The 144179-nt window shown below is 43.8% G+C and overlaps 1 protein-coding gene across 1 annotated transcript; it reads right to left on the bottom strand.

The window, feature by feature from the left end:
- Positions 1–94626: 94626 nt before the first annotated feature.
- PTBP1 (polypyrimidine tract binding protein 1) lies at positions 94627–134752 on the bottom strand. Its single transcript, XM_069767848.1, has 15 exons — positions 134621–134752; positions 131915–131945; positions 114542–114611; positions 113287–113459; positions 112843–112989; positions 107830–108000; positions 105902–106012; positions 105638–105809; positions 104403–104474; positions 103661–103791; positions 98932–98965; positions 97613–97705; positions 97304–97520; positions 97128–97205; positions 94627–97050 (listed from the first exon to the last, which is right to left on the bottom strand). The coding sequence occupies exons 1-15, from the start codon at positions 134626–134628 to the stop codon at positions 96918–96920; spliced, it is 1641 nt and encodes a 546-aa protein (XP_069623949.1). The 5' UTR covers positions 134629–134752; the 3' UTR covers positions 94627–96917.
- Between the last annotated feature and the right edge of the window lie 9427 nt (positions 134753–144179).

Raw genomic sequence — 144179 nt, 5'->3', positions numbered from 1 at the left:
TGCCATCCAACTGCCTGCCCGTGTATGTGTATCCTCCCACAAATACATAGCAGCACGCCTCTGTTCGCACAGTCTCTGAAGCATGTGCAGTGTTGAGTTCCACCTGGTTGCAACATCGATGATTAGGCGATGCTGGGGAAGGTTCAAAGACCGCTGATAGTTCTGCATACGGCTGGAGTGTACGGGCGAACGGCGGATATGCGAGCAAAGTCTGCGCACTTTGAGGAGCAGATCGGAAAACCCCGGATAACTTTTCAGGAAGCACTGCATCACCAGGTTTAAGGTGTGAGCCAGGCAAGGAATGTGTTTCAGTTGGGAAAGGGCTATGGCAGCCATGAAATTCCTTCCGTTATCACTCACTACCTTGCCTGCCTCAAGATGTACAGTGCCCAGACATGACTAAGTTTCGTTCTGCAAGAACTCGGACAGAACTTCCGCGGTGTGTCTGTTGTCGCCCAAACACTTCATTGCCAATACAGCCTGCTGACGCTTTCCAGTAGCTGCCCCATAATGGGACACCTGGTGTGCAACAGTGGCAGCTGCGGTTGGAGTGGTTGTGCGACTGCAGTCTGTAGACGAGCTCTCGCTTCTGCAGGAGGATGAGGAGGAGAAGGGGGGCGAACGGCTACAGCCAACTGTTTCCTGGACCGTGGGCTAGGCAGAACTGTCCCAATATTGCTGTCCCCTGTGGACCCTGCATCCACCACATTCACCCAGTGTGCTGTGATGGACACGTAACGTCCCTGGCCATGCCTACTGGTCCATGCATCTGTTGTCAGGTGGACCTTTGTACTCACAGATTGCTTGAGTGCATGGAAGATGCGCTCTTTAACATGCTGGTGGAGGGCTGGGATGGCTTTTCTTGAAAAGAAGTGTCGACTGGGTAGCTCGTAGCGTGGTACAGCGTAGTCCATCAGGGCTTTGAAAGCTTCGCTTTCAACTAACCAGTAGGGCATCATCTCTAACGAGATTAGTCTAGCAATGTGGGCGTTCAAACCCTGTGTACGCGGATGCGAGGATGAGTACTTCCTTTTTCTAACGAGAGTCTCATGTAGGGTGAGCTGGACTGGAGAGCTGGAGATCGTGGAACTAGCGGGGGTGCCGGTGGACATGGCAGACTGGGAGACGGTTGGAGACGGTATTCTTGCCGGTGCCCTACATGCAGTGTTTCCTAATACGAAACTGGTGATTCCATGACTGCTTTGGCCTGGCAACGAAACCTGCACAGATAATGCAGGTGGTGCGGGAAATGGTGGCCTTACAGTGACGGAATGGATGTAGCATTGCTGACTAGCTTCATTGGCCGAGGGTGCTACAACCTTAAGGGACGTTTGGTAGTTAGTCCAGGCTTGCAAATGCATGGTGGTTAAATGTCTATGCATGCAACTTGTATTTAGACTTTTCAGATTCTGACCTCTGCTTAAGGTAGTTGAACATTTTTGACAGATGACTTTGCGCTGATCATTTGGATGTTGTTTAAAAAAATGCCAGACTGCACTCTTTCTACCATCGGATACCTTTTCAGGCATTGCAGACTGAGCTTCTTTAACCGGATGGCCATGCTGTCCTCCAACTGGTTTTGGCTTTGCCACGCGTTTTGGGCCAGACACGGGCCCGGCAGATGGAACCTGTTGCGATGTTGATGCCTGCTGCGGCCCCTCCTCCTCCGCTTCAGAACTACTGCCACCTGCTCCCTGTTCCCCCTATGGCTGCCAATCGGGGTCAACAACAGGGTCATCTATGACCTCTTCTTCTATCTCGTGTGCAACTTCGTCTGTGTCACCGTGTAAGCCGGTGGTATAGCGTTCGTGATGGGGCACCATAGTCTCATCAGGGTCTGATTCTGGAACAGTACACTGCGAGGGCAATGTTCTGGTCTGAGTCAAAGGAACAGCATAGTAATCTGGCTGTGGCTGTGCATCTGTGCACTCCATGTCCGATTCAACTTCTAATGGGCATGGCCTGTTAACTGTTTCACTTTCTAACCCAGGAACGGTATGTGTAAAGAGCTCTATGGAGTAACCCATTGTGTCGCCTGACGCATCCTTCTCTGTTGTTGTTTTTGCTGAAGAGGACAAGGAAGCGACTTGTCCCTGACCGTGAACATCCACTAACGACGCGCTGCTTTTACATTTACCAGTTTCAGAAGAGGAGGCAAAAGAGCTAGAGGCTGAGTCAGCAAGGAAAGCCAACACTTGCTCTTGCTGCTCCGGCTTTAAAAGCGGTTTTCCTACTCCCAGAAAAGGGAGCGTTCGAGGCCTTGTGTAGCCAGACGACGAACCTGGCTCCACAACTCAAGACTTAGGTGCTATATTGCTTTTCCCACGACCACCTGATGCTCCACCACCACTACCATCATTACCAGCTGGCAATGACCGCCCACGGCCACGACCTCTTCCACCAGACTTCCTCATTGTTTGCAAAACGTAACCAAAGTAATGGTATTTGTTACTGTAAAACAACTTACAAGGTGAACTAAAACTTCTGTTGGATTTATATATCCCTTTATAGGTGGGTGAGACTGCAAGGAAAATCAGGCACAATGTTACACACTATGTTTTCTGTGGCACAAAATGAGAGATATGCCACACACGCAGGACTGTCACTCAAGCACAAATGGCAATATTAATCTCCCACTAATTTTTTTTTTAAGGGAGAATTAAAAAAAATAAAAATAAAACAGTATTATAGACACTAGGCTTTCTGTGCAGCACAATTTGAGTGAGATGGCACACACGACTGGCACTCAAGCAGAAATGTCAATATTAATCTCCCACTATTTTTTGGTTTCTGGGAGAATTATCAAGAAATCAGGCCCAGTATTACACACTAGGCTTTCTGTTCCCCAAAATTTGAGAGAGATGGCACACACAGGACTGGCACTCAAGCAGAAATGCCAATATTAATCTCCCACTATTTTTTTTAGGGAGAATTTAAAAAAAACAAAAAAAAAAAAACAGTATTATAGACACTAGGCTTTCTGTGCCCCACAATTTGAGAGAGATGGCACACACGACTGGCACTCAAGCACAAATGCCAATATTAATCTCCCACTTTTTTTTTTTAAGGGAGAATTAAACCCCCCCCCCCAAAAAAAAAAAAAACAGTATTATAGACACTAGACTTTCTGTGCCCCCAAATTTGAGAGAGATGGCACACACAGGACTGGCACTCAAGCAGAAATGCCAATAATAATCTCCCACTATTTTATGGTTTCTGGGAGAATTATCAAGAAATCAGGCCCAGTATTACACACTAGGCTTTCTGTGCCCCAAAATTTGAGAGAGATGGCACACACAGGACTGGCACTCAAGCAGAAATGCCAATATTAATCTCCCACTATTTTTTGGTTTCTGGGAGAATTATCAAGAAATCAGGCCCAGTACTACACACTAGGCTTTCTGTGCCCCACAATTTGAGAGAGATGGCACACACAGGACTGGCACTCAAGCAGAAATGCCAATATTAATCTCCCACTATTTTTTGGTTTCTGGGAGAATTATCAAGAAATCAGGCCCAGTATTACACACTAGGCTTTCTGTGCCCCAAAATTTGAGAGAGATGGCACACACAGGACTGACACTCAAGCAGAAATGCCAATATTAATCTCCCACTATTTTTTGGTTTCTGGGAGAATTATCAAGAAATCAGGCCCAGTATTGCACACTAGGCTTTCCGTGCCCCAAAATTTGAGAGAGATGGCACACACAGGACTGGCACTCAAGCAGAAATGCCAATATTAATCTCCCACTATTTTTTGGTTTCTGGGAGAATTATCAAGAAATCAGGCCCAGTATTACACACTAGGCTTTCTGTGCCCCAAAATTTGAGAGAGATGGCACACACAGGACTGACACTCAAGCAGAAATGCCAATATTAATCTCCCACTATTTTTTGGTTTCTGGGAGAATTATCAAGAAATCAGGCCCAGTATTGCACACTAGGCTTTCCGTGCCCCAAAATTTGAGAGAGATGGCACACACAGGACTGGCACTCAAGCAGAAATGCCAATATTAATCTCCCACTATTTTTTTTGGGGGGGGGAATTAAAAAAAGAAAAAAAAAAAAAAAAACAGTATTATAGACACTAGGCTTTCTGTGCCCCACAATTTGAGAGAGATGGCACACAGAGGACTGGCACTCAAGCAGAAATACGAATATTAATCTCCCACTATTTTTTGGTTTCTGGGAGAATTATCAAGAAATCAGGCCCAGTATTACACACTAGGCTTTCTGTGCCCCAAAATTTGAGAGAGATGGCACACACAGGACTGGCACTCAAGCAGAAATGCCAATATAAATCTCCCACTATTTTTTGGTTTCTGGGAGAATTATCAAGAAATCAGGCCCAGTATTACACACTAGGCTTTCTGTGCCCCAAAATTTGAGAGAGATGGCACACACAGGACTGGCACTCAAGCAGAAATGCCAATATTAATCTCCCACTATTTTTTTTAGGGAGAATTTAAAAAAAAACAAAAAAAAAACAGTATTATAGACACTAGGCTTTCTGTGCCCCACAATTTAAGAGAGATGGCACACATGACTGGCACTCAAGCACAAATGCCAATATTAATCTCCCACTTTTTTTTTAAGGGAGAATTAAACCCCCCCAAAAAAAACAGTATTATAGACACTAGGCTTTCTGTGCCCCAAAATTTGAGAGATGGCACACACAGGACTGGCACTCAAGCAGAAATGCCAATAATAATCTCCCACTATTTTTTGGTTTCTGGGAGAATTATCAAGAAATCAGGCCCAGTATTACACACTAGGCTTTCTGTGCCCCAAGATTTGAGAGAGATGGCACACACAGGACTGGCACTCAAGCAGAAATGCCAATATTAATCTCCCACTATTTTTTGGTTTCTGGGAGAATTATCAAGAAATCAGGCCCAGTACTACACACTAGGCTTTCTGTGCCCCACAATTTGAGAGAGATGGCACACACAGGACTGGCACTCAAGCAGAAATGCCAATATTAATCTCCCACTATTTTTTTGTTTCTGGGAGAATTATCAAGAGATCAGGCCCAGTATTACACACTAGGCTTTCTGTGCCCCAAAATTTGAGAGAGATGGCACACACAAGACTGGCACTCAAGCAGAAATGCCAATCTTAATATCCCACTATTTTTTGGTTTCTGGGAGAATTATCAAGAAATCAGGCCCAGTATTACACACTAGGCTTTCTGTGCCCCAAAATTTGAGAGAGATGGCACACACAGGACTGGCACTCAAGCAGAAATGCCAATATTAATCTCCCACTATTTTTTTTAGGGAGAATTTAAAAAAACAAAAAAAACAGTATTATAGACACTAGGCTTTCTGTGCCCCACAATTTGAGAGAGATGGCACACACGACTGGCACTCAAGCACAAATGCCAATATTAATCTCCCACTTTTTTTTTTAAGGGAGAATTAAACCCCCCCCCCAAAAAAACAAAACAAAAACAAAACAGTATTATAGACACTAGGCTTTCTGTGCACCCAAATTTGAGAGAGATGGCACACACAGGACTGGCACTCAAGCAGAAATGCCAATAATAATCTCCCACTATTTTTTGGTTGTGGGAGAATTATCAAGAAATCAGGCCCAGTATTACACACTAGGCTTTCTGTGCCCCAAAATTTGAGAGAGATGGCACACAGGACTGGCACTCAAGCAGAAATGCCAATATTAATCTCCCACTATTTTTTGGTTTCTGGGAGAATTATCAAGAAATGAGGCCCAGTACTACACACTAGGCTTTCTGTGCCCCACAATTTGAGAGAGATGGCACACACAGGACTGGCACTCAAGCAGAAATGTCAATATTAATCTCCCACTATTTTTTGGTTTCTGGGAGAATTATCAAGAAATCAGGCCCAGTATTACACACTAGGCTTTCTGTGCCCCAAAATTTGAGAGAGATGGCACACACAGTACTGACACTCAAGCAGAAATGCCAATATTAATCTCCCACTATTTTTTGGTTTCTGGGAGAATTATCAAGAAATCAGGCCCAGTATTACACACTAGGCTATCTGTGCCCCAAAATTTGAGAGAGATGGCACACACAGGACTGGCACTCAAGCAGAAATGCCAATATTAATCTCCCACTATTTTTTTTTGGGAGAAAATAAAAAAAAACGAAAAAAAAAACAGTATTATAGACACTAGGCTTTCTGTGCCCCACAATTTGAGAGAGATGGCACACACAGGACTGGCACTCAAGCAGAAATGCCAATATTAATCTCCCACTATTTTTTGGTTTCTGGGAGAATTATCAAGAAATCAGGCCCAGTATTACACACTAGGCTTTCTGTGCCCCAAAATTTGAGAGAGATGGCACACACAGGACTGGCACTCAAGCAGAAATACCAATAATAATCTCCCACTATTTTTTGGTTGTGGGAGAATTATCAAGAAATCAGGCCCAGTATTACACACTAGGCTTTCTGTGCCCCAAAATTTGAGAGAGATGGCACACACAGGACTGGCACTCAAGCAGAAATGCCAATATTAATCTCCCACTATTTTTTGGTTTCTGGGAGAATTATCAAGAAATGAGGCCCAGTACTACACACTAGGCTTTCTGTGCCCCACAATTTGAGAGAGATGGCACACAGAGGACTGGCACTCAAGCAGAAATACGAATATTAATCTCCCACTATTTTTTGGTTTCTGGGAGAATTATCAAGAAATCAGGCCCAGTATTACACACTAGGCTTTCTGTGCCCCAAAATTTGAGAGAGATGGCACACACAGGACTGGCACTCAAGCAGAAATGCCAATATAAATCTCCCACTATTTTTTGGTTTCTGGGAGAATTATCAAGAAATCAGGCCCAGTATTACACACTAGGCTTTCTGTGCCCCAAAATTTGAGAGAGATGGCACACACAGGACTGGCACTCAAGCAGAAATGCCAATATTAATCTCCCACTATTTTTTTTTTAGGGAGAATTTAAAAAAGAAAAAAAAAAAACAGTATTATAGACACTAGGCTTTCTGTGCCCCACAATTTAAGAGAGATGGCACACATGACTGGCACTCAAGCACAAATGCCAATATTAATCTCCCACTTTTTTTTTAAGGGAGAATTAAACCCCCCCAAAAAAAAACAGTATTATAGACACTAGGCTTTCTGTGCCCCAAAATTTGAGAGAGATGGCACACACAGGACTGGCACTCAAGCAGAAATGCCAATAATAATCTCCCACTATTTTTTGGTTTCTGGGAGAATTATCAAGAAATCAGGCCCAGTATTACACACTAGGCTTTCTGTGCCCCAAGATTTGAGAGAGATGGCACACACAGGACTGGCACTCAAGCAGAAATGCCAATATTAATCTCCCACTATTTTTTGGTTTCTGGGAGAATTATCAAGAAATCAGGCCCAGTACTACACACTAGGCTTTCTGTGCCCCACAATTTGAGAGAGATGGCACACACAGGACTGGCACTCAAGCAGAAATGCCAATATTAATCTCCCACTAATTTTTGGTTTCTGGGAGAATTATCAAGAAATCAGGCCCTGTATTACACACTAGGCTTTCTGTGCCCCAAAATTTGAGAGAGATGGCACACACAGTACTGACACTCAAGCAGAAATGCCAATATTAATCTCCCACTATTTTTTGGTTTCTGGGAGAATTATCAAGAAATCAGGCCCAGTATTACACACTAGGCTTTCTGTGCCCCACAATTTGAGAGAGATGGCACACACAGGACTGGCACTCAAGCAAAAATGCCAATATTAATCTCCCACTATTTTTTGGTTTCTGGGAGAATTATCAAGACATCAGGCCCAGTATTACACACTAGGCTTTCTGTGCCCCAAAATTTGAGAGAGATGGCACACACAGGACTGGCACTCAAGCAGAAATGCCAATATTAATCTCCCACTATTTTTTGGTTTCTGGGAGAATTATCAAGAAATCAGGCCCAGTATTACACACTAGGCTTTCTGTGCCCCAAAATTTGAGAGAGATGGCACACACAGGACTGGCACTCAAGCAGAAATGCCAATATTAATCTCCCACTATTTTTTTTAGGGAGAATTTAAAAAAAAAAAAAAAAAACAGTATTATAGACACTAGGCTTTCTGTGCCCCACAATTTGAGAGAGATGGCACAGATGACTGGCACTCAAGCACAAATTCCAATATTAATCTCCCACTTTTTTTTAAGGGAGAAATAAACCCCCCCCAAAAAAAACAGTATTATAGACACTAGGCTTTCTGTGCCCCAAAATTTGAGAGAGATGGCACACACAGGACTGGCACTCAAGCAGAAATGCCAATATTAATCTCCCACTATTTTTTGGTTTCTGGGAGAATTATCAAGAAATCAGGCCCAGTATTACACACTAGGCTTTCTGTGCCCCAAAATTTGAGAGAGATGGCACACACAGGACTGGCACTCAAGCAGAAATGCCAATATTAATCTCCCACTATTTTTTTGTTTCTGGGAGAATTATCAAGAAATCAGGCCCAGTATTACACACTAGGCTTTCTGTGCCCCAAAATTTGAGAGAGATGGCACACATAGGACTGACACTCAAGCAGAAATGCCAATATTAATCTCCCACTATTTTTTGGTTCTGGGAGAATTATCAAGAAATCAGGCCCAGTATTACACACTAGGCTTTCTGTGCCCCAAAATTTGAGAGAGATGGCACACACAGGACTGGCACTCAAGCAGAAATGCCAATATTAATCTCCCACTATTTTTTGGTTTCTGGGAGAATTATCAAGAAATCAGGCCTAGTATTACACACTAGGCTTTCTGTGCCCCAAAATTTGAGAGAGATGGCACACACAGGACTGGCACTCAAGCAGAAATGCCAATCTTAATCTCCCACTATTTTTTGGTTTCTGGGAGAATTATCAAGAAATCAGGCCCAGTATTACACACTAGGCTTTCTGTGCCCCAAAATTTGAGAGAGATGGCACACACAGGACTGGCACTCAAGCAGAAATGCCAATATTAATCTCCCACTATTTTTTGGTTTCTGGGAGAATTATCAAGAAATCAGGCCCAGTATTACACACTAGGCTTTCTGTGCCCCAAAATTTGAGAGAGATGGCACACACAGGACTGGCACTCAAGCAGAAATGCCAATCTTAATCTCCCACTATTTTTTTGTTTCTGGGAGAATTATCAAGAAATCAGGCCCAGTATTACACACTAGGCTTTCTGTGCCCCAAAATTTGAGAGAGATGGCACACACAAGACTGGCACTCAAGCAGAAATGCCAATATTAATCTCCCACTATTTTTTTTTTAGGGAGAATTTAAAAAAAGCAAAACAGTATTATAGACACTAGGCTTTCTGTGCCCCACAATTTGAGAGAGATGGCACACACAGGACTGGCACTCAAGCAGAAATGCCAATATTAATCTCCCACTATTTTTTGGTTTCTGGGAGAATTATCAAGAAATCAGGCCCAGTATTACACTAGGCTTTCTGTGCCCCAAAATTTGAGAGAGATGGCACACACAGGACTGGCACTCAAGCAGAAATGCCAATATTAATCTCCCACTATTTTTTTGTTTCTGGGAGAATTATCAAGAAATCAGGCCCAGTATTACACACTAGGCTTTCGGTGCCCCAAAATTTGAGAGAGATGGCACACACAGGACTGGCACTCAAGCAGAAATGCCAATATTAATCTCCCACTATTTTTTGGTTTCTGGGAGAATTATCAAGAAATCAGGCCCAGTATTACACACTAGGCTTTCTGTGCCCCAAAATTTGAGAGAGATGGCACACACAGGACTGGCACTCAGGCAGAAATGTCAATCTTAATCTCCCACTATTTTTTTTTTAGGGAGAATTAAAAAAAAAAAAGAAAGTATTATAGACACTAGGCTTTCAGTGCCCCAAAATTTGAGAGAGATGGCACACACAGGACTGGCACTCAAGCAGAAATGCCAATATTAATCTCCCACTATTTTTTTTAGGGAGAATTTAAAAAAACAAAAAAAACAGTATTATAGACACTAGGCTTTCTGTGCCCCACAATTTGAGAGAGATGGCACACACGACTGGCACTCAAGCACAAATGCCAATATTAATCTCCCACTTTTTTTTTTAAGGGAGAATTAAACCCCCCCCCAAAAAAAACAAAACAAAAACAAAACAGTATTATAGACACTAGGCTTTCTGTGCACCCAAATTTGAGAGAGATGGCACACACAGGACTGGCACTCAAGCAGAAATGCCAATAATAATCTCCCACTATTTTTTGGTTGTGGGAGAATTATCAAGAAATCAGGCCCAGTATTACACACTAGGCTTTCTGTGCCCCAAAATTTGAGAGAGATGGCACACAGGACTGGCACTCAAGCAGAAATGCCAATATTAATCTCCCACTATTTTTTGGTTTCTGGGAGAATTATCAAGAAATGAGGCCCAGTACTACACACTAGGCTTTCTGTGCCCCACAATTTGAGAGAGATGGCACACACAGGACTGGCACTCAAGCAGAAATGTCAATATTAATCTCCCACTATTTTTTGGTTTCTGGGAGAATTATCAAGAAATCAGGCCCAGTATTACACACTAGGCTTTCTGTGCCCCAAAATTTGAGAGAGATGGCACACACAGTACTGACACTCAAGCAGAAATGCCAATATTAATCTCCCACTATTTTTTGGTTTCTGGGAGAATTATCAAGAAATCAGGCCCAGTATTACACACTAGGCTATCTGTGCCCCAAAATTTGAGAGAGATGGCACACACAGGACTGGCACTCAAGCAGAAATGCCAATATTAATCTCCCACTATTTTTTTTTGGGAGAAAATAAAAAAAAACGAAAAAAAAAACAGTATTATAGACACTAGGCTTTCTGTGCCCCACAATTTGAGAGAGATGGCACACACAGGACTGGCACTCAAGCAGAAATGCCAATATTAATCTCCCACTATTTTTTGGTTTCTGGGAGAATTATCAAGAAATCAGGCCCAGTATTACACACTAGGCTTTCTGTGCCCCAAAATTTGAGAGAGATGGCACACACAGGACTGGCACTCAAGCAGAAATACCAATAATAATCTCCCACTATTTTTTGGTTGTGGGAGAATTATCAAGAAATCAGGCCCAGTATTACACACTAGGCTTTCTGTGCCCCAAAATTTGAGAGAGATGGCACACACAGGACTGGCACTCAAGCAGAAATGCCAATATTAATCTCCCACTATTTTTTGGTTTCTGGGAGAATTATCAAGAAATGAGGCCCAGTACTACACACTAGGCTTTCTGTGCCCCACAATTTGAGAGAGATGGCACACAGAGGACTGGCACTCAAGCAGAAATACGAATATTAATCTCCCACTATTTTTTGGTTTCTGGGAGAATTATCAAGAAATCAGGCCCAGTATTACACACTAGGCTTTCTGTGCCCCAAAATTTGAGAGAGATGGCACACACAGGACTGGCACTCAAGCAGAAATGCCAATATAAATCTCCCACTATTTTTTGGTTTCTGGGAGAATTATCAAGAAATCAGGCCCAGTATTACACACTAGGCTTTCTGTGCCCCAAAATTTGAGAGAGATGGCACACACAGGACTGGCACTCAAGCAGAAATGCCAATATTAATCTCCCACTATTTTTTTTTTAGGGAGAATTTAAAAAAAAAAAAAAAAAAAACAGTATTATAGACACTAGGCTTTCTGTGCCCCACAATTTAAGAGAGATGGCACACATGACTGGCACTCAAGCACAAATGCCAATATTAATCTCCCACTTTTTTTTTAAGGGAGAATTAAACCCCCCCAAAAAAAAACAGTATTATAGACACTAGGCTTTCTGTGCCCCAAAATTTGAGAGAGATGGCACACACAGGACTGGCACTCAAGCAGAAATGCCAATAATAATCTCCCACTATTTTTTGGTTTCTGGGAGAATTATCAAGAAATCAGGCCCAGTATTACACACTAGGCTTTCTGTGCCCCAAGATTTGAGAGAGATGGCACACACAGGACTGGCACTCAAGCAGAAATGCCAATATTAATCTCCCACTATTTTTTGGTTTCTGGGAGAATTATCAAGAAATCAGGCCCAGTACTACACACTAGGCTTTCTGTGCCCCACAATTTGAGAGAGATGGCACACACAGGACTGGCACTCAAGCAGAAATGCCAATATTAATCTCCCACTAATTTTTGGTTTCTGGGAGAATTATCAAGAAATCAGGCCCTGTATTACACACTAGGCTTTCTGTGCCCCAAAATTTGAGAGAGATGGCACACACAGTACTGACACTCAAGCAGAAATGCCAATATTAATCTCCCACTATTTTTTGGTTTCTGGGAGAATTATCAAGAAATCAGGCCCAGTATTACACACTAGGCTTTCTGTGCCCCACAATTTGAGAGAGATGGCACACACAGGACTGGCACTCAAGCAAAAATGCCAATATTAATCTCCCACTATTTTTTGGTTTCTGGGAGAATTATCAAGACATCAGGCCCAGTATTACACACTAGGCTTTCTGTGCCCCAAAATTTGAGAGAGATGGCACACACAGGACTGGCACTCAAGCAGAAATGCCAATATTAATCTCCCACTATTTTTTGGTTTCTGGGAGAATTATCAAGAAATCAGGCCCAGTATTACACACTAGGCTTTCTGTGCCCCAAAATTTGAGAGAGATGGCACACACAGGACTGGCACTCAAGCAGAAATGCCAATATTAATCTCCCACTATTTTTTTAGGGAGAATTTAAAAAAAAAAAAAAAAAACAGTATTATAGACACTAGGCTTTCTGTGCCCCACAATTTGAGAGAGATGGCACAGATGACTGGCACTCAAGCACAAATTCCAATATTAATCTCCCACTTTTTTTTAAGGGAGAAATAAACCCCCCCCAAAAAAAACAGTATTATAGACACTAGGCTTTCTGTGCCCCAAAATTTGAGAGAGATGGCACACACAGGACTGGCACTCAAGCAGAAATGCCAATATTAATCTCCCACTATTTTTTGGTTTCTGGGAGAATTATCAAGAAATCAGGCCCAGTATTACACACTAGGCTTTCTGTGCCCCAAAATTTGAGAGAGATGGCACACACAGGACTGGCACTCAAGCAGAAATGCCAATATTAATCTCCCACTATTTTTTGGTTTCTGGGAGAATTATCAAGAAATCAGGCCCAGTATTACACACTAGGCTTTCTGTGCCCCAAAATTTGAGAGAGATGGCACACATAGGACTGACACTCAAGCAGAAATGCCAATATTAATCTCCCACTATTTTTTGGTTCTGGGAGAATTATCAAGAAATCAGGCCCAGTATTACACACTAGGCTTTCTGTGCCCCAAAATTTGAGAGAGATGGCACACACAGGACTGGCACTCAAGCAGAAATGCCAATATTAATCTCCCACTATTTTTTGGTTTCTGGGAGAATTATCAAGAAATCAGGCCTAGTATTACACACTAGGCTTTCTGTGCCCCAAAATTTGAGAGAGATGGCACACACAGGACTGGCACTCAAGCAGAAATGCCAATCTTAATCTCCCACTATTTTTTGGTTTCTGGGAGAATTATCAAGAAATCAGGCCCAGTATTACACACTAGGCTTTCTGTGCCCCAAAATTTGAGAGAGATGGCACACACAGGACTGGCACTCAAGCAGAAATGCCAATATTAATCTCCCACTATTTTTTGGTTTCTGGGAGAATTATCAAGAAATCAGGCCCAGTATTACACACTAGGCTTTCTGTGCCCCAAAATTTGAGAGAGATGGCACACACAGGACTGGCACTCAGGCAGAAATGTCAATCTTAATCTCCCACTATTTTTTTTTTAGGGAGAATTAAAAAAAAAAAAGAAAGTATTATAGACACTAGGCTTTCAGTGCCCCAAAATTTGAGAGAGATGGCACACACAGGACTGGCACTCAAGCAGAAATGCCAATATTAATCTCCCACTATTTTTTTTAGGGAGAATTTAAAAAAACAAAAAAAACAGTATTATAGACACTAGGCTTTCTGTGCCCCACAATTTGAGAGAGATGGCACACACGACTGGCACTCAAGCACAAATGCCAATATTAATCTCCCACTTTTTTTTTTAAGGGAGAATTAAACCCCCCCCCCAAAAAAAACAAAACAAAAACAAAACAGTATTATAGACACTAGGCTTTCTGTGCACCCAAATTTGAGAGAGATGGCACACACAGGACTGGCACTCAAGCAGAAATGCCAATAATAATCTCCCACTATTTTTTGGTTGTGGGAGAATTATCAAGAAATCAGGCCCAGTATTACACACTAGGCTTTCTGTGCCCCAAAATTTGAGAGAGATGGCACACAGGACTGGCACTCAAGCAGAAATGCCAATATTAATCTCCCACTATTTTTTGGTTTCTGGGAGAATTATCAAGAAATGAGGCCCAGTACTACACACTAGGCTTTCTGTGCCCCACAATTTGAGAGAGATGGCACACACAGGACTGGCACTCAAGCAGAAATGTCAATATTAATCTCCCACTATTTTTTGGTTTCTGGGAGAATTATCAAGAAATCAGGCCCAGTATTACACACTAGGCTTTCTGTGCCCCAAAATTTGAGAGAGATGGCACACACAGTACTGACACTCAAGCAGAAATGCCAATATTAATCTCCCACTATTTTTTGGTTTCTGGGAGAATTATCAAGAAATCAGGCCCAGTATTACACACTAGGCTATCTGTGCCCCAAAATTTGAGAGAGATGGCACACACAGGACTGGCACTCAAGCAGAAATGCCAATATTAATCTCCCACTATTTTTTTTTGGGAGAAAATAAAAAAAAACGAAAAAAAAAACAGTATTATAGACACTAGGCTTTCTGTGCCCCACAATTTGAGAGAGATGGCACACACAGGACTGGCACTCAAGCAGAAATGCCAATATTAATCTCCCACTATTTTTTGGTTTCTGGGAGAATTATCAAGAAATCAGGCCCAGTATTACACACTAGGCTTTCTGTGCCCCAAAATTTGAGAGAGATGGCACACACAGGACTGGCACTCAAGCAGAAATACCAATAATAATCTCCCACTATTTTTTGGTTGTGGGAGAATTATCAAGAAATCAGGCCCAGTATTACACACTAGGCTTTCTGTGCCCCAAAATTTGAGAGAGATGGCACACACAGGACTGGCACTCAAGCAGAAATGCCAATATTAATCTCCCACTATTTTTTGGTTTCTGGGAGAATTATCAAGAAATGAGGCCCAGTACTACACACTAGGCTTTCTGTGCCCCACAATTTGAGAGAGATGGCACACAGAGGACTGGCACTCAAGCAGAAATACGAATATTAATCTCCCACTATTTTTTGGTTTCTGGGAGAATTATCAAGAAATCAGGCCCAGTATTACACACTAGGCTTTCTGTGCCCCAAAATTTGAGAGAGATGGCACACACAGGACTGGCACTCAAGCAGAAATGCCAATATAAATCTCCCACTATTTTTTGGTTTCTGGGAGAATTATCAAGAAATCAGGCCCAGTATTACACACTAGGCTTTCTGTGCCCCAAAATTTGAGAGAGATGGCACACACAGGACTGGCACTCAAGCAGAAATGCCAATATTAATCTCCCACTATTTTTTTTTTAGGGAGAATTTAAAAAAAAAAAAAAAAAAAACAGTATTATAGACACTAGGCTTTCTGTGCCCCACAATTTGAGAGAGATGGCACACATGACTGGCACTCAAGCACAAATGCCAATATTAATCTCCCACTTTTTTTTTAAGGGAGAATTAAACCCCCCCAAAAAAAAACAGTATTATAGACACTAGGCTTTCTGTGCCCCAAAATTTGAGAGAGATGGCACACACAGGACTGGCACTCAAGCAGAAATGCCAATAATAATCTCCCACTATTTTTTGGTTTCTGGGAGAATTATCAAGAAATCAGGCCCAGTATTACACACTAGGCTTTCTGTGCCCCAAGATTTGAGAGAGATGGCACACACAGGACTGGCACTCAAGCAGAAATGCCAATATTAATCTCCCACTATTTTTTGGTTTCTGGGAGAATTATCAAGAAATCAGGCCCAGTACTACACACTAGGCTTTCTGTGCCCCACAATTTGAGAGAGATGGCACACACAGGACTGGCACTCAAGCAGAAATGCCAATATTAATCTCCCACTAATTTTTGGTTTCTGGGAGAATTATCAAGAAATCAGGCCCTGTATTACACACTAGGCTTTCTGTGCCCCAAAATTTGAGAGAGATGGCACACACAGTACTGACACTCAAGCAGAAATGCCAATATTAATCTCCCACTATTTTTTGGTTTCTGGGAGAATTATCAAGAAATCAGGCCCAGTATTACACACTAGGCTTTCTGTGCCCCACAATTTGAGAGAGATGGCACACACAGGACTGGCACTCAAGCAAAAATGCCAATATTAATCTCCCACTATTTTTTGGTTTCTGGGAGAATTATCAAGACATCAGGTCCAGTATTACACACTAGGCTTTCTGTGCCCCAAAATTTGAGAGAGATGGCACACACAGGACTGGCACTCAAGCAGAAATGCCAATATTAATCTCCCACTATTTTTTGGTTTCTGGGAGAATTATCAAGAAATCAGGCCCAGTATTACACACTAGGCTTTCTGTGCCCCAAAATTTGAGAGAGATGGCACACACAGGACTGGCACTCAAGCAGAAATGCCAATATTAATCTCCCACTATTTTTTTAGGGAGAATTTAAAAAAAAAAAAAAAAAAACAGTATTATAGACACTAGGCTTTCTGTGCCCCACAATTTGAGAGAGATGGCACAGATGACTGGCACTCAAGCACAAATTCCAATATTAATCTCCCACTTTTTTTTAAGGGAGAAATAAACCCCCCCCAAAAAAAACAGTATTATAGACACTAGGCTTTCTGTGCCCCAAAATTTGAGAGAGATGGCACACACAGGACTGGCACTCAAGCAGAAATGCCAATATTAATCTCCCACTATTTTTTGGTTTCTGGGAGAATTATCAAGAAATCAGGCCCAGTATTACACACTAGGCTTTCTGTGCCCCAAAATTTGAGAGAGATGGCACACACAGGACTGGCACTCAAGCAGAAATGCCAATATTAATCTCCCACTATTTTTTGGTTTCTGGGAGAATTATCAAGAAATCAGGCCCAGTATTACACACTAGGCTTTCTGTGCCCCAAAATTTGAGAGAGATGGCACACATAGGACTGACACTCAAGCAGAAATGCCAATATTAATCTCCCACTATTTTTTGGTTCTGGGAGAATTATCAAGAAATCAGGCCCAGTATTACACACTAGGCTTTCTGTGCCCCAAAATTTGAGAGAGATGGCACACACAGGACTGGCACTCAAGCAGAAATGCCAATATTAATCTCCCACTATTTTTTGGTTTCTGGGAGAATTATCAAGAAATCAGGCCTAGTATTACACACTAGGCTTTCTGTGCCCCAAAATTTGAGAGAGATGGCACACACAGGACTGGCACTCAAGCAGAAATGCCAATCTTAATCTCCCACTATTTTTTGGTTTCTGGGAGAATTATCAAGAAATCAGGCCCAGTATTACACACTAGGCTTTCTGTGCCCCAAAATTTGAGAGAGATGGCACACACAGGACTGGCACTCAAGCAGAAATGCCAATATTAATCTCCCACTATTTTTTGGTTTCTGGGAGAATTATCAAGAAATCAGGCCCAGTATTACACACTAGGCTTTCTGTGCCCCAAAATTTGAGAGAGATGGCACACACAGGACTGGCACTCAAGCAGAAATGCCAATCTTAATCTCCCACTATTTTTTTGTTTCTGGGAGAATTATCAAGAAATCAGGCCCAGTATTACACACTAGGCTTTCTGTGCCCCAAAATTTGAGAGAGATGGCACACACAAGACTGGCACTCAAGCAGAAATGCCAATATTAATCTCCCACTATTTTTTTTTTAGGGAGAATTTAAAAAAAGCAAAACAGTATTATAGACACTAGGCTTTCTGTGCCCCACAATTTGAGAGAGATGGCACACACAGGACTGGCACTCAAGCAGAAATGCCAATATTAATCTCCCACTATTTTTTGGTTTCTGGGAGAATTATCAAGAAATCAGGCCCAGTATTACACTAGGCTTTCTGTGCCCCAAAATTTGAGAGAGATGGCACACACAGGACTGGCACTCAAGCAGAAATGCCAATATTAATCTCCCACTATTTTTTTGTTTCTGGGAGAATTATCAAGAAATCAGGCCCAGTATTACACACTAGGCTTTCGGTGCCCCAAAATTTGAGAGAGATGGCACACACAGGACTGGCACTCAAGCAGAAATGCCAATATTAATCTCCCACTATTTTTTGGTTTCTGGGAGAATTATCAAGAAATCAGGCCCAGTATTACACACTAGGCTTTCTGTGCCCCAAAATTTGAGAGAGATGGCACACACAGGACTGGCACTCAGGCAGAAATGTCAATCTTAATCTCCCACTATTTTTTTTTTAGGGAGAATTAAAAAAAAAAAAGAAAGTATTATAGACACTAGGCTTTCAGTGCCCCAAAATTTGAGAGAGATGGCACACACAGGACTGGCATTCAAGCAGAAATGCCAATATTAATCTCCCACTATTTTTTGTTTTTTGGGAGAATTATCAAGAAATCAGGCCCAGTATTACACACTAGGCTTTCTGTGCCCCAAAATTTGAGATAGATGGCACACACAGGACTGGCACTCAAGCAGAAATGCCAATATTAATCTCCCACTATTTTTTGGTTTCTGGGAGAATTATCAAGAAATCAGGCCCAGTATGTTAGGTCTCGAGTTCCCGCTTCTGCACAGTGGGAATCTTGAGCCATCTCCGCTGCGGTCTCCCATTCTTATCCAGCCGCAGTGGAGTCTGCTCAGCAGGGACGTCGGTCCCAGCGTCTTGCTCAGTCTCACGCTGTACAGAGAGTTACTGCTGCTTCTTCAGCTTCTGCTATTAAAGTCAGTGCTGGTCAGCAGCGAGCGGACTTCTCTGGGACTAAGTCCTTGTCTGCACACACTGAGCATGCCCAGGGCAAGATCTCCCGTTGGAGATCGGGGGTCATGTGCTCAGGCTCTGCAGCACATTCCATTGGTCCTCTTGGCAGGTCTTGGAAGGGCAAAGTTTCTGTGGCCACTTCCTGTGCTGCAACTATATAAACTACGCATGACCGCACGGCCATGCGCTAGTGTACAATTGTTAATGTGTGTATGTTGTGAGTGCAAGTCGTCCTTGGATACCCCTACCCTATTGAATGTCTGTTCGCGGAAGGTGTATGGTTGCTATCTAGCGCCCGACTTAGCCTACAGCACGAATCACACATTACAGCGTCCAGTTGCTGTGACCGCCAGTACGGCGCCGTGCACTTCCTCTGTGCTTTCCTTACCAAGCCTGGGTGGTTAGTGGCGTTCATCAGTGCGGCACCGCATGCACTCTTGTGCCTTAAAATCGTTATTTAGTTTCCTTACACACCCCGTTGCGATGTTATGCCAGAAAGGGTCTAATCGGACTTCAATCCTAGTTGGGGTTGAGTTCGCTGACTACTTGCTCGCGCTCTATGTGCGGTACCGCGGTCCTGTGACGCAACAGGATCGCTTCCTTCACGTTGGGTGAAGTTTAACCCACGTGTGTATACTTATGAGTACCGCCATATAGTCCGTCGTTACTTGGCAGCAGGTTCCATCTCTGCACGGTGGACCCCGGGCTGCGAATGCACCATACTCTATCTGTCTTAATATTTGGTGCGTTCCGCTAGCCCTAACATTACACTAGCGCCAGGGTCTGGCTAGTAATGATGGACAAACAGCAATCCTTGCGGTATATCCAGCAGCTGGAGGGTAGGTTGGCGGCTCTTGAGAGCGCAACCTCAGCTGTGGATGTTACTGCGGTTGCTGTACAGGCTGCTAGCGTGGCTGCAGCAACCCTGTCCATTGCCACCCCTGCTCCGACATTTTCTCGCCTCCCGCTGCCAGAAAAATTTTCTGGTGATAGCAAGTTTTGTAGGGGATTTGTGAGTCAGTGCTCTATTCACCTCGAGCTCCTGGCTGCACGTTTTCCCACAGAGCAGGCTAAGGTGGGATTTATAGTGTCTCTCTTGTCGGACAGGGCGTTGGAATGGGCTACGCCGCTGTGGGAGCGTGGCGATCATGTGGTGCAGAGTGCTCCGCTGTTTCTGAGCACTCTGAAACAGGTCTTTTTAGGACCTCAAGTCACCCATGATACGGCGCTCCAACTGCTGGCATTAACTCAGGGTGAGTCCTTGGTCAGTCAATTCGCCGTCCAATTCCGCACTTTAGCTTCTGAGCTGGATTGGTCGGATAAAGCTCTTATCCCCATATTTTGGAGGGGCCTGGCTGACCACGTTAAGGACGCTCTGGCCACTAGGGAGATTCCTGCCACACTGGAGGAGTTAATAACTGTCTCCACTCGAATTGACCTCCGTTTTAATGAGCGGAGGTTAGAGCGAGCCCAGTGTAGGCAGAGGTTTCGGCTGGCTCCTACCTTCGCCAAACCTCTGGAATCTCCGGTCCTGGTTCCTGAGTCACATGAGGCCAGGGAAGTGTCACAAGCGGGATCTAAGTCCCGGACCGCTTGTGCACTCAAGGTCTGTCATGTTTGCCAGCAGTCAGGACATCTAGCCACCAGATGTTCTCAGCGATCGAGGAAACGTCAGCGTTTAGTGGTAGTAGGTGGAGGTACACTAAACACGGCGACGTTTGCCTCTAAATTGTCCTTTAAGGGGACAATTACTATAGGCTCATTCTCCCACTCGGTAGAGCTCTGCGTGGATTCTGGGGCGGAGGGCAATTTTATGTCTTCTGCCTTCGCCCAACGTCACGCAATACCCCTGGTTATGCTAGCTCAACCAGTAACGGTACGAGTGGTGAATGGGTCGGCACTGCCCTCACAGATAACACACCAGACCATCCCTTTTACTCTGTCCATGTCGCCATCTCATCAGGAGATTATATCTCTGCTCGTCATTCCTGAGGGAATTGATGAGGTCCTGTTGGGAATACCTTGGCTACGGTACCACTCCTCATATCGAGTGGTCCTCTGGCAGAATCGTGGGATGGGGCGAATCTTGTGGGGGTAGGTGTCAGAGGGAGTGCGGTCAGGTTGCTACTACAGAGGTACCCGCAGATCTTTCCTCTCTCCCCAAGCAGTATTGGTCTTATGCAGACGTGTTCTCCAAAAAGGCGGCGGAGATCCTTCCGCCCCATCGCCCCTATGACTGTCCTATTGATCTCTTGCCTGGTGCTGAGCCTCCCCGGGGTCGAGTCTATCCGCTATCTCTCCCGGAGACGGAGGCAATGTCACAGTACATCCAGGAAAATCTGGCAAGAGGATTCATTAGGAAGTCAGTGTCACCTGCTGGGGCAGGGTTCTTCTTCGTGCAGAAGAAGAATGGAGAATTGCGTCCATGCATAGACTACAGGGGTCTTAACGCCATCACCGTTAAGAACAAGTATCCTTTGCCCTTGATATCTGAGCTCTTCGATAGGCTTCGGGGAGCAAGGGTATTTACTAAACTAGATCTGCGGGGTGCTTACAACCTGATTCGCATCCGTGAGGGGGACAAATGGAAGACGGCTTTTAACACCAGGGATGGGCACTATGAATATCTGGTGATGCCCTTCGGGCTCTGTAATGCCCCAGCCGTTTTCCAAGACTTTGTGAACAATATCTTCCGGGATATGCTTTCCACCTCGGTCGTAGTCTATCTGGATGATATTCTCATCTACTCTCCAGATATTGACTCCCACCGGAGAGATGTTTGCAAAGTCTTCGACCTCCTACGGGCAAACTCCCTCTATGCCAAGTTGGAGAAGTGTATGTTTGAGCAGGAGTCCTTACCTTTCCTAGGCTACATCATCTCTGCCCAGGGATTGGCTATGGATCCTGCCAAACTACAGGCTGTGATGGACTGGCAGGAACCCCATTCTCTTAAAGCGGTGCAGCGCTTTATGGGGTTCATTAATTATTATCGCCAGTTCATTCCCCACTTCTCAACTTTGGTAGCTCCCTTGGTTGCCCTCACCAAGAAGGGGGCGAATCCCAAATTGTGGTCTGAGGAGGTCTCCAAGGCCTTTAACTCTATAAAGTCACACTTCGCTAGCGCTCCCATCCTACATCGCCCCGATGTTGATAAGCCATTTATCATGGAGGTGGATGCCTCTTCTGTTGGTGCTGGAGCAGTCCTCTTCCAAAAGGATGCTCAAGGTTGGAAGCATCCTTGCTTCTTTTTCTCCAAGACCTTCTCACCAGCAGAGAGGAATTATTCCATCGGGGACAGGGAGTTGCTAGCCATGAAGTTGGCTTTCTCGGAGTGGAGACATCTCTTGGAGGGTACACGTTTTCCCTTCCAAGTCTTCACAGACCATAAAAATTTGGTGTACCTGCAGACAGCCCAGCGGTTGAATTCTCGCCAGGCCAGATGGTCCTTATTCTTCTCCCGGTTTCATTTCACCCTCCATTTTCTTTCTGGGGAGAAGAACATTCGGGCCGACGCTCTCTCTCGCTCCGTTGTGTCATCTGCGGAGGAGGAGGAGCCTCGGCTTATTGTCCCCACCGAGAGCTTGAGAACTGTGGCCCCGGTTTCGCTAGAGTCTGTGCCCCCGGGCAAGACTTTTGTTCCATCCAATTTTCGACCGGAGGTTCTCTCTTGGGCACACTCGTCCAGGGTGGGTGGACATTTTGGTACCAAAAGGACATCTGAGTTACTGGCGAGGACGTACTGGTAGCCGCATATGGCTCGTGATGTCGCAGAGTATGTTCGGGCGTGTGTCTCTTGCGCCAAGAACAAGACTCCTCGGCAACGGCCAGCTGGTTTGCTTTATCCTCTGCCGGTGGCGGACAGGCCCTGGGAGATGGTCGGGATGGACTTTGTGGTGGGCTTACCCAAGTCTCGTAACTGCACCATTATCTGGGTGATCACCGACCATTTTTCCAAAATGGTGCACTTGGTGCCTCTTCCACGGCTACCTTCTGCATGGGCGTTGGCTGTCTTGTTCGTCAAGCATATCTTTCGCCTACACGGTATGCCAGACAAAATTGTTAGTGACCGGGGTCCCCAGTTTGCGTCTCGATTCTGGAGAGAGCTTTGTCGTCTACTCAGTATTGAGTTGAATCTCTCTTCGGCATATCATCCCGAGACGAATGGGTTGGTAGAGAGGGCCAACCAGACCTTGGTCACATATTTACGACATTTTGTTTCTGCCAGGCAGGATGACTGGGCATCCTTGCTACCGTGGGCAGAGTTTGCACTTAACAATGCCGTAGCTGACTCTACCGGTCAGACTCCATTCCTCCTAAATTACGGCCAGCATCCGCGTGTTCCTGTGCCCATGCCTGTGTCTTCTGCTGACTCCAGGGTGGCAGACTGGGCTGTGGAGGCACGGGACATTTGGGACCGCACGCAGGATGCCATTCGGGCCTCCAAGGAGAGAATGAGGTCCTCCGCCGATGTTCATCGGCGTCCCGCTCCGACCTTTGCTCCTGGCGACTTGGTGTGGCTCTCCGCCCGTAACATCAGGCTGCGAGTTGAGTCCACTAAGTTTGCTCCTCGCTACTTGGGTCCCTTCAAGGTTCTCGAACAGGTTAATCCTGTGGTCTACCGTTTGGCTCTTTCTCCACGCTTGGGTATCACTGACACCTTTCATGTGTCCCTCTTGAAACCCGTATACATGTCCCGGTTTTCCGAGTCATCTGCCGGGACATCGGGTTCGTCTACGGACGATTACGAGGTGAACGCTATTTTGGGGTGCAAGGTGGTACGCGGCAAAAAATTCTATCTGGTGGATTGGAAGGGTTATGGCCCAGAGGACAGGTCATGGGAGCCTGCTGAAAACATTCGGGCCCCACAGTTCATTGCTGCCTTCTAGCGTAGCAAGGCCCAAGGAGGGGGGGGGCAATGTTAGGTCTCGAGTTCCCGCTTCTGCACAGGGGGAATCTCGAGCCATCTCCGCTGCAGTCTCCCATTCTTATCCAGCCGCAGTGGAGTCTGCTCAGCAGGGACGTCGGTCCCAGCGTCTTGCTCAGTCTCACGTTGTACAGAGAGTTACTGCTGCTTCTTCAGCTTCTGCCATTAAAGTCAGTGCTGGTCAGCAGCGAGCGGACTTCTCTGGGACTAAGTCCTTGTCTGCACACACTGAGCATGCCCAGGGCAAGATCTCCCGTTGGAGATCGAGGATCATGTGCTCAGGCTCTGCAGCACATTCCATTGGTCCTCTTGGCAGGTCTTGGAAGGGCAAAGTTTCTGTGGCCACTTCCTGTGCTGCAACTATATAAACTGCGCATGACCGCACGGCCATGCGCTAGTGTACAATTGTTAATGTGTGTATGTTGTGAGTGCAAGTCGTCCTTGGATACCCCTACCCTATTGAATGTCTGTTCGCGGAAGGTGTATGGTTGCTATCTAGCGCCCGACTTAGCCTACAGCATGAATCACACATTACAGCGTCCAGTTGCTGTGACCGCCAGTACGGCGCCGTGCACTTCCTCTGTGCTTTCCTTACCCAAGCCTGGGTGGTTAGTGGCGTTCGTCAGTGCGACACCGCATGCACTCTTGTGCCTTAAAATCGTTATTTAGTTTCCTTACACACCCCGTTGCGGTGTTATGCCAGCAAGGGTCTAATCGGACTTCAATCCTAGTTGGGGTTGAGTTCGCTGACTACTTGCTCGCGCTCTATGTGCGGTACCGCGGTCCTGTGATGCAACAGGATCGCTTCCTTCACGTTGGGTGAAGTTTAACCCACGTGTGTATACTTATGAGTACCGCCATATAGTCCGTCGTTACTTGGCAGCAGGTTCCATCTCTGCACGGTGGACCCCGGGCTGCGAACGCACCATACTCTATCTGTCTTAATATTTGGTGCGTTCCGCTAGCCCTAACACAGTATTACACACTAGGCTTTCTGTGCCCCAAAATTTGAGAGAGATGGCACACACAGGACTGGCACTCAAGCAGAAATGCCAATATTAATCTCCCACTATTTTTTTTTTAGGGAGAATTTAAAAAAAGCAAAACAGTATTATAGACACTAGGCTTTCTGTGCCCCACAATTTGAGGGAGATGGCACACACAGGACTGGCACTCAAGCAGAAATGCCAATATTAATCTCCCACTATTTTTTTGTTTCTGGGAGAATTATCAAGAAATCAGGCCCAGTATTACACACTAGGCTTTCTGTGCCCCAAAATTTGAGAGAGATGGCACACACAGGACTGGCACTCAAGCAGAAATGCCAATATTAATCTCCCACTATTTTTTGGTTTCTGGGAGAATTATCAAGAAATCAGGCCCAGTATGTTAGGTCTCGAGTTCCCGCTTCTGCACAGTGGGAATCTTGAGCAATCTCCGCTGCGGTCTCCCATTCTTATCCAGCCGCAGTGGAGTCTGCTCAGCAGGGACGTCGGTCCCAGCGTCTTGCTCAGTCTCACGCTGTACAGAGAGTTACTGCTGCTTCTTCAGCTTCTGCTATTAAAGTCAGTGCTGGTCAGCAGCGAGCGGACTTCTCTGGGACTAAGTCCTTGTCTGCACACACTGAGCATGCCCAGGGCAAGATCTCCCGTTGGAGATCGAGGGTCATGTGCTCAGGCTCTGCAGCACATTCCATTGGTCCTCTTGGCAGGTCTTGGAAGGGCAAAGTTTCTGTGGCCACTTCCTGTGCTGCAACTATATAAACTACGCATGACCGCACGGCCATGCGCTAGTGTACAATTGTTAATGTGTGTATGTTGTGAGTGCAAGTCGTCCTTGGATACCCCTACCCTATTGAATGTCTGTTCGCGGAAGGTGTATGGTTGCTATCTAGCGCCCGACTTAGCCTACAGCACGAATCAAACATTACAGCGTCCAGTTGCTGTGACCGCCAGTACGGCGCCGTGCACTTCCTCTGTGCTTTCCTTACCAAGCCTGGGTGGTTAGTGGCGTTCATCAGTGCGGCACCGCATGCACTCTTGTGCCTTAAAATCGTTATTTAGTTTCCTTACACACCCCGTTGCGATGTTATGCCAGCAAGGGTCTAATCGGACTTCAATCCTAGTTGGGGTTGAGTTCGCTGACTACTTGCTCGCGCTCTATGTGCGGTACCGCGGTCCTGTGACGCAACAGGATCGCTTCCTTCACGTTGGGTGAAGTTTAACCCACGTGTGTATACTTATGAGTACCGCCATATAGTCCGTCGTTACTTGGCAGCAGGTTCCATCTCTGCACGGTGGACCCCGGGCTGCGAATGCACCATACTCTATCTGTCTTAATATTTGGTGCGTTCCGCTAGCCCTAACATTACACTAGCGCCAGGGTCTGGCTAGTAATGATGGACAAACAGCAATCCTTGCGGTATATCCAGCAGCTGGAGGGTAGGTTGGCGGCTCTTGAGAGCGCAACCTCAGCTGTGGATGTTACCGCGGTTGCTGTACAGGCTGCTAGCGTGGCTGCAGCAACCCTGTCCATTGCCACCCCTGCTCCGACATTTTCTCGCCTCCCGCTGCCAGAAAAATTTTCTGGTGATAGCAAGTTTTGTAGGGGATTTGTGAGTCAGTGCTTTATTCACCTCGAGCTCCTGGCTGCACGTTTTCCCACAGAGCGGGCTAAGGTGGGATTTATAGTGTCTCTCTTGTCGGACAGGGCGTTGGAATGGGCTACGCCGCTGTGGGAGCGTGGCGATCATGTGGTGCAGAGTGCTCCGCTGTTTCTGAGCACTCTGAAACAGGTCTTTTTAGGACCTCAAGTCACCCATGATACGGCGCTCCAACTGCTGGCATTAACTCATGGTGAGTCCTTGGTCAGTCAATTCGCCGTCCAATTCCGCACTTTAGCTTCTGAGCTGGATTGGTCGGATAAAGCTCTTATCCCCATATTTTGGAGGGGCCTGGCTGACCACGTTAAGGACGCTCTGGCCACTAGGGAGATTCCTGCCACACTGGAGGAGTTAATAACTGTCTCCACTCGAATTGACCTCCGTTTTAATGAGCGGAGGTTAGAGCGAGCCCAGTGTAGGCAGAGGTTTCGGCTGGCTCCTACCTTCGCCAAACCTCTGGAATCTCCGGTCCTGGTTCCTGAGTCACATGAGGCCAGGGAAGTGTCACAAGCGGGATCTAAGTCCCGGACCGCTTGTGCACTCAAGGTCTGTCATGTTTGCCAGCAGTCAGGACATCTAGCCACCAGATGTTCTCAGCGATCGAGGAAACGTCAGCGTTTAGTGGTAGTAGGTGGAGGTACACTAAACACGGCGACGTTTGCCTCTAAATTGTCCTTTAAGGGGACAATTACTATAGGCTCATTCTCCCACTCGGTAGAGCTCTGCGTGGATTCTGGGGCGGAGGGCAATTTTATGTCTTCTGCCTTCGCCCAACGTCACGCAATACCCCTGGTTATGCTAGCTCAACCAGTAGCGGTACGAGTGGTGAATGGGTCGGCACTGCCCTCACAGATAACACACCAGACCATCCCTTTTACTCTGTCCATGTCACCATCTCATCAGGAGATTATATCTCTGCTCGTCATTCCTGAGGGAATTGATGAGGTCCTGTTGGGAATACCTTGGCTACGGTACCACTCTCCTCATATCGAGTGGTCCTCTGGCAGAATCCTGGGATGGGGCGAATCTTGTGGGGGTAGATGTCAGAGGGAGTGCGTTCAGGTTGCTACTACAGAGGTACCCGCAGATCTTTCCTCTCTCCCCAAGCAGTATTGGTCTTATGCAGACGTGTTCTCCAAAAAGGCGGCGGAGATCCTTCCGCCCCATCGCCCCTATGACTGTCCTATTGATCTCTTGCCTGGTGCTGAGCCTCCCCGGGGTCGAGTCTATCCGCTATCTCTCCCGGAGACGGAGGCAATGTCACAGTACATCCAGGAAAATCTGGCAAGAGGATTCATTAGGAAGTCAGTGTCACCTGCTGGGGCAGGGTTCTTCTTCGTGCAGAAGAAGAATGGAGAATTGCGTCCATGCATAGACTACAGGGGTCTTAACGCCATCACCGTTAAGAACAAGTATCCTTTGCCCTTGATATCTGAGCTCTTCGATAGGCTTCGGGGAGCAAGGGTATTTACTAAACTAGATCTGCGGGGTGCTTACAACCTGATTCGCATCCGTGAGGGGGACAAATGGAAGACGGCTTTTAACACCAGGGATGGGCACTATGAATATCTGGTGATGCCCTTCGGGCTCTGTAATGCCCCAGCCGTTTTCCAAGACTTTGTGAACGATATCTTCCGGGATATGCTTTCCACCTCGGTCGTAGTCTATCTGGATGATATTCTCATCTACTCTCCAGATATTGACTCCCACCGGAGAGATGTTTGCAAAGTCTTCGACCTCCTACGGGCAAACTCCCTCTATGCCAAGTTGGAGAAGTGTATGTTTGAGCAGGAGTCCTTACCTTTCCTAGGCTACATCATCTCTGCCCAGGGATTGGCTATGGATCCTGCCAAACTACAGGCTGTGATGGACTGGCAGGAACCCCATTCTCTTAAAGCGGTGCAGCGCTTTATGGGGTTCATTAATTATTATCGCCAGTTCATTCCCCACTTCTCAACTTTGGTAGCTCCCTTGGTTGCCCTCACCAAGAAGGGGGCGAATCCCAAATTGTGGTCTAAGGAGGTCTCCAAGGCCTTTAACTCTATAAAGTCACACTTCGCTAGCGCTCCCATCCTACATCGCCCCGATGTTGATAAGCCATTTATCATGGAGGTGGATGCCTCTTCTGTTGGTGCTGGAGCAGTCCTCTTCCAAAAGGATGCTCAAGGTCGGAAGCATCCTTGCTTCTTTTTCTCCAAGACCTTCTCACCAGCAGAGAGGAATTATTCCATCGGGGACAGGGAGTTGCTAGCCATGAAGTTGGCTTTCTCGGAGTGGAGACATCTCTTGGAGGGTACACGTTTTCCCTTCCAAGTCTTCACAGACCATAAAAATTTGGTGTACCTGCAGACAGCCCAGCGGTTGAATTCTCGCCAGGCCAGATGGTCCTTATTCTTCTCCCGGTTTCATTTCACCCTCCATTTTCTTTCTGGGGAGAAGAACATTCGGGCCGACGCTCTCTCTCGCTCCGTTGTGTCATCTGCGGAGGAGGAGCCTCGGCTTATTGTCCCCACCGAGAGCTTGAGAACTGTGGCCCCGGTTTCGCTAGAGTCTGTGCCCCCGGGCAAGACTTTTGTTCCATCCAATTTGCGACCGGAGGTTCTCTCTTGGGCACACTAGTCCAGGGTGGGTGGACATTTTGGTACCAAAAGGACATCTGAGTTACTGGCGAGGACGTACTGGTAGCCGCATATGGCTCGTGATGTCGCAGAGTATGTTCGGGCGTGTGTCTCTTGCGCCAAGAACAAGACTCCTCGGCAACGGCCAGCTGGTTTGCTTTATCCTCTGCCGGTGGCGGACAGGCCCTGGGAGATGGTCGGGATGGACTTTGTGGTGGGCTTACCCAAGTCTCGTAACTGCACCATTATCTGGGTGATCACCGACCATTTTTCCAAAATGGTGCACTTGGTGCCTCTTCCACGGCTACCTTCTGCACGGGCGTTGGCTGTCTTGTTCGTCAAGCATATCTTTTGCCTACACGGTATGCCAGACAAAATTGTTAGTGACCGGGGTCCCCAGTTTGCGTCTCGATTCTGGAGAGAGCTTTGTCGTCTACTCAGTATTGAGTTGAATCTCTCTTCGGCATATCATCCCGAGACGAATGGGTTGGTAGAGAGGGCCAACCAGACCTTGGTCACATATTTACGACATTTTGTTTCTACCAGGCAGGATGACTGGGCATCCTTGCTACCGTGGGCAGAGTTTGCACTTAACAATGCCGTAGCTGACTCTACCGGTCAGACTCCATTCCTCCTAAATTACGGCCAGCATCTGCGTGTTCCTGTGCCCATGCCTGTGTCTTCTGCTGACTCCAGGGTGGCAGACTGGGCTGTGGAGGCACGGGACATTTGGGACCGCACGCAGGATGCCATTCGGGCCTCCAAGGAGAGAATGAGGTCCTCCGCCGATGTTCATCGGCGTCCCGCTCCAACCTTTGCTCCTGGGGACTTGGTGTGGCTCTCCGCCCGTAACATCAGGCTGCGAGTTGAGTCCACTAAGTTTGCTCCTCGCTACTTGGGTCCCTTCAAGGTTCTCGAACAGGTTAATCCTGTGGTCTACCGTTTGGCTCTTTCTCCACGCTTGGGTATCACTGACACCTTTCATGTGTCCCTCTTGAAACCCGTATACATGTCCCGGTTTTCCGAGTCATCTGCCGGGACATCGGGTTCGTCTACGGACGATTACGAGGTGAACGCTATTTTGGGGTGCAAGGTGGTACGCGGCAAAAAGTTCTATCTGGTGGATTGGAAGGGTTATGGCCCAGAGGACAGGTCATGGGAGCCTGCTGAAAACATTCGGGCCCCACAGTTCATTGCTGCCTTCTAGCGTAGCGAGGCCCAAGGAGGGGGGGGCCCTAGGAGGGGGGTAATGTTAGGTCTCGAGTTCCCGCTTCTGCACAGGGGGAATCTCGAGCCATCTCCGCTGCGGTCTCCCATTCTTATCCAGCCGCAGTGGAGTCTGCTCAGCAGGGACGTCGGTCCCAGCGTCTTGCTCAGTCTCACGCTGTACAGAGAGTTACTGCTGCTTCTTCAGCTTCTGCCATTAAAGTCAGTGCTGGTCAGCAGCGAGCGGACTTCTCTGGGACTAAGTCCTTGTCTGCACACACTGAGCATGCCCAGGGCAAGATCTCCCGTTGGAGATCGAGGGTCATGTGTTCAGGCTCTGCAGCACATTCCATTGGTCCTCTTGGCAGGTCTTGGAAGGGCAAAGTTTCTGTGGCCACTTCCTGTGCTGCAACTATATAAACTGCGCATGACCGCACGGCCATGCGCTAGTGTACAATTGTTAATGTGTGTATGTTGTGAGTGCAAGTCGCCCTTGGATACCCCTACCCTATTGAATGTCTGTTCGCGGAAGGTGTATGGTTGCTATCGAGCGCCCGACTTAGCCTACAGCATGAATCACACATTACAGCGTCCAGTTGCTGTGACCGCCAGTACGGCGCCGTGCACTTCCTCTGTGCTTTCCTTACCCAAGCCTGGGTGGTTAGTGGTGTTCGTCAGTGCGACACCGCATGCACTCTTGTGCCTTAAAATCGTTATTTAGTTTCCTTACACACCCCGTTGCGGTGTTATGCCAGCAAGAGTCTAATCGGACTTCAATCCTAGTTGGGGTTGAGTTCGCTGACTACTTGCTCGCGCTCTATGTGCGGTACCGCGGTCCTGTGATGCAACAGGATCGCTTCCTTCACGTTGGGTGAAGTTTAACCCACGTGTGTATACTTATGAGTACCGCCATATAGTCCGTCGTTACTTGGCAGCAGGTTCCATCTCTGCACGGTGGACCCCGGGCTGCGAACGCACCATACTCTATCTGTCTTAATATTTGGTGCGTTCCGCTAGCCCTAACACAGTATTACACACTAGGCTTTCTGTGCCCCAAAATTTGAGAGAGATGGCACACACAGGACTGGCACTCAAGCAGAAATGCCAATATTAATCTCCCACTATTTTTTGGTTTCTGGGAGAATTATCAAGAAATCAGGCCCAGTATTATACACTAGGCTTTCTGTGCCCCAAAATTTGAGAGAGATGGCACACACAAGACTGGCACTCAAGCAGAAATGCCAATATTAATCTCCCACTATTTTTTGGTTTCTGGGAGAATTATCAAGAAATCAGGCCCAGTATTACACACTAGGCTTTCTGTGCCCCAAAATTTGAGAGAGATGGCACACACAGGACTGACACTCAAGCAGAAATGCCAATATTAATCTCCCACTATTTTTTTTTTAGGGAGAATTAAAAAAAAAAAAAAACAGTATTATAGACACTAGGCTTTATGTGCCCCACAATTTGAGAGAGATGGCACACACAGGACTGGCACTCAAGCAGAAATGCCAATATTAATCACCCACTATTTTTTGGTTTCTGGAAGAATTATCAAGAAATCAGGCCCAGTATTACACACTAGGCTTTCTGTGCCCCAAAATTTGAGAGAGATGGCACACACAGGACTGGCACTCAAGCAGAAATGCCAATATTAATCTCCCACTTTTTTTTTTAGGGAGAATTAAAAAAAAAAAAAAAAATCAGTATTATAGACACTAGGCTTTCTGTGCCCCAAAATATGAGAGAGATGGCACACACAGGACTGGCACTCAAGCAGAAATGCCAATATTAATCTCACACTATTTTTTGGTTTCTGGGAGAATTATCAAGAAATCAGGCCCAGTATTACACACTAGGCTTTCTGTGCCCCAAAATTTGAGAGAGATGGCACACACAGGACTGGCACTCAAGCAGAAATGCCAATATTAATCTCCCACTATTTTGGGGTTTCTGGGAGAATTATCAAGAAATCAGGCCCAGTATTACACACTAGGCTTTCTGTGCCCCAAAATTTGAGAGAGATGGCATACACAGGACTGGCACTCAAGCAGAAATGCCAATATTAATCTCCCACTATTTTTTTTAGGGAGAATTAAAAAAAACCAAAACAAAACAGTATTATAGACACTAAACTTTCTGTGCCCCACAATTTGAGAGAGATGGCACACACGACTGGCACTCAAGCACAAATGCCAATATTAATCTCCCACTTTTTTTTTAAGGGAGAATTAACCCCCCCCCCCAAATAAAAAACAAAAAAAAACAGTATTATAGACACTAGGCTTTCTGTGCCCCAACATTTGAGAGAGATGGCACACACAGGACTGGCACTCAAGCAGAAATGCCAATATTAATCTCCCACTATGTTTTGGTTTCTGGGAGAATTATCAAGAAATCAGGCCCAGTATTACACACTAGGCTTTCTGTTTTAGGGACTGGCGGAACGCACCAAGTATAGATGATATGAAACTAGGTGCGCTCGCAGTCCGAGGTCCACCGTGCAGGTATAAACCCTGCTGCTAGTAAGACGGACTATATGGCGGTACTAAAAGTATACACGCACGGGTTAACTTCACCCTGCGTGAAGGAAGCGATCCTGTTGCATCACAGGACCGCGGTACCGCACATAGAGCGCGAGCAAGAAGTCAGCGAACACAACCCCAAGTCAGGATTGAAGTCCGATTAGACCACTTGCTGGCACAACACCGCAACTGGGTGTGTAAGGAAACTATTAAATAGTGTATAGAGGCACGAGAGTGCATGCGGAGCCGCACTGACGGACGCCACTAACCACCCAGGCTTGGGTAAGGAAAGCGCAGAGGAAGTGCACGGCGCCATACTTGGCAGACACAGCAACTGGACGCTGTGATGTGTGTTACGTGCAGATGGCTAGTCAGGCGCTAGATAGCTACCATCATCCGCGAGCAGTCAACAACACTAGGGAGGGATACTTAGGAGCTTTCATCCATCGACATACATCCATCTACACACACACATTATAACAAGACAATACTAGCGCATGGCCGTGCGGTCATGCGCAGTTTATATAGTTGCAGCACAGGAAGCAGCTACAGAAGTTTTGCCCTTTCAGGACCTGCCAAGAGGACCAATGGGATGTGCTGCAGTGCCTGAGCATGTGACCCTCGATCTCCAACGGGAGATCTTGCCCTGGACATGCTCAGTGTGTGCAAATAAGGACTTAGTCCCAGAGAAGCCCGCTCGCCGCAGATCAGTGCAGGGTACAACAGGAGAGCCAGAAAAGGCAGCAGTAACCCTCTGCACAGAATCAGTCCCAGCAAGACGCTGGGAGCGACGCCTCCGCTGAGCAGAGCCCACTGCGGCCGAAGCAGAATGGGAGACCGCAGCAGACACGGATTGAGATTCCACCTGTGCAGCAGAGGAAACTCGACTCATAATATTCTGTGCCCCAAAATTTGAGAGAGATGGCACACACAGGACTGGCACTCAAGCAGAAATGCCAATATTAATCTCCCACTATATTTTTTTTTAGGGAGAATTTAAAAAACAAAAACAAAACAGTATTATAGACACTAGGCTTTCTGTGCCCCACAATTTGAGAGAGATGGCACACACAGGACTGGCACTCAAGCAGAAATGCCAATATTAATCTCCCACTATATTTTGGTTTCTAGGAGAATTATCAAGAAATCAGGCCCAGTATTACACACTAGGCTTTCTGTGCCCCAAAATTTGAGAGAGATGGCATACACAGGACTGGCACTCAAGCAGAAATGCCAATCTTAATCTCCCACTATTTTATTTTTTTGGGAGAATTAAAAAAAAAAAAAACAGTATTATAGACACTAGGCTTTCTGTGCCCCACAATTTGAGAGAGATGGCACACACGACTGGCACTCAAGCACAAATGCCAATATTAATCTCCCCCTTTTTTTTGTAAGGGAGAATTAACCCCCCCCCCCCAAAAAAAAACAACAGTATTATAGACACTAGGCTTTCTGTGCAGCACAATTTGAGAGAGATGGCACACACGACTGCCACTCAAGCACAAATGCTAACATTAATCTCCCACTTTTTTTTTTTAAGGGAGAATTAAACCCCCCCCAAAAAAAACAGTATTATAGACACTAGGCTTTCTGTGCCCCACAATTTGAGAGAGATGGCACCCACGAGTGGCACTCAAGCACAAATGCCAATATTAATCTCCCCCTTTTTTTTAAGGAAGAATTAAAACCCCCCCAAAAAATACAACAGTATTATAGACACTAGGCTTTCTGTGCAGCACAATTTGGGAGAGATGGCACACACAACTGTCACTCAAGCACAAATGCCAATATTAATCTCTCACTTTTTTTTTAAGGGAGAATTAACCCCCCCCCACCCCCCAAAAAAAAAATAATTATACACACTAGGCTTTCTGTGCCCCAAAATTTGAGAGAGATGGCACACACGACTGGCACTCAAGCACAAATGCCAATATTAATCTCTCACTTTTTTTTTTTAAGGGAGAATTAACCCCCCCCCCAAAAAAAAAAAACAGTATTATAGACACTAGGTTTTCTGTGCCCCAAAATTTGAGAGAGATGGCACACACAGGACTGGCACTCAAGCAGAAATGCCAATATTAATCTCCCACTATTTTTTGGTTTCTGGGAGAATTATCAAGAAATCAGGCCTAGTATTACTTACTAGGCTTTCTGTGCCCCAAAATTTGAGAGAGATGACACACACAGGACTGGCAATCAAGCAGAAATGACAATCTTAATCTCCCACTATTTTTTTTTTTAGGGAGAATTTAAAAAACAAAAACAAAACAGTATTATAGACACTAGGCTTTCTGTTCCCCACAATTTGAGAGAGATGGCACACACAGGACTGGCACTCAAGCAGAAATGCCAATATTAATCTCCACTATATTTTGGTTTCTTGGAGAATTATCAAGAAATCAGGCTCAGTATTACACACTAGGCTTTCTGTCCCCCAAAATTTGAGAGAGATGGCACACACAAGACTGGCACTCAAGCAGAAATGCCAATATTAATCTCCCACTATTTTTTGGTTTCTGGGAGAATTATCAAGAAATCAGGCCCAGTGTTACACACTAGGCTTTCTGTGCCCCAAAATTTGAGAGAGATGGCATACACAGAACTGGCAATCAAGCAGAAATGCCAATCTTAATCTCCCACGATATTTTTTAGGGAGAATTAAAAAAAAGTGTTATAGACACTAGGCTTTCTGTGCCCCACAATTTGAGAGAGATGGCACACACAGGACTGGCACTCAAGCAGAAATGCCAATATTAATCTCCCACTATTTTTTGGTTTCTGGGAGAATTATCAAGAAATCAGGCCCAGTATTACACACTAGGCTTTCTGTGCCCCAAAATTTGAGAGAGATGGCACACACAGGACTGGCACTCAAGCAGAAATGCCAATCTTAATCTTCCACTATTTTTTTTTTAGGAGAATTTAAAAAAAAAAACAGTATTATAGACACTAGGCTTTCTGTGCCCCACAATTTGAGAGAGATGGCACACACGACTGCCACTCAAGCACAAATGCCAATATTAATCTCCCACTTTTTTTTAAGGGAGAATTAACCCCTCCCTCCCCCAAATAAAAGTATTATAGACATTAGGCTTTCTGTGCCCCAAAATTTGAGAGAGATGGCACACACAGGACTGGCACTCAAGCAGAAATGCCAATCTTAATCTCCCACTATTTTTTGGTTTCTGGGAGAATTATCAAGAAATCAGGCCCAGTATTACACACTAGGCTTTCTGTGCCCCAAATTTTGAGAAAGATGGCACACACAAGACTGGCAATCAAGCAGAAATGCCAATCTTAATCTCCCACTATTTTTTTTTTTAGGGAGAATTTAAAAAAACAAAACAGTATTATAGACACTAGGCTTTCTGTGCCCCACAATTTGAGAGAGATGGCACACACAGGACTGGCACTCAAGCAGAAATGCCAATATTAATCTCTCACTTTTTTTTTTTTTAAGGGAGAATTAACCCCCCCCCAAAAAAAAAAAAGCAAAACAGTATTATAGACACTAGGCTTTCTGTGCCCCAAAATTTGAGAGAGATGGCACACACAGGACTGGCAATCAAGCAGAAATGACAATCTTAATCTTCCACTATTTTTTTTTTTAGGGAGAATTTAAAAAACAAAAACAAAACAGCATTATAGACACTAGGCATTCTGTGCCCCACAATTTGAGAGAGATGGCACACACAGGACTGGCACTCAAGCAGAAATGCCAATATTAATCTCCCTCTATATTTTGGTTTCTGGGAGAATTATCAAGAAATCAGGCCCAGTATTACACACTAGGCTTTCTGTGCCCCAAAATTTGAGAGAGATAGCACACACAGGACTGGCACTCAATTAGAAATGCCAATCTCAATCTCCCACTATTTTTTTTTGGGAGAATTAAAAATAAAAAAAACAGTATTATAGACACTAGGCTTTCTGTGCCCCACAATTTGAGAGAGATGGCACACACGACTGGCACTCAAGCACAAATGCCAATATTAATCTCCCCCCTTTTTTTTTTAAGGGAGAATTAAACCCCCCCAAAAAAATACAACAGTATTATAGACACTAGGCTTTCTGTGCAGCACAATTTGAGAGAGATGGCACCCACGACTGGCACTCAAGCACAAATGCCAATATTAATCTCCCCCTTTTTTTTAAGGGAGAATTAAAACCCCCCCAAAAAATACAACAGTATTATAGACACTAGGCTTTCTGTCCAGCACAATTTGGGAGAGATGGCACACACAACTGTCACTCAAGCACAAATGCCAATATTGATCTCCCACTTTTTTTTTAAGGGAGAATTAAAACCCCCCCAAAAAAATACAACAGTATTATAGACACTAGGCTTTCTGTGCAGCACAATTTGAGAGAGATGGCACACACGACTGCCACTCAAGCACAAATGCCAATATTAATCTCTCACTTTTTTTTTTAAGGGACAATTAAACCCCCCCAAAAAAACAGTATTATAGACACTAGGCTTTCTGTGCAGCACAATTTGAGAGAGATGGCACACACGACTGCCACTCAAGCACAAATGCCAATATTAATCTCCCACTTTTTTTTTTAAGGGAGAATTAAACCCCCCCAAAAAAACAGTATTATAGACACTAGGCTTTCTGTGCCCCAAAATTTGAGAGAGATGGCACACACAGGACTGGCACTCAAGCAGAAATGCCAATATTAATCTCCCACTATTTTTTGGTTTCTGGGAGAATTATCAAGAAATCAGGCCCATTATTACACACTAGGCTTTCTGTGCCCCAAAATTTGAGAGAGATGGCACACACAGGACTGGCAATCAAGCAGAAATGCCAATCTTAATCTCCCACTATTTTTTTTTGAGAATTTAAAAAAAAAACAAAAAAAAAACAGTATTATAGACACTAGGTTTTCTGTGCCCCACAATTTGAGAGGGATGGCACACACGACTGACACTCAAGCACAAATGCCAATATTAATCTCCCACTTTATTTTTTTAAGGGAGAATTAAAAAAAAAACCAAAAATACAACAGTATTATAGACACTAGTCTTTCTGTGCAGCACAATTTGAGAGAGATGGCACACACGACTGCCACTCAAGCACAAATGCCAATATTAATCTCCCACTTTTTTTTTAAGGGAGAATTAACACCCCCTGCCCCCCAATAAAAAAGTATTATACACACTAGGCTTTCTGTGCCCCAAAATTTGAGAGAGATGACACACACAGGACTGGCACTCAAGCAGAAATGCCAATAATAATCTCCCACTATTTTTTGGTTTCTGGGAGAATTATCAAGAAATCAGGCCCAGTATTACACACTAGGCGTTCTGTGCCCCAAAATTTGAGAAAGATGGCACACACAAGACTGGCAATCAAGCAAAAATGCCAATCTTAATTTCCCACAATTTTTTTTTTTAGAGAGAATTTAAAAAAAACAAAACAGTATTATAGACACTAGGCTTTCTGTGCCCCACAATTTGAGAGAGATGGCACACACAAGACTGGCACTCAAGCAGAAATGCCAATATTAATCTCCCACTTTTTTTTTTAAGGGAGAATTAAAACCCCCCCAAAAAATACAACAGTATTATAGACACTAGGCTTTCTGTGCAGCACAATTTGAGAGAGATGGCACACACGACTGGCACTCAAGCACAAATGCCAATATTAATCTCTCACTTTTTTTTTTTAAGGGAGAATTAACCCCCCCTCCCCCCAAAAAAAAACAGTATTATAGACACTAGGCTTTCTGTGCCCCAAAATTTGAGAGAGATGGCACACACAGGACTGGCACTCAAGCAGAAATGCCAATATTAATCTCCCACTATTTTTTGGTTTCTGGGAGAATTATCAAGAAATCAAGCCCAGTATTACTTAGTAGGCTTTCTGTGCCCCAAAATTTGAGAGAGATGGCACACACAGGACTGGCAATCAAGCAGAAATGACAATCTTAATCTCCCACTATTTTTTTTTTAAGGGAGAATTTAAAAAACAAAAACAAAACAGCATTATAGACACTAGGCATTCTGTGCCCCACAATTTGAGAGAGATGGCACACACAGCACTGGCACTCAAGCAGAAATGCCAATATTAATCTCCCTCTATATTTTGGTTTCTGGGAGAATTATCAAGAAATCAGGCCCAGTATTACACACTAGGCTTTCTGTGCCCCAAAATTTGAGAGAGATAGCACACACAGGACTGGCACTCAATTAGAAATGCCAATCTCAATCTCCCACTATTTTTTTTTTGGGAGAATTAAAAATAAAAAAAAACAGTATTATAGACACTAGGCTTTCTGTGCCCCACAATTTGAGAGAGATGGCACACACGACTGGCACTCAAGCACAAATGCCAATATTAATCTCCCCCCTTTTTTTTTTTAAGGGAGAATTAAACCCCCCCCAAAAAATACAACAGTATTATAGACACTAGGCTTTCTGTGCAGCACAATTTGAGAGAGATGGCACCCACGACTGGCACTCAAGCACAAATGCCAATATTAATCTCCCCCTTTTTTTTAAGGGAGAATTAAACCCCCCCCCAAAAATACAACAGTATTATAGACACTAGGCTTTCTGTGCAGCACAATTTGGGAGAGATGGCACACACAACTGTCACTGAAGCACAAATGCCAATATTGATCTCCCACTTTTTTTTTAAGGGAGAATTAAAACCCCCCCAAAAAACAGTATTATAGACACTAGGCTTTCTGTGCCCCAAAATTTGAGAGAGATGGCACACACGACTGGCATTCAAGCACAAATGCCAATATTAATCTCCCCCATTTTTTTTAAGGGAGAATTAAACCCCCCCAAAAAAATACAACAGTATTATAGACACTAGGCTTTCTGTGCAGCACAATTTGAGAGAGATGGCACACACGACTGCCACTCAAGCACAAATGCCAATATTAATCTCTCACTTTTTTTTTTAAGGGACAATTAAACCCCCCAAAAAAAACAGTATTATAGACACTAGGCTTTCTGTGCAGCACAATTTGAGAGAGATGGCACACACGACTGCCACTCAAGCACAAATGCCAATATTAATCTCCCACTTTTTTTTTTAAGGGAGAATTAAACCCCCCAAAAAAAACAGTATTATAGACACTAGGCTTTCTGTGCCCCAAAATTTGAGAGAGATGGCACACACAGGACTGGCACTCAAGCAGAAATGCCAATATTAATCTCCCACTATTTTTTGGTTTCTGGGAGAATTATCAAGAAATCAGGCCCATTATTACACACTAGGCTTTCTGTGCCCCAAAATTTGAGAGAGATGGCACACACAGGACTGGCAATCAAGCAGAAATGCCAATCTTAATCTCCCACTATTTTTTTTTGAGAATTTAAAAAAAAAACAAAAAAAAAACAGTATTATAGACACTAGGTTTTCTGTGCCCCACAATTTAAGAGGGATGGCACACACGACTGACACTCAAGCACAAATGCCAATATTAATCTCCCACTTTATTTTTTTAAGGGAGAATTAAAAAAAAAACCAAAAATACAACAGTATTATAGACACTAGTCTTTCTGTGCAGCACAATTTGAGAGAGATGGCACACACGACTGCCACTCAAGCACAAATGCCAATATTAATCTCCCACTTTTTTTTTAAGGGAGAATTACCCCCCCCTTTCTGCCCCCCAATAAAAAAGTATTATACACACTAGGCTTTCTGTGCCCCAAAATTTGAGAGAGATGGCACACACAGGACTGGCACTCAAGCAGAAATGCCAATAATAATCTCCCACTATTTTTTGGTTTCTGGGAGAATTATCAAGAAATCAGGCCCAGTATTACACACTAGGCGTTCTGTGCCCCAAAATTTGAGAAAGATGGCACACACAAGACTGGCAATCAAGCAGAAATGCCAATCTTAATTTCCCACTATTTTTTTTTTTAGAGAGAATTTAAAAAAAACAAAACAGTATTATAGACACTAGGCTTTCTGTGCCCCACAATTTGAGAGAGATGGCACACACGACTGGCACTCAAGCACAAATGCCAATATTAATCTCTCACTTTTTTTTTTTAAGGGAGAATTAACCCCCCCTCCCCCCCAAAAAAAACAGTATTATAGACACTAGGCTTTCTGTGCCCCAAAATTTGAGAGAGATGGCACACACAGGACTGGCACTCAAGCAGAAATGCCAATATTAATCTCCCACTATTTTTTGGTTTCTGGGAGAATTATCAAGAAATCAAGCCCAGTATTACTTACTAGGCTTTCTGTGCCCCAAAATTTGAGAGAGATGGCACACACAGGACTGGCAATCAAGCAGAAATGACAATCTTAATCTCCCACTATTTTTTTTTTTAAGGGAGAATTTAAAAAACAAAAACAAAACAGTATTATAGACACTAGGCTTTCTGTGCCCCACAATTTGAGAGAGATGGCACACACAGGACTGGCACTCAAGCAGAAATGCCAATATTAATCTTCCACTATATTTTGCTTTCTTGGAGAATTATCAAGAAATCAGGCCCAGTATTACACACTAGGCTTTCTGTGCCCCAAAATTTGAGAGAGATGGCACACACAGGACTGGCACTCAAGCAGAAATGCCAATCTTAATCTCCTACTATTTTTTTTGGGGAGAATTAAAAAAAAACAATAAAAACAGTATTATAGACACTAGGCTTTCTGTGCCCCACAATTTGAGAGAGATGGCACACACCACTGGCACTCAAGCACAAATGCCAATATTAATCTCCCCCTTTTTTTTAAGGGAGAATTAAACCCCCCCCAAAAAAAATACAACAGTATTATAGACACTAGGCTTTCTGTGCAGCACATTTTGAGAGAATTGGCACACACGACTGCAACTCAAGCACAAATGCCAATATTAATCTCCCACTTTTTTTTTTAAAGGGAGAATTAACCCCCCCCCCCCCCCAAAGAAACAGTATTATAGACACTAGGCTTTCTGTGCCCCACAATTTGAGAGAGATGGCACACACGACTGGCACTCAAGCACAAATGCCAATATTAATCTCCCCCTTTTTTTTAAGGGAGAATTAAAACCCCCCCAAAAATACAACAGTATTATAGACACTAGGCTTTCTGTGCAGCACAATTTGGGAGAGATGGCACACACAACTGTCACTCAAGCACAAATGCCAATATTAATCTCCCACTTTTTTTAAGGGAGAATTAAACCCCCCCAAAAAAACATTATTATAGACACTAGGCTTTCTGTGCAGCACAATTTGAGAGAGATGGCACACACGACTGCCACTCAAGCACAAATGCCAATATTAATCTCCCACTTTTTTTTAAGGGAGAATTAAAACCCCCCCAAAAATACAACAGTATTATAGACACTAGGCTTTCTGTGCAGCACAATTTGAGAGAGATGGCACACACGACTGCCACTCAAGCACAAATGCCAATATTAATCTCTCACTTTTTTTTTTAAGGGACAATTAAACCCCCCCCAAAAAAACAGTATTATAGACACTAGGCTTTCTGTGCAGCACAATTTGAGAGAGATGGCACACACGACTGCCACTCAAGCACAAATGCCAATATTAATCTCCCACTTTTTTTTTAAGGGAGAATTAAACCCCCCCAAAAAAACAGTATTATAGACACTAGGCTTTCTGTGCCCCAAAATTTGAGAGAGATGGCACACACAGGACTGGCACTCAAGCAGAAATGCTAATATTAATCTCCCACTATTTTTTGGTTTCTGGGAGAATTATCAAGAAATCAGGCCCAGTATTACACACTAGGCTTTCTGTGCCCCAAAATTAGAGAGAGATGGCACACACAGGACTGGCAATCAAGCAGAAATGCCAATCTTAATCTCCCACTATTTTTTTTTGAGAATTTAAAAAACAAAACAAAAAAAAAACAGTATTATAGACACTAGGCTTTCTGTGCCCCACAATTTGAGAGGGATGGCACACACGACTGACACTCAAGCACAAATGCCAATATTAATCTCCCACTTTATTTTTTTAAGGGAGAATTAAAAAAAAACCCCAAAATACAACAGTATTATAGACACTAGTATTTCTGTGCAGCACAATTTGAGAGAGATGGCACACACGACTGCCACTCAAGCACAAATGCCAATATTAATCTCCCACTTTTTTTTTAAGGGAGAATTAACCCCCCCCCTGCCCCCCAATAAAAAAGTATTATACACACTAGGCTTTCTGTGCCCCAAAATTTGAGAGAGATGGCACACACAGGACTGGCACTCAAGCAGAAATGCCAATAATAATCTCCCACTATTTTTTGGTTTCTGGGAGAATTATCAAGAAATCAGGCCCAGTATTACACACTAGGCGTTCTGTGCCCCAAAATTTGAGAAAGATGGCACACACAAGACTGGCAATCAAGCAGAAATGCCAATCTTAATTTCCCACTATTTGTTTTTTTAGAGAGAATTTAAAAAAAACAAAACAGTATTATAGACACTAGGCTTTCTGTGCCCCACAATTTGAGAGAGATGGCACACACAAGACTGGCACTCAAGCAGAAATGCCAATATTAATCTCCCACTTTTTTTTTTAAGGGAGAATTAAAACCCCCCAAAAAAATACAACAGTATTATAGACACTAGGCTTTCTGTGCAGCACAATTTGAGAGAGATGGCACACACGACTGGCACTCAAGCACAAATGCCAATATTAATCTTTCACTTTTTTTTTTTTAAGGGAGAATTAACCCCCCCTCCCCCCAAAAAAAAACAGTATTATAGACACTAGGCTTTCTGTGCCCCAAAATTTGAGAGAGATGGCACACACAGGACTGGCACTCAAGCAGAAATGCCAATATTAATCTCCCACTATTTTTTGGTTTCTGGGAGAATTATCAAGAAATCAAGCCCAGTATTACTTACTAGGCTTTCTGTGCCCCAAAATTTGAGAGAGATGGCACACACAGGACTGGCAATCAAGCAGAAATGACAATCTTAACCTCCCACTATTTTTTTTTTTAAGGGAGAATTTAAAAAACAAAAACAAAACAGTATTATAGACACTAGGCTTTCTGTGCCCCACAATTTGAGAGAGATGGCACACACAGGACTGGCACTCAAGCAGAAACGCCAATATTAATCTTCCACTATATTTTGCTTTCTTGGAGAATTATCAAGAAATCAGGCCCAGTATTACACACTAGGCTTTCTGTGCCCCAAAATTTGAGAGAGATGGCACACACAGGACTGGCACTCAAGCAGAAATGCCAATCTTAATCTCCTACTATTTTTTTTTGGGAGAATTAAAAAAAAACAAAAAAAAACAGTATTATAGACACTAGGCTTTCTGTGCCCCACAATTTGAGAGAGATGGCACACACCACTGGCACTCAAGCACAAATGCCAATATTAATCTCCCCCTTTTTTTTAAGGGAGAATTAAACCCCCCCAAAAAAATACAACAGTATTATAGACACTAGGCTTTCTGTGCAGCACAATTTGACAGAGATGGCACACACGACTGCAACTCAAGCACAAATGCCAATATTAATCTCCCACTTTTTTTTTTTAAAGGGAGAATTAAACCCCCCCCAAAGAAACAGTATTATAGACACTAGGCTTTCTGTGCCCCACAATTTGAGAGAGATGGCACACACGACTGGCACTCAAGCACAAATGCCAATATTAATCTCCCCCTTTTTTTTAAGGGAGAATTAAAACCCCCCCAAAAATACAACAGTATTATAGACACTAGGCTTTCTGTGCAGCACAATTTGGGAGAGATGGCACACACAACTGTCACTCAAGCACAAATGCCAATATTAATCTCCCACTTTTTTTTAAGGGAGAATTAAAACCCCCCCAAAAAACATTATTATAGACACTAGGCTTTCTGTGCCACAAAATTTGAGAGAGATGGCACACACGACTAGCATTCAAGCACAAATGCCAATATTAATCTCCCCCATTTTTTTTTAAGGGAGAATTAAACCCCCCCAAAAAATACAACAGTATTATAGACACTAGGCTTTCTGTGCAGCACTATTTGAGAGAGATGGCACACACGACTACCACTCAAGCACAAATGCCAATATTAATCTCCCACTTTTTTTTTTTAAGGGAGAATTAAACCACCCAAAAAAAAACAGTATTATAGACACTAGGCTTTCTATGCCCCAAAATTTGAGAGAGATGGCACACACAGGACTGGCACTCAAGCAGAAATGCCAATATTAATCTCCCACTATTTTTTGGTTTCTGGGAGAATTATCAAGAAATCAGGCCCAGTATTACACACTGGGCTTTCTGTGCCCCAAAATTGGAGAGAGATGGCACACACAAGACTGGCAATCAAGCAGAAATGCCAATCTTAATCTCCCACTATTTTTTTTTTGAGAATTAAAAAAAAAATTAAAAAAAAAGTATTATAGACACTAGGCTTTCTGTGCCCCACAATTTGAGAGAGATGGCACACACGACTGCCACTCAAGCACACATGCCAATATTAATCTCCCACTTTTTTTTTTAAGGGAGAATTAAACCCCTTCCCCCCCAAAAAAAAAAGTATTATACACACTAGGCTTTCTGTGCCCCAAAATTTGAGAGAGATGGCACACACAGGACTGGCACTCAAGCAGAAATGCCAATAATAATCTCCCACTATTTTTTGGTTTCTGGGAGAATTATCAAGAAATCAGGCCCAGTATTACATACTAGGCTTTCTGTGCCCCAAAATTTGAGAAAGATGGCACACACAAGACTGGCAATCAAGCAGAAATGCCAATCTTAATCTCCCACTATTATTTTTTTAGGGAGAATTTAAAAAAAACAAAACAGTATTATAGACACTAGGCTTTCTGTGCCCCACAATTTGAGAGAGATGGCACACACGACTGGCACTCAAGCACAAATGCCAATGTTAATCTCCCACATTTTTTTTTAAGGGAGAATTAAAAAACCCCCTAAAAATGCAACAATATTATAGACACTAGGCTTTCTGTGCAGCACAATTTGAGAGAGATGGCACACACGACTGGCACTCAAGCACAAATGCCAATATTAATCTCTCACTTTCTTTTTTTTAAGGGAGAATTAAACCCCCCCCCAAAAAAAAAACCAGTGTTATAGACACTAGGCTTTCTGTGCCCCAAAATTTGAGAGAGATGGCACACACAGGACTGGCACTCAAGCAGAAATGCCAATATTAATCTCCCACTATTTTTTGGTTTCTGGGAGAATTATCAAGAAATCAGGCCCAGTATTACTTACTAGGCTTTCTGTGCCCCAAAATTTGAGAGAGATGGTACACACATGACTGGCAATCAAGCAGAAATGCCAATCTTAATCTCCCACTTTTTTTTTTTAGGGAGAATTTAAAAAACAAAAACAAAACAGTATTATAGACACTAGGCTTTCTGTGCCCCACAATTTGAGAGAGATGGCACACACAGGACTGGCACTCAAGCTGAAATGCCAATATTAATCTCCCACTATTTTTTGGTTTCTGGGAGAATTATCAAGAAATCAGGCCCAGTATTACACACTAGGCTTTCTGTGCCCCAAAATTTGAGAGAGATGGCACACACAGGACTGGCACTCAAGCAGAAATGCCAATCTTAATCTCTAACTATTTTTTTTTTTGGGAGAATTTAAAAAAAAAACAGTATTATAGACACTAGGCTTTCTGTGCCCCACAATTTGAGAGAGATGGCACACACGACTGGCACTCAAGCACAAATGCCAATATTAATCTCCCACTTTTTTTTTTTAAGGGAGAATTAACCCCTTCCCGACCTTTGACGCATACGCTGCGTCATGAAAGTCGGTGCCATTCCGACCCATGACGCAGCATATGCGTCATGGAAAGATCGCGTCCCTGCAGGCCGGGTGAAAGGGTTAACTCCCATTTCACCCGATCTGCAGGGACAGGGGGAGTGGTAGTTTAGCCCAGGGGGGGTGGCTTCACCCCCTCGTGGCTACGATCGCTCTGATTGGCTGTTGAAAGTGAAACTGCCAATCAGAGCGATTTGTAATATTTCACCTAAAAAACTGGTGAAATATTACAATCCAGCCATGGCCGATGCTGCAATATCATCGGCCATGGCTGGAAACACTTATGTGCACCCACCCCACCCCTCCGATCGCCCCCCCAGCCCCCCGATCTGTGGTCCGCTCCCCTCCGTCCTGTGCTCCGCTCCCCCGTCCTCCTGTCCGCTTCCCCGTGCACCAATCACACCCCCTGTGCTGCAATCAAACCCCCCCGCACTCCGATCCCCCCCCCGCACACAGCGACCCCCCCCCCCGTGCTCCGATCCACCCCCCCCCGCACAGCGATCCCTCACCCCGTGCTCCAATCCTTCCCCGTGCTCCAATCCTCCCTCCCGTGTTCCGATCCACCCCCCCCCATGATCCGATCCACCCCCCCGTGCTCCGACGCCCCACCCGTGCCCTGATCTCCCCCCCCTTATACTTACCTGGCCGCCCGAGGTCCGTCCGTCTTCTTTCCTGGGCGCCGCCATCTTCCAAAATGGCGGGCGCATGTGCAGTGCGCCCGCCGAATCTGCCGGCCGGCAGATTCGTTCCAGAGTGAATTTTGATCACTGAGATATATCCTATCTCAGTGATCAAAATAAAAAAAATAGTAAATGACCCCCCCCCCCCTTTGTCACCCCCATAGATAGGGACAATAAAAAAAATAAAGAATTTTTTTTTTTTCACTAAGGTTGGGGTAAGAACTAGGGTTAGGGTTAGGGGTAGGGTTAGGGGTAGGGTTAGGGGTAGGGTTAGGGTTAGGGGTAGGGTTAGGGGTAGGGGTAGGGTTAGGGCTAGGGTTAGGGGTAGGGGTAGGGTTAGGGCTAGGGTTAGGGTTAGGGGTAGGGTTAGGGTTTCGGTATGTGCACACGTATTCTGGTCCTATGCGGATTTTTCCGCAGCGGATTTGAAAAATCCACAGTGCTAAACCGCTGCCGATTTATCGTGGATTTACCGCGGTTTTTCTGCGCATTTCACTGCGGTTTTACAACTGCGATTTTCTATTGGAGCAGTTCTAAAACCGCTGCGGAATCCGCAGAAAGAAGTGACATGCTGCGGAATGTAAACCGCTGCGTTTCCGTGCAGTTTTTCCGCAGCATGTGTACAGCGATTTTTGGTTCCCGTAGGTTTACATTGAACTGTACACTCATGGGAAACTGCTGCGGATCCGCAGCGTTTTCCGCAGCGTGTGCACATACCTTTAGAATTAGGCTATGTGCACACGGTGCGGATTGGCCGCTGCGGATTCGCAGCAGTGTTCCATCGGGTTTACAGTACCATGTAAACATATGGAAAACCAAATCCGCTGTGCCCATGGTGCAGAAAATACCGCGCGGGAACGCTGCGTTGTATTTTCCGCAGCATGCCAATTCTTTGTGCGGATTCCGCAGCGTTTTACACCTGTTCCTCAATAGGAATCCACAGGTGAAATCCGCACAAAAAACACTGGAAATCCACGGTAAATCCACAGGTAAAACGCAGTGCCTTTTACCCACGGATTTTTCAAAAATGGTGCGGAAATATCTCACACGAATCCGCAACGTGGGCACATAGCCTTAGAGTTGGGTTGGAATTAGGGTTGTGGTTAGGGTTAGGGGTGTGTTGGGGTTAGGGTTGTGGTTAGGGGTGTGTTGGGGTTAGGGTTGTGATTAGGGTTACGGCTACAGTTGGGATAAGGGTTAGGGGTGTGTTGGAGGTAGAATTGAGGGGTTTCCACTGTTTAGGCACTTCAGGGGGTCTCCAAACGCAACATGGCGCCACCATTGATTCCAGCCAATCTTGTATTCAAAAATTCAAATGGTGCTCCCTCACTTCCGAACCCCGACGTGTGCCCAAACAGTGGTTTACCCCCACATATGGGGTACCAGCATACTCAGGACAAACTGCGCAACAATTACTGGGGTCCAATTTCTCCTGTTACCCTTGAGAAAATAAAAAATTGCTTGCTAAAACATCATTTTTGAGGAAAGAAAAATGATTTTTTATTTTCACGGCTCTGCGTTGTAAACGTCTGTGAAGCACTTGGGGGTTCAAAGTGCTCACCACATATCTAGATAAGTTCCTTGGGGGGTCTAGTTTCCAAAATGGGGTCACTTGTGGGGGGTTTCTACTGTTTAGGCACACCAGGGGCTCTGCAAACGCAACGTGACGCCCGCAGACCATTCCATCAAAGTCTGCATTTCAAAAGTCACTACTTCCCTTCTGAGCCCCCACGTGTGCCCAAACAGTGGTTTACCCCCACACATGGGGCATCAGCGTACTCAGGAGAAACTGGACAACAACTTTTGTGGTCCAATTTCTCCTGTAACCCTTGGGAAAATAAAAAATTCTGGGCTAAAAAATTATTTTTGAGGAAAGAAAACGTATTTATTATTTTCACGGCTCTGCGTTATAAACTTCTGTAAAGCACTTGGGGGTTGAAAGTGCTCACCACACATCTAGATAAGTTCCTTTGGGGTCTAGTTTCCAAAATGGGGTCACTTGTGGGGGGTTTCTACTGTTTAGGCACACCAGGGGCTCTGCAAACGCAATGTGACGCCCGCAGACCATTCCATCAAAGTCTGCATTTCAAAAGTCACTACTTCCCTTCTGAGCCCCCACGTGTGCCCAAACAGTGGTTTACCCCCACACATGGGGTATCAGCGTACTCAGGAGAAACTGGACAACAACTTTTGTGGTCCAATTTCTCCTGTAACCCTTGGGAAAATAAAAAATTCTGGGCTAAAAAATTATTTTTGAGGAAAGAAAACGTATTTATTATTTTCACTGCTCTGTGTAATGAACTTCTGTGAAGCACTTGGGGGTTCAAAGTGCTCACCTCACATCTAGATAAGTTCCTTTCGGGGTCTAGTTTCTAAAATGGGGTCACTTGTGGGGGGTTTCTACTGTTTAGCCACATCAGGGGCTCTGCAAACGCAACGTGACGCCCGCAGAGCATTCCATCAAAGTCTGCATTTCAAAACGTCACTACTTCACTTCCGAGCCCCAGCATGTGCCTAAACAGTGGTTTACCCCCACATATGGGGTATCAGCGTACTCAGGAGAAACTGGACAACAACTTTTGGGGTCAAATTTCTCCTGTTACCCTTGGGAAAATAAAAAATTGCGGGCTAAAATTCATTTTTGAGAAAATAATTTTTTTTTTTTATTTTCATGGCTCTGCGTTATAAACTTCTGTGAAGCACTTGAGGGTTCAAAGTGCTCACTACACATCTAGATTAGTTCCTTTGGGGGTCTAGTTTCCAAAATGGGGTAATTTGTGGGGGATCTCCAATGTTTAGGCACACAGGGGCTCTCCAAACGCGACATGGTGTCCGCTAATGATTGGAGATAATTTTCCATTTAAAAAGCCAAATGGCGTGCCTTCCCTTCTGAGCCCTGCCGTGCGCCCAAACAGTGGTTTACCCCCACATATGGGGTATCTGCATACTCAGGACAAACTGGACAACAACATTTGTGGTCCAATTTCTCCTATTACCATTGGCAAAATAGGAAATTCCAGGCTAAAAAATCATTTTTGAGAAAAGAAAAATTATTTTTTATTTTCATGGCTCTGCATTATAAACTTCTGTGAAGCACCTGGGGGTTTAAAGTGCTCAGTATGCATCTAGATAAGTTCCTTGGGGGGTCTAGTTTCCAAAATGGGGTCACTTGTGGGGGAGCTCCATTGCATAGGCACACAGGGGCTCTCCAAATGCGACATGGTGTCCGCTAACAATTGGAGCTAATTTTCCATTCAAAAAGTTAAAAGGCGCGCCTTCCCTTCCGAGCCCTGCCGTGTGCCCAAACAGTGGTTTACCCCCACATATGAGGTATCGGCGTACTCGGGAGAAATTGCTCAACAAATTTTAGGATCCATTTTATCCTATTGCCCATGTGAAAATGAAAAAATTGAGGCGAAAATAAATTTTTTGTGAAAAAAAAGTACTTTTTCATTTTTACGGATCAATTTGTGAAGCACCTGAGGGTTTAAAGTGCTCACTAGGCATCTAGATAAGTTCCTTGGGGGGTCCAGTTTCCAAAATGGGGTCACTTGTGGGGGAGCTCCAATGTTTAAGCACACAGGGTCTCTCCAAACGCGACATGGTGTCCGCTATCGATGGAGATAATTTTTCATTCAAAAAGTCAAATGGCACTCCTTCCCTTCCGAGCCTTACCATGTGCCCAAACAGTGGTTTACCCCCACATGTGAAGTATCGGTGTACTCAGGAGAAATTGCCAAACAAATTTTAGGATCCATTTTATCCTGTTGTCCATGTGAAAATGAAAAAATTGAGGCTAAAAGAATTTTTTTGTGAAAAAAAAGTACTTTTTCATTTTTACGGATCAATTTGTGAAGCACCTGGGGGTTTAAAGGGCTCACTATGCATCTAGATAAGTTCCTTGGGGCGTCTAGTTTCCAAAATGGGGTCACTTGTGGGGGAGCTCCAATTTTTAGGCACACGGGGGCTCTCCAAATGTGACATGGTGTCCGCTAAAGAGTGCAGCCAATTTTTCATTCAAAAAGTCAAATGGCGCTCCTTCCCTTCCAAGCCCTGCCGTGCGCCCAAACAGTGGTTTACCCCCACATATGAGGTATCAGCGTACTCAGGACAAATTGGACAACAACGTACGTGGTTCAGTTTCTCCTTTTACCATTGGGAAAATAAAAAAATTGTTGCTGAAAAATCATTTTTGTGACTAAAAAGTTAAATGTTCATTTTTTCCTTCCATGTTGCTTCTGCTGCTGTGAAGCACCTGAAGGGTTAATAAACTTCTTGAATGTGGTTTTGTGCACCTTGAGGGGTGCAGTTTTTAGAATGGTGTCACTTTTGGGTATTTTCAGCCATATAGACCCCTCAAACTGACTTCAAATGTGAGGTGGTCCCTAAAAAAAATGGTTTTGTAAATTTCGTTGTAAAAATGAGAAATCGCTGGTCAAATTTTACCCCTTATAACTTCCTAGCAAAAAAAAATTTTGTTTCCAAAATTGTGCTGATGTAAAGTAGACGTGTGGGAAATGTTATTTATTAACTATTTTGTGTCACATAACTCTCTGGTTTAACAGAATAAAAATTCAAAATGTGAAAATTGCGAAATTTTCAAAATTTTCGCCAAATTTCCGTTTTTATCACAAATAAACACAGAATTTATTGACCTAAATTTACCACTAACATGAAGCCCAATATGTCACGAAAAAACAATCTCAGAACCGCTAGGATCCATTGAAGCGTTCCTGAGTTATTACCTCATGAAGGGACACTGGTCAGAATTGCAAAAAACGGCAAGGTCTTTAAGGTCAAAATAGGCTGGGTCATGAAGGGGTTAAAAACCCCCCAAATAGTACAATAGTGTTATAGACACTAGGCTTTCTGTGCAGCACAATTTGAGAGAGATGGCACACACAACTGTCACTCAAGCACAAATGTCAATATTAATCTCCCCCTTTTTTTAAGGGAGAATTAAACCCCCCCAAAAAAAAAAAAAAGTATTATAGACACTAGGCTTTCTGTGCCCCAAAATTTGAGAGAGATGGCACACACGACTGGCACTCAAGCACAAATGCCAATATTAATCTCCCCCTTTTTTTAAGGGAGAATTAAACCCCCCAAAAAAATACAACAGTATTATAGACACTAGGCTTTCTGTGCAGCACAATTTGGGAGAGATGGCACACACAACTGGCACTCAAGCACAAATGCCAATATTAATCTCCCACTTTTTTTTTTTAAGGGAGAATTAAACCCGCCCCCCAAAAAAACAGTATTATAGACACTAGGCTTTCTGTGCCCCAAAATTTGAGAGAGATGGCACACACAGGACTGGCACTCAAGCAGAAATGCCAATATTAATCTCCCACTATTTTTTGGTTTCTGGGAGAATTATCAAGAAATCAGGCCCAGTATTACACACTAGGCTTTCTGTGCCCCAAAATTTGAGAGAGAAAGCACACACACAGGACTGGCAATCAAGCAGAAATGCCAAGCTTAATCTCCCACTATTTTTTTTTGAGAATTTAAAAAACAAACAAAAAAAAAACAGTATTATAGACACTAGGCTTTCTGTGCCCCACAATTTGAGAGAGATGGCACACACGACTGACACTCAAGCACAAATGCCAATATTAATCTCCCACTTTATTTTTTTAAGGGAGAATTTAAAAAAAAACCAAAAATACAACAGTATTATAGACACTAGGCTTTCTGTGCAGCACAATTTGAGAGAGATGGCACACACGACTGCCACTCAAGCACAAATGCCAATATTAATCTCCCACTTTTTTTTAAAGGGAGAATTAACCCCCCCCCCGCCCCCCAAAAAAAAGTATTATACACACTAGGCTTTCTGTGCATCACAATTTGAGAGAGATGGCACACACAGGACTGGCACTCAAGCAGAAATGCCAATAATAATCTCCAACTATATTTTGGTTTCTGGGAGAATTATCAAGAAATCAGGCCCAGTATTACACACTAGGCGTTCTGTGCCCCAAAATTTGAGAAAGTTGGCACACACAAGACTGGCAATCAAGCAGAAATGCCAATCTTAATCTCCCACTATTATTTTTTTAGGGAGAATTTAAAAAAAACAAAACAGTATTATAGACACTAGGCTTTCTGTGCCCCACAATTTGAGAGAGATGGCACACACAGGACTGGCACTCAAGCAGAAATGCCAATATTAATCTCCCACTTTTTTTTTTAAGGGAGAATTAAAAACCCCCCAAAAAATACAACAGTATTATAGACACTAGGCTTTCAGTGCAGCACAATTTGAGAGAGATGGCACACACGACTGGCCCTCAAGCACAAATGCCAATATTAATCTCTCACTTTTTTTTTTTTTAAGGGAGAATTAACCCCCCCCAAAAAAAAAAACAGTATTATAGACACTAGGCTTTCTGTGCCCCAAAATTTGAGAGAGATGGCACACACAGGACTGGCACTCAAGCAGAAATGCCAATATTAATCTCCCACTATTTTTTGGTTTCTGGGAGAATTATCAAGAAATCAGGCCCAGTATTACTTACTAGGCTTTCTGTGCCCCAAAATTTGAGAGAGATGGCACACACAGGACTGGCAATCAAGCAGAAATGACAATCTTAATCTCCCACTATTTTTTTTTTAGGGAGAATTTAAAAAAAAAAAAAAAAACAGTATTATTGACACTAGGCTTTCTGTGCCCCACAATTTGAGAGAGATGGCACACACAGGACTGGCACTCAAGCAGAAATGCCAATATTAATCTCCCACTATATTTTGGTTTCTTGGAGAATTATCAAGAAATCAGGCCCAGTATTACACACTAGGCTTTCTGTGCCCCAAAATTTGAGAGAGATGGCACACACAGGACTGGCACTCAAGCAGAAATGCCAATCTTAATCTCTAACTATTTTTTTTTTGGGAGAATTTAAAAAAAAAACAGTATTATAGACACTAGGCTTTCTGTGCCCCACAATTTGAGAGAGATGGCACACACGACTGGCACTCAAGCACAAATGCCAATATTAATCTCCCACTTTTTTTTTTTAAGGGAGAATTAAAAACCCCCCAAATAGTACAATAGTGTTATAGACACTAGGCTTTCTGTGCAGCACAATTTGAGAGAGATGGCACACACAACTGTCACTCAAGCACAAATGTCAATATTAATCTCCCCCTAATTTTAAGGGAGAATTAAACCCCCCCCCCAAAAAAAAAAAAGTATTAAAGACACTAGGCTTTCTGTGCCTCAAAATTTGAGAGAGATGGCACACACGACTGGCACTCAAGCACAAATGCCAATATTAATCTCCCCCTTTTTTTAAGGGAGAATTAAACCCCCCCAAAAAATACAACAGTATTATAGACACTAGGCTTTCTGTGCAGCACAATTTGGGAGAGATGGCACACACAACTGGCACTCAAGCACAAATGCCAATATTAATCTCCCACTTTTTTTTTTAAGGGAGAATTAAACCCGCCCCCCAAAAAAACAGTATTATAGACACTAGGCTTTCTGTGCCCCAAAATTTGAGAGAGATGGCACACACAGGACTGGCACTCAAGCAGAAATGCCAATATTAATCTCCCACTATTTTTTGGTTTCTGGGAGAATTATCAAGAAATCAGGCCCAGTATTACACACTAGGCTTTCTGTGCCCCAAAATTTGAGAGAGAAGGCACACACACAGGACTGGCAATCAAGCAGAAATGCCAATCTTAATCTCCCACTATTTTTTTTTGAGAATTTAAAAAAAAAACAAAAAAAAAACAGTATTATAGACACTAGGCTTTCTGTGCCCCACAATTTGAGAGAGATGGCACACACGACTGACACTCAAGCACAAATGCCAATATTAATCTCCCACTTTATTTTTTTAAGGGAGAATTTAAAAAAAACCCAAAAATACAACAGTATTATAGACACTAGGCTTTCTGTGCAGCACAATTTGAGAGAGATGGCACACACGACTGCCACTCAAGCACAAATGCCAATATTAATCTCCCACTTTTTTTTAAAGGGAGAATTAACCCCCCCCCCCCCCGCCCCCCCAAAAAAAGTATTATACACACTAGGCTTTCTGTGCATCACAATTTGAGAGAGATGGCACACACAGGACTGGCACTCAAGCAGAAATGCCAATAATAATCTCCAACTATATTTTGGTTTCTGGGAGAATTATCAAGAAATCAGGCCCAGTATTACACACTAGGCGTTCTGTGCCCCAAAATTTGAGAAAGTTGGCACACACAAGACTGGCAATCAAGCAGAAATGCCAATCTTAATCTCCCACTATTATTTTTTTAGGGAGAATTTAAAAAAAACAAAACAGCATTATAGACACTAGGCATTCTGTGCCCCACAATTTGAGAGAGATGGCACACACAGGACTGGCACTCAAGCAGAAATGCCAATATTAATCTCCCACTTTTTTTTTTAAGGGAGAATTAAAAACCCCCCAAAAAATACAACAGTATTATAGACACTAGGCTTTCTGTGCCCCAAAATTTGAGAGAGATGGCACACACAGGACTGGCAATCAAGCAGAAATGACAATCTTAATCTCCCACTATTTTTTTTTTAGGGAGAATTTAAAAAAAAAAAAAAAACCAGTATTATAGACACTAGGCTTTCTGTGCCCCACAATTTGAGAGAGATGGCACACACAGGACTGGCACTCAAGCAGAAATGCCAATATTAATCTCCCACTATATTTTGGTTTCTTGGAGAATTATCAAGAAATCAGGCCCAGTATTACACACTAGGCTTTCTGTGCCCCAAAATTTGAGAGAGATGGCACACACAGGACTGGCACTCAAGCAGAAATGCCAATCTTAATCTCTAACTATTTTTTTTTTGGGAGAATTTAAAAAAAAACAGTATTATAGACACTAGGCTTTCTGTGCCCCACAATTTGAGAGAGATGGCACACACGACTGGCACTCAAGCACAAATGCCAATATTAATCTCCCACTTTTTTTTTTTAAGGGAGAATTAAAAACCCCCCAAATAGTACAATAGTGTTATAGACACTAGGCTTTCTGTGCAGCACAATTTGAGAGAGATGGCACACACAACTGTCACTCAAGCACAAATGTCAATATTAATCTCCCCCTTTTTTTAAGGGAGAATTAAACCCCCCCCCCAAAAAAAAAAAGTATTAAAGACACTAGGCTTTCTGTGCCCCAAAATTTGAGAGAGATGGCACACACGACTGGCACTCAAGCACAAATGCCAATATTAATCTCCCCCTTTTTTTAAGGGAGAATTAAACCCCCCCCAAAAATACAACAGTATTATAGACACTAGGCTTTCTGTGCCCCAAAATTTGAGAGAGATGGCACACACGACTGACACTCAAGCACAAATGCCAATATTAATCTCCCACTTTATTTTTTTAAGGGAGAATTTAAAAAAAAACCAAAAATACAACAGTATTATAGACACTAGGCTTTCTGTGCAGCACAATTTGAGAGAGATGGCACACACGACTGCCACTCAAGCACAAATGCCAATATTAATCTCCCACTTTTTTTTAAAGGGAGAATTAACCCCCCCCCCCCCGCCCCCCAAAATAAAGTATTATACACACTAGGCTTTCTGTGCATCACAATTTGAGAGAGATGGCACACACAGGACTGGCACTCAAGCAGAAATGCCAATAATAATCTCCAACTATATTTTGGTTTCTGGGAGAATTATCAAGAAATCAGGCCCAGTATTACACACTAGGCGTTCTGTGCCCCAAAATTTGAGAAAGTTGGCACACACAAGACTGGCAATCAAGCAGAAATGCCAATCTTAATCTCCCACTATTATTTTTTTAGGGAGAATTTAAAAAAAACAAAACAGTATTATAGACACTAGGCTTTCTGTGCCCCACAATTTGAGAGAGATGGCACACACAGGACTGGCACTCAAGCAGAAATGCCAATATTAATCTCCCACTTTTTTTTTTAAGGGAGAATTAAAAACCCCCCAAAAAATACAACAGTATTATAGACACTAGGCTTTCTGTGCCCCAAAATTTGAGAGAGATGGCACACACAGGACTGGCACTCAAGCAGAAATGCCAATATTAATCTCCCACTATTTTTTGGTTTCTGGGAGAATTATCAAGAAATCAGGCCCAGTATTACTTACTAGGCTTTCTGTGCCCCAAAATTTGAGAGAGATGGCACACACAGGACTGGCAATCAAGCAGAAATGACAATCTTAATCTCCCACTATTTTTTTTTTAGGGAGAATTTAAAAAACAAAAAAAAACAGTATTATAGACACTAGGCTTTCTGTGCCCCACAATTTGAGAGAGATGGCACACACAGGACTGGCACTCAAGCAGAAATGCCAATATTAATCTCCCACTATATTTTGGTTTCTTGGAGAATTATCAAGAAATCAGGCCCAGTATTACACACTAGGCTTTCTGTGCCCCAAAATTTGAGAGAGATGGCACACACAGGACTGGCACTCAAGCAGAAATGCCAATCTTAATCTCCCACTATTTTTTTTTGGGGAGAATTAAAAAAAAAAAAAAAAACAGTATTATAGACACTAGGCTTTCTGTGCCCCACAATTTGAGAGAGATGGCACACACCACTGGTACTCAAGCACAAATGCCAATATTAATCTCCCCATTTTTTTTTAAGGGAGAATTAACCCCCCCCCCAAAAAATACAACAGTATTATAGACAGTAGGCTTTCTGTGCAGCACAATTTGAGAGAGATGGCACACACGACTGCAACTCAAGCACAAATGCCAATATTAATCTCCCACTTTTTTTTAAGGGAGAATTAAAACCCCCCCAAAAAACAGTATTATAGACACTAGGCTTTCTGTGCCCCAAAATTTGAGAGAGATGGCACACACGACTGGCATTCAAGCACAAATGCCAATATTAATCTCCCCCATTTTTTTTAAAGGGAGAATTAAACCCCCCCCAAAAAATACAACAGTATTATAGACACTAGGCTTTCTGTGCAGCACAATTTGAGAGAGATGGCACACACGACTGCCACTTAAGCACAAATGCCAATATTAATCTCCCACTTTTTTTTTTTAAGGGAGAATTAAACCCCCCCCCAAAAAAAAACAGTATTATAGACACTAGGCTTTCTGTGCCCCAAAATTTGAGAGAGATGGCACACACAGGACTGGCACTCAAGCAGAAATGCCAATATTAATCTCCCACTATTTTTTGGTTTCTGGGAGAATTATCAAGAAATCAGGCCCAGTATTACACACTAGGCTTTCTGTGCCCCAAAATTTGAGAGAGATGGCACACACAGGACTGGCAATCAAGCAGAAATGCCAATCTTAATCTCCCACTATTTTTTTTTTGAGAATTTAAAAAAAAAAAAAAAACAGTATTATACACGCTAGGCTTTCTGTGCCCCACAATTTGAGAGAGATGGCACACACGACTGCCACTCAAGCACAAATGCCAATATTAATCTCCCACTTTTTTTTTAAGGGAGAATAAAACCCCCTTCCCCCCCCAAAAAAAAAAGTATTATACACACTAGGCTTTCTGTGCCCCAAAATTTGAGAGAGATGGCACACACAGGACTGGCACTCAAGCAGAAATGCCAATATTAATCTCCCACTATTTTTTGGTTTCTGGGAGAATTATCAAGAAATCAGGCCCAGTATTACACACTAGGCTTTCTGTGCCCCAAAATTTGAGAGAGATGGCACACACAGGACTGGCAATCAAGCAGAAATGCCAATCTTAATCTCCCACTATTTTTTTTTTGAGAATTTAAAAAAAAAAAAAAAACAGTATTATACACGCTAGGCTTTCTGTGCCCCACAATTTGAGAGAGATGGCACACACGACTGCCACTCAAGCACAAATGCCAATATTAATCTCCCACTTTTTTTTTAAGGGAGAATAAAACCCCCTTCCCCCCCCAAAAAAAAAAGTATTATAGACACTAGGCTTTCTGTGCCCCACAATTTGAGAGAGATGGCACACACGACTGGCACTCAAGCACAAATGCCAATATTATTCTCTCACTTTTTTTTAAAGGGAGAATTAAACCCCCCCCCCCAAAAAAAAACAGTGTTATAGACACTAGGCTTTCTGTGCCTTAAAATTTGAGAGAGATGGCACACACAGGACTGGCACTCAAGCAGAAATGCCAATATTAATCTCCCACTATTTTTTGGTTTCTGGGAGAATCATCAAGAAATCAGGCCCAGTATTACACACTAGGCTTTCTGTGCCCCAAAATTTGAGAGAGATAGCACACACAGGACTGGCACTCAATTAGAAATGCCAATCTCAATCTCCCACTATTTTTTTGGGGGGGAGAATTAAAAAAAAAAAACAGTATTATAGACACTAGGCTTTCTGTGCCCCACAATTTGAGAGAGATGGCACACACGACTGGCACTCAAGCACAAATGCCAATATTAATCTCCCCCTTTTTTTTTTTAAGGGAGAATTAAACCCCCCCAAAAAAATACAACAGTATTATAGACAATAGGCTTTCTGTGCAGCACAATTTGAGAGAGATGGCACACACGACTGCCACTCAAGCACAAATGCCAATATTAATCTCCCACTTTTTTTTTTTAAGGGAGAATTAAACCCCCCCAAAAAAAACAGTATTATAGACACTAGGCTTTCTGTGCCCCACAATTTGAGAGAGATGGCACCCACGACTGGCACTCAAGCACAAATGGCAATATTAATCTCCCCCTTTTTTTTAAGGGAGAATTAAAACCCCCCAAAAAAATACAACAGTATTATAGACACTAGGCTTTCTGTGCAGCACAATTTGGGAGAGATGGCACACACAACTGTCACTCAAGCACAAATGCCAATATTAATCTCACACTTTTTTTTTAAGGGAGAATTAAAACCCCCCAAAAAAACAGTATTATAGACACTAGGCTTTCATTGACCCAAAATTTGAGAGAGATGGCACACACGACTGGCATTCAAGCACAAATGCCAATATTAATCTCCCCCATTTTTTTTAAGGGAGAATTAAACCCCCCCAAAAAAATACAACAGTATTATAGACACTAGTCTTTCTGTGCAGCACAATTTGAGAGAGATGGCACACACGACTGCCACTCAAGCACAAATGCCAATATTAATCTCCCACTTTTTTTTTTAAGGGAGAATTAAAAACCCCCCAAGAAATACAACAGTATTATAGACACTAGGCTTTCTGTGCAGCACAATTTGAGAGAGATGGCACACACGACTGGCACTCAAGCACAAATGCCAATATTAATCTCTCACTTTTTTTTTTTTTAAGGGAGAATTAACCCCCCCCCCCAAAAAAAAAAAGCAAAACAGTATTATAGACACTAGGCTTTCTGTGCCCCAAAATTTGAGAGAGATGGCACACACAGGACTGGCACTCAAGCAGAAATGCCAATATTAATCTCCCACTATTTTTTGGTTTCTGGGAGACTTATCAAGAAATCAGGCCCAGTATTACTTACTAGGCTTTCTGTGCCGCAAAATTTGAGAGAGATAGAACACACAGGACTGGCAATCAAGCAGAAATGCCAATCTTATTCTCCCACTTTTTTTTTTTTAGGGAGAATTTAAAAAACAAAAACAAAACAGTATTATAGACACTAGGCTTTCTGTGCCCCACAATTTGAGAGAGATGGCACACACAGGACTGGCACTCAAGCAGAAATGCCAATAATAATCTCCAACTATTTTTTGGTTTCTGGGAGAATTATCAAGAAATCAGGCCCAGTATTACACACTAGGCGTTCTGTGCCCCAAAATTTGAGAAAGTTGGCACACACAAGACTGGCAATCAAGCAGAAATGCCAATCTTAATCTCCCACTATTTTTTTTTTAGGGAGAATTAAAAAAAAACAAAACAGTATTATAGACACTAGGCTTTCTGTGCCCCACAATTTGAGAGAAATGGCACACACAGGACTGGCACTCAAGCAGAAATGCCAATATTAATCTCCCACTATTTTTTGGTTTCTGGGAGAATTATCAAGACATCAGGCCCAGTATTACTTACTAGGCATTCTGTGCTCCAAAATTTGAGAGAGATGGCACACACAGGACTGGCACTCAAGCAGAAATGCCAATCTTAATCTCCCACTATTTTTTTTTGGGGAGAATTAAAAAAAAAAAAAAAAACAGTATTATAGACACTAGGCTTTCTGTGCCCCACAATTTGAGAGAGATGGCACACACCACTGGTACTCAAGCACAAATGCCAATATTAATCTCCCCCTTTTTTTTAAGGGAGAATTAAACCCCCCCCAAAAAAAATACAACAGTATTATAGACACTAGGCTTTCTGTGCAGCACAATTTGAGAGAGATGGCACACACGACTGCAACTCAAGCACAAATGCCAATATTAATCTCCGACTTTTTTTTTTTTTTAAGGGAGAATTAAACCCCCCCAAAAAAACAGTATTATAGACACTAGGCTTTCTGTGCCCCACAATTTGAGAGAGATGGCACCCACGACTGGCACTCAAGCACAAATGCCAATATTAATCTCCCCCTTTTTTTTTAAGGGAGAATTAAAACCCCCCCAAAAAATACAACAGTATTATAGACACTAGGCTTTCTGTGCCCCAAAATTTGAGAGAGATGGCACACACAGGACTGGCAATCAAGCAGAAATGACAATCTTAATCTCCTACTATTTTTTTTTTTTTTAGGGAGAATTTAAAAAACAAAAAAAAAAACAGTATTATAGACACTAGGCTTTCTGTGCCCCACAATTTGAGAGAGATTGCACACACAGGACTGGCACTCAAGCAGAAATGCCAATATTAATCTCCCACTATATTTTGGTTTCTTGGAGAATTATCAAGAAATCAGGCCCAGTATTACACACTAGGCTTTCTGTGCCCCAAAATTTGAGAGAGATGGCACACACAGGACTGGCACTCAAGCAGAAATCCCAATCTTAATCTCCCACTATTTTTTTTTTTGGGAGAATTAAAAAAAAAACAAAAAAACAGTATTATAGACACTAGGCTTTCTGTGCCCCACAATTTGAGAGAGATGGCACACACCACTGGTACTCAAGCACAAATGCCAATATTAATCTCCCCTTTTTTTTAAAGGGAGAATTAACCCCCCCCCCAAAAAAAAAATACAACAGTATTATAGACACTAGGCTTTCTGTGCAGCACAATTTGAGAGAGATGGCACACACGACTGCAACTCAAGCACAAATGCCAATATTAATCTCCGACTTTTTTTTTTTTTAAGGGAGAATTAACCCCCCCAAAAAAAACAGTATTATAGACACTAGGCTTTCTGTGCCCCACAATTTGAGAGAGATGGCACCCACGACTGGCACTCAAGCACAAATGCCAATATTAATCTCCCCCTTTTTTTTAAGGGAGAATTAAAACCCCCCCAAAAAATACAACAGTATTATAGACACTAGGCTTTCTGTGCAGCACAATTTGGGAGAGATGGCACACACAACTGTCACTCAAGCACAAATGCCAATATTAATCTCCCACTTTTTTTTTAAGGGAGAATTAAAACCCCCCAAAAAAACAGTATTATAGACACTAGGCTTTCTGTGCCCCAAAATTTGAGAGAGATGGCACAACTGACTGGCATTCAAGCACGAATGCCAATATTAATCTCCCCCATTTTTTTTAAGGGAGAATTAAACCCCCTTCCCCCCCAAAAAAAAAAAGTATTATACACACTAGGCTTTCTGTGCCCCAAAATTTGAGAGAGATGGCACACACAGGACTGGCACTCAAACAGAAATGCCAATATTAATCTCCCACTATTTTTTGGTTTCTCGGAGAATTATCAAGAAATCAGGCCCAGTATTACACACTAGGCTTTCTGTGCCCCAAAATTTGAGAGAGATAGCACACACAGGACTGGCACTCAATTAGAAATGCCAATCTCAATCTCCCACTATTTTTTTTTTTGGGGAGAATTAAAAAAAAAAAAAACAGTATTATAGACACTAGCCTTTCTGTGCCCCACAATTTGAGAGAGATGGCACACACGACTGGCACTCGAGCACAAATGCCAATATTAATCTCCCCCTTTTTTTTTTTAAGGGAGAATTAAACCCCCCCAAAAATACAACAGTATTATAGACATTAGGCTTTCTGTGCAGCACAATTTGAGAGAGATGGCACACACGACTGCCACTCAAGCACAAATGCCAATATTAATCTCCCACTATTTTTTTTAGGGAGAATTAAACCCCCCCCAAAAAAAAAACAGTATTATAGACACTAGGCTTTCTGTGCCCCACAATTTGAGAGAGATGGCACCCACGACTGGCACTCAAGCACAAATGCCAATATCAATCTCCCCCTTTTTTTTAAGGGAGAATTAAAACCCCCCCAAAAAATACAACAGTATTATAGACACTAGGCTTTCTGTGCAGCACAATTTGGGAGAGATGGCACACACAACTGTCACTCAAGCACAAATGCCAATATTAATCTCCCACTTTTTTTTTAAGGGAGAATTAAAACCCCCCCAAAAAACAGTGTTATAGACACTAGGCTTTCTGTGCCCCAAAATTTGAGAGAGATGGCACACACGACTGGCATTCAAGCACAAATGCCAATATTAATCTCCCCCATTTTTTTTAAGGGAGAATTAAGCCCCCCCAAAAAAATACAACAGTATTATAGACACTAGGCTTTCTGTGCAGCACAATTTGAGAGAGATGGCACACACGACTGCCACTCAAGCACAAATGCCAATATTAATCTCCCACTTTTTTTTTTTAAGGGAGAATTAAAAACCCCCCAAAAAATACAACAGTATTATAGACACTAGGCTTTCTGTGCAGCACAATTTGAGAGAGATGGCACACGACTGGCACTCAAGCACAAATGCCAATATTAATCTCTCACTTTTTTTTTTTTTTAAGGGAGAATTAACCCCCCCCCCCAAAAAAAAAAAAAGCAAAACAGTATTATAGACACTAGGCTTTCTGTGCCCCAAAATTTGAGAGAGATGGCACACACAGGACTGGCACTCAAGCAGAAATGCCAATATTAATCTCCCACTATTTTTTGGTTTCTGGGAGAATTATCAAGAAATCAGGCCCAGTATTACTTACTAGGCTTTCTGTGCCCCAAAAATTTGAGAGAGATGGCACACACAGGACTGGCAATCAAGCAGAAATGCCAATCTTAATCTCCCACTTTTTTTTTGGGGGGGAGAATTTAAAAAACAAAAACAAAACAGTATTATAGACACTAGGCTTTCTGTGCCCCACAATTTGAGAGAGATGGCACACACAGGACTGGCACTCAAGCAGAAATGCCAATATTAATCTCCCACTATTTTTTGGTTTCTGGGAGAATTATCAAGAAATCAGGCCCAGTATTACACACTAGGCTTTCTGTGCCCCCAAATTTGAGAGAGATGGCACACACAGGACTGGCACTCAAGCAGAAGTGCCAATCTTAATCTCCTACTATTTTTTTGGGGGGGGAGAATTAAAAAAAAAACAGTATTATAGACACTAGGCTTTCTGTGCCCCACAATTTGAGAGAGATGGCACACACGACTGGCACTCAAGCACAAATGCCAATATTAATCTCCCACTTTTTTTTTTTTAAGGGAGAATAAAAAAAAAACCCAAATAATACAATAGTGTTATAGACACTAGGCTTTCTGTGCAGCACAATTTGAGAGAGATGGCACACACGACTGGCACTCAAGCACAAATGTCATTATTATTTTCCAACTTTTTTTTTTTAAGGGAGAATTAACCCCCCCCCCCCCAAAAAAAAAAAAAAAGTATTATAGACACTAGGCTTTCTGTGCCCCAAAATTTGAGAGAGATGGCACACACAGGACTGGCAGTCAAGCAGAAATGCCAATATTAATCTCCCACTATTTTTTGGTTTCTGGGAGAATTATCAAGAAATCAGGCCCAGTGTTACACACTAGGCTTTCTGTGCCCCAAAATTTGAGAAAGATGGCACACAGAGGACTGGCAATCAAGCAGAAATGCCAATCTTAATCTCCCACTATTTTTTTTTTCTAGGGAGAATTTAAAAAGAAAAAACAGTATTATAGACACTAGGCTTTCTGTGCCCCACAATTTGAGAGAGATGGCACACACGACTGGCACTCAAGCACAAATGCCAATATTAATCTCCCACATTTTTTTTTTCAGGGAGAATTGAAAAAAAAAACAAAACAGTATTAGACACTAGGCTTTCTGTGCCCCAAAATTTGAGAAAGATGGCACACACAGGACTGGCACTCAAGCAGAAATGCCAATCTTAATCTCCCACTATTTTTTTGTTTCTGGGAGAATTGTCAAGAAATCAGGCCCGGTATTACACACTAGGCTTTCTGTGCCCCAAAATTTGAGAGAGATGGCACACACAGGACTGGCACTCAAGCAGAAATGCCAATCTTAACCTCCCACTATTTTTTTTTAGGGAGAATTTTAAAAAAACAGTATTATAGACACTAGGCTTTCTGTGCCCCACAATTTGAGAGAGATGGCACACACGACTGGCACTCAAGCACAAATGCCAATATTAATCTCCCACTATTTTTTTTTTTTCAGGGAGAATTTAAAAAAAAAAAAAAAAACAGTTTTAGACACTAGGCTTTCTGTGCCCCACAATTTGAGAGAGATGGCACACACGACTGGCACTCAAGCACAAATGCCAATATTAATCTCCCACTATTTATTTTTTTTCAGGGAGAATTAAAAAAAAAAAAAAAGGAACTGTCCTACAATTACTATCTCCCTGCAGTAATCTCAGCAAGGTATCGCAGGCAGCAATAACAAGGAGTGGACTGCTGCACAAATTAAATCAAAAGTGTGGACAAACAAACAAGATAGCTGTGCAGAAAGGAAGGAACAACAGGATTTGTGCTTTGAAAAAAGCAGTTGGTTTTTCACAGCGGCGTACAAACAGCAATGCAGCTATCAGGGAGCCTTCTAGGGCAGCCCAATGAGCTACAGCGCTGAGGAAAAAAAAATGTAGCCTCCACTGTCCCTGCAAACAAAAGGTGGTGTTGGACAGTGGAAATCGCTACAGCACAAGCGATTTCGGGGTTAATGGACCCTGCCTAACGCTATCCCTGCTTCTGACAAAGCGGCAGCAACCTCTCCCTATGCTCAGATCAGCAGCAGTAAGATGGCGGTCGGCGGGAACGCCCCTTTATAGCCCCTGTGACGCCGCAGACAGCAAGCCAATCACTGCAATGCCCTTCTCTAAAATGGTGGGGACCAGGACCTATGTCATCACGCTGCCCACACTCTGCGTCCACCTTCATTGGCTGAGAAATGGCGTTTTTCGTGTCATTGAAACGCGACTTTGGCGCGAAAGTCGCGTACCGCATGGCTGACCCCACAGAGGGATCAGGTCGGGTTTCATGAAACCCGACTTTGCCAAAAGTCGGCGACTTATGAAAATGAACGACCCGTTTCGCTCAACCCTATTTGGGGCTATTTAGTTTGGAAAAACGAAGGCTAAGGGGTGATCTTATTTTAATGTATAAATATATGAGGGGACAGTACAAAGAAGACCTTTCTGATTATCTTTTTATTCATAGACCTGAGACAGGGACAAGGAGGCATCCTCTATGTCTGGAGGAAAGAAGGTTTAAGCATAATAACAATTGCGGATTCTTTACTGTAAGAGCAGTGAGACTATGGAACTCTCTGCCGTGTAATGTTGTAATGAGTGATTTATTACTTAAATTTAAGAGGGGACGGGATGCCTTTCTTCAAATGTATAATGTTACAGGTTATACATACTAGATTCCTTGATAGGGCGTTGATCTAGGAAACTAGTCTGATTCCCGTATGTGGACTCGGGAAGGAATTTTTTTCCCCAATGTGGAGCTTACTCTTTGCCACATGGGTTTTTTTGCCTTCCTCTGGATCAACATGTTAGTGGTAAATTTAGGTCAATAATTTTTGCGTTTATTTAGCTAAAATTTTGAAAATTTTGCAATTTTCAAATTTGGAATTTTTATTCTGTTAAACGAGAGATTTATGTGACACAAAATAGTTAATAAATAACATTTCCCACATGTCTACTTTACATCAGCACAATTTTGTAAACATTTTTTTTTTTGCTAGGAAGTTATAAGGGTTAACATTTGACTAGCGATTTCTCATTTTTACAATGAAATTTACAAAACCATTTTTTTTAGTGACCACCTCACATTTGAAGTCAGTTTGAGGGGTCTGTATGGCTGAAAATACCCAAAAGTGACAACATTCTAAAAACTGCACCCCTCAAGGTACTCAAAATCACATTCAAGAAGTTTATTAACCCTTCAGGTACTTCACAGCAGCAGAAGCAACATGGAAGGAAAAAATGAACATTTAACTTTTTAGTCACAAAAATGATGTTTTAGCAACAATTTTTTTATTTTCCCAAGGGTAAAAAGAGAAACTGGACTCCAAAAGTTATTGTACAATTTGTCCTGAGTACGCCGATACCTCATATGTGAGGGGGGAAACACTGTCTGGGCGTACGACAGGGCTCTGAAGGGAAGGAGCGCCATTTGACTTTTTCAATGAAAAATTGGCTCCAATCTTTAGCGGACACCATGTCGCGTTTGGAGAGCCCCTGTGTGCCTAAACATTGGAGCTTCCCCACAAGTGACCACATTTTGGAAACTAGACACTCCAAGGAGCTTATCTAGATGCATAGTGAGCACTTTGAACGCCCAGGTGCTTCACAAATTGATCCGTAAAATGGTAAAATGAAAAAGTACTTTTTTTTCACAAAAAATTTATTTTAGCCTCAATTTTTTGATTTTCACATGGGCAACAGGATAACATGGATCCTAAAATGTGTTAGGCAAATTCTCCTGAGTACACCGATACCTCATATGTGGTCACAAACCACATTGGAGCTCCCCCACATGTGACCCCATTTTCGAAACTAGACCCCCCAAGGAACTTATCTAGATGCATAGTGAACACTTTGAACCCCCAGGTGCTTCACAAATTGATCTGAAAAAATGAAAAAGTACTTTTTTTTCACAAAAAATTTCATTTAGCCTCAATTTTTTCATTTTCACATGGGCAAAAGGAAAAAATTGATCCTAATTTTATTGGGCAATTTCTCCTGAGTACACTGATACCTCACATGTGGGGGTAAACCACTGTTTGGGCACGCGGCAGGGCGCGGAAGGGAAGGAGTGCCATTTGACTTTTTGAATGAAAAATTATCTCAAATCGTTAGCAGACATCATGTCACGTTTTGAGAGACCCTGTGTGCCTAAACATTGGAGCTCCCCCACATGTGACCCCATTTTGGAAACTAGACCACCCATGGAACTTATCTAGATGTGCAGTGACCACTTTAAACCCCCAAGTGCTTCATAGAAGTTTGTAACGCAGAGCCGTGAAAATAAAAAATCATTTTTCTTTCCTCAAAAATTATATTTTAGCCTGCATTTTTATATTTTCACAAGAGTAACAGGAGAAATTGGACCCCAAAAGTTGTTGTCCAGTTTGTTCTGAGTATGCTGATGCCCCATATGTGGAGGGGGGGGCACTGTTTGGGCACACGTCGGGGCTCAGAAGGGAAGTAGTGACTTTTGAAATGCAGACATTGATGGAATGTTCTGCGGGTGTCACGTTGCATTTGCAGAGCCCCTGATGTGCCTAAACAGTAGAAACCCCCTACAAGTGACCACATTTTGGAAACTAGATCCCCCAAGGAACTTACCTAGATATGTGGTGAGCACTTTGAACCCCAAGTGCTTCACAGAGGTTTACGATGCAGAGCCGTGAAAATAAAAAATAATTTTTCTTTCCTCAAAAAATATGTTTTAGCAAGCAATTTTTAATTTTCACAAGGGTAACAGGAGAAATTGGACCACAATATTTGTTGCCCAGTTTGTCATGAGTACGCTGATACCCCATATGTGGGGGTAAACCATTGTTTGGGCGCACGACAGGGCTCGGAAGGGAAGTAGTGACATTTTGAAATGCAGACTTTGATGGAATGGTCTGCGGGCGTCACGTTGCGTTTGAAGAGCCCCTGATGTGCCTAAACAGTAGAAACCCCCTACAAGTGACCACATTTTGGAAACTAGACCCCCCAAGGAACTTACCTAGATATGTGGTGAGCACTTTGAACCCCCAAGTGCTTCACAGAAGTTTACAACGCAGAGCCGTGAAAATAAAAAATCATTTTTCTTTCCTCAAAAAAGATGTTTTAGCAAGCAATTTTTTATTTTCACAATGGTAACAGGAGAAATTGGACCCCAATATTTGTTGCCCAGTTTGTCGTGAGTACGCTGATAACCCATATGTGGGGGTAAACCACTGTTTGGGCGCATGTCAGGGCTCGAAAGGGAAGTAGTGATGTTTTGAAATGCAGACATTGATGGAATGGTCTGCGGGCGTCACGTTGCATTTGCAGAGCCCCTGATGTGCCTAAACAGTAGAAACCCCCCACAAATGACCCCATTTTGGAAACTAGACCCCTCAAGGACCTTATCTAGATATGTGGTGAGCACTTTCAACCCCCAAGTGCTTCACATAAGTTTATAATGCAGAGCCATGAAAATAAAAAATAATTTTTCTTTCCTCAAAAATTATGATTCAGCAAGCAATTTTTTATTTTTACAAGAGTAACAGGAGAAATTGGACCCCAAACGTTGTTGTCCAGTTTGTCCTGAGTATGCTGATGCCCCATATGTGGGGGGGGGGGGGACCACTGTTTGGGCACGCAGCAGGGCTCGGAAGGGAAGGAGTGCCATTTGACTTTTTGAATGAAAAATTAGCTCAAATCGTTAGCGGACATCATGTCGCGTTTGGAGAGACCCTGTGTGCCTAAACATTGGAGCTCCCCCACATGTGACCCCATTTTGGAAACTAGACCCCCGAAGGAACTTATCTAGATGTGCAGTGACCACTTTAAACCCCCAAGTGCTTCATAGAAGTTTATAACGCAGAGCCGTGAAAATAAAAAATCATTTTTATTTCCTCAAAAATTATTTTTTAGCCTGCATTTTTTTATTTTCACAAGAGTAACAGGAGAAATTGGACCCCAAAAGTTGTTGTCCAGTTTGTCCTGAGTATGCTGATGCCCCATATGTGGTGGGGGAACCACTGTTTGGGCACACGTCGGGGCTCAGAATGGAAGTAGTGACTTTTGAAATGCAGACTTTGATGGAATAGTCTGCGGGCATCACGTTGCGTTTGCTGAGCCCCTGATGTGCGTAAACAGTAGAAACCCTCTACAAGTGACCACATTTTGGAAACTAGACCCCCCAAGGAACTTACCTAGATATGTGGTGAGCACTTTGAACCCCCAAGTGCTTCACAGAAGTTTACAACGCAGAGCCGTGAAAATAAAAATTCATTTTTCTTTCCTCAAAAAAGATGTTTTAGCAAGCAATTTTTTATTTTCACAAGGGTAACAGGAGAAATTGGACTGCAATATTTGTTGCCCAGTTTGTCATGAGTACGCTGATACCCCATATGTGGGGGTAAACCACTGTTTGGGCGCACGTCAGGGCTCGGAAGGGAAGTACTGATGTTTTGAAATGCAGACTTTGATGGAATGGTCTGCGGGCGTCACGTTGCGTTTGAAGAGCCCCTGATGTAACTAAACAGTAGAAACCCCCTACAAGTGACCACATTTTGGAAACTAGACCCCACAAGGAACTTACCTAGATATGTGGTCAGCACTTTGAACCCCCAAGTGCTTCACAGAAGTTTACGACGCAGAGCCGTGAAAATAAAAAATAATTTTTCTTTCCTCAAAAAAGATGTTTTAGCAAGCAATTTTTAATTTTCACAAGGGTAACAGGAGAAATTGGCCCGCAATATTTGTTGCCCAGTTTGTCATGAGTACGCTGATACCCCATATGTGGGGGTAAACCATTGTTTGGGCGCACGACAGGGCTCGGAAGGGAAGTAGTGACATTTTGAAATGCAGACTTTGATGGAATGGTCTGCGGGCGTCACGTTGCGTTTGAAGAGCCCCTGATGTGCCTAAACAGTAGAAACCCCCTACAAGTGACCACATTTTGGAAACTAGACCCCCCAAGGAACTTACCTAGATATGTGGTGAGCACTTTGAACCCCCAAGTGCTTCACAGAAGTTTACAACGCAGAGCCGTGAAAATAAAAAATCATTTTTCTTTCCTCAAAAAAGATGTTTTAGCAAGCAATTTTTTATTTTCACAATGGTAACAGGAGAAATTGGACCCCAATATTTGTTGCCCAGTTTGTCGTGAGTACGCTGATAACCCATATGTGGGGGTAAACCACTGTTTGGGCGCAAGTCAGGGCTCGAAAGGGAAGTAGTGATGTTTTGAAATGCAGACATTGATGGAATGGTCTGCGGGCGTCACGTTGCATTTGCAGAGCCCCTGATGTGCCTAAACAGTAGAAACCCCCCACAAATGACCCCATTTTGGAAACTAGACCCCTCAAGGACCTTATCTAGATATGTGGTGAGCACTTTCAACCCCCAAGTGCTTCACATAAGTTTATAATGCAGAGCCATGAAAATAAAAAATAATTTTTCTTTCCTCAAAAATTATGATTCAGCAAGCAATTTTTTATTTTTACAAGAGTAACAGGAGAAATTGGACCCCAAACGTTGTTGTCCAGTTTGTCCTGAGTATGCTGATGCCCCATATGTGGGGGGGGACCACTGTTTGGGCACGCAGCAGGGCTCGGAAGGGAAGGAGTGCCATTTGACTTTTTGAATGAAAAATTAGCTCAAATCGTTAGCGGACATCATGTCGCGTTTGGAGAGACCCTGTGTGCCTAAACATTGGAGCTCCCCCACATGTGACCCCATTTTGGAAACTAGACCCCCGAAGGAACTTATCTAGGTGTGCAGTGACCACTTTAGACCCCCAAGTGCTTCATAGAAGTTTATAACGCAGAGCCGTGAAAATAAAAAATCATTTTTCTTTCCTCAAAAATTATTTTTTAGCCTGCATTTTTTTATTTTCACAAGAGTAACAGGAGAAATTGGACCCCAAAAGTTGTTGTCCAGTTTGTCCTGAGTATGCTGATGCCCCATATGTGGGGGTAAACCACTGTTTTGGGCGCACGTCAGGGCTCGGAAGGGAAGTAGTGACTTTTGAAATGCAGACTTTGATGGAATGGTCTGCGGGCGTCACGTTGCGTTTGAAGAGCCCCTGATGTGCCTAAACAGTAGAAACCCCCTACAAGTGACCACATTTTGGAAACTAGACCCCCCAAGGAACTTACCTAGATATGTGGTGAGCACTTTGAACCCCCAAGTGCTTCACATAAGTTTACAACGCAGAGCTGTGAAAATAAAAAAAAAATTTTCTTTCCTCAAAAAAGATGTTTTAGCAAGCAATTTTATATCTTCACAAGGGTAACAGGAGAAATTGGACCCAAATATTTGTTGCCTAGTTTGTCGTGAGTATGCTGTTATGTGGGGGTAAACCACTGTTTGGGCGCACGTCAGGGCTCGGAAGGGAAGTAGTGACATTTTGAAATGCAGACTTTGATGGAATGGTCTGCGGGCGTCACGTTGCGTTTGAAGAGCCCCTGATGTGCCTAAACAGTAGAAACCCCCTACAAGTGACCACATTTTGGAAACTAGACCCCCCAAGGAACTTACCTAGATATGTGGTGAGCACTTTGAACCCCCAAGTGCTTCACAGAAGTTTACAACGCAGAGCCGTGAAAATAAAAAATCATTTTTCTTTCCTCAAAAAAGATGTTTTAGCAAGCAATTTTTTATTTTCACAAGGGTAACAGGAGAAATTGGACCGCAATATTTGTTGCCCAGTTTGTCGTGAGTATGCTGATACCCCATATGTGGGGGTAAACAACTGTTTGGGCGCACGTCAGGGCTCGGAAGGGAAGTAGTGATGTTTTGAAATGCAGACGTTGATGGAATGGTCTGCGGGCGTCACGTTGAATTTGCAGAGCCTCTGATGTGCCTAAACAGTAGAAACCCCCCACAAGTGACGCTATTTTGGAAACAAAATCCCCCAAGGAACTTATCTAGATATGTGGTGAGCACTTTCAACCCCCAAGTGCTTCACAGAAGTTTATAACGCAGAGCCATGAAAATAAAAAATAATTTTTCTTTCCTCAAAAATTATGTTTTAGCAAGCAATTTTTTATTTTCACAGGGGTAACAAAAGAAATTAGACCACAGAAGTTGTTGCCCAGTTTGTCCTGAGTACGCTGATACCCCATATGTTGGGGTAAACCACTGTTTGGGCACACGCCGGGGCTCGGAAGGGAAGTAGTGACGTTTTGAAATGCAGACTTTGATGGAATGGTCTGCGGGCGTCACATTGCATTTGCAGAGCCCCTGATGTTCCTAAACAGTAGAAACCCTCCACAAGTGACCCCATTTTGGAAACTAGACCCCCCAAGGAACTTATCTGGGTATGTGGTGAGCACTTTCAACCCCCAAGTGCTTCACAGAAGTTTATAACGCAGAGCCGTAAAAATAAAAAATAATTTTTCTTTCCTCAAAAATTATGTTTTAGCAAGCAATTTTTCATTTTCGCAAGGGTAACAGAAGAAATTGGACCCCAATAGTTGTTGCCCAGTTTGTCCTGAGTACGCTGGTACTCCATATGTGGGGGTAAACCACTGTTTGGGCGCACGTCGGGGCTTGGAAGGGAGGGAGCACATTTGACTTTTTGAACGCAAGATTGGCTGGAATCAATGGTGGCGCCATGTTGCGTTTGGAGACCCCTGATGTGCCTAAACAGTGGAAACCCCTCAATTCTAACTTCAACATTAACCCCAACACACCCCTAACCCTTATCCCAACTGTAGCCATAACTCTAATCACAACCCTAACCCCAACACAGCCCAAACCACACCCCTAACCCCAACACACCCGTAACCCTAATCCCAACCCTAACCCTAATCCTAACCCTAATCCCAACCCTTACCCTAATCCCAACCCTAACCACAACTTTAACCCCAACACACCCCTAACCATAACCCTAACCATAAGCCTAATCTTAACCCTATTTCCAACCCTAGCCCTAATTCCAACCCTAAATCTAATTTCAACCCTAACCCTAAGGCTATGTGCCCACGTTGCGGATTCGTGTGAGATTTCTCCGCACGATTTTTGAAAAATCCGCAGGTAAAAGGCACTGCGTTTTACCTGCGGATTTACAGCAGATTTCCAGTGATTTTTGTGCGGATTTCACCTGCGGATTCCTATTGAGGAACAGGTGTAAAACGCTGCGGAATCCGCACAAAATTGACATGTGGAAAATACAACGCAGCATTTCCGCACGGTATTTTCCGCACCATGGGCTCAGCGGATTTGGTTTTCCATAGGTTTACATGGTACTGTAAACCTGATGGAAAACTACTACGAATTCGCAGCGGCCAATCCGCTGCGGATCCCCACCGTGTGCAAATACCCTAACCCTAACTCTAACCCTAACCCTAGTTCTACCTGTAGTGGAAAAAGAAAAAAAAATATTTTCTTTATTTTATTATTGGCCCTACCTATGGGGGTGATAAATGGGGGTTCATTTAATATTTTTTTCATTTTGATCACTGTGATAGGTTATATCACAGTGATCAAAATATACCTGGAACGAATCTGCCGGCCGGCAGATTCGGCGGGCGCACTGCGCATGCCCCCGCCATTTTGGAAGATGGCGGCGCCCAGGGAGAAGACGGACGGACACCTGGAGGCCCGGTAAGTATAAGGGGGGGAGATCGGGACACGTAGGGGAGGCGTCGGAGCACGGAGGGATGACATCGGAGCACGGAGGGCGGGCAGGAGGACAGGGGAGCGGAGCACAGGACGGAGGGGAGTGGAGCACAGATCGGTGGACTGGGGGGGCAATCGGTGGGGTGGGGAGGCACACCAGTGTTTCCAGCCATGGCCGATGATATTAATAAGCAAGTGCTAGTCAAAAGATGGAAAAAACAGGGTATTTAGTTGATACGTTTTTTTGCAAAGCTGCTCCACCAATCGTCAAGGTATACCCATATAGAGCAGTCCTAACTAATGTATAAAATCCCTATCTGATGTATTTAAAAACCTGATCATCTGTATAGTATCTGTATAAGCAGGGTTCAGAGAGGGAATATCCATGTGGACATGCTGGATGGAACAGCTTTAATGCACATGACCCATAAGGAGTGGTGGACTCCCTAGTCTTGTAGAAACAAGAGAACAATTATAGAACCAGAAACACATGGGCTACTTGCACATTGAACAAGTCTGTAGGAACCTGTTCACACACCACCAAGAAACTTGAAGACACAAAAGAGCACAGTGAGGTAAAAAATACTCTGTTAAAAAATCACAGTAATAAGCAAGTGCTAGTCAAAAGATGGAAAAAAACAGGGTATTTAGTTGATACATTTTTTTGCAAAAAAATGTATACTAAGCTGCTCCACCAATCGTCAAGGTATACCCATATAGAGCAGTCCTAACTAATGTATATAATCCCTATCTGATGTATTTAAAAACCTGATCATCTGTATAGTATCTGTATAAGCAGGGTTCAGAGAGGGAATATCCATGTGGACATGCTGGATGGAACAGCTTTAGTGCAAATGACCCATAAGGAGTGGTGGTAAACCACTGTTTGGGTGCACGTCAGGGCTTGTAAGGGAAGTAGTGATGTTTTGAAATGCAGACGTTGATGGAATGGTCTGCGGGCGTCACGTTGCATTTGCAGAGCCCCTGATGTGCCTAAACAGTAGAAACCCCCCACAAGTGACCCATTTTGGAAATTAGACCCCCCAAGGAACTTATCTAGATATGTGGTGAGCACTTTCAACCCCCAAGTGCTTCACAGAAGTTTATAACGCAGAGCCATGAAAATAAAAAATAATTTTTCTTTCCTCAAAAATTATGTTTTAGCAAGCAATTTTTTATTTTCACAAGGGTAACAAAAGAAATTAGACCCCAATAGTTGTTGCCCAGTTTGTCCTGAGTACACTGATACCCCATATGTGGGGGTAAACCACTGGGCACACGTCAGGGCTCGGAAGGGAAGTAGTGACTTTTGAAATGCAGACTTTGATGGAATGGTCTGCAGGCGTCACGTTGCATTTGCAGAGCCCCTGATGTGGCTAAACAGTAGAAACCCCCCACAAGTGACCCCATTTTGGAAACTAGACCCCCCAAGGAACTTATCTAGATATGTGGTGAGCACTTTCAACCCCCAAGTGCTTCACAGAAGTTTATAACGCAGAGCCGTAAAAATAAAAAATAATTTTTCTTTCCTCAAAAATTATGTTTTAGCAAGCAATTTTTTATTTTCGCAAGGGTAACAGGAGAAATTGGACCCCAATAGTTGTTGCCCAGTTTGTCCTGAGTACGCTGGTACTCCATATGTGGGGGTAAACCCCTGTTTGGGCGCACGTCAGGGCACGGAAGGGAGGGAGCACCATTTGACTTTTTGAACGCAAGATTGGCTGGAATCAATGGTGGCGCTATGTTGCGTTTGGGGACCCCTGATGTGCCTAAACAGTGGAAACCCCTCAATTCTAACTTCAACACTAACCCCAACACACCCCTAACCCTTATCCCAACTGTAGCCATAACCCTAATCACAACCCTAACCCCAACACACCCCTAACCACAACCCTAACACAGCCGTAACCCTAATCCCAACCCTAATCATAATCCCAACCCTAACCACAACTTTAACCCTAACACACCCCTAACCATAACCCTAACCACAAGCCTAATCTTAACCCTATTTCCAACCCTAGCCCTAATTCCAACCCTAAATCTAATTCCAACCCTAACCCTAAGGCTATGTGCCCACGTTGCGGATTCGTGTGAGATTTCTCCGCACGATTTTTGAAAAATCCGCAGGTAAAAGGCACTGCGTTTTACCTGCGGATTTCCAGCGGATTTCCAGTGTTTTTTGTGCGGATTTCACCTGCGGATTCCTATTGAGGAACAGGTGTAAAACGCTGCGGAATCCGCACAAAATTGACATGCTGCGGAAAATACAACGCAGCATTTCCGCACGGTATTTTCCGCACCATGGGCACAGCGGATTTGGTTTTCCATAGGTTTACATGGTACTGTAAACCTGATGGAAAACTGCTACGAATTCGCAGCGGCCAATCCGCTGCAGATCCGCGGCCAATCCACTGCGGATCCGCACCATGTGCAAATACCCTAACCCTAACTCTAACCCTAACCCTAGTTCTAACTGTAGTGGAAAAAGAAAAAAAAATATTTTCTTTATTTTATTATTGGCCCTACCTATGGGAGTGATAAAGGGGGGGGGGTGTCATTTACTATTTTTTTTATTTTGATCACTGCGATAGGTCATATCACAGTGATCAAAATATATCTGGAACAAATTTGCCGGCCGGCAGATTCGGCGGGCGCACTGCGCATGCGCCCACCATTTTGGAAGATGGCGGCGCCCAGGGAGAAGACAGACGGACACCGGGAGGCCTGGTAAGTATAAGGGAGGGGAGATTGGGGCATGGGGGGCGTTGGAGCACGGGGGGAGTGGGCAGGAGGATGGGGGAGCAGAGCACAGGACGGAGGGAAGCAGCGCACAGATCGGTGGACTAGGGGGGCAATCGGTGGGGGGGGGGGGCACACCAGTGTTTCCAGCCATGGCCGATGATATTGCAGCATCGGCCATGGCTGGATTGTAATATTTCACCAGTTTTTTTAGGTGAAATATTACAAATCGCTCTGATTGGCAGTTTCACTTTCAACAGCCAATCAGAGCGATCGTAGCCACGGGGGGGGGGGGGGGAATTTTTTGGACAACTCCATACTGCCATGCTATCGCCAGAATGACTTTATTATTTGCATCTTGGTACTGTATTTGTTGAGGGTACTATAATGCTGCAGTAAACCTTACCTCTGCTATATGTGGTGATTTATGCATAGTTTATTATCTATAACTTCTTTTCCTTTTTCTCACATCACATTGGAGGGGAGGGCCTTATATGTTGTTAATTGAACATCACATATGATCATATGATATTACAAGCCACCTGGCCTTCTTTTTCTTACTTTATTCCTTATAGGGAGCAGATAGGAGATTAGGGATAGCCATCGCATGAGCGGGGGCGCCATTCTCGATTTGTGTCTTAGGGTGCCAACCTCCGCATCTAGGTAGGCGTACATCTATAGGTTTTTTGCAGCTTCTAGGGATACCTCACATATATCTGCACACCCTTGGTACTAAGTATAAGACAATACACGTGTGTATCACTTATATTATCTTATATCTGAAGTAGGATACATATATTTTTCTTATCTGTCAACTAAGATTGTCCTTGACTGTATTTTTTTTATCAGTCTAGAGGTTGTTCTGGGGGATTATATTTCCCCTGCTATTGTTTGATTAATTACGTAGGGTTTTTTTCTGGGTATAAAGTAACTTTTTCATTTTTGTACTTAATAAAGTATATAATTTTACGGGGGTTTTTCTTTTGTAAAACTTGTCCTTTCCCTTGTTGGATATATATATTTTGTGAGCATAAAAATGATCAATGCAAATCAAAATGAATATCCAATGGATGTCTGGATTTGGAATGATACTCAAAATCAAAGTGGAAAATCAAATTACAGGCTGATCCAACTTCAGTGGAAATGCCTCAAGACAAGGAAATGATGTTCAGTTGTGTATGTGTTGCCTGTATGACCTCCCTACAATGCCTGGGCATGCTTGTGATGAGGCAGCGGATGGTCTCCTGAGGGATTTCCTGCCAGACCTGGACTTAAGCATCTGCCAACTCCTGGACAGTCTGTGGTGCGACGTGAAGTTGGTGGATGGTGCGAGACATGACGACCCAAATGAGTTCAATCGTATTCAGGTCTGGGGAACTGGCGGGCCAGTCCATAGCTTAAATGCCTTCATCTTGCAGGAACTGCTGACATACTCTAGCCACATGAGGTCTGGCATTGTCCTGCATTATGAGGAACCCAGGGCCAACTGCACCAGCATATGGTCTCACAAGGGGTCTGAGGATCTCATCTTGGTAACTAATGGCAGTCAGGCTACTTCTGGCGAGCACATGGAGGGCTGTGCGGCCCTCCAAATAAATGCCACCCCACACCATTACTGACACACTGCCAAACCGGTCATGCTGAAGGATGTTGCAGGCAGCAGATCGCGCTCCATGGCGTCTCCAGACTGTCACATGTGCTCAGTGTGAACCTGCTTTCATCTGTGAAGAGCACAGGGCGCCAGTGCCAAATTTGGCAATGCTGGTGTTCGGTGGCAAATGCCAATTGTCCTGCACGGTGTTGGGCTGTGAGCACATCCCCCATCTGTGGACGTGAAGCACTCAGACCATCCTCATGGAGTCGGTTTCTGTTTGTGCAGACACATGAACTTTTGTGACCTGCTGGAGGACATTTTGCAGGGCTCTGGTAGTGCTCCTCCTGTTCCTCTTTGCACAAAGGCTTAGGTAGTGGTCCTGCTGTTGGATTGTTGCCCTGCTACGGCCCCCTCCACGTCTCCTGGTAGCGCCTCCAGCCTCTGGACACTATGCTGACAGACACAGCAAACCTTGCCACAGCTCGCATTGATGTGCCATCCTGGATGAACTGCACTACCTGAGCCACTTGTGTGGGTTGTAGAGTCCGTCTCATGCTACCACAAGTGTGAAAGCACAACCATCATTCAAAAGTGAACAAACATCAGCCAGAAAGCATTGGTACTGAGATGTGGTCTGTGGTTCCCACCTGCAGAACCACTCCTTTATTGAGTGTGTCCTGATAATTGTCAATAATTTCCATCTGTTGTCCATTCCATTTGCACAACCACATGTGAAATTGATTGTCAGTGTTGTTTCCTAAGTGGACAGTTTGATTTCCTTGGAGTTATATTCTGTTAAGTGTTCCCTTTTTTTGATCAGTGTCTATAACCACATATCAGTGCTAGGCAGGCAGACAGTGTATCTATATACACCTTAATTAGCCCTCAGAAGGACTGTTGGTTGAGATGGATTTGTGTATTACAGATGGTATATCCACATTAATAAAATTGAAAATCTTTCCCTATCTAAGCAGCAACTCTCCCTACATTGAGTCCAGAGCTGACTGACGAGGAGGGCGGCACCAGGTCTAATAGAGATCTGATGATGCTTTGCAGCCAGCCAATCACTGTAATGCCACAGCCAACATGGCTGCGACATTACAGTGTGTGGCAGACAATCACTGCATGTTGATTGGTGCTCTAAAGAGCGCCAAACATGCAGGGCGGTGACCCGAACTCCCGCTGAGCAAAGCCAGAAAAACTCGACGAGCTCCGAGTACTGCGATGCTTGGGCGAGCACCGAGTGGCCCTTAGAATTGAGAACTCAGAAAACTTGCATCTAGCAGCGCGGCTTCTATGTCTGGGTGATATACTGGCCCCTGGTGTAGTAGATCCTTGATTGATGAAAGGATTAGAGGACAGTCTACACACAAGCTGGTTATGGTGCCGAACCATCTTCTGTTCGGCCAGAGGGTTGCCACTAGAATGACCCTAGTCTGCTTGTATCTTATTTTTTGTAGAGTCCTTGGAAAGACTAGGATTGGAGGAAATATGTAAAACCAGATTGAATTGCCACTGGAGAGCCAAGGCGTCTATGCCCAGACATGTGTAGTCTGGATTTAGTGAGAAATAATAGATCATTTTTGCATTCTGGCATTCTGTAAATAAGAGTGGGGGAAACAAATAAAAGTATTTAGTCTGCCACAAATTGTGCAAGTTCTTCCACTTAAAAAGATGAGAGGCCTATAATTGACATCATAGGTAGACCACAACTATGAGTAAAAATCAGAAAATGCCTTGTCTGATTTGGCAAGATTTATTTTGCAAATTATAGTGGAAAATAAGTATTTGGTCATTAACAAAAGTTCATCTCAATATTTTGTTATATAGCCTTTGTTGGCAAAGACAGAGGTCAAACGTTTTCTGCAAGTCTTCACAAGCTTGGCACACACTGTTGGTGGTATGTTGGCCTATTCCTCCATGCAGATCTCCTCTAGAGCAGTGATGTTTTGGGCCTGTCGCTGGGAAACACGGACTTTCAACTCCCTCCAAAGGTTTTCTATGGGGTTGAGATCTGGAGACTGGCTAGGCCACTCCAGGACCTTCAAATGCTTCTTACGAAGCCACTCCTTCGTTGTCCTGGCGGGGCACTTGGGATCATTATCATGCTTCAATGCCCTTGCTGATGGAAGGAGGTTTGCACTCAAAATCTCACGATACAAGGCCCCATTCATTTCTTCATGTACACCGATCAGTTGTCCTGGACCCTTTGCAGAGAAACAGCCCTAAAGCATGATGCTGCCACCCCCGATGCTTCACAGTAGGTATGGTGTTCTTTGGATGCAACTCAGCCTTGTCTCCTTCAAACACGACGAGTTTTGTTTCTACCAAACAGTTCTACTTTCGTTTCATCAGACCATATGACATTCTGCCAACACTCTTCTGGATAATACAAATGCTCTCCAGCATTCAACTTCAGACAGGCTCGCACATGTACTGGCTTAAGCAGGGGGACACGTCTGGCAATGCAGGATCTGAGTCCCTGGCGGCGTGGTGTGTAACTGATGGTAGCCTTTGTTACGGTGGTCCCAGCTCCATGCAGGTCATTCTGTAGGTCCCGTGTGGTTCTGGGATTTTTGCTCACCGTTCTTGTGATCATTTTAACCCCAAAGGGTGAGATCTTGCGTGGAGCCCCAGATTGAGGGAGATTATCAGTGGTCTTGTATGTCTTCCATTTTCTTATTATTGCTCCCACAGTTGATTTCATCACACTAAACTGCTTGCCTATCACAGATTCAGTCTTCAAAGCCTGGTGCAGGGTTACAATTTTGTTACTGGTGTCCTTTGACAGCTCTTTAGTCTTCACTATAGTGGAGTTTGGAGTGTGACTGTTTGAGGTTGTGGACAGGTGTCTTTGATGCTGATAAGTTCAAACAGGTGCCATAACTACAGGAAATGAGTGTAGGATAGAGGAGCCTCTTAAAGAAGTTACAGATCTGTGAGAGCCAGAAAGCTTTCATGTTTTTAGTTGACCAAATACTTATTTTATACCATAATTTGCAAAATAAAGCTTGCCAAATCAGACAAGGTGATTTTCGCTTGACTGTTTCCTTTATGTGAAGGGCTGACACAGAGAGAAGATATTTTTCGGCCCAAGAGAATATTCTTGCCGAGATGCCTTTTAGGTCTTTGTACTTCTAACTTCTCTGGTGAAGGAGATGTGCGATCATGGTTACATTGTCCGAATACTTTCACGTGGGTACCTTCAACCACTGATGTTGCTTTCCTGAGAGTCTCCTCCACTGCCTTTAACTCTGAAGTTCGAAGACTGTCTGCTGACTTCGGCTGGAAAGATGTCTGGGAGACTATGGCACCCCATCCCCTTTTGCTGGCATCTACTTCTATGGTGACTAGTGGAGCCTGGATCGAAGCACTCCGTTGTTCAGTTTCCTTGGGTTGTCACACCAAGACAATGATGTCCGTATTGACACCTTGTCCAGTGATCTGGGGGAACCGTCCTACTCGGCTAGCACATAACTCTGCAGTTCTCTTGTGTGCACCTGGGCCCAGAAGGCAGGGTCCCTTCCTCAGGAAATTGGCGGCAGCAGAAGTGGGGCAATACTGCAGTCCCAGGGTGCAATGCTGCAGGTCCGATGTCGGCGGTGAGGCAGAGCTGGAGCAGGGTCCCAGGTGTGGGGCGATGCTGTAGCAGTGCGGAGTGCACCCGAGCAGAGTCCCTTCTTCATGATACTAGCAGCAGAAATGTGGCAGTGTGCGAACCCAGTGTCCACGTGAGTATAGTGCATCACCGGTTTTCCAGAGGCCATTTTCCTGAAGCCGAGTGCTGCTGAAAATATATATATATTTTTTTAAAATTCTAACTAAGGGGGTCATAATAGTAAAAAAAACAAACAAAAAAAACTTTTTTCTTTATTGCTTCATTGGGGGACACAGGTAACCATGGGTGTATGCTGCTATCGCTAGGAGGCTGACACTATGCAAAAAAGATAGCTCCTCCTCCACAGTATACACCCACCGACAGGCACAAAGTACCTCAGTTTAAGCTTAGTGTCAGTAGGAGGTAGACCTGGATCTGATCCCAGATCCGTCTTTTCCTTTTCAGGTCACCTGTTGTTTTACTAATCTTTTTCCTTTGTCTTTCAGGTTCTTCAGCTTCAGGGTAACCGGGTGTAATGTCTCACCATGTTATCCCACACTTATGCGACCGAGAGAGCAGTATGGGGTCACCCTCATCACCCACTCTCGGACCCGCAGGCAGGACTTTATCTCGTCACCTTTACTGGTGTTTCAGGGTGATTATTGGTGGCCAGTCCTTGCCTTTTCCCCTCCTCACCCCTCTCCGCGGAAAGGGCTGAGAGGAAGACGGTGGTCACCAGCGGTGACCTCCCCCCTTCTTGTAAGGGGTTGATGCATTCTTCTGCACCATCCGGAGATGGTGCAGGAAGGAGGATCCCGGTTTCCAGTGATACTCACCTACCCTGAGGGCTCCTGATGTGATACTAGTCAGTGAAGAGGCATTCGGGACTCACCTTTAAAGGGACACTGTCACCTGAATTTGGAGGGAACAATCTTCAGACATGGAGGCGGGTTTTTTGGGTGTTTGATTCACCCTTTCCTTACCCGCTGGCTGCATGCTGGCGGCAATATTGGATTGAAGTTCATTCTCTGTCCTCCATAGTACACGCCTGCGCAAGGCAAGATTGCCTTGTGCAGGCATGTACTATGGAGGACAGAGAATGAACTTCAATCCAATATTGTAGCCAGCATGCAGCCAGCGGGTAAGGAAAGGGTGAATCAAACACTCAAAACCCCCGCCTCCATGGCTGAAGATTGTTCCCTCCAAATTCAGGTGACAGTGTCCCTTTAACAGGTATGTCCCTTTCTATCCCCGGCAGCTACCCGCCTGCCTCACTATTTACCCGTGAATAACTACGCACAGAATATGGCGTCTCTGAACGACAGCGGTCATCTTTTTCTTCATGCTAGTGCTTCATTAACGCACGCTTTTTTTCCCCCTATCAAGGGGCCTCCTCTTCCTGCCCGATGAACTACTCCAGCGGCACAGCCAATAGGAAGGCCCCTACTCACCGATACCGTCAGACGTGGCCATACCGGACTAGGACCTTAATTAATGCCATTTTCCGGTCCTGTCATTGCAGGTGCCAAGGCATCGCATAATTGCATGTCCTGTTAATTTAGCCCCCGGCTTCGGGCCTTCTCCCGGACTCTGTAGCTATGGCCGCTTACCGGGCCCCAGCCAATAAGCGATTGCCATCCGCTTAGCCAAGGCCCCTTGCTGGACTCTTGACTAATTAGGGCACGCCGTACGCTGAGGCCCTGTCTCCTAGCCTAATAAGAGTGTTTTCTCTATCCCAAGACGCCATTCTCAGGGAGGCCCATTCCTGTCCCTATAATCCGTGACACCTGTGCCATCTGTAAAAGAAAAGTGGCATTCAGAGAAACCCTCTAACGCCCGGGATAAGAGCACGCCCCTCACTCCGGAGTGGGCTGTTGCCAAATCAGTCGGTCTCAGATCTGACTAAAGTCCTGGGTCCAGGAGCAACCTCCACGTTTGTTTTCTGCCACCAGTGCTCCTCACACCGTGGCCTTCACAGGGACAAATCGGGTACAAAGCAAAGGAAGCTGCGGGTCCCTCTACTTTCTCCAGGATGCATTCCTCATCCCATGCCCCCTCCTTGGAGGCGATTTTTGGGGTCGGATATGGATTCCTAGTCTTGAGTCTGATACGGACCAGACCTGAAAGATGCAAGATATGCTCAATAGCCTGATTTTGGTAAATTTCCAAAATTATGAACCTAAGGAAGGACGAGTCACCTGCTCAGGAGCACTTCGTTGCTTTCTAAGGGGTAAAATGTCCTTCCTGGAGTTTTCCCTAATCTCAGGGAAGTTGTTTAGAAATAACCATAACACTGGGAACACCCTGAAAAGCGATTCCCAGGTAGGAAGAGGCTACACATCCTTTACTCCTTTATCCCAGACCTTCTTGATAAATAGGCAGATTCCCTTACGTGGATCCGCTGGTTTCTCGCCTGTCTCTACTGATCTGTGCATCACTTAAAAGATTCTACAGATAGACAGAATCCTTTGCTAAGTCAGCCTTTGAAGCAGCTGGCACCTCCCTCTGTCCCATATTTGCCTACACCTGGGTGTCAAAATCCATGTCTGCCAGGGCAAGAATGATTACTCAGGGTATTCGAGCAGCAGCTTCTCCAGATGGGATGCCAGATCTGGCATATCAGATTGCCCATGCCGGCAAATATCTCTTCACCTCTCCCTTTTGATGCAGCTGGTTGTTCCGCCACGGCTACCATCAACATTGTTGCTCTACACCTTTTGGATCCAAGCTGGATCAAATAATTTCGGATGCCAACGACTGGAAAAGCACCCCGCTTTCCCGGTCCAAGTCTAAATGTCCTTTTAATAGGAAAAGGTTGTTTCAATCTCGAGAAAGATGGCGACTTCCGGCTACAAAACGACTTTTCTTCTCCCCAAGGAAGAAGTTTCCTTCTGTTTCTCCCGCCAAGTCATACGTTGCAGGCCCCAGGAGTGATCGCATTCCTCCCCTGAAATGTAGTTTTGGGGGTTCTACGCTATTCTTTTCATAGCCACGGACCGCTCCCTCCGTTTTTGGACCTCGAGCGGTTTACCTATCATGTTCGACTCTGTCTTTTCAGGACCGAGTCCCGACATTCGGTTATCACTTCCATGGACTCGGGAGAATTCTTCACATTCCTGTTTGTGTTTAGCATCAGAGGTTCACATGGTTTGCGATCCAGGAGGGTCTTTATCAGTTCATGGCCCTTCCATTTGACCTGGCCTCTGCTCCCAGACTAGTCACATCATGGCAGCGTTCATGGACATCCTCCCCAGGGTTTTTTTTTCTCCATATTTCCCTACTTGGACGATCTTATCAAGGAGCCCCGCCAAGACTGCAACCAGAGTCTTCAGTTTACCCTGGTCCATCTCGGCTAGATTTATAACAGAGAAGTTCTCCCTCACCTTTGCTCAGCAGCTGGCGTTTCTAGGCATAAGGTTCGACACGACCCAAGCCCGTGTTTTCTTTCCAATGGAGAGGTTTTTCATCCCTCTGCCTGGGGATCCGTACTCTAAAGCGTCCAGCTTCTCTCTTCGTACGGTCCTGCATGAGTTATAGGAGAAAGATTGTTGCCATGGAAGCGGTTTCTTTTGCCCAGTTCCATGCCAGTCCTCTTTAGCTGGCCATCTGGTCGACTTCCTGGATGATCTAGTGCTTCACCTCTCAAGGTGAGGCAGTCCCTCACTTGATGACGCTGTTGGCATCAGTCCTATGAAGGAAGTCCTTCCTTCCTGCTGGCAGTTCATCACCACCTACGCCAGTCTCATTTAGGGAGCCCCTTTTTTACTTAGGCATTCCAGTGGCCCTGCACTGTGACTAAGAGGCCTCTCTCCCAGTCATTCTCCTGGAGATCAGGGCAATTTTTTTCTCTGCTCTTCGCCACTGGCATTCTCTCTTTCCAATCCAGTCGGTCTGCATAGTGTCGGACAACGCTTACATTAACAAGTTATGATAGAGGTAACAAGGATTCTGAAATGGGCAGAACATCACATTTCCGCCATGCACATTCCGAGGGTAGAAAGTCAGGCAGCCGATTTTCTGAGTCATCAGGGTCTCACTTGGGGCAGGTGATTTTTCAGTCCCGCCATCTTCAAAGAAATGGGGCTCATGGGACGTTGTCCTCATGGAGTCTCGGATAAACCACGAGATTCATTGGTTCGTAACCAGGTCCCAGATCTGCTAGCCAGCTATTGAGATGCTCTAGTAATATCGTAGTAACAATTCCAGCTGTCTTATCTTTTTCTGTCTCTCCCCTTGTCCGAGTGTTGTGAAAAGGATAAAGGAAGGAATCCCTATAATCCTTATAGCTTCGGACTGGCCAAGAAAGGCCCAGTAAACATGTTCATGGACACCCCTTGGAAGCTTCCAGGCCATCCAGATTCTCTCTCAAGGTTCCCTCTTCCACTAGAGTTTATAGTCTCGAAGTTTAACAGCATGGCCGTTGAGACCAATCTGGTCATTCAGACCATTATTAGGGCCAGGAAACCAGCATCCTTGCATATCTACTGCAAACACTGATATGGCTTCTTCCGGTGGACTGTGGACAAGGGTTTGGTCCCTATGTCCTTTTTTCCTCTTCCTTCCATTCTTGGTTTTCTACAAGCGGGTCTTGACTTGGCTATCGTTTCTGCCAATTCTTTTCCAACGAAGTCTGGCTTCTCGTTCCCAGATAAAGGACCTTTCTTCAAGGAGTCACCCACCTGGTACCTCCTTATCGTCTTCCAATAGATCCATGGGTTTTTAACCTAGTCTTTGGCATGCTGCAGCGCACTTCTGTTGAGCCCATAATAATAAATAATAATAATCTTTATTTTTATATAGCGCCAACATATTCCGCAGCGCTTTACAGTTTGCACACATTATCATCACTGTCCCCGTTGGGCTCACAATCTAGAATTCCTATCAGTATGTCTTTAGAATGTGGGAGGAAACCGGAGTGCCCGGAGGAAACCCACGCAAACACGGAGAGAACATACAAACTCTTTGCAGATGTTGTCCTGGGTGGGATTAGAACCCAGGACCCCAGCGCTGCAAGGCTGCAGTGCTAACCACTGAGCCACCGTGCTGCCCAGCCCATTCAAGACATGTTTTTTTTCTCCTGTCTTGGACAGTTGTCGTCTTAGTTAATTTACGTCCATCAGGAGTTTCTCATTTAGCGGCATTGTCCTGCAGTTCCCCGCTCCTGATTCTATATTGGGACAAAGTAGTTCTCAGGCCTGTTCCTTCCTTTCTACCCAAGGTGGTCTTGTCATTGCTCATTAATGAAGACATTGTCCTTCCTTCTGTCTCTCTCCGGTCCATCTCCTGGAGAAGTCCCTCTACAAGCTGGATCCCATCACAGCTATCCTAGTCTACCTTTCAAGGACTGCTCCCTTTTGTCAATCTGATGCCCTGTTCATATCTGAGGGTTTTCTTAATGGGCTCCTAGCTTCTAAGCTCACTATTGCCGTGGAGGCATTCCATGTTCAGGACAAACAGCCTCTTCCGGGAGCAAAGTCTCACTCCGCTCTGCAGTGGGGACCTCCTGGGCTGTTCGTTACCAGGATTTGGCTTTCCAGATTGTAAGGCCGCAACTTGTTCAAGAGGTTCATACCCATGCCTCGTCTGATGCAGGCCTGGGAAGGTACTGCAGGCAGCAGTTTTGTACCGGCTGACCCGAGTTCATTTATTCCTTGAATCTTCCTGTTTCCTACCCTAGGGACTGCTTTGGGACATCCCATGGTTACCTGTGTCCCCCAATGAAGCGATTGAGAAAGATATTTTTTGTAAAATCTTTCTTGGAGCCTTCATTGGGGGACATAGCACCCTCCCTAACTGTTTATACCATTATTTGGGTACATACGTTGTACCATTATTTGGTCTATGTGCCTTCGTTGTGGGATTGGTACATATGTTGAGGTTTTTGGTTGCTTCTACTGTTTTAACACTATCTGAGGTACTTTGTGCCTGTCGGTAGGTGTATACTGCAGAGGAGCCATCTTCCTTTTTTGCATAGTGTCAGCCTCCTAGCGACAGCAGCATACACCCATGGTTACCCGTGTCCCCCAATGAAGGCTCCAAGAAAGATTTTACGGTGTGATCACATCAGAGGAGAGAAATTAACCCTCTGTCACATACAACTGATCTGACAGGCGCTTCTCTTTTACTTTCATTTCTCCTTCCTCACCAGATTGTGAGGAAACCCCCTCCCTCCAGTCTCTTGAAGGTCTGTGAAACCTGATATCACAGTTGGATTTCAGAGCTTCAGGGGAGAGGATATAGCTGCATAGATCTCTCAGGCTCATTGTATGTGAATACGTCACATTCAGTAAGGTTGGTATTTTATGTTTTTATTCATCACAATAGTTTATTTAGCTTGTTTTATGAATGTATAGCACAAAATGTGAGGATATTTCATAGAAATAAGGGAGATTTTATAAAAGAAAGTGTGCTGCTCAGGCATATACAGTAGTTCCCTAACATATTCCTTCTCTTGCTTCAGATTATCTGCTGAAATGGAGAGGAAAATGGACAATTTATCCAAACAACTTGATGTTGAGGAAGTAACAAACATGCTGTTAGATGATAGAGACCTCACATGAGGATTTAGGAGAGGAAAGTGAGATTGATTCTCATGATGAGGTGGAAGAATGTGTCCTGGATTCTGAAACAGAGCAAGATGGTGACAGTGGTGAGGATGAAGAAGTTGGATCATATTATATTGGAAAAGATAAAAATACTAAATGGAACAAGAAGCCATTCCAGAAAAAAACGTAGGGAACCTTTAAACATTATTACTCACCTTCCTGCAGGAACTGCACGTAATGCAAAAACTGCAGTTGAATGCTGGAACAGTATATTTACAGATGACATTCTGGACTCTATTGTCACATATACCAACCAATATATAGACATTATAAAGGACAAGTACATCTGCAACAGAACCATCAAGCCCACAGATGAAATAGAACTGCGTGCTTTTTTTGGATTACTGTACCTTGCAGGAGCTTATAGGGCAAATAGACAAAGTTTGGAGGAACTTTGGGGTAAAGATGGGGATGGAGTTGAAAAATTTAGCCTTGTTATGTCCATAAACAGATTCAAGATTCTAATTCGTTGCCTTCGGTTTGACGACAGAACTACCCGAACCGAACGCAAAAACACATGACCGACTTGCTCCAATTCGTGATATATTTCAAAGATTTGTTTTAAACTGTAAACAAAGTTATTACCCTGGAGAGAATCTCACTTGACGAAATGCTCCCTGGTTTTCGTGGTAGATGTGCCTTTCGTCAATATATTCCATCAAAGCCAAACAAATATGGAATAAAAATTTATGCCATTGTTGATGCCAGTAAGACCTACACTTCCAACCTGGAAGTTTATGCAGGAAAACAACCAGAAGGTCCTTACTGTGTGAGCAACAAACCCATTGATGTTGTAAAAAGACTGGCTGAACCCTTATTTGGATCGGGTCGCAATATTACAGCTGACAATTGGTTTACAAGTTGTGATCTGATTGATTATCTGAAAATTCAGAAGCTGTCATATGTGGGAACTGTAAGAAAAAACAAAAGGGAATTGCCGCCACAGTTTGTAAGTGTGAAAGAGAGACAACAGTACAGCAGTATGTTTGCATTCCATAATGGAAAGGCTTTAGTTTCCTATGTACCACATGCCAAAAAAAAATCGTACTTCTTCTATCAACACTTCATGATGATGCTGCCATCGATCCTGGGACTGGGGCAGGAAAAAACCCGGAGATAATTACATTTTACAATGCCACCAAAGGGGGTGTGGATACAGCAGATCAGATGTGCTCCACTTTCAACGTCAGCAGAAACATCAAACGCTGGCCAATGGTCATATTTTTTGCTATGTTGTATTTGGGTGGTATAAATTCACAAGTAATTTATCTTGAAAACAAGCTTGAACCACTCCGTAGACGATTGTATCTGAAAAAATTGGCCCATGAACTAGTACTTGGAGAGCTACGCAGGAGAAGCGTGAAAACAATCGGTATCCCCTCTCGCCTTCAAGTTCAGCTCAAAAGGTTCCGCCCAGAAGATGATGGTGAAAAGTCACCATCTGCACCACCTCACAAAAGAAGGAGATGCACCACCTGCCAAACGGAAAGCGGAACCAGAAGGCTTTCAAATTATGAATGTCTCAAATGTCATAAAGCAATTTGCCTGACACATGCAAAAATGGTGTGTAATTCTTGCTATTTGCTCTGCAAGTGTGACTTTTCTGGGGAAACCTCAGCATCTACTTCTGATTGAATATGTTTTTAATAGTACTTAAGGTACCTTAAAATTAAGTTTGTGTTCAAAAATTTTCTTTGTACATTTTTTTGAGAGAGTCGAACTGGGGACTATTTGGCGGGAGTTTTGAAAAGTTTGTATTTCATAGTTATTAGTTTTATGTTAAGTAAATGGTTTTTTTTTGCAACTGATTATGTGTAGTCTCTTTTATTACATCCCTATGAAGGTCACTAATCACTTTTAGAGCACTGAAGTTGCAAACATTAGATATTATAGGTATTTTTCCAGCAGGCGCCTGACAGGCACATTGTATGTGAACTCGTTAGTCCGAATATTGTATGTGACGGAGGGTTAAATAGGAGCGATACACTTATTTCTGTTAAAAAGCAGCGATGAGGCATAACTACTCTTAACTGCTGCCGTTAAAGCATTTTGGTGGTCATTAAGGGGTAAGATCTATTCCTGGGGACAAAGAAAGATATGCAGGATGTCACCAAAAGTAGGAGGGTAGAAGTACATGTTAATATCTGTGCTGTGTGATTTGCACTGCTTAATCTGTGCCAAATCTAATATTGATAATGTATGCAAAAACTGTAAAGCGCTGTGGAATAGGTTAGCACTATATAAAAATAAAGATTATTATATTGAAAGGGAAACAGTTTAATGGACTAGCATTACATAGTTATTAAGGTTGAAGGAAGACTATATGTCCATCTAGTTCAACCCATAGCCTAACCTAACATGCCCTAACATGTTGATCCAGAGGAAGGCAAAAAAAAACCATGTGGCAAAGAGTAAGCTCCACATTGGGGAAAAAAAATTCCTTCCCGACTCCACATACGGCAATCATGGAATCTAGTGTATATACCCTGTAACATTATACTTTTCCAGAAAGGTATCCAGTCCCCTCTTAAATTTAAGTAACGAATCACTCATTACAACATCACATGGCAGAGAGTTCCATAGTCTCACTTCTCTTACAGTAAAGAATCCGCGTCTGTTATTATGCTTAAACCTTTTTTCCTCCAAACGCAGAGGATGCCCCCTTGTCCCTGTTTCAGGTCTATGATTAAAAAGATCAGAAAGGTCTTTGTACTGTCCCCTCATATTTATACATTAAAATAAGATCACCCCTTAGTCTTCGTTTTTCCAAACTAAATAGCCCCAAGTGTAATAACCTATTTTGGTATTGCAGACCCCCCAGTCCTCTAATAACCTTGGTCGCTCTTCTCTGCACCCGCTCCAGTTCAGCTATGTCTTTCTTAAACACCGGAGACCAGAACTGTGCACAGTATTCTAAGTGTGGTCGAACTAGTGACATATAGAGGTAAAATTATATTCTCATGAGCATCTATGCCTCTTTTAATGCATCCCATTATTTTATTTGCCTTTGTAGCAGCTGCCTGACACTGGCCACTGAATTTAAGTTTGTCATCCACCCAGGTCTTTTTCATTGACGGTTTTGCCCAGAGTTTTAGAATTAAGCACATAATTATACATCTTATTACTTCTACCCAAGTGCATGACCTTACATTTATCCCCATTAAAGCTCATTTGCCATTTATCAGCCCAAGCTTCTAGTTTACATAAATCCTGTAATATAAAATTGTCCTCCTCTGTATTGATTACCCTGCAGAGTTTAGTGTCATTTGCAAATATTGAAATTCTACTCTGAATGCCCCCTACAAGGTCATTAATAAATATGTTAAAAAGAAGAGGGCCCAATACTGACCCCTGTGGTACCCCACTGCTAACCGCTACCCAGTCCGAGTGTGCTCCATTAATAACCACCCTTTGTTTCCTATCCCTGAGCCAGCTCTTAACCCACTTACACATATTTTCCCCTATCCCCATTTTATGTATCAACCTTTTGTGTGGCACCGTATCAAAAGCTTTTGAAAAGTCCATATACACTACATCCACTGGGTTCCCTTGGTCCAATCCGGAACTTACCTCTTCATAGAAACTGATCAAATTAGTCTGACCTGAACGGTCCCTAGTAAACCCGTGCTGAAACTGGGTCATGAGGTTATTCCTCTTCATATACTCCAGTATAGCGTCCCTTAGAATGCCCTCCAGGATTTTACCCACAGTAGAGGTTAAGCTTACTGGCCTATAATTTCCGAGTTCAGTTTTTGTCCCCTTTTTGAATATTGGCACCACATTTGCTATACGCCAGTCCTGTGGCACAGACCCTGTTATTATGGAGTCTTTAAAGATTAAAAATAATGGTCTATCAATGACTGTACTTAGTTCCTGCAGTACTCGAGGGTGTATCCCATCCGGGCCCAGAGATTTGTCAATTTTAGTGATTTTTAGACGCCGCCGCACTTCCTGCTGGGTTAAGCAGGTGACATTTAATTGGGAATTTTTATCACTAGACATTTTGTCTGCCATGGGATTTTCTTGTGTAAATACTGATGAAAAAAAGTCATTTAGCATATTGGCTTTTTCCTCATCCACCATCTCACCCAGACTATTTTTAAGGGGGCCAACACTATCATTTTTTAGTTTCTTACCATTTGTGTAGTTAAAGAATATTTTAGGATTATTTTTACTCTCTCTGGCAATGAGTCTCTCTGTCTCAATCTTTGCTGCCTTGATTTGCTTTTTACAGAATTTATTTAATTTTCTGTATTTATTTAATGCCTCCTCACTACCTACTTCCTTTAATTCTCTAAATGCTTTCTTTTTGTCACTTATTGCGCCCCTTACAGCTCTATTTAGCCATATTGGTTTCCTCCTATTTCTAGTATGTTTATTCCCATACGGTATATACTGTGCACAGGTCCTATCCAGGATGCTAATAAACGTCTCCCATTTTCTTTGTGTATTTTTGTGTCTCAGGATATCGTCCCAGTTAATTGCACCAAGATCCTCTCTCATCCGTTGGAAATTTGCCCTCCTGAAGTTTAGTGTCCTTGTAACCCCTCTACTACACATCTTTTTAAAGGATACATGAAAACTTATTATTTTGTGATCGCTATTTCCCAAGTGACCCCCAAGCCTTATATTTGATATGCCGTCTGGCCTGTTGGTTAATATTAGGTCTAGCAGTGCCCCCTTTCTTGTTGGGTCCTGAACCAGTTGTGAAAGGTAATTGTCTCTCATAGTTGTCAAAAACTGATTACCTTTGCTGGAACTGCAGGTTTCTGTTCCCCAATCTATTTCAGGGTAGTTGAAGTCCCCCCATAATAATGACTTCTCCTTGAGTCGCAGCTTCATCTATTTGCTTTACGAGGATATTCTCCATTGCTTCCATTATTTTTGGAGATTTATAACAAACCCCTATCAGTAATTTATTATTTTTTCCCCCTCCACTTATCTCCACCCACAGGGATTCTACATTTTCATTAAATTCACCTATATTATCGCGCAGGATAGCATAACAGGCAACACATTAAAAAGTGTGAGACTTAAGCTAATACAGCAAGCTAAAAGAAAATCACTCACAAAAGATAGGAAGTAACAGAAAAAGTTTATTATAAGCCCATACACTGGCAGATAACTGAAAGCTTAAATTGAGTAAACTCCTACTGAAAAAGTATAAATTTTTTTTTTATAAAATAAGTTTTAATTTGTCTTTCGTACAAACATAATTAGAGGTAATGGATTTCTTAAGTTGCCATCTCCGCACCCCACAATACTGAAATCTTTCTGAAAGGTTATCAAAATATACAATTTACCACTAATAAAAAAAAATGAATATATGTTTTACAGCTTTTGCACTTAGGTATACAAAATGGTAAATATTTACATTATGTTGATAGAGTATAATGCACAGTATACTAGGAGGGTCATTAGAATCAATGTCCACATCATTACACAGGCAGTTCTCATGGTATTTGTATCTCCATATACAAAAGTAGGAAGGAGAGCTGCATGAATAACTCTGGAGCACACCACCCTATTTACTAGGTCTAATGCTGATCTTGCTGCTTTTTCTTGTTTACAGAATTCCTACTAATTCATGCCCTGCTTTACCGAGACCAAATACATCAAGTCATGGATGTTCTGTCAAACTACCCAACAATTCATGAATAGAATCTAGTCTTGACAACCACTGATGGGATGAACTGCAAAGTATTTGTGCTAAACACAAGATCCTGTTTCAATTGCTAAAGCACTTTGCCAAGATATATGGCACAGTCATAAAAACATGCCATTAGTGATAAGAAAATATGCTCAGATAAGGAGGTATCCAAGCTGGATTGTGTGCTGACTTAAGCACGTTATAAAAAAAAAGTAAAAGAGTCCCCACAACTGCATGTCTTGCAGCTGTTAGAAAGTCACAAGGCATGCAATTGCAGGATTCACTAAAAAATTTTAAGTACACCAAAGGCCCTGTTGGCACACAAAAGTATGCTTGGGTAATGCCTTATATGAGCACATTTGCTCCTCACTACATGTCATAAGTAGTGAGTGCAGTGATAAGGCACTAGTGTAAAACTTTGCAACTCAAGACTGACACATCCTTAGCACAAAGCACTCAGTGAGGAGCAATATCACTGGTGTCAAGTGACATAAAAGGCACTTTCTAGAAAAGGGGAAATTGTGAACGCTGAATGTCTAAGTATAAGACCTCAGTGAGATGCTACAATGCACTCTAGCCATGACAGAATAATATAAGTGTCTAATCCAGCACGATTGAAATTACAATACAGGAGAAGATACTAGTTAAGTATTCACCAATTACAATGAACGATTGTCATTGCGGCCAGATTTTAAGCAGCCTTGCCAATTTTAGAGATCCCCGTCAGAATTCTTGTAAGCATGTGAAAGGCACTTCAAAATTGTTTGCACCATCTTTTACTTTTCTGGAGGCCTAAAAGTCAGACCAATTCCTAAATGTTTAAACTAACATTATGTCCATGTGGCACCACATCACTATTAATACCCCTTTACTAAGGATAAAGCATTTACATTCCACCTTTATGGGCACAGATTTTTCAATAAAGTTGGTCCTAGGTTTTTGATACATACAAATAGGTCATGTATATCTACCACAAAAGGACTGAAATAAACTTAAGTTCATCAATTTAAGAGTGAACAGACATTGGGTACAGCAGTGTTCCACCCAACACATACAACCAGGACTTTCTAAATACAGCCCAATATTGTGAATGTATAGAGGTGTAAAGGTCTGAGAAGGAAAACTTTTGGTCTGGCATTGTACAGGAATGATTATCAGTAGATGTGCTCAGCCTGTAAAACACATTGTATGCATTTGATTTACCGTGAATAAACGATACAAGTTAATATTAAGTAAAGGCTAAATAAAGCCAGCCAGCATGCATGTGACATTAGATAAACATTCACTGCCATTAGCAGTATCAGAATAAAAAAAAAAAAAAAAAAATTATGTGTTGGGTAGGTATGTATTCAAAAATGGTCCTCTAGACACCTGTGCAAGAAGCTTGGTGTGGTTTGTGACAAGTCTGTAACATCAGATTTACTGCTGGCCTCAGAAACTTCATAATTTGGTCCTCAAGTATGAAAACTGACATGCAAGCTGAACATTAACTAATATGTTCACATAACTGTACAGGGAATTATCCAGCCACCATCCTATACACAGCTATCATTGCAGTCTTTAAGGAAAAAAAAAAACTTAAGTAAAATATGGAATGCAAGGACACTTGAGTGCTGCATTTCTATCCTATAAAGTGGCTTTTATTTGGAATGATGGAAGTGAGCCCTTTGCGACATTAGGTCACCCTGCAAAGAGAGGAAAGTCTTTCATCCACAAGTTAAATGGTGGACTTTGAAAATGAGACTCGCAGATGATGATTTTCTCCCATATCATGGTTGTGAAGTTCTATTACTGACTCTATTGCTTCTTCAACTGAGCCCATCTGGATGAGAGCCATCTTGCGATCTTTCCTGTGAATATAAAAAATAAAATATAAAATATATCTATCCTCCCCCAATCTCTAGTTGCATGCAATAGTAAAGCTTACTGGAAAAATTTGAAGCCTTTGACTGTGCATCCATCATTTGAGAACAGACCCTTAATATCTTCTTCACTTATAGATGGCCTAAAGAGAAATTAGATTTTACATTTTTACTCCATGTTCACGGCATTCTTACAGCAAGTGTGATAGGAGCAAGATTCCAAAAACATTTAAAATCTTACGGTATGTTGGAGAGGTGGAGTGTAGCAGAAGGAGGGAATATATTTTGGAAGTTCTTGGACCCTGGTTTCTTAAAACGATGGAGCGGAGAGTTGGTGTAGTCTTTTGTTAAGCCCTGGTCTTCTTGTCCTTCTTTGGGCAACTGTACAGACTGATGTTTGGATAGAGTAATCCGAAGAGGCTTCCCATGCAGTCTCTGTCCATTTAAATGGCTCATTGCTGTGAGGTGGGGAGCGAGTAAAATATACAGTAAGAATTAAATACACCCTTATTCTGAAACAATATGGGGGCGGGGGAAAGGAAGAGTTTACCTAGCTGAGCTTGATTTCCATCAGCCATCTGAACAAGTGCATTCTCCTTCTTGTTGAAGAGAATTTTCACTCTGTGTACATCCCCATATACACCTTAAAAGGAGAACAAGCAGATAAACTACTGAAGTTTTTGCAGAAGTGTATTTGTTAAAGTCTCCCCACAAAAGTACCTGTGCCGTGGGCATGCCAAATTAGTTTTATAGGTTTACTGATCAAAGTAATTTAAAAAAAAAAAACCCACAGGATTTTAGACAGAAAAGGTGTTTTTTTTTTTTTAAAGCACCACTCCAGCTGATTTTTTTTTTTTTGTAAGTGTTAAGGTACCGTCTCACAGTGGCACTTTGGTCGCTATGACGGCACGATCCGTGACGCTCCAGCATCGCTCCAGCGTCGTAGATTGCGGTCACACTTCGCAATGCACGACGCTGGAGCGATAACTTCACGACGTATTTGCAATGTAGAAGCTGTTGGTTACTATGCGCACATCGTATACAATATCGTGCACACCTTTGTTACACCATGCGATCGTGCCGCCACAGCGGGACACTAGACGACGAAAGAAAGTTTCAAACGATCTGCTACGACGTACGATTCTCAGCAGGGTCCCTGATCGCAGGAGTGTGTCAGACACAGGGAGATCGTAAGGATATCGCTGGAACGTTACGAATCGTGCCGTCGTAGCAATCAAAATGCCACTGTGTGACGGTACCCTTACTGCAGGAGTGGTGACACTAACCCAAGCACCAGCAGTCAACTTCATCTGTTCTCAGCACTGCTCTGTTAGTCTTCTGCCAGATCATTTAGGGTTACTGAATGAACCAGAAGTCACTACTCAATGTAAGTCTATGAGAGTCAGAACAAGGCTCTCCTGGATTTGCACAGAGCTTGTGACAGTTACCTCATCTGTCAGAAGTTTAGGTCACAAGATGACAGACTGAAGCAGCATCAGTTGCCATTACGTATACTACTAGGGTCAAGGATCTTGTGTTAGTAGCACCACTCCAGTGCTGGGGAGGAGGAGTGGAATGGTGTCCTATATGTACCATGTATTCATTTTCTTAAGCCAACATTTAACATTGGCACACATACAAAACCCTCTTTAAATAAAAAAGGGGCATAAACCAACTCTGCATGCCACTGAAAGTTAGTTTCACAACCAGTCTTAAACATGCCAATGCACACCAAAATATTCTAGACGGGTAAATGTAAAACTGCACCTTTAATGTAAAATACCCACCCAGCACAACCAGAATAAAAATGCATGCAGGACCCACCCAAACAAATGGAAAAACTGAATAGTAATAAAGTGCGAAACATACCGAAAAGAATAAATAGGCATTGGGGTGTAACTCTCTTTAGAGAACAGCAGAGCAAGGCAGCGGAGGGACAGGGGTAGAGAAAAGGAGCCGAGGGAAGAGCACAGCTTGCAGAAATGGTCCACGAGGAAGGTGTCACCGGAGGAGTGGTAGGAGCAGTTGACGGATGATATTCAAGGTGGTTAATATTTGAAGGATAGGTTGGATCCGGACAGCAGGGTGTTTGGGTTTTTATTTTTTTGGAAGGGATAGTTTATGGTTTTTGTTTCAAGCACAACAGGAAGCAGAAGTTGCCGTGCAGTCAGTTGGCAAAGAAATTCCGGATCAAGGTATAAAAACAAGAAGGGGGATGGGAGGAAAAGAAAAAAAAGTAGCAAAAAACAGGTCAGTAAATATATAAGAAACAAGTACACAAGATTTAAAAGTCTTCTAGATTAAATGTTTTAAAGACAGTTACTAAATAGGTTTATTATGAGAAGTGATACATTGAGAAGAAAAAAAAATAATCTATAGTCTGAGACAATATCCACACATTGTGTAACCATAACATTGCTCTACCATTCAGCTTGTTCACAGCTTACCACAAAACTGGGAAACTGCATTAATATAATCTAGACACCCATGCTTCCTAACCAAACCCCCCCAAAAAGGAGAGCTATAATACAATCAAAACATTTGCACTTTGTATTCTAGGCTGACTTTTTTAATGCTAGCATTACACAAAACCTGAGCACTAGAATATTGTCTCCACCTATATGAAGAAATCAGCATCTATGAAGTAAATATAGTAGAGAGTCTTGTTAGTAAAAAGGTAAAACTGAAGGTTGTATCTTCTCATCCCCCCATGCTATTTACTCCGAGGTAAAAAAGTTAGGTTCATAACTCACTTAAGGAAGTCAATATAAAATTCTGACATGTCAGTGACATGTGAAAGGAAGTTATGGAGGACAGGAGTAAAAAACAAAAAAAAAAAAAATATCAGATCAATCCTTTCTGTATTAACTAGCACACTGGAAGTCTGAACAATTACTGATCTGTTGCCATTAATCACAATATGTACACTAACATCACGAGTTAGAACAGAATTATCACGAGTTAGAACAGAATTAACTAGACTATGTTGGCATTTGGGGGTAAGCATAAAAATTGATAAAGTCATAGCTACCCACTACTCTGGCTCAGAATGTTAAGCCCAAAGTCATCTCAAGTGGGGTCAGGAAATGGGTCACGAAAAGCAACAACCACCTGTGGCATTACAGCACAATTGACATGTCCTGTGTCTTGCGCTTTTGAAATTAAATGGTCAGCTCTTGTAGCTTTGATAAAGTGATGCTGCATGATTGGGGCATCCCTCAAAACAATAGTATGAACTAACACGACTCATTTTGGTGGGTGGTTAATAGGCATTGTGGAAAGTGAAAGGATAGCCACTGATCAGGTCTATCCTAGACCATCACAGCCTTGACTATGATACTTGTATTTTACATACCAAATTACACTTAATGCCTGTTCATACCCAGGTGTTGTATGTTTATTTTTTCACTCTTGGAGTGCTCACACTTTTTGGATACTGATTACCATGTCTTTACGAAATACCTTAAGTAATACAATAATTATTCCTAATTTCTTAATGTAATCCTTCTCTATACTTCCATTGCGCTGACAGGACAATGTGTAGACTTCTCATTTGTACATTGTCTGAATATTTTCTAATATAGTGTATGTATTGATTGTATATTCTTTTATTCAAGGGCATGCTCATGGTTTAAATTTGCACAAGTAGACTTTAAGCAAACCAGTCATCGGCATTGTCATCGGTATACTTGACACTGTCAGGTTGGTGCTGTTGCACCGATTAAAGTGATGCGAATAAATGTCGCCCTGGTACCTATATTATTTGCTGTAAACTAGTTTTTGAGGCAACTAAAAAGAAGAATATGTGCAAGTAATGGGTATAAAAAAAAAAATATGAAGCTGAAGATCAAAGCCAGATGCTCCTCCTGAGTAATAGAGCACAGGGCTTTTTTTGTTACAGCAGACAAACTTCTGTCAGCCAAATTTATTGGTAAAATATAAATCATAAGTACACCACTTTCAAAGTACTCTTATTTGTTTCCACCAATAAAGATGTATAAAATGATACCTCGGTTGACGAAGTCTTGTGGTTTAATTTTTTTTTTTTTAAGTTCAGTTAATGACATTCTCGTGCTTCGTGGTAGCCTGTGGGCAGGGCTTTATTTGGCGCTTTCTGGACTAATTTTAATTATTGTGGCTTAAATGACAGGACGCAGGTCACTGAAGGATCAATAACTTTATTATAAATATTGCAGTTAATATTGTGGGCTTGGGGGAAGAAGAAAAAAAAAAAAAAAAAACCCACATTCAGAAGGCAGGTGCCTAAGCTGTAGTGTGATTGTATCTATAATATCTGTTTTATTTAAGTGATCAAATTTCTTAGAGAAAAAAAAACCTCCATGGTGCTGGCCATGTCTGCAGAGTAGCATCGATTGGCAATCTGATGGATGCTACTGCGCAGGTGGCACCACTTTGAAAAAAAAAAAAAAAAAAAAAAAAGCTCCACCAAGATGGCACCTGCACAGTAGCATCCATCATGTTCAGAATTATGCTACTGCGCAGGCACAGCCGATGCAATTTTGACAAATAAATTTATTATCACCAAGCAAAATTAAATATAGATGCGATCATGCTGCAACACAGGTCCCACCGCCTGCTGAAGTATTTAAAAGAAAAATCCTATTCACACCATATTATATTCAGTATATAAAATAGGGGGCACGTCAGTGAGGGATCGGTGACCTGGCATAAGCCATACAGATCAAGCAGATGTAAGCAGAGCATCACATAAAGACCCCCACAGAACAAGAATCTCTAACTGAAAACTACAAAATACAGATTAAACCACAAGACAGATTTCATCAACCCAGGTATCATTTTAATCAGTATAACGGTGCCAACCTGACACTGTGGGTTACTGTGCACAATCCTGCTGACAAGTTCCCTAAATTAGATTAAACAACTACAAGATGGAGTTAGTCAACCCAGGTATCATTTAATCAGTGTAGCAACGCCAACCTGATACTGTAGGGTTTTTAGCAAAATCCTAATGACTGGTTTGCTTTAACCAAAAAAAAAAAAAAAAAAAAAACATTCCCGTCTTTAAGATGCAATCTCAATATGTAGTAGTCGTATTCTCAAATTCAAAAATGTTGTATAGTTTCTGATTAGGCCTTTCCTCATGTGCCAGCATTGTAGGACCTTGTGTATCCACGGTTACAACCACTGAATTTGAGTTAGCTAGTTGCTAGTGGTTTTAACCATGGATACCCAAGGTCCTGCAATGCCATGAGGAAAGACATAGCAAGTCAGAAAAACTACACTACATTTCGAATTGGACTACCATTCCCACATGACAATAAGTGTGGAGAAAAAGAAGCGATCCCATATATAGCAACATAACAAATTTTTATTATGTACAATATTAAAACATTTAAAAGGTAAAAAAGCAAGTAATGCCGTAGGGGACACCACAAATTGCCAAATCAAAGCAGGCCCTGTGTGGATACAATCAAAAGAAGGACCACAGACATCTATATGGCTAGTATAGTTGATACGCAAAATGGTAGTATATCACAACAAACATTAGGGATATAACCATCAAAACCAACTGGACTCTCAAAAATTATACAATTACTAAGATTTTTATCCTCATATCCACCTCCAGTAATAAACCACATAAGTAATCTTATTAATCCAACCCAAGATATAAAGCCATGAGGCTCATACACAATATTGAACCACATAAAAAGTAAAGTTCTTCTAAAGGCAGTGAGTAAATAGGGCTTTTACCTTGAATAGAAAGAGTACGATAAGGTGCTTGTGGTGTTCCCTCACCTTGACATGCATTTCGCCGCCTTCTTCCGGGGGCGTTTGACGCGCGTCGGGGTGAGGGGACACCACGAGCACCTTATCCAGTACTCTTTCTATTCGATGTAAAAGCCCTATATATACACTTTATATGTGGTTCAATATGGTGTATGAAAGCCACATGACTTTATATCTTAGGTTGGATTAATAGGATTACTTGTATGTGGTTTATTACTGGAAGGCGGATATGAGGATAAAAATCTATTAGTAATTGTATAATTGAGAGTCCAATTGGATTTGATTGTTATATCCCTAACATTTATTGTGATATACTACCATTTTGTGTATCAACTATACCAGCCATATAGATGTCTGTGGTCCTTCTTTGATTGTATCCACACAGGGCCTTCTTTGATGATTTGGCAATCTGTGGTGTCCCCTACGGCATTACTTGTTTTAATATTGTTCATAATAAAAATTGTTTATGTTGCTATATATGGGATCGCTTCTTTTTCTCCACATTTATTGTCATGTGGGAATGGTAGTCTAAGTTGTTTAGGACTAGACTAGTTTGGTGTTTATTTCGAATTGGGAGGCATTTGCTAATATTACACCTACTATATATTAGGGTAGGATCTTTGAGATTGGAATAGCCCTTTATATCTTAACTGCATATTTCTGTACATGAGTATTGTGCTATATCATGCTATTAAATAAAGCCTTTGTTCATGGAGCATTTGGGATTTTAAACAGGCTACTTTAACAAACCAGAGAACTGATCACTGTACATCTCATCCTCATGCAGCTATTATACATAAAGCCATTGGACAATAGAAATGCAACTAACCTCTGGGCTAAGGTTGCTAACCAGAAGGACAGAGTTTCCAGGAATCCCTAGACCAGGGATGCCAAGCCTGCTAGCGGCTGCTGCTGCAGCTGCTGTTGGAAGTGCAAGGGGTGCAAGTGTTCCATGGACACCTGGCAGATAGGTGGGAAGGAAAAAAAAAAAAAAAGTCACTCCAATGTAATGAACTCAAGATACTTCTACAAACACAAACCTTAACTCCGTGGCAAAGTTTACAGTGTATAAAGGGAGAAGCTTGCAAGTTTTAAAAAAGTCCCAGAGGTTGATCATACATTCCTCAAAAAGAAGCCAATATAAAGCTGTCCGTAGACTGCTTAGCATCACAACTTTTGCCTTTTTGGCTTGATTGGGGTTAAGTAGTTGGATCTCCATAAAGAAATGTAGGTTTAGGTCATTGATCTATAAGCGTGTGGAATCCCTTGCAATAAGTTTACTCAATACAAAATAGTCTTCCAACCAAATAGAAAGCTTAATAGAACAGTAAAACTGAAGCAGTCACTTTAGATCCTTTTATTGCTTTAGAGGCCATTTTATCATGCACTAAACGAAACAAGTTCAGTACCTCCCCAATCAGAATGAAAGTGGAACCAGTAGACAAATATGCTGGTTCCCAAGACTTATACAATAAGAGTCATGCAATTGCTACATCAATATTACAAGGAGTAATAAAACATTGCACTGAAGTCAAGGAAGGTTATACGGTCACGTATAGACACACCCTTACCTTGTGGGATTGCAAAGGCAGGAGGAAACCCAGCAGTAGCATATGGGTTGGCAGAAATCAGTCCAGGTGCTCCTGATAATCAAGAAAGTTTAAGAATTTTTAGAATTCAAGCATCTATACAACAAGGTGCCCCCTTTTAACCCCTTGGATGCCTGTTTGGTGTGGGCTCCGGTGATAACCCTGGGCCATTTCTGGCCCAAGACAGCTGATCTGTTCAGCTCTAACAGCCATGGGTGGAATTGTGGTTCACCTGCGGCTGTTGACATGTCAAATGCTGATAAACTGAAAGCAGCATTTAACATGCTAGAAGCAAGTCAATAACCCCACCCATCAGCACCTGTGTCACATGACCACAAGTTGCTGATGGGATGGCTTAACATGGAGTCTGCAGGAGATCCCTGTGGTTGTCATTGCTGGATTGTTATGAGTGCCGCCCAGCGGTCAGTGCTCATAGCAAGTGAGCATTTATGCTACAAAGAGCAAAGCTGCAGCTCTGCTCTATGTAGCACAAACAATTGAATGATCTCAGCTTTTAGTTTCTTATGGAGACTATTGAAGTAGGGAAAAAAAAAAACAAAAAAAAAAAACAATCTAGCTATGTTCAAATCACCCATTTTGCCGTATTCAAAATAAAATCATTAAAGAAAAATTAAATACACATTTGGTATCGCCATGTCCAAAGTCACCCAATCAATATACAAAAAGGATTAAACTAAATAGGTAAACGATATAGCAAGGGGAAGGAAAAAAAAAAAAAAAAAAAACGCCTGAATTATTTTGGTTGCTGCAACATTACAATAAAATGGTGATCAAAATATCGTATCTACACCAAAATGGTAAAAAAAAAAAAAAATTAAAAAAAAGTCAGATCAGCATGAAGAAATTATACACATCTATATCTAATCCCAAAAAAGGTGATTCTATGGGTGTCGGAAAATAGCAACTTTGTTTACATAAAAAAAAATTTGGGATTTTTTTCACAACTTAAAAACCTAGACATGTTTGGCATGTACAAACTCTTAATGACCTGGAGAATGACAATGGCAAGTCACTTATAGCATTTAGTGAACTGTTATAAGAAAGAACAAACAAAACAAAATCACAACCCCTGGTCCTTAAGGGGTTAAATACTTTGTTGGAACTTGGCTTTGGATTATTGAAGTGATCAGAATTTAACAAAAAAAAAGTTTCATTATAACAAGCTGCAGTGTAAGCAAAGGAACGGGCATTCTCACCAAAGGCAGCAATGGTTTGATCCAACGAAGGCTGTCCATCACCAGATGGCAGATCAGGGCGTGTGTAATCTCTACTTTTATCGTTGTTGTATTTCACATTAAGGCTTGTGAGTTTTGAAAAGTCAATTCTGAGTGTACAGCAAGCGTTATAGATGTTCTGGCCGTCAAGGGACTAAACGGAAGAAAAAAGGTGAAAGCCTGGGTTTTGCATGAAACTCTGCACCTCAGTCTAAACCATTTTGGTTAAATTAAAATGCAACTTACCAGTTTGGCATGTTGGGCACTTATAGGATCAGAATACTGCAAAAGTGCCTGAAACTGATTGTTCTTTGTAAATGTTATTATTTTAAGTACAGTTCCAAATTTAGAAAATATCTGGGGAAAATAAAAAAAAAGTTTAATAGGTGTGCTGCCTCCATTATTGCATTTTTTCAGAGGATTGATACATACAAAGATCTATTAGGGTAGGTGCACACGTCAGGATTTCTTGCAGAAATTTTCCTGACAAAAACCTGGACATTTCTGCCAGAAATCCGCATGCGTTTGACGCGTTGTCACAAATGCATAGAATAGCAGGAAAAACACAGAAAATCCACAAAGCTAATGAACATGCTGCTTTTACCGCGATGCGTTTTTGCAGAAAAAAAAACGCATCATGTGCACAAAAATTGCATAATGCGCACAAAAATTGCATAATGCATTCTAAATGATAAGATGCATATGTCTGCGGTTGCATCACGTTTTTATCGCGAAAAAACCTGAACGTGTGCACATACCCTTAGAAGGGATTTTTCCACAACCACCCAATCCTAGGTGGTCATTGGTTGGGGTCACTTGGTCATAGGAGACCCAGTCAGATCTGCTATGCAGCTAGGATGCTGCATTTCCACTGTAAATGCGCTTGCAGACTGCCAGATTCAGAGCATCATGCGAAATCTGCAGTTTGGTCAGATTGTCAGCATAGTTGGCCAATTCTCTCAGAGGAGAGAATCTGCACAAGAGAAAATGGAGAACAAAATTTCTCCAGTGTGTAATGACGTACAATAACCAATTGCATTGTGGTACTGCATTAGCCAGAAAAATCGATGTAAATAATTTTCTGCCCAATGATGACAATTTTAGGAGTGATACCTTTATTGGCTTATTTTCTGGTTAGCCAATAGAAGTAATCACTCCTAGAATACTTTTGTCATTATTGGGCAGAAAAGTATTCATATCCATATAGTGTGTAGAAATTCAACTGCACTCCTGTCAACAAATCAGTGATTTCCAAACACTCATTGGCCTATAGGAGAGAGCGGTTGGAATATAGAAATTAAACGGACATGCAGCCATTTTTATGTCCTTAGATCGACAGGTTAAAAAAAAAAAAAAAATCTGACATGCACAGCCCTATAGACCAACATTGGTCCAGATGTGTTCCATCTCCACCTGCCACAACTTAGGCCAATATAATAGCCCTGGTTACAGGGGAAATCTTAACGCTTAGAGCGTCACTCTGTCCGAAGCCTTAATAGACTGCGCAGGCGCGACTCTCCTAGCGTTAAATTATAGAAAAAAATGCCGCCGAGAGCAGGGGGTCGGGAGCACGGGGACGCCATCTACATATTTGTGCCCTGATTATGCAAATAATCCGCCACCATAGCAAGTTTTTACTTACGCTATTCCTTTCGGGCGCCATTGTCTTGCTCCTCCTGGTGCCGGAATCGGCGCCTGCGCAGTCCGTGCTTTCCGGCGCCATTTTCTTGAAGACACAGCAGTGTGTCTTCAAGAAAACGGCGCCGGAAAGCGCGGACTGCGCAGGCGCCGATTCCGGCACCAGGAGGAGCAAGACAATGGCGCCGGAAAAGAATCAGGTAGCGTAAGTAACAAATTGCTGTGCCATGAAGCTGTGGCACTTCATGCCACAGCTATTTGTTACTTACGCCACCTGATGGGGGCCATAAACCTTTATGGAGCAGCGTATGGGGCATATGGATGGGAGCAGCACATGACAGGATGGGGATGCAGGATGGGAGCAGCACATGAAAGAAAGGGGGCGCAGGATGGGTGCAGCACATGACAGAAAGGGGGCGCAGGATGGAGCAGCACATGACAGGATGGAGACCATATACGAATATAAATGCTCGCCACCCGGGCGTAGAACGGGTTCAATAGCTAGTAATATATATCCATCTTAAACACAAACCTACCTGATGCAAGACATCAAGTGTAACTGGATAAAACAGATTTTCCACAATTATTCTCAGAACTGGACTCTGCCCCGATACACCCATGCCTGCATCCAGCGTAGTAGCAGCAGCTGAGAGTGCAACACTAGTAGGCTGTACAGAGTTCACAGCCAGCAGAGCTGCCTGTACCCTCTAGAGGAGAGAAAAAAAAAAAAAGTAATAATTATAACTCACTTCACTGTTAAGACCTGGGCAATAACATTACAATAAGCCCCATCATAACATGCATTAGAAATAGCAGCGAGTCAGCACACTTAATACACCATTAATATCACTTATTAACCCATTTCCGATAACAGGCGTAATAGTATGCCCACGTCAGAATTCCTCCCTTTGATGTGCGCTCCAGCACTGAGCCCACATCTTTCCCAGCACGTCAGCCGTTTTGAACAGCTGATGTGTGCCTCTAACAGCTGTGGGTGGAATTGCAATCCCCCTGCAGTTGTTAACCTGTTAAATGGTACAGTCAATCTCTGACAGAGGCATTTAACTTGTGCTTCTGGTAAGTGCGCCAGAAATCCTATCGGTGACCCAGTCACGTGATTGCGGGACACCAACTGGTTGTCATGAAATGTCACAGAATTTTATATTATTGGTCAGTGAAGCAAAAAAACTACATTTTGCCAAAAATTTTACATTTTCACATGGGAAAAGAAAAAAAAGGCATAGCTGCCGAATGTAGAAATATGAGCAAACCCCCAAAAAACCCTATAAAAAAAGTCATTACCTATTTAAAAATTAATAATATTGATTAAAATATAAAAAGGAAAAAACACCCTTCCAAAAATATTTCTCTTTCTAGAATAAGCCCACAATAATGCCAAATATCAGAATACAGATCCATTGCTGGTGCATTTATGCCTAGGCTGGCCCTTATAGGACCCTATTTAGCTGGCATCCCACCCGATGGTGGCGGTTGGCACCCTAGAATGCAATGTGGTGCCCCCGCTCCATGTCAGCTGTCCCTTGGAATCCCTACAGGCCCTTATTCTAGTTTGGCCGGTTTCACACGTCAGTGGCTCCGGTACGTGAGGTGACAGCTTCCTCACGTACCGGAGCCACTGACATGTAGACAAAGTGAAATCACTTTGTCTCTGCAGATGTCATTGATTTTTTGCGGACCGTGTCTCCGTGTGCCAAACACTGAGGCATGTCAGTGTCCGTGGGAGCGCACGGATTACACGGACCCATTAAAATCAATGGATCCGTGTAAAACACGTACCGCACACAGACGTTGTCCGTGTGCCGTGCAGGAGACAGCGCTACATTAGGCGCTGTCCCCCCCACTGGTGCTGAACCCGCCATTCATATCTTCTCGGCAGCAGCATTTGCTGTAGAGAACATATGAATAATCGTGTGTAAAATCAAGATCCATGTCCCCACGCCCTGTGTGCCCCCCGCTGTTCTTAAAATACTCACCTGGCTCCCTGGCTGGCTGGCGCCGCTTCCTGTCCTGGCAGCACCTTCTACTGTATGAGCGGTCACTTGGGGCCGCCGATTACAGTCATGAATATGCGGCTCCACCTCCTATAGGGAGGAGGGTGGGGACATGGATCTTGATTTTACACACGATTATTCATATCTTCTCTACAGCAAATGCTGCTGCAGAGAAGATATGAACGGTGGGTTCAGCACCAGATGCAGGGGACAGCGCTAAACTTTAGCGCTGTCTCCTGCACGGTGCGTGTGGTACCCAGTGGGCACACGGGCAGCACACGTGTGCCACAGAAATGCATGGGCACGGATAATTCCGGTACCGGAATTATCTGGACGTGTGGGACTGCCCTTTAAATGTGAGCCTTCGCAGGCAGGGTCCTCTTTTCCTGTACCAGTTATGACTTGTATTGTTTAAGATTATTGTACTTGTTTTTATTATACCCCTCCTCACATGTAAAGCGCCATGGAATAAATGGCTCTATAACAATAAATACTAAGAAAAAAAAAAAAACATACCATGCACACAACAAAAATTTGTCTGACACTAATGATTTCTATTTTGAGTTAAAAAAAAAAAAAAAAAAAAAAAAAAAAAAAAAATCAAGAAATGACCACTGCCTGTCATGAAGGCACTGTCTCAATTGGCAATCTTCTGGCTGAGTAGCTAGTATCTGTGAATCACCAACATTTAGAACAGTATTTTAGGTGCCTACATTTAAGTCCCATTTTAACAAGCCTTAATAGATTAATATTTAAGGTATCTTTACATAAATAAAATAATCAGTGTATACCACACTTTGGCAAGCTAAACAATAGTAGCCACTTAGTGCGCTAGAATAACAGAATCTGCTCTCAAGTGACCCCATTTTGGAAATTATAACCCCTTGGGAATTTATCTACATGTGTAGTGATTGCATGTGTGGTTTCCAGAAACAAGCAGCAATGGATGTTGCGGAGTCAAAATTCTGCTGTTTTAGTGCCAATACGTTCTAGTCACCAGCTTATGCACCTGGATATTCACCGGGCTGTCATTGTTGCAGATATGCCAAACATGTGGAATAGGCACACAGGCATAGTATTTTTTATTTTATTTTTTTTTGGGAGGGGGGGGGCAGCGCTGAGGTTAGAGGAAGTAGGAGGGGCTATAGCCCTTTTACTAGGAAAAAATGTTTAAGTCCTCTACATTTCCATTGACACATGAAGGACCTGAGTGGGGGACTTGCTTTTTAGTGCTCTAGTTAAAGCTTTGGTTGGGAATTTTTCCATAACATTTATGATCACACTTATCCTGTGCTCTATGCTGAGCACTTACATTGGGGTTTCCATCCAAGTCTGTGACATTAGTCAGATGAAACCCTAGAGGGATCACTATAATGAGGCAGCAGAGTTACTCTGGACTCAGTGTGGCCTCTTCAGTGGTGTCCTTTTCAGAAGTGCACAAAACTGTGGTGGACTGCACTTTAAGAAGCCTGGTCACAGCCAGATTACATCCACAGAGTCTCCATCTACCTCATTGGAAAAAAAAAAAAAAAAAAATCTTCATTGGTGGTTACATCTGAATCAAGTATTTCAGACACTTAAATAGAAACCCCAACACTCAGCGTAGAGAGCAGGATAAATGTGAGCTGAGCTTTAGTGCAATCTTTGGGAGGCAGAATGAAGTCAAAAAGCAGGGGGAAGAATTGATTTATTTTTACGCTGTTCTTTGTGCAGTGTAAGTGATTAGGTGACTATTCTTAGGGACTGTGTGATTACAGATATATGTCTGGCTTTTTGGCTGCTGTCCTGCACTAAAAGATGATTTTTATTGCAAAAAAAAAAAAAAACCCCCGCCATATTAGACAGCCAAAATAAGGAAAAATAGACTACAGTCATGTGACTGGTCTCAGGCTACCACCCTACCCGTGCTATCTGTTCTGCTAATGGCCTGAGCTTAACATCCTCAATAATTAGAACCTACCATTCCCGCCTCCAAGACTTCACGCGCTGCTCCAATTCTTTGGAATGCACAACCCAGGTTAATATGATTAATCCCCACAGTTTTAAGCGTGCCCTAAAAACGCATTTGTTCAGACTGGCCTACCGCCTCAACGCATTAACATAACTGGCCCATTCAAAAAATTTATACCATAAAAAAGGTTCCTCGCATCATGTTCCCATACATGTTATGCATCTAATTGCCCTCTGTCTGTACTGTTACATACTTAGGCTGACAACCAGTTCATGCAGCTTTACATGAACACCCGATTCTTACACTATGGCTGGTCCAGACAAAAGCAATTGTTACCATCCACCTCTCGGGTCTCCCCTTTTCCTCAGTTTGTGAGCTTGCGAGCAGGGCCCTCACTCCCCTTGGTATCTATTTGATCTGTGTTTATGGTTCTGCTGTATTGTCTATTGTCTGTACAAGTCACCTCTAATGCAAAGTTCTGCAGAATATGTAGGTGCTATATTTAAAATTACCGTGGGACAATTTGACTTATGGTACCATTTTCATTCACACGACAATTTTTTGATTGCTTTCTATTCTAATTTATGGGAGGCAGAGTGAACAAAACTACAATTCAGGATTTTTATTGTAACGAATATAATATTTTGGCCTTTAGGCTGTGTGCACACGTTATGGATTTTTTTGCTTTTTCGCTATAAAACGCTGCATAGGCAGCATCAATAGTAAAAAGTTGTTCACACTATTCAAACACTGTTTGACAAGTGTGACCAACTGGTCAGTTTTCCAAGCGATGCTACAGATCGCTTGGAAAACGCTAGCATTCTGCAAGCTAATTACGCTAGCAAAACGCTAGTGTTTAGTGGAAAAACGCATGCCAAATCAGCATGCGATATACCCGCAGCAAAAGTTGCGGAACTGCCGTGGAAATTTCTGCAGCAATTCTGCAACATGTGCCCTTAGCCTTATGGTGATTATTATTATTTTTTTTTTTTTTTTAAATGTTTACTATTGAACTACTTTTACATTGTAGCATTATGCGACATCAACATTAGTGACTGACAGCTGATCTCATACTCTAGTGCTTCTGCATTGCAGAGCATTAGATCACAGTCTCACATGCAGGGAGGAGGCATGTCAATTCCTGCTCTGAGCAGGCATTTACAGGCCACCGCCACTGTGTGACCCCACAGCCACCTTTTGGCCTGCAGTCGGACTGCCTGGAGTCATAGTGCTGATGCGAGCAGAGGGAGCGCCCACCCTCTAATGTTGCAGTCACCATTGACAATTGCATCAGGTGTTAAACGCCCATAATCAGTATTAGCACGGTGTTTCTGCAATGGGTGGGCGTAAGCTGACATCTGCACTTGACGATCACCACGCTATCTGTACCTACCTACACAGTGTGTAATAGAGATAAGATATATATCCAATATCACATGTCAAGAAAGGGTTAAAGAGTTTGTTTATTTGATCCTTATTGTGGGGGTTCATTTTACATCCATAAATAGGACAAAAATAAATAAAATAATCGTTCATTATGTTCAAAAGCAACCATAGAGTTCCTGCATTTCTATAGGCAGACTTACCGCTTGGTTTGGAGAATTGTCAGTCTTCAGTTCTTTGTGGTTGGAGAACTGAATGTAGATTGGTTGACTTCTGAGTATTGGTGTAACTGTGGCAAAGTAATTTACCATTGTATTAGCAGCTTCTTCTGAATTCATCTCTATGAAAGCCTTAAATAGGGAAATGAAAACATTAAATTTTCAATTATGTGATCAGATGGTTGCAATCCAATAGTGGATATACACAGAGCAGCCTGAACCAATTGTTTGTGCATTGCAACTCCGCAAAAAAAAAAAAAAAAAAAAACTTAACTTCACACTAGAAGGATCAATAGAGCTAGTTTGTTGGAGGCTATGTATTACCCAATTTGTTTCTGCAGGAGATAACATGCAAGCTTGGCTAAACATGCATGATTAATAGGGATTTGAGGGAGAAAAAAAAAAAAAATTCAACATGAGCAGTTTTACCTGGTTTTTGTTTTTTAACATCAATATATTAGTCACTTTCCCAAATGGAAGGCCAAGAGCTATAACTTCAGCTTCTGTAACATCCGCTGGAAGCTTTCTGACATGAATCACTTTGGAACCTACTCCTACAGATCTGTTGTCCCCTTTAAATTTTTTGCTGTCATTTCCATTTGCTGTTTAAAAAAAAATAAATAAAAAAAAATTATATATAAAAATTATAAAATGCACATTAACATACACCAAGATATTGCATCTTATACATTAAGCAAAGGCAACAAAACTGCAATCCCTACAAATTTTCAAGAGTACGGCTTAATTTCACATGAAGCCAAACATCCTATTGTGTTTTTTGAAGTGTGTCAGTAACCCAAGCATCAAGACATTTAAAGGCATTTATCTGCTGACTTCAGCACTACATGGAAATGAGCAGAGCAGGTTTATCTTGTCACATCCATCAATAGTGCAATGCAGGTACAGTACAAAAACCCTATATCAGTGGGTGGATACACATTGTGCTGGCTATGTAAAAGTTTAACAGTCTTACATTTTTTTAACGATAAACTGGCAAACACTTCCAACTTTTAAAAAGCACTTTGTAAAAGTCAATGAAAGCATCTGTCAGATTGCCCACTTTAGGACCCCTGCTTCATATAGTTGCCATTTCGAATTCTTTATTAGTTCTTGCCATATGGGTAAAAAAAAATAATAATTGCAAGACAACTTCAAGTTTGCAGAAATCTACATGTTTTGTACATGTAGCAAAACATACCGTGTTTACAGGAAGCACCAGACATGCTTGTACAAATAGAAAGTATAAAAAGCTGGCTTTACCTGTACTAATTTCTCATACAGTGCAGAGACTTGAACAGTTTACAATCATATTTGATATTTTACTTACATTTTCACTAGCAATTATAGTACAATATGTACCTGTAAACAAGTATTTGGACATACATAATGTGAAAAATTGCCGTGTAAATTCCCTAAACCCATTAAAAAAAAACAAAAAAACACACAACTTCAAATTCATCTAGCAAGTCTGCTTGGCTTATATTATAATAATGAACAAGGCCAACTTAAAATTCTCCCAGTCTCCATGGCATCAAAGTCAAACACTCCATAGAGTCTTGGCAAAGGATTCTGTATGCACTATATTCCCTGCAGCTATTGACAGGTCATTTCAAAACTTCTTCATATAGGCGAATTGAAAATGGGTAAAAAAAGCCAAGAAGCCACACCGAAGGAGAAACTTTACCTGCAGAAGCAGAGCTGCTCATGATAAAAGGTCCGTTAGTAACACAAGAGAAAAGTTCGTCAGATCCCCGCTGGAAGAATAAAAGTAGTTTTAGATGACAACACAATGAAATGCCAGAGAAATCACTGTAGAAATGCATATTTTGCAATGTTAAACTAGCAAAAGTAAAAACTTAGTATTCTATGAATTAAAGTAGGAAAGAAAAAAAAAAAGTGAATGTAAAAGTGAAACTTAATGTGTAACAGAAAAACAAAGTACTAGGAAGGAAAAAAACAAAAACAAACTGACATTTACTAAATCAATTACTCCAGCTGTGTAGTGTTCACCCCCATCAGCAACTCATTCAAACTGCTAAATACTTTCCAAAATATCTAGAATGGGCTAGTGAAGAAAAACTTCTATGGGTGGGCAATACCCTGCTGCATATAAACTTACGGCAGATTCTAGCAACATACAATCACATAATTAGCTGAGCTTCAAAACTCTAGCCAAGCATGAAGGGAAGGCTTTCTGGTTTATAACTGCATCACTGTCACAGACAGCTCTCCAGCAACCAACGATGCCGAGGTCCCCAGGTAACCAGGGTAAACATCGGGTTACTAAGCGCAGGACCGCGCTTAGTAACCCGATGTTTACCATGGTAAAAGTGGAAGAAAAAAAAAAAAAAACACCACATACTTACATTCCTGTTGCGTCCCCCAGCGTCAGCTTCCCTGCACTGTGTAAGCGCTGGCCGGAAAGCAGAGCGGTGACGTCACTGCTGTGCTCTGCTTTAGGGCCAGTGCTGACACTGGGGGGGGGGGGACGCAGGGACGCTGACGGACATGACAGGAATGTAAGTATGTAGTGTTTTTTTTTCCCCCACTTTTACAATGGTAACCAGGGTAAACATCGGGTTACTAAGCGTGGCCCTGCGCTTAGTAACCCGATGTTTATCCTGGTTACCAGTGAATACATCGCCGAATCGGCGTCACACACGCCGATTCAGCGATGTCAGCGGGAGATCCAGCGACGAAATAAAGTTCTGGTCTTTCAGCAACGACCAGCGATGTCACAGCAGGATCCCGATTGCTGCTGCGTGTCAAACACAACGATATCGCTATCCAGGACGCTGCAACGTCACAGATCGATATTGTTATCGCTCTAAAGTCGCTAAATGTGACGGTACCTTGAGAGCCACCTTGTGCAGCAGTACTGCTGCATTCTGACAAGGTGGCTCTTTTAGTTCTGGGTGCTGTAACTGCCAAAATAATCATTTTTGTAGTTTGTCCTAAATACCTTTTCTTCAGTCAAGGAGGCAGGCCTTTGCCCCCTGCTGCAGGCGCCACACAGCTGTCAAGTCTTGGCGCCGGCTCCTCAGTGCCGTTTTGAAATGAGCCGGCGCTTGTGCTCTTTTCTCCTGCCTTGGGCAGGCGCAGTGAGCGCTGCCCGTCTGTCCACATTTGCAGTTCAGCTGACTGCGCCTGTGCGGACGCCCTGCCTGTGAATCCCACCTCCTTAGTATGAATAAAGAAGACACTGCGGGGCTGGGATTCACAGGCAGGGCGTCAGCACAGGTGCAGTCTCGCTGACTGCATATGAGGACAGACGGGCAGCGCTCACTGCGCCTGCCCAAGGCAGGAGAAAAGAGCGCAGGCGCCGACTCATTTCAAAACAGCGCTGAGGAGGCGGCACCCGGTGCCAAAAAGATTTGAGTGACGGCTGTGTGGCGTCTGCAGCAGGGAGGGAAAGACCTGCCTCCAGGACTGAAGAAAATAGGTATTAAGCTTACCGTTAATTAGGTTTCCAGGAGTCCATACTGACAGCACCCTGGAGGACGTCGTCCTCCCCTTGCTGGGACAGGAAACACACGAGAGTTCAAAAGGTCATGTCCCACCCCCAATCCTCAGTGTTGTAACAAGAACCGCCTCATGGAAATGCAGAAAAAAATTACTTTAATGGTAAATAGAACATATTACATCATATGCCAGGGTTACATTACATCATGCATAGAAATATCACCAGGGAGGGAACTACCAGTGCTGTCAGTATGGACTCCTGGAAACAATTAACGGTAAGCTTAATACCCATTTTCCAGGACGTCCCTCCTGACAGCACCCTGGAGAGTACCAAAGCACCTCTTCAGGGTGGGATTATCGCTTGGAGAACCTTTCTCCCAAATGCAGTATGTTGACCAGACAAAACATCAAGCTTATAATGTTTACAAAAGGTGTTGGCGCTAGCCCATGTTGTCGCCTTACAGATCTGCTCTAGAGAGGCGCCTGCCCTCAGCCCAAGAAGTAGCTATCCCTCGAGTAGAATGTGCATGGAGACCCTTTGGAGGTGGGAGACCTTCTGATTTTGGTCAATACACCACAAGTTGGTGGCTGCCAGGTAGTCCAAGACTGCCTGTCTTACATCAAGTGAATGGAGTGTTTCTTTTGCATTAGCCGGGTTATTACAAAAGGACGGTAACACGATTTCCATTCTTAACCGTTCCCACCTTTGGGATAAAAGAGGGATCAAATCTAAGGATTAAGCTATCCTCTCTAATCTGAAGGTATGGGCATCTAGTGCACAGGGCTTGAATTTCCCCCACCCCCTTAGCCGTGGTAATCGCCACTAAGAATGCTGTTTTACGAGTGAGGACTGGAATGGGCATATGATCAGGTGAGGCGTAGTCATTTTTACAAAGGAATCTGAGGACCAGATTAAGGTCCCAGGAAGGCGACAATTGTCTAATGGTGGGGCGCAACCTCTGGGTGGCTCTGATGAATCTAACTATCCATAGGTGGAATGCAGGGGATAGTCGAAATAAAGAGCTAAATGCCGAGATCTGCACTTTCAATGTGCTTGGTTTGAGACCTTTGTCAAACCCAGCCTGCAGGAAATTTTGAATTCTGGGTAAGTCTGGAGTGCCTGCCGTAACCTCAGACCTGCCACCCTCCAGACAAATGCTTCCAGATTTTCAAATAAATTGCCGATGTGACTGGCTTCCTACTGGATTTAATAGTGGCTATCACTTGGTCTGACAGCCCTCTTGCCTTCAGGATCCCTGCTGAAAGATGGAGTTTCTCTGGGTTCGGGTGGTACACTGGACCCTGGTGGATTACATCTGCCCTGAGAGGAAGCTTTACTGGGCTCTCGATTGCCAGGTTTACTAGGAGAGAAAACCAGCTCCTTCTTGGCCAAAATGGAACAATATAACTCGAGCTCGATCTTCCTTGATTTTTCTGAGAACGGCTGGAATCAGTGCTAGAGGCGGGAATGCATACGAGAGGGGTTCCGTCCATTCCTGGCTCAGACCATCTACCCCTTCTGGGAGATCTTGAGACCTTCGAATTTCTCCTGTTTGCAAATAGGTCTATACTGGGAGTTCCTCAGCGAAGACCTAGATCCTGGAAGATTGCCTGGTTGAGTTCCCACTCTGTTGCAAACACCTGTCTCCTGCTCAGCTAGTCTGCTATGACTTTCAGGGAGCCCTCTTAAAAGGTACCTTGACACTGAACGATATTGCTAGCGATCCGTGACGTTGCAGCGTCCTGGCTAGCGATATCGTTGAGTTTGACAGGTAGCAGCGATCAAGATCCTGCTGTGCCATCGTTGGTCGGCGCAGAAAGTCCAGAACTTTATTTCGTCGCTGGACTCCCGCAGACATCGCTGAATCGGCGTGTGTGACGCCGATTCAGCGATGTCTTCAATGGCAACCAGGGTAAACATCGGGTTACTAAGCGCAGGGCCACGCTTAGTAACCCGATGTTTATCCTGGTTACCAGCATAAACGTAAAAACAAACAAACACTACATACTTGCATTCCGGTGTCTGTCCCCCGGCGCTGTGCTTCTCTGCACTGTGTAAGCGCAGAGAAGCACAGCGCTGGGGAACAGACACCGGAAAGTAAGTATATAGTGTTTGGGTTTTTTTTTTTACGTTTACGCTGGTAACCAGGATAAACATCGGGTTACTAAGCGCGGCCCTGCGCTTAATAACCCGATGTTTACCCTGGTTACCAGGGGACTTCGCATAGTTGGTCGCTGGAGAGCTGTGTGACAGCTCTCCAGTGACGCTGCAGCGATTGGGATCGTTGTCTAGATCGCTACAGCGTTGCTAAATGTGACGGTACCTTAAGTGAATTGCCGAAATGGATAGGACTGAATTTTCTGCCCAACGAAATATTCTTCCCGCCAGCTCCTGAAGCGGATGGTGTCTCGAGCCTCCCTGATGCTTCAGAAAAGAAACTGTTAACATTGTCGGACAGTATCTTGACATGGCAATTTACAAGGGTGTGTCGGTTCCTTCTTAATGCCTCCCAAACAGCTCTTTGAAGTTGGAGGAGCTGTGAATGACATGTGCTGGCCACCTCCCTTGTAGGATCCTGCCTTTTAGATGGGCTCCCCAGCACCAGACGCTGGCGTCTGTAGTCACTAATACGTAGGGATCGGTAGACCATAACATCCCGATTCTTAGCTACTCTGGCTGTGTCCACCAGAGGAGAGATCTTCATACTGGATACGTCAGCCTTAAAATACTGTCCAGAGAAGACCGACGACTGTCCCAGTTGGAGAGGATTAGTCTTTGCAGAGGTCTTGAATGGAACTGTGCCCATCTTACACGGTATGCAAGCTGTCATTAGGCCTAGTACTCTCATGGCCGTCCTTATTGATGCTCTGCATTCTAATAGGAGCCCGATTTGGATCTGAATTGCCTCCAGCTTGGTCTCGGGTAGCAGGGATATCCTGTTTCTTGAGTCCAGACACTCCCAGGAAGATCTTCCTGTGTTCAGGAGTCAGGTCGGATTTCTGCCAGTTTATAACCCATCCTAACTGTTCCATCACATATACAGTTCAGTTCCTGTGGTCTGACAATCTCTGGCGTTCTTGCGACCAGGAGAAAGTCGTCGAGATATGGGTCTATTATGATCCCCTGGTTTCTCAGGAAAGCGACAATCTGACACCAGCTTGGTAAATACACGAGGTGCTGAGGCAAGCCCGGACGGAAGGCATTGAAACTGGTAGTGACAGGTCCCAGACGGCAGCACCACCGCAAACCTCAGAAGCCTCTGAGATGAGGGGTGGACAGAGACCTGATAATAGGCACTCTTCAGGTCGAGAGTGCACATCACAGTATCCCGATTAATGAGAAGGATTGCTGAATGTATGGACTCCATATGGAACCTCTTGTACCTGACCCAGGCATTTACAGGTTTCAGATTTATTATTAGAGAGTCGGATGGTTTTGTTATGGTGAAAAGGGAAGAGTAGTGTCCCTGGCCTACTTCTAGTGGTGGAACTGGGATTATGACTTCTGAGCAAAGCATATCCTTTAAGTCTATCATCATGGGAGAGTCTCGCATAACCATCGTAGGTATGATTTATCTGTCTGGTGGAGGGGAGTAAAGCTCGATACTTGTAGCCTTCTAACAGTCCGAAGGACCAACTGATTTTGAGTGACTCGGCTCCAATTCTCCGCAAAGTAGCGGAGCCTTCCCCCGATAAGAGTGGCATCATTGCGTCTTAGATTTAGAGGAGGGGCTGAAGAAGAAACTCCTGTTCTTATTGCCCTGGCTACGGGAACCTCTATTGGATCTACCCCTTCTTTAATCAGGCTGTCTCCTGAAGGGAAAACCTCTCCGTAAGGACCGAGACCTCTTAGGCTTGTCCTCCGGAAAACCCTTCTTATCAGAGGCCGACTCTAGGATAGTATCTAGGGAAGGACGAAATACCCTTGCTCCCGAGAAGGGAATTGAACATAATTTGGTTTTAGAGGCATTATCCCCTGACCAGGATCTTAGCCAGACCGCCCTTCTAGCCGTGTTGGATAATGAACCACTTCTAGCTGAAAACCTGACCGATTCAGCTGTCATGTCAGACAGAAAGGCCATGGCAGATCTCATGATGGGGAGAGAGTTTAGAATATCAGACCTCAGGGTTTTATAGGACAGATGCTCTTCCAATTGACCCATCCATAGGTACATAGACCGGGCTACCGAGGTAGCTGCTATGTTGGTCTTAATTAGGGCTGCGGATGATTCCCAGGCCCTCTTTAGCAGTATGTCAGCTTTCTGATCCATTGGGATCGTGCAGATTTGATGAGTCCTCGAATGGTATGGCTGTCTTTTTGGCAACCTTTGCCACCAGAACGTCTACTTTGGGCATCTCTTCCCATAGTTTGACTTCTACTGGCTCGAATGGTAGACGAGCTTTGAAGTCCTTAGACAATACCAGCCGACGTTCTGCTTCTTTCCACTCCTCCAGTATCATGGCTTTGATATGCTCACTAACTGGGAATACTGTCTGCCTACGTGACGCAGGACCCCCGAACATCAGGTCCTGCCTGGATTGAGGCTTAGATGTCTCTTCTATCTGCATTGTGCTTCGCACAGCCTGCACGAGATCATTCGTCTCCTCCGCCTGGAAGAGGTATTTCCTCTGGTGGTCCTGGCTCCCAGAAGGAAGTTCCCCCTCTTCTTCTGAGACAGTCTTCAGTCAGACTTGTCCTCAGAACTATACACTGGCTCTCTTAGGTCTCGCTCCCATCTGGCTCTCTTGTGGCTGGATTTCTCCACAGTACTGTACAAAGAAGCCTGAACTTCTCGTATTAGGGACCTCATCTCTGACAAGAGTGCCGGCTGTTCGTCCCTCATAACCTTAGATGTGCAATCTGCACACAAGGTTTTGACATGAGTGTCCGGAAGCTTCGCACTACATATAGGGCATGTACTGGATTTCCCAGAGGTTTTGCCGGACTTTTTAGCTTGACAAGAGGGGGCAGCAGGGGTTCCCTTATCCTTAAAGGACATAAGAAAGGGAGTAAGTAATGGGGTAAGCCTGTACGTGCGTGCAGATAGGGAGGTCTGCGCTATGCGCACTCACCCCTTCCTCGGCTGGCATGTTTCCTTCCATGGTCCAATGTAACAGGTCCCCGCAGCTCACAACACTGGACAGAAGCAATTCAGTTGCTGTGCGTTCCACGCTGGAGCGCACACACTTACACCGCTCTTACAGCGTCACCAGAAGTGACGGTAACGGATGCCGCGATACCGGAAGTGACACGTTTCCCGGGACTTCCGTCTGAAGACGCCGTGCAGGACAGCACCGCTCTGGATGCCGCAAAACTCTGCTGCCTGGAACCGCGTCCGCAGCAGAGAGCCTGCCACCGGGAAGAGCGGCTGCCACCAGGAGCTTCGCCACTCCTGGTCTTTGGAGCAGAAAGACCCCCCTCTGGAGGGTTTCTGCCCTGAGCCTCTTGACAGGGGGAAGGGTATTGGCAAGCCCAACGACCCCCCTGAGCTCCGGTAAGCTGCGCAGCTTCTCTCGTGCGTCCCTTGCAGGGACAGGAAAAACACTGAGGATCGGGGGTGGGACATGACCTTTTGAACTCTCGTGTGTTTCCTGTCCCAGCAAGGGGAGGAGGTCGTCCTCCAGGGTGCTGTCAGGAGGGACGTCCTGGAAAAGGTATTTAGGGCAAATTACAAAACTGATTATTTCGGCAGTTACAGCACCCAGAACTAAAAGAGCCACCTTGTCAGAAGTGCAGCAGTAATGCTGCACAAGGTGGCTATTTTAGTAAAAAAACGCCTGGGGGAGGGGGGGGGGGGGGGGAGGGAACGACAGGTTCCCTTTATTACATGGAATATTAACAACTAGCACACAATAGATGTGACGCAAAGGGGTTTGTTTAATATACATACAGTAGTCACAAGCGTTTCGGTCTGCAATGGACCTTCATCAGTGTGCTAATCAGTAGCGAAAATGGTATAAAATGGTAAGAACCCTGGTAAAGATTAGTTAGTTTGCATCAAAATTGAAGTATAACAGGGGGAAAAAAACAAAACATACACCAGTATTGAATGGCAGATCAGTCCGACAAGCGGGGAGAAGGAGGCACGAGAACTACGCGGTATCCACCACAAGGTAAGCAGACATGCTGCGTTTTAAAGAGACGCGCCGCATGTCTGGAAACGCAGGGCCCCCGGGTGCATGTTCGCACACATAGTGGAGACGGGCTTTCATAAAATCCCCTCCACCATGCTGTAACATCTGGACGCTGCGGCTCTGCGCAGCGTTCAATCTGCAACTATTCCGGATGTAATACGGCCCGTGGACACATACCCTTGGAAGCGCTGGTTCAGTCACAGTGCCCCCAGCCCTGACTGACAGCCGACCACAATATAGAGCCAGTGTCAGGCTATGTGCACACGTTGCGGATTTGCCTGTGGAATTTTCAGTGCGGATTCTGCATCTCTTGGCAGAGAACCCAGGTCAAAATCTGCATGTTTTTACCCCTGCGTTTTCCTATAATGGAATGGGTGCAGAAACGCACAGAGAATTGAGACTGTCCTTTTATTAATCCGCTGCAGATTCCGTGCAGAATTTTCTGCACCATTTGAACAGCATTTTTATTTTCCCATTGTACTGTAAATCACATGTGTTTCTGCACAGAAAACGCTGCGGATTCACAGTAAATCTGCAACGTGTGCACATAGCCCCAGTCAGTGCTGAGGGTCACTGTTACAGCGGCTGCTCTGTATACTCAGCAGTGATTAACCCGCAGCTCCTCCATGACTGAAGCAAAATGCTGGCAGGGAGGATAAAGTTCATTTTTTCCCCAGCTGCACACAGGTGCCAGACAGCAAGATAATGATAATCTGCAGATTAATATCGTTAGTTCTGATGACAGGTTTCCTTTAACCCCTTAACATTCAATGAAGGGCATAGTCCAACACTGGATGCCTCCCAGTTTGGTGCAGGCTCTGGCGATGAGCCCACACCTTTTCCGGCACATGACAGCAGATCTGCAGGTAAAAATGCGACATACTTGTGGCTGTTAGCATGTTAAGTGCCGTTGTCAAACTGATAGCAGCATTTAACATGCACATGCAGGAACCGTGTCATTACCCCCTCCCATCGGCGCCTGTGTCACATGGCTGCAGGCCGCTGATGGGTCAGCATGACAACCAGAGATGTCACTGCGTTCAGAATCGCCTGATTTTTTTTAAAAAAAATGATATATTCACCTGATTAAAAACGATATGCGATAAAAAAAAAAAAAAAAAAGTCAAAGCGCCAGAATTATGTTTTCCGTCGCCCTGACATTGCATTAAAATGCAGTAACAGGCGATGAAAACATCTGCACCAAAATGGTGTCATGAAAAACAGCTTGGAGAGCAAAAAAACAATAAGCACACGCAATCTGAGATCATGAAAAATATAGAGACGCTACGGGTATCGGAAAATGGTGCAATTTTTTTTTTACCACTTTATCTCTAACCAAGACATGTTTGGTGTCTATGAACTCGTAATGACCTGGAGAATCATAACGGCAGGTCAGTTACAGCATTAAGTGAACCTAGTAAAAAAGCCAAACAAAACAAGTGTGGGATTGCACTTTTACCACACTTGGAATTTTTTCCCCTTTGACATGGTAAAACCAATAGTGTTGTTCAAAAGTACAACTCATCCCGCAAAAAAAAAAAAAAAAAAAAAAAAAAACACAACAAGCCCTCACATGGCCATTTGGACAAAAATAAAACTATACATGTTTGGTATTTACAAACTCAATGACCCGGAGAATCATAATGGCAGGTCAGTTTTATGGTACGTGCACACGTTCAGGTTTTCTTGCGATAAAAACACATTAAAAAAAACGCATACATATGCATCCTATCATTTAGAATGTATTCTGCAATTTGTGCACATGATGCGTTTTTTTTCTCGCAAAAAAAGGCATTGCGGTAAAAAAAAAAAAAAAAATAGAATTATTCTTACCGTTAATTCGGTTTCTAGTAACCCACCACGACAGCACACCTGGAGGATGTTACCCCTTTCCTAATAGGGACAGGAAATGACAAGAGGTTAAATAACCCTCCCTCATCCTCCCCTCAGTGTTATTATAAAGGACCACAGGAGAATGAATGCTTCAAATTATATTTATTCTTTTCAGAACGTATATTAAGCAAAGGGAGGGATTACTCCTGCTGTCGTGGTGGGTTACTAGAAACCGAATTAACGGTAAGAATAATTCTATTTTCTCTAGTAACCCCCCACGACAGCACACCTGGAGCAGTACCCAAGAGTAATTTTTAGGGAGGGACTACAGCACTAAGGACTTTTTCTCCGAAGGCTAAGTCTTCTTTTGACGTCAGGTCAAGCCTGTAATGTTTGGAGAACGTATGGACCGAGGACCACGTAGCCGCTCTGCATATTTGCTCGATGGAAGCACTGGCTTTCTCGGCCCAGGAGACAGCTGTTGCTCTAGTAGAATGGGCTGTGAGCTTTCCTGGTGGTGGGAGGCCTTGAATTTGATAAGCCTCCAGGATTGCTCTTTTGATCCAATTTGCAATTGTGGATCTGGAAGTCTTCTTCCCCTTATTCTGGCCGAGAAGATGAATAAACAGATTCTGGTCTTTTCTAATCTTCTCTGATGCATGAAGATAATAGAGTATCATTCTTCGAACATCCAAAGTATGGAAATGTTCCTCTTCCTCATTCTTTGGTTCTTGATAGAACGACGGAAGAATTATCTCCTGCGATTTGTGGAAATCAGAGACGACCTTTGGGAGAAAGGATGGGTCTAATCGCAGGATAAGCCTGTCCTGAAGAATCTTCATGTAGGGCTCATTGATTGACAGGGCTTGAAGTTCACCAACTCTTCTGGCTGTTATAGCTACCAGGAAGGTGGTTTTCCAAGCGAGTTTATCCATACTTATGGATGACAAGGGCTCAAACGGTGGCAGTGTAAGTCCTTTCAGGACTATATTCAGGTCCCAGGATGGAACTATATTTATGGGTCTTGGAGATATGCGGGATGCCGCCGTCATGAATCTTCTTACCCATCTATGGTTGGCTAAAGACTGGTCAAAATAAGAGCTCAAGGCTGCCACTTGTACCTTGAGGGTGCTGGGTCTGAGACCCTTCTCCAGCCCATCTTGTAGAAAATCCAGGATCTTGGCTAGGTTTGGTTTATCTGGGTTAGGTTGCTCAGGAGCACACCACGTGATGAACGTCTTCCAGATCTTTTGGTAAATAGAATTAGTAACCGTTTTGCGACTTTTTTGTAATGTTTCAATTACCCTCTTTGATAGTCCTCTAGTTCTCAGAATTGAGAATTCAGAAGCCAGGCATCTAGGTGTAACCTCTCGGGATCTGGATGGAGTATTGGCCCCTGGTAGAGAAGGTCTTTGACTGGTGGAAGTGCTATTGGCCCATCTATCTTTAGACTGATGAGGGCCCCAAACCAACCTCTTTTGGGCCAAAGTGGAGCCACTAGGATCACCTTGAGTTTTTCTGCCCTTATTTTCTGCAGGACTTTTGGTAGGACCGGCAATGGCGGGAACGCGTATGCTAGCGAGAATGTCCATGGCTGGACCAATGCGTCCACAGCTAACCCCGGATTCATCGGATCTAGCGAGAAGAACTGGTCTACCTTTGCGTTCTGACTGTTCGCGAACAAGTCCACTTCTGGTTGTCCCCATCTTTTGACTAGTATCTGAAAGACTTCTGGGTTTAGGCTCCATTCTCCTGGATGGACCTCTGTTCTGCTCAGGAAGTCGGCTTGTACGTTTATCTCCCCTTTTATATGTAGGGCGGATATGGAGAGAACATGTTCTTCGGCCCACGAAAATATTCTCGCTGATATTCTTTTTAGATCTTCGTGTCTTGTACTTCCCTGGTGGCGAAGGTGGGCAACTGTTGTCATGTTGTCTGAGTATATTTTTAAGTGGGAATTTTGTACAAGAGTTACCGCCGCTTTGAGAACTTCTTCTACTGCTTTTAGCTCTTTGAAATTCGAGGATTGTTGTGCTATTTCGGCTGACCAGAATCCCTGGAATATGTGCTGGTCTACCGTAGCTCCCCAACCTTTTCCACTGGCATCTACTGTTATGGTCACTGCTGGGACCTGCAACCAGGGAACTCCTCTCATTAAGTTCTCTTTTTGTAGCCACCATGTTAATGAGGACTTTACATGCGGTGGTATCCGGATCTTTTTGTCTAGAGAACCTGGGGATCCGTCCCAGCTTGACAGAATATGTGTCTGAAGTATCCTGGTGTGGGCTTGTGCCCATGCCACCATCTGGATGCAAGATGTCATGGTTCCTAGAACTGACATGGCCCATCTTAGAGATACTCTCTTCTTGTCCCGCAATGTTCTTATCCTTGATGTAAGCAGGGACCGTTTTTGTTCGGGCAAGAAAGAGGTTTGTCTGTGGGAGTCTAATAAGACCCCTAAAAAGATCTTCGTTGTGGACGGAACCATATCCGATTTTTTGGGGTTTATCACCCAACCCAGGGATGACAGGATCTGGACTGTTGTTTGAAGATGTTCCTGTAGAATTGGAACCGTGGGAGCCACTACCAAGAGGTCGTCGAGGTATGGGATTATGCATATCCGTCGACTTCTGATGTACGCCATTACCTCGGACATGACCTTTGTGAAGATCCTTGGAGCTGATGATAGTCCGAATGGGAGGACATTGAACTGGAAGTGGTCTATAACTTCTCCTCTGGTGACTGCAAACCTTAGAAATTTCCGATAGGTTGGATGGACTGGGACGTGATAATATGCGTCCTGTAAGTCGATGGTTGCCATGACGAAGTCTTGCCCTATTAAGGGTACTGTCGATCTGACGGACTCCATTCTGAATCTTCTGTAGGTTACATATTGATTCAGTGGTTTCAGATTGATTATCATCCGATGGGTTCCGTTTGGTTTCCTTATCAGAAATAGGCTGGAATAATGGCCCTTGTTTCTTTCGTCTTTTGGGACTGTGGAGATCACATTGTTGAATAAGAGATCTTCTATCCCAGTTATCAGGGTGGACTGTAGTTTCGGTGTTGATAACGTTGTAGTTTTCATTCTTTTTTGGGGATATGATGTAAACTCTATTTTCATCCCCTCTTTGACCAATCATAAGGTCCACTGATCCACACCGATCTCTTGCCAGACTGGGAGGAAGTTCGAAATTCGACCCCCCACTATGACGGCGTCATTGCTTTCTCTGGTTTTGGGGTTGGGAAAGAAAAAGATTCCTGTCTTTCCCTCCTTTTGGATAACTCCAGTGACCTGTCTTACCCTTTCCTCTGTATTGAGGAGTATGTTCCTGCTGTGCGCGGAAGGGTCTTTTCCTAGGGTTTCTAGGTTCTGGTAAGGTCTTTTTCTTGTCTGAAGCCCTCTCCAAAAGATCATCCAAGGCTGGTCCAAACATATACTTTCCCTTAAAAGGAATAGAACACAGCCTCATTTTGGAAGTCATATCACCAGACCAGGATCTTAGCCAGAGTGAACGCCTTACTGAGTTTGACAGTGCAGATGATCTCGCCATCACTCTCACGGATTCTGCGGAAGCATCTGCTAAAAAGCCTGTTGCTTTCTGGAAGATAGGCAAGGAGGCCAGAATAGCTTCTCTTGGAGTACCTGAGGACAAGTGCTCCTCTAGCTGCCACAGCCAGCGATGCATCGATCTAGCCACGCAAGTGGATACTGAATTGATGTTCAGTAAAGACGCTGATGTTTCCCACGACTTTCTTAGTAGTCCGTCCATTTTACGTTCCAGAGGGTCTCTCAGTTGGGAGGCATCCTCGAATGGTAGCGTGGTCTTTTTGGCTAGTCTGGCAATCTGGACGTCCACTTTTGGAACTTCAGACCAGCATGACACTGTCTCGGCATCCACAGGAAATCTGTCTTTAATTTCCGCTGGAGTAGTCAGCTTCTTTTCTGGGGATTCCCACTCCTCCAGAACTAAATCCCGGATGTTTTGGTGAATAGGAAACACCTGACGCTTCCTAGAACGAAGTCCTCCAAACATCTCTTCTTGCACTGACTGGGCCGTCTTCTCCTCAACCTCCATAGTTTTCCTTACAGCCGTAAGGAGTTCTTCTATATCAGATGAAGAGAAGTAGTATCTCTCTTGCTGGACAGTTTCAGAGTCCAGGGATAATTCACCCTCCTCTGGGGGTTCGTCCGACGTCTCTCCTTGAGAGTCCTCCTGCTCTTCCTCCTGTGGATTAAGTTTCCTTTTCTTAGCCTCAGGAGGGGCACTAGGAGATGGTGTAGGCTGGGAAAGAGTGGCCAGAGATGTTTTAATCTCCTGCTGGATTAAGGTTTTAATCTCCTCTATCAGGGATGGCCGTTCCTCTCTGATTATTTTGTCTGTGCATTCTTTGCACAATGATTTCTTGTATGAAGAGGACAGCTTCTTCATACAAACTGGCATTTGCGGGTAGTTTTTGTTTTACTTCCTGATGTGGGTTCCTTGTCCCCCTAAAAAGGAAGGGGAGAATGAATCATAAGACTACAACCCACATCAGGGAATGGACACCCTGGGCCAGATTACTTACTGGGGCCGGGATGGTGCTGGGATCTGCAAGAGCAGAGCGCGAGGCAGACGTCTCCATGATTTCACCACACTGTGGTCTTACCTGAGACGTCTTCTTGTCCGGGGCTCTTAAATAGGCGACCGGACACAGCACCTGTCCTCCTGTGAGAGGACCTCCTCCTCCAATGTCCGGATGTGGGGGGAGAAACCGCCGATATCCACGCTAACTGTCATGCGTTCCAGCGTGGAACGCAAAAGGAGCCTCCTGAGTACTGAAGCCGGCCGGCATCTGACGTCACTTCCTGCCGCCGGCTTCAGACCGGAAGCCCTCATCGCGCGCACAGCGCTGGAGGAGGAGAGGGGCTGGAGAGCTCAGGGAGGCCTCCAGCCGAAGAATGCCGCCCAGACCTTGCCTTATCGGTGCGGACTGGTGGCGGAAGTCCCGAGTCCGGAGAGACGGGAGCAGCGCTCGGGGAAGAGAGGTAAGTCTGCTCCCCAGCTGCCCGGCATAGAATCTCTATTCCCCCCGGTGACTGCTGCTGGCACAGCACACCTGGGATGACCTCATCATCCCTAGTAGGGACAGGAAAAAACACTGAGGGGAGGATGAGGGAGGGTTATTTAACCTCTTGTCATTTCCTGTCCCTATTAGGAAAGGGGTAACATCCTCCAGGTGTGCTGTCGTGGGGGGTTACTAGAGAAAAAAAAGGCAGCATGTTCATTAATTTTGCATTTTTCCCGCTATTCTATGCATTGGGAAAAAAAACGCACAAAAAAAGGCATGCGGATTTCTGGAAGATGTCCGTTTTTTTTGTCAGGAAATTTCTGCTAGAAAATCCTGACGTGTGCACATACCCTTAGCATTTAGTGAACCTAGAAGAAAAAAAAAAAAAAGTTGTGGAATGGCGCTTTTTTTGCAGTTTCACCGCCTTTGGAATGTTTCTCTTTGATGTTTAATACAATAAACATACAAACATAACTATATGGAATATATTTCATCCCCAGAGAAGGAAAGACTAGAAGCACCAGTAGAGGGTGCTGATTAAAAGGTAGATTCCATTTAGATTTAAAGGGTATTTGTCACTTAATTTTTCGTATATAAGCTTTGGCACACCGCCATCAGGGGCTTATCTTCAGCATTCTGTAATGCTGTAGATAAGCTGCCAACCCATACCCCCCCCCCCCCCAATGTAGCCTGAAAGTTAAGAAAAACAAGTTAGAGTATACTTACCTGGTGGAGCGGTCCGGTCGGATGGGCATCGGTCTGGCACCTCCCATCTTCATGTGATGACATCCGCTTCCTGTTACAGCATAATTCTCTGCCCTGTTGAGGGTAGAGCAAAGTACTGCAGTGCGCAGGTGTCAGGAAAGGTCCGAGAATCCCGGCGCCTATGCACTGCAGTACTGTGCTCTGCCCTCAACAGGTCAGAGAATTACGCCTGCAAAGGAGTCGCAACAGGAAGACGTCATTGCATGAAGAAAGGAGGCGCTGGACCTGAACCACGACCCCCATCAGACCAGGTGAGCATAATATAACTTGCCTTTCTTATCTTTCAGTTTACATAAGGGGGGGGGGGGGGGTTGCTGCAGCTTATATATGAAAAAGTAGCTAACAGATACAGCTATAACTTAAAGTTAAAGGGTATCTGGCAAGAGCATTTTTTCAAATTAAGCCACCCAGTAATAAAGGGGGCTGTATAAAACATGCAGGCATTTAAAGCACCTTGGGAGGTCAAAACTTGTCCCAATAGGTGCTAGGTGAAATACCTGAGGCAGTACATTCTATACCATCATTCCTGTCCGTAAATGAACACAAAAGACTTCCATGACTACACCTAGGAAAAAAATTCAATAAAATGCAGGGTGGGGCAGAATTCCAATGCTTGAATATGACCGCAGTTAATCAGACACTCCCAAACACTGCAACAGTGGAGGGAGGGGGAAAGCAAGAGAATCACTCCCATAATTATATGTCTGTTTGTAAAGTACATAAGGTGAATATCAGTGATGTTAGGTTCCCTTTTAGCAAATTGTCATGTGAAAACGCTAAGTAATTTGCAAATATGGGGGTTAATCTGCAGGTTCGGGCATTCTGAATTTGCAGGTTAACCCTAGTACCAGCACTTAGTCCCCCGCTGCCAGGATGAAATTAACTTCATTCCTCCCAGTAGCATTTGGGTGCCAGTCACAGGGGTGGTGGCACTGGCAAGGTTTCAACAGAGCCCCAGTTCAGGTCCACAGTTTTCTAGTTGAAGTTCAAGTACCATTCTTGCACCCGAACCACACTAGAGTCTAGACTAACATTTGGGTCACATACCAGTACTTGAACTTCCACTGGTCCACTCAGCGCTATTCACCACACTTCCCTCGCAACAGATTCCCTTTAAAAAGGAGTTCTCCAGTAAGAGGGTAGCTCTCAGCAGACCCATAGAGAATGAATAGAATGGCAGTGGAGGATGCATACTGGCCCTCCTTTCTAGTGTGGATAGAAGTGTCAAATCTGCCAACTGACACTGATCAATAAGTTATCACCTATTCGATGAGTACCGTACTTGTTTTTGCCAACACCCCAAATACCTTTAATGTGTGCATTACAGATTGATGAAAACAAGTAGTCTGCTCAGTTACTGATCTCTTATGTACTAAATGACTGTTACGACTCTCCAAATCTTAGTTATTGTGCTAACTTAAAGGGAACCTGTAACCCCTCTGGCGTTTGTAGGGAGAATACACTCATCTACATGCAATAGGATCAGGAAGTTATTTTGCCAATATCCAGAAATCAATACCGTTTGCCCATGTATTAAGGTATGGTAACTGGAAGGGTCACATGCTAACCACAGAAGACCAGCATTTCGGAGCACATTCTTGGCAGGCAACTATCCTAGCTCATGCCGACCTCACTCCAGCAAGTAGTAGAAAACCGCTTTGTGGAATAAAATCAGGGCTAAAATGTAAAACTACAACTACATTTACAGGACAAGGGTGACTCATTAGCAAAGATAAGCACTGCTAAAGACCCACTAGAAACTGACTTATTTTCTGTTCCATAACACAATAGGACAGGAAATGGCTCTTACCTTAGTACCAACTGTAATGTCTTGAACAATGCTGTAAAAAGAGAAGACCATAAGTTAGATGGGAGACACGCACCATGCTGCTGTTTGGGGAAGGTATCCAGGCACACATTCTGACAATCAGTGGGGGACCCACTGATCAGACACCTCAAACTAAGGGCTTGTTCACATGTTGCCTTCTGATGCAGGATTTTTATTTTTTATTTTTTTTAAATCTAAGTGTCAAGACTTTCCCCATATAAACTAAATTCAGCAACACAAGTCACCTTTACCAGGGCTCCCGCAAGCCAATTTATAACCCACACTATATACTAATCAGCATGGTCCAATGGTTGTCACTGGTCGACTGCTCATGTGTTCCTACAATCACAGTCTTTCTGCTTCGATGGATGTGGTCAATGCCTTTCATGTCATCCAGTGTTCAAATCTCATGCCTGCACAGGACCAACAGACTGAGGATGATGTCAGTCATGTCAATCACTGAAAGGATAGATTCTGGGCAACAGGAGGCGTTAAAAAGAAACGAAGACCATCCATTGGACCGTACAGCATATGCTGCGAAAAGATTATTAAAGGGATTGTGCACTGTAACCTACAGACAGGGACAGGTCAACTCCGTTATAATGATACCTTAGGTCATGAAATTAGTCTTGTGGTTGTTTAATTTTCAGTTTTATGTTAATGAGACTCTCGGGCCCTAAGGCGGGTTTCTGTATGTGGTGCTCTGATTAGCTATTCATAATGCAGACTGTCGAACTGGTCACTGATCACTTACTGACCTGCCCCTTAGCTTACATCATGAATACCTGTAGATACTGAAAGAAAAAAAAAAAAAACGTTTCTGCAGGAAGGTGTCAGCCATGGCACCTGCGCTGCAGCATAACTGCATGTTTAGTGGGGCAGTAATACATTTTCGTCATGTTATCCAGAGAAAAAAAAAAAGTTTTTAAAGTGGAACCCAAGGCGCCCTGCGCAGTGCCAGCCATCGGTCAGTGTCCATAGCTGTAATCCAAGAGCTGCTACTGCGCATTAGGCGCCATTTTACTGAAGAAAAATAAAAATTTCCTCCAAGATGGTACGCCTGCGCAATAATACCAATAGCTGCAGCTGCGCAGGGGCCCGTTTTCAATTTGTTTTTGCTCCTAGCTAAATATTATCAAGAAAGTATTATTGCCACACTAACCAAGCGATTATGCTGCAGTGTGGGGGGCTGCCACCTGCCTGCAGAAGCTGTCTCCTCAGTATGTGCTGGTATTCATTATGCAAACCAGGGGGCAGGTCGGTGACCTCAGCAGTCCACATTATGAATATCTAATCAGAGCACCACATAGGCCAACCCCCGCCTTAGGGCACGAGAATCTCATTAACTACAACATGGAATAACAGAACTGCAGGCGCAGGACAAATACAAGATATTACAGAGCACTGAAGCTGAAGGGAAGCAACAGGTATGCAAATGAAGACCAGAGGCAGTTTTCTTCTAAACAAAGCAGGCCCCATAGAATGGAAGAACAACACGATTAAAAGTGGATTTCTGCACAAGAATGCAGATAAGAGGCATACAGGCAAGACTATTTTTAAGTATTCTGGAACATGTGTACACATAATAGGTTTGGTGTGTCCACAGTGGCGACAAATCCCCTTTAAGTTATTATCTTTGATACGCAAGGTAGCTGGGCTCTTAGAAGTCGCAGTAAAAATTAATTCAATGGAACGTGCTGCGATGCCGATTTGTATCGTAGTCGTTTATTTTAAAACTACAGGACTTGTAAAGCTTGTAATCTTTTCTGCAGCTGCCATGTGCATGACACTTACTGCAAATACAACAGCCTCGGAGCATAGGCTGTGTGGTCAGTGGCCAAGAGTGCCTTCTGCACTGTGGCGGTCTCAGCAGTGAGCTGGGTATGCCCCCCGGGCCACTAGCTGTGTGGGAGCCAAGCCCAGTGCGACAGGCGACTTGGGCTACAAAAGTTTGCTGCTGTGCCCCTCCATGCCAATGTGATGATATAATGGTGAAACGTTTCCCTTCAACTGGGCATATACCATAGAACTGTGAACACCGCCAGAAGTAAAACAGCAAATTCCATGATAATTAGCTGCGAAGGGGAAATGTGCATAAATGGGGGACAAGGCACAAGATTCCAGGATCGGTGGAGGACCCCCAAGTGGCCAGCAGGTACGCTGGCCCAGCAGGCAGGCACGCCTTCCCCCACCTGGAGCCATGATCGCGCCTACAGGAAGCGCTTTGTTAGTTGCCAGCAGTCAGACTGGTTCTGCGCTCAGGATACAGAGGCGGAAACAAAGCTGGAGGAATGAGGGAGTTGCACAACCGCCGGGCGGCAGGACATGAGTAAGCACCGTCCGTGCAGTCCCGGCCCCACCCCAGGTCCGAGCCACCTCCGGCACCGGGAGGCGAGGGGCCGCACGACGTGTCCGGCAGCCTCCATACTGTGGAGTCCAGAGGCTGAGCCAGGACCCCGCACACATGGGGGAGGGCGGCACACCACGTAGGCAAAGCAAGATGGAAACCTGCACATGGCGCGGAAGGGTTAATCCCACGCCACATCATCTCCACACACGCCGTGTACCCCCGTCCACTCACACAAGTTTCCCGAAGTTACAGGAAGCTGCCCACAGCCCAGCCACGTTACCCCACACTGCCCCTTATACCGCGGAGACTACGTGAGCGCCCCAGGTGCCGCAACTCACCCTTCCATGACACACTCGAGAACCACCCGGGCTGGAGAGGAGGCGCCGCAATAACTAAGGAACTCTCAGCGACCGCCTCATATAGTCTTAAAATGGCGACCGGACTGATGACGCAGGGGCAGCCGTTACTATTGGGCGCTGGAGCTGCACGGTAAGGCGGAAGGCGGGGCTATGAGAGCAGGCGCCGCCCCCAGCGTTCCCGCCAAGCCGAGGTGCGTCACTACCCACTCGGCGTTGTTACAGCCGCGGAAGTAGTCATGGAGCATTGAGTTTGTCCGGGCGGCTGCTCTGTGGCCATTGTGCATGCTGTTGTGCTAGCAGCTAGGCTGCAGCCTGCTTACTAGTTTCCTTGGTTATGTCCAGGTGGAGGAGGAAAGTTTCCTCAACTTTTCTACCAAGCTGCTAGAGGAGAAAAGCCGTGGCTAGTGCTACAAGTTGGCTTAAGCTACTTTCACACTAGCGTTGTGTGACGTACGTCGCAATGCGTCGTTTTGGACAAAAAACGCATCCTGCAAATTTGCCCGCAGGATGCATTTTTTCTCCATAGATTTTTTCTCCATAGACTTGCATTAGCCGACGCATTGCGAAGTATGGCCACACGATCATGGTCATGCAACGGATGTGTCGTGTTTTGGTGGACCGTCGGCACAAAAAAGTTACATGTAACTTTTTTTGTGCGTTGTGTCCGCCATTTTGTACCACGCATGCACGGCCAAAACTCCGCTCCCTCCTTCCTGGACTGCAGAATGGGCAGCGGATGCGTTGTAAACCTGCATCCACTGCCCACGTCATGCAGTCATTTTCACAACGTGCGTCGGTACTTCGGTCCGATGCATTGCGACGGCCCCGTACTGACGCTAGTGTGAATGTACCATTACAGGGGCTGTTGTCTCAGGGAATTAGAAGAGGAAGGTAAGCGGTCACGAGGAATAACGCTGTTAACCTGTAGCTATAGGGTTAATCTGCAGGTTATCAGCATTCTGCTGTCCGGCGCCTACACGTGGCTGAATGCAGCCGGAGGAAATTATCTTTATTCTCCCCTCCAGCAATAGGTATTCAGTGACTGCCCTGAGTATACAGCCCTTAGTGACTGGCTCTACATTGCGGCCAGCTGTCAGTCATGGCTGGCGTTGGTTCAGTGACTGACTGGCTCTCATGTCATGATTAAGGGAGCTTAGTCTCCAGAAATGCGTTGAGATTCTTACCCATATGGTTCGTGCTGAAGTCTGTATCCTCTATGCTTAAAGGGCCACTGTCACCCCCTCCAGCGGTTATAAACTAAAAGAGCCACCTTGTGCAGCAGTAATGCTGCATTCTAACAAGGTGGCTCTTTTAGTTTTTGGTTCATGTATTCCGAAAATAAAGCGTTTTGAAAGTTATCCAAAATACCTCTCTTTGTCCAGGGATGCAGGTCCTCACCCCCAGCTTGAACCAGTACTCTGCCGTCACTCAAATCTTCAGGGGCTTTCGGCGCCGCCCCCTCCGCGCTGTTTTCACTTCAAAACCGGCGCCTGCGCTGTGTACTACTGTGTTGTGCAGGCGCAGTAAGCTCTGGCCGTCTGACGTCCCAGCCAGGCTTGCAGTCTGCGCGTGTGCGGCCGCCCTGCCTATGAATCCCTGCCCCGCACTGTGCATAATGCATAACACAGTGCGGGGCAGGGATTCCCAAAGTGGGTGGCCGCAATGCCCGCACAGGCGCAGTCTGCCGGAAGTATATTATGCCACGTGCCCATGCGGCCTTATTTATGTTGGACTGACAACGTGCCAACTTAAGGTTCGCATGAGGGAGCACGTGTTAGGCATTCAGGCGGCGGCTGGCCACACGGACGCTTCCACCCTCAAGACGATACCACGGCACTTTAAAAATCTACACAATTGTGACAGTACCCTGTTGAGGGTACGTGGTATCGATGCTCTGAAAATTAATATCGGGTGGGGGCCTATCTGGGCGCCTGGCGAGGCTGGAGACAAGGTGGATTTGGACCTTGAATACGGTCCACCCATTTGGTCTTAAGAGTGCTTGTCGTTTGACCCTTTTCTGGCGTCCCCCGGGTGATGTGTACCAATGAGTGCGGATTCTCCCACATGCATTTGTTTTTAATATTGTTTTTAATTATGTGTTTTTTCTTCTACTTATATCTAGTGACAATTTTTCATCTGCCGTGTGTGTTGTGCACGTCATGGGAAAGAAGCTGCCCAAGTGATGTCATCTGTGTACATTTATGTGTCTATAACTTGTTTTTGATGCGGTTTCTCCATTGATTTTCAATATGTATATCCATAGGATATTTAGTTATATAATAAAATTGATGCAGTATGTATCCATTGTATCATGCCTTTTGGTATGGTGTTCTAATTATTTATCTATGTATTTTACATGATATGTTTGATGTTGTGGGTTTGTGTCGTATTTTCTGACACATTCTGCTCTGCAATTGCTTAACTATGTTACTATCTATATTTATGTTTCATATTTGGGGTGATGGTGGAGCATGTAATTATTGCCTGCATCTGTACATTAAATTGAGCCCGGTTTCACGTATAACTTACTTTGATGTCTGCACTGTGGTACTAAATATACCGATATATATGTATACCTGGCTGTTAGCCCATTTCCAGTATGGCCGCTGGTGTGCGTTGGTCGGGGGGCTTTGCTTGCCGTACTCTCTGGCCCCGCCCGCTATCTGACGTGGTGGTCACATGGGGCCCCATGTGATCTGGCATCCATGGTTGGGTGGCGTCTCTGGGTGGGCGCTGCGTGCCTGTCGGCCGCCGCACGCTAATGGCCTAGGGCTTCACTATGGATATTCATATGATTACCTCATGTTGCCCGCATATGGTGCTCGTATGCACTTAAATATATGTACATTTGGTTGCTGCCCTATACCAAGATGGCCGCCGGTATGCGTTGTTCGTTGGGCTGCGCCTCACCTCACTCTCTGGCTCCGCCCGCTGTCTGACGCATTGGTCACATGGGGCTCCATGTGATCTGGCGTCGGCGGTTGGGTGCGGCGGTGGGCGGTGTTTCGCCTATCGGCCGGCGCATACTTCCGGCCTAGGGCTCTATATATACATGCTTGTGCCTCTTCACCCATGCCCCCTGAGGAAGGAAATCCTACTTCCGAAACGCGCGTCGGGGAGGGCGGGAGATCGCATGTGTCCCTGCTGTGCCATTAGGTATGTGACTATACAGTGGGGCAAGAAAGTATTTAGTCAGTCAGCAATAGTGCAAGTTCCACCACTTAAAAAGATGAGAGGCGTCTGTAATTTACATCATAGGTAGACCTCAACTATGGGAGACAAACTGAGAAAAAAAAAATCCAGAAAATCACATTGTCTGTTTTTTTATCATTTTTTTTGCATATTATGGTGGAAAATAAGTATTTGGTCAGAAACAAACAATCAAGATTTCTGGCTCTCACAGACCTGTAACTTCTTCTTTAAGAGTCTCCTCTTTCCTCCACTCATTACCTGTAGTAATGGCACCTGTTTAAACTTGTTATCAGTATAAAAAGACACCTGTGCACACCCTCAAACAGTCTGACTCCAAACTCCACTATGGTGAAGACCAAAGAGCTGTCAAAGGACACCAGAAACAAAATTGTAGCCCTGCACCAGGCTGGGAAGACTGAATCTGCAATAGCCAACTAGCTTGGAGTGAAGAAATCAACAGTGGGAGCAATAATTAGAAAATGGAAGACATACAAGACCACTGATAATCTCCCTCAATCTGGGGCTCCACGCAAAATCCCACCCCGTGGGGTCAGAATGATCACAAGAACGGTGAGCAAAAATCCCAGAACCACGCAGGGGGACCTAGTGAATGAACTGCAGAGAGCTGGGACCAATGTAACAAGGCCTACCATAAGTAACACACTACGCCACCATGGACTCAGATCCTGCAGTGCCAGACGTGTCCCACTGCTTAAGCCAGTACATGTCCGGGCCCGTCTGAAGTTTGCTAGAGAGCATTTGGATGATCCAGAGGAGTTTTGGGAGAATGTCCTATGGTCTGATGAAACCAAACTGGAACTGTTTGGTAGAAACACAACTTGTCGTGTTTGGAGGAAAAAGAATACTGACTTGCATCCATCAAACACCATACCTACTGTAAAGCATGGTGGTGGAAACATCATGCTTTGGGGCTGTTTCTCTTCAAAGGGGCCAGGACGACTGATCCGGGTACATGAAAGAATGAATGGGGCCATGTATCGTGAGATTTTGAGTGCAAACCTCCTTCCATCAGCAAGGGCATTGAAGATGAAACGTGGCTGGGTCTTTCAACATGACAATGATCCAAAGCACACCGCCAGGGCAACGAAGGAGTGGCTTCGTAAGAAGCATTTCAAGGTCCTGGAGTGGCCTAGCCAGTCTCCAGATCTCAACCCTATAGAAAACCTTTGGAGGGAGTTGAAAGTCCGTGTTGCCAAGTGAAAAGCCAAAAACATCACTGCTCTAGAGGAGATCTGCATGGAGGAATGGGCCAACAACAGTGTGTGGCAACCTTGTGAAGACTTACAGAAAACGTTTGACCTCTGTCATTGCCAACAAAGGATATATTGCAAAGTATTGAGATTAAATTTTGTTTCTGACCAAATACTTATTTTCCACCATAATATGCAAATAAAATGTTAAAAAAACAGACAATGTGATTTTCTGGATTTTTTTTTCTCAGTTTGTCTCCCATAGTTGAGGTCTACCTATGATGTAAATTACAGACGCCTCTCATCTTTTTAAGTGGTGTAACTTGAACTATTGCTGACTGACTAAATACTTTTTTGCCCCACTGTATATGCTGCCACTGTGTATCATGGTTTTGGCCACCGCTGTTTGGAACTATGTGACGCTGTTCAGGGTTCTCATGTATTCTCTCACCGCCGCTTTGTAATGGTATGATCTGTCACTTTTTGGCCATGTTTTCTGTCATTTGATCTGGTGTATTTAATTAATAAATATCTTTGCAATACATTTATTTGATATTGGACTTTATTGCACTGAATAGTGTTCGTGGTGTTTCCTGTCTGGATTTCAGTGTGTCTACACGTGTCATGAGATGTACTATGGGATATATGCGCACTAGTGTTATTGAATGTGAATATGCTGCAGCCCCATAGTTTTATGTGTTTTTCTGTTTATTACAGAAATATGGGAGCAGAACCGAGCTTACTACAGAGATAAGGAAGCAGAACCGAGCTTGCTACAGAAATATGAGAGCAGAACAGAGCTTACTACAGAAATATGGGAGCAGAACCGAGCATACTGCAGAGATAAGGGAGCAGAACCACGCTTACTACTTACTTACCAAGCTTTTTGGAAGTGCATTGAACAGCAAGGTGGACTGCTGCTGAGTGGAAAAAAAAATAATCTTTAAGGGTATGTGCACACGTATTGTGGAGGACTGCGGATTTTTCCGCAGGGGATTTGGAAAAAACGCAGTTCAAAACCGCTGCGGTTTTGTACTGCGGATTTCTCGCGGTTTCTATTGTGGTTTCTGCTGCGGGTTTACACCTGCAGTTTTCTATTGGAGCAGGTGTAAACCCGCAGCGGAATCCGCACAAAGAATTGACATGCTGCGGAATGTAAACCGCTGCGTTTCCGCGCGTTTTTTTCCGCAGCATGTGCACTGCGGTTTTCATTTCCCATAGGTTTACATCATACTGTAAACTCATGGGAAACGGCTGCGGACCCACAGCAAAAACCGCAGCATGTGCACATAGCCTAAATCTTCAGCTTAGCGAGTGTGAACTGAGCATAAGTGTGAACGGTGGTAAGTGTGACTTGTGATTCAGTGACTTTGGATTCAGGGAGTTTCCAAGGGAGGAATTACTGAATTGCTGTCTGTATTGTATTTTATTAATACTTTGCATTTATTTTTTATTTGACGTTTCTGTCTGGTGCAATCCCCATTAGGAAATGTGCTCCACTATTGTTAATGCTATCCAGTGCACATCTTGCCACATGTATGCAATCCTTGAGCAGCCGGTCGAGGGTGCATACTGCTGTACGAGATGTGAGCACGTTGTGCATTTGGAAGCCCAGATTCTGGATCTAAATGTGCAGCTGGCAACACTGAGATCCATAGACAATATGGAAAGGAGTCTTCTGCTCACTGAGCAGACGCTCAATGGGATAGATGAAGGGGGGTGGTAGGATGGAGCCGCAGGACAGTGTAGCAGCAAGCTGAGTGTCAGAAGGCCGGGTAGAGGGAAGAGTGCCAGGGAGGCTAGTCCTGATCTGGTACACCCCAATAAGTTTGCAAGTTGGCAGATGAAGGGGGTGCCAGTACAGGGGTAGCACTGCTGCAGCCAGGCATGTCCTCTGAAAGCCGGAGGAGTGACTGCTACAATAAGGAGGGAAATAGGAGAGCAGGGCAGGCCAGACAGGTGCTGGTAGTGGGGGACTCAATTATTAGGGGAACAGATAGGGCAATCTGTCACAAAGACAGGGATCGTCGAACGGTGTGCTGCCTACCTGGCGCTCGAGTCCGACACATCGCTGATCGGGTGGACAGATTACTGGGAGGGGCTGGTGAGGACCCAGCGGTCATTGTGCACATTGGCACAAATGACAAAGTTAGAGGTAGGTGGAAGGTCCTTAAAGATGATTTCAGGGAATTAGGCCGCAAGCTGAAAGCAAGGACCTCCAACGTGGTATTTTCCGAAATACTGCCTGTACCACGTGCCATGCAAGAGAGGCAACGGAAGATTAGGGAGGTTAATAAGTGGCTCAAGAATTGGTGTAGGAAAGAGGGGTGTGGGTTCCTGCAGAACTGGGCTGACCTTAGTTGGCTACAGGCTCTACGCTAGGGACGGGCTGCACCTCAATGGGGAGGGTGCAGCTGTGCTGGGGGAGAAAATGGCTAGAATGTCGGAGGAGTGCTTAAACTAGGGATTGGGGGTGAGGGTATTCATTTTATAGGATGGGAAGATAGTGCAGATAGAGACCTGGGCACAAATAAGGAAGTTGGGGGTGGCGGTGTCATGGGGGTTGGGGTTAGATCAATTAATATTTTAACAAAGAATAAAGGTACAGAGAGATACATAAATTGCACGTATACTAATGCCAGAAGCCTCGACAACAAAATGGATGAATTAGAACTAATATTGTTGGAGCATAATTATGACATGGTGGGGATATCTGAAACAAGGCTGGATGAGAGCCATGACTGGGCTGTTAACTTGCAGGGCTATAGTCTGTTCAGAAATGACAGAATGGATAGGCGAGGGGGAGGGGTGTATTTATATGTAAAATCGTCCTTAAAACCCGTCCGGCGTGATAATATAGGTGAATCTAATGAAAATGTAGAGTCCCTGTGGGTGGAGATAAGGGGAGGGGGAAAAATAGCAAATTACTTTTAGGGGTTTGTTATAAATCTCCAAAAATAATGGAAGCAACGGAGAATATCCTTGTAAAGCAAATAGATGAAGCTGCGACTCAAGGAGAAGTCATTATTATAGGGGACTTCAACTACCCTGAAATAGATTGGGGAACAGAAACCTGCAGTTCCAGCAAAGGTAATTGGTTTTTGATAACTATGAGAGACAACTACCTTTCGCAACTGGTTCAGGACCCAACAAGAAGGGGGGCATTGCTAGACCTAATATTAAACAACAGGCAAGACCGCATATCAAATATAAGGGTTGGGGGTCACTTGGGGAATAGTGATCACAAAATAATAAGTTTTCATGCATCCTTTAATAAGATGTGTAGTAGAGGGGTTACAAGGACACTAAACTTCAGGAGGGCAAATTTCCAACGGATGAGAGAGGATCTTGGTGCAATTAACTGGAACGATATCCTGAGACATAAAAATACACAAAGAAAATGGGAGACATTTATTAGGATCCTGGACAGGACCTGTGCACAGTATATACCGTATGGGAATAAACATACTAGAAATAGGAGGAAACCAATAAGGCTAAATAGAGCTGTAAGGGGCGCAATAAGTGACAAAAAGAAAGCATTTAGAGAATTAAAGGACGTAGATAGTGAGGAGGCTTTAAATAAATACAGAAAATTAAATTAAGTCTGTAAAAAGCAAATCAAGGCAGCAAAGATTGAGACAGAGAGAGACTCATTGCCAGAGAGAGTAAAAATAATCCCAAAATATTCTTTAGCTACGTAAATAGTAAGAAACTAAAAAATGATAATGTTGGCCCCCTTAAAAATAGTCTGGGTGAAATGGTGGATGAGGATGACTTTTTTTCATCAGTATTTACACAAGAAAATCCCATGGCAGACAAAATGACTAGTGATAAAATTCCCCATTAAATATCACTTGCTTAACCCAGCAGGAAGTACGGCGGCGTCTAAAAATCACTAAAATTGACAAATCTCTGGGCCCAGATGGGATACACCCCCGAGTACTGCAGGAACTAAGTACAGTCATTGATAGACCATTATTTTTACTCTTTAAAGAGTCCATAATAACCGGGTCTGTACCACAGGACTGGCGTATAGCAAATGTGGTGCCAATATTCAAAAAGGGGACAAAAACTGAAATCGGTAACTATAGGCCAGTAAGCTTAACCTCTACTGTGGGTAATATCCTGGAGGGCTTTCTAAGGGATGGTATACTGGAGTATCTGAAGAGGAATAACCTCATGACCCAGTATCAGCATGGGTTTACTAGGGACCGTTCATGTCAGAATATGATCAGTTTCTATGAAGAGGTAACTTCTGGACTGGACCAAGGGAACCCAGTGGATGTAGTGTATATGGACTTTTCAAAAGCTTTTGATATGGTGCCACACAAAAGGTTGATACATAAAATGAGAATAATGGGGATAGGGAAAAATATGTGTAAGTGGGTTAAGAGCTGGCTCAGGGATAGGAAACAAAGGGTGGTTATTAATGGAGCACACTCGGACTGGGTCGCGGTTAGCAGTGGGGTACCACAGGGGTCAGTATTGGGCCCTCGTCTTTTTAACATATTTATTAATGACCTTGTAGGGGGCATTCAGAGCAGAATTTCAATATTTGCAGTTGACACTAAACTCTGCAGGGTAATCAATACAGAGGAGGACAATTTTATATTACAGGATGATTTATGTAAACTAGAAGCTTGGGCTGATAAATGGCAAATGAGCTTTAATGGGGATAAATGTAAGGTCATGCACTTGGGTAGAAGTAATAAGATGTATAATTATGTGCTTAATTCTAAAACTCTGGGCAAAACCGTCAATGAAAAAGACCTGGGTGTATGACAAACTCATATTCAGTGGCCAGTGTCAGGCAGCTGCTACAAAGGCAAATAAAATAATGGGATGCATTAAAAGAGGCATAGATGCACTCTGTATATAGTGTCAGTGTATAGGTAATACAGTGATCACCAGTGACATTATACACAGGAGCTCTGTATATAGTGTACAGTGAACAGGTAATAGTGTCAGTGTACAGGTAACACACTGACTCACCAGTGACTTCTCTTGCTGAAGTCCCTCATTTTTGCTTTTCTTTTTCATGCAGCGCAGACAACCATCATTTCTTCCAGCCAGGACTCGTCTCTGCCTATAATAATACATAGTTACCTAGAGCCCTGCTTCCAGAGCACATTTCC

This window comes from Ranitomeya imitator, chromosome 1 (genome assembly GCF_032444005.1).
Source record: "Ranitomeya imitator isolate aRanImi1 chromosome 1, aRanImi1.pri, whole genome shotgun sequence".
NCBI lineage: Eukaryota > Metazoa > Chordata > Amphibia > Anura > Dendrobatidae > Ranitomeya > Ranitomeya imitator.
Note: the sequence above shows the minus strand (reverse complement) of the source record. Positions and strands in the feature narration are given on the sequence as shown.

Bases quoted from the DNA above. Each gene is read 5' to 3' on its own strand.
- PTBP1 (XM_069767848.1), bottom strand. The intron at 108,001-112,842 runs GTAAGTCTGCCT...TCTCTCCTCTAG, and splicing joins ACAATTCTCCAAACCAAGCG to AGGGTACAGGCAGCTCTGCT. The intron at 104,475-105,637 runs GTGAGAATGCCC...CTTGATTATCAG, and splicing joins TCAAACCATTGCTGCCTTTG to GAGCACCTGGACTGATTTCT.